The following is a 144179-nucleotide window of genomic DNA, read 5'->3' on the forward strand; positions in this document are numbered from 1 at the left end:
GTGTTATAGAGCCTGGAGAGGGTTTGAATGAATTCCCTTGTTTGTGGGGTTCTTTCTACCGAACGGCGGGTCATTCGGTAGTTTCCATACGAATTTCTGGAAGTATGGAGGTCTCAGCGGTGTTTGCCTAGTCAAGTGTCCGATTTTAGTTCCAGACACTCGACGGCAAAACACCGCTGTTCGGTAGTTTAAGATGGCCGCCGCCACGTGTTTGTTTCCCGAATGGCGGCCACCCAGAGGACAAAGAATACATTGCACTGATTGCCAGTTACCCGTTTGCAACATTGTTGCAAACTGTAATTGGAGGCACACTTATTCCTGGGTGGTCTGGTTCGGTAGTTTCACTCAATATAATGAATGGAGTGATTCTACCGAACAATCAGGTGAATGCTGCATACATATCACCCAGGTTAAACTTAACACATGAATACATATACAATATTACAGGCAGTACACTAGAATATGCTTCACAGTCTTAAAGGGACAGTAGTCCCAAAAGTCCCAATCTGTTCATAGATGATTTTAAAGGGCCAGTAGCAGCCATATACATTATTACATGCCCAAATATAGTTTTTATAGAGCAATATGTCCAGGGGCCGTAGTCCAAAGGCAGCAGGCGGGCAACCAGGCTCCTCCAATACAATGTGGCGAGATTGGTTTCGTCACATGCCTGTCTTTTCAACAGCCACTATGACTCAGTCAGTTTCGGTTCTGTGACGTTCGACGGTCCTCTAAGATCTATCATAGGGAAGCGTTGGGTTTACTGCTTTGCTATGAGAAGCATTGCATTGGAAGAGCTCGGTGATGGCTGCACATGTGATTCTTGCCCCCAATGTTTTTCTATGAGAAGAACATAAGACAATGGATTAGACAAGAAGATGAAGAGCAGACAGCTTACAGAAAGACAACACAGGAGGCGGAGCAGGCGGTTGTATGGATTGAATATCAGCGCTAGAAAAAGAGTTGGTAAAACATTTTTTAACTTGAATTTGGGGGGAGGATTCTAGATAGGGGGTAGTATACTATAGCGTTAGGAATGCATGATTAACTCAGTGATTGAAGGGTAAGATTGATACTTCCAGTCGGGCAACTTCGCGAAACTTGGACAACTGCCCGTTTAGTCATCATTAAAGACGGGATTGTTATTTCTTAATTCCAGCTATGAGAGTATTAAGTAAAGGAATCTAACTCTCAAATCAGAAAATAATGAAATTCTAGTTAAATTTGTATTAGCTTACAGACTTCGCTAATGGCTACATTGACAATTTTAACGTACGTTCTTGTCACTAAACCTGACATAATTTGGCTATAAGATGTAGGCAAACACAATATTGATTCTGAAGAGAGAAGATTTTGAAAGCTAACGAGATTGATAAATTTAGACTAGCCAGACATTTTTTATGAATTGTACTGGCATAAATCGGTAATTGCACAATAAATTCAGCAGTAGAATTTGTCTCATTTCAGTTATGATATATTTGGATATTCAGTTGTTTGGGGATATTGAGAGCAACAGTCAATTTAAATTTTGCATTTTTACAGGTGAAGAATACAATTGTCTTGACATCTATCTGACCTTTACTAAAATAACCCAAAAGGCTTTGAGCTGAATTTGCATATTTTTCTTAATCCCCTGACCAACATTAGCCTGCAATTTGTTGAGTATTACCCAAGTGTCCAATATGAATAAATATTTATATAGTTTGCTTTTTTAGAAAAATGCCAAAATAGAATGCCCTTGCTTCATGTATTTATTGCTTATAATGTACAGTTAAATACTCTCATTTATCATGTCTTTAACTGTACCATCTCAAAGGCTTCCTCAGACAGAACTTGTTGTTTGCATAATGAGGTTTAAATTAGAAACACAAAAATGAATACCCATAAAAATAGTAAATACATCTCATTTACCGTTCAAAAAAAGGTTAAAAAAGATAAAATATGCAAAAACTGGTACATTGTTGCAATTTGGCGATTTTTTAGATGTCCTGTTAAATGGACTTCTATTCTATTACTATTTATAAACAGTGATGTTTATTTTATTTATAAAATATTTTATTTATAAAATATTTTACTAAGAAAGATCATTGAGATTTCTCTCGTTTTCAAGTATGTCCTGTGTACACTCGTTATATAACTCCCCATATATTCATAATTCATGTAGGTGACGTTAATAAAAACAAATAAGAAGAGGGCTGTGGATCTCCCTTAAGATCCAAAGGCAGCATCCACTAGAACCAGTTGACCTATCATTTATCTTAAGGTATATTTTGATAATGGCAAGGCTAGTCTGTCTGTGTAGAACCTGCTTAATGCTGTAACACAAGCCCAGTCCATTAGTATAACACTGAGGTTCATGTGCAGTTGATCAAAACTTTCTTTGAATTAATTAGTATACTCAAACATTGAAAAAAGGAGAAGTTGTGCTGCTGTAAAGACAAAAAATATACAAAATACAAATTAAGGGAACAGCGAACACATAGGGACACCACATCAAGTGCCCCTTTGGAGGTGACCACAGGAAAGCATGACATGTCTTTACAGTCAGCAAGTATTGCATGACATGTCTTTACAGTATTACAGTCAGCAAGTTTATCTCCCATGTTATAGTTAGTGTAGAACACAGTGGTATTGCAGTGCTTTGACAAAGTGGTGGGTGTAACGGATTCTCAATCATCCAAGGGAACATTATGTGCCACAGCGTCATCTTTTGGTAGATGGAATATATTTTGCATGTATTTGCTTATGGTGGTAATGCAGACAGAATATTATATAATGTTTATGGTCTATGTTCCCATAACTTCCCCTCTTTTGTATAGTTCTATTTTATTGTGGTATGTGGTTGCATTTATAATTCTTCATATGATTATCTCCCATGTTTTATAATAAGTGTGTCACCATACGTGTAAAGTAATGTTGAAAGGGTCTAGTACTGGGTGGAAATAAATAACAGTGTGATAATCCAATTAGGACTGTGTCCCGTCTTGCTCTTTCAATAACTCCGGTAGCAAAGATTTAGAAACTGCTTTCTGGCTGGGCTGCATCCTGGTGCATCAACAATTGCCTTTGTAATGGTAATGTTTGGAGGCAGTACAGACAGAAGGGTCAATACCTGATTGGAAAAAGGAGAGGGCAGGAAGATGGTCAGGGTCCCTGCTGCTGGAAGTTGGATAGTTGTGGATCTTAAGTACCTTTTTCAGTCTCAGTCTACCTTACTCCTGATACTGTGGGCTGGTATTCCCAAATCCCAATATTTGCTTGCTACGATAAGTGATTTTAAGTAGTCTTGCAAGATATAAAACTCGATTTTTTTAAATAGTCTGGGCTCATGATGCGGAAAACCAAAGATGGTAGGAAATGTTATTTCAACAAATCTACAAATGATCATTTTACTTTCCACTAAGACAACATTCTGTAGATACAACCAGGAGACACATACCATGATAATAATAATAATTGTAATAACAATATCGTTTCTAAGAAGTTGGGATCTCTTGTAGAGAAGGTGGGGAAAAGCTTTGATGAAATCATGGACACCTGTAAAGAACAAGAAACCTAATAGAGATATATGTTAGTCTATTAAGAGAGATCATGCAAAACACAAACATTCCCAGACACAACACCCACACCAGATATGGAACAAACAAGAACCACTGTACAATAAATGACGTAATCAATCCCATGCCTATAGAACAGAAAAAAATTCTGCCCATCTGAATGTTTATATGTGACTGTTAACAGCCTAATGTATAGCAATTATTTTTAATGTTTCCTTGTCATGTTATTAGTTTAGATGTTTTGTTAAGCTATAGTGTTTTTTTAGTGTATGTTTAAGAAAAGATATAGAAATATTTAAAGGAAACAATCTTCAGACGTAGACCACAGCTCAAGGCTCGAGAAGTGGTGGTCAACAGGACAAGGGGAACTGGTATTAAACTATAATCTTGCATAATATAGAAACATATTTAATTACCCTGTCATATCTCGACATGGATCGGGGTACTCTATAGAAGTTGCAACTTTAATTCCACTCTCATAAATGTAAAGTTGAAGGACCACTCCATACCTTAAAGCACTTTAGGCTGTTTAAAAAGCCACTTTATTAAAAAAAAAAAATGTTTATGGAAAATGTTCACTTTTATTATTAAATAATGAAACCCCCTCCTCGCTGTCAATTAAACAGCCGCGCTTCATTGAGCTAACTGAAGTGGCAGGGGCACTCTACTTTTGAGCCTGCCTGTAAGTCTCTTCCGGTGAAAAAAGGGAGGGCTTCCGGAGGCTATGGTGCATAAGAACTGCAGCGTTTTGTAAGCTAATTTAAGATATAGCCCCAATAAATTAATTAATTGTGAGTATATCTATTAAGCCATAATTTATTTAATTTATTTTTTTCATAATTTTATTTATGGAGTGGTCATTTAATGCCTTAATATCTGTACTAAAGGAATGCATTTCAAAATATTTGTAAATGTTTATATAAAACACCCGAGATTTGTTTGTGAAATGATTTGATTTCAATGTTTTCTTTCCATTTTAGCAGAAATTACAGGGGCTTTTTCTTACCATTCGCATGACAGGATTATATTATGGTTGTTGAAGCAGGATTCAATTTGCTTGGCAACCTAGAAATAGCATTAGTTTAATGGAAAGTATAACCTTTAGTCAAACAGGAGCTGTTCTTAGACATTATAGCTGGTATGACCATTCAGAGGAAAGGGAAGCAATTCCGTTATTTAATGCAGTAACATGTTCTCTGTTGTGCAATATATACCTTGAGATATTGGACCCCTACAGCAATTCCTTTCTTAGGCTTTCTGTCCACCTGTATTTCAACAAAAGGGCAATGGTAACGGATTCAATGATCACATTAAGTTTTGCAAAGCATGCTCAAATACATCCTTCGAGTTTCAAATGTAGCTATATTCTTCAGTGTTTGCTTGTGATGTTTAATTGAGGCACAAAGTGTTAATTGTAAATTAGTTTTTTTTTATATATCAGAGAGGGAGATTCTTCTAGATCGGAGACAGAGATCATTATGCAACAGTGAAGCTCCTTCTAGGACAGAGAGGGATATTCCTCCAGATCAGAGACAGAGATTATTGTACATCAGAGAAGCTCCTTCTAGAACAGCGAGAGAGAGAGAGTTCCCAGGTGCCTCAAGATATTTGTCAAGATAATTTTTTGTCATGAGCCATCTAGGACCTCTATTGGAGATTGCAAACAATCAGCACCCATAATGCCCTCCTAATCAACAGATTAGGTATCAACTTTTAGGCGACAATATGAATCCAGCCAGGAATGCTAGTGTATTTCCCCTGGAGACATGCTTTATGGTTAAAGATTGTCCCTGCTCCTCTGCAATCCTCCGTGTGTTTGTCATGTTGAGAGAACTTGACTTTACGATCCCTAAAAGGCTATGTCTGTGCTTTTTTGCCTTACAGTTAATGCAGCTATAAAAATTTCTGTCCCGCAGGTGCATTGCCTTGGTGTCTTTGATTCTGACTGTACCTTCATCTCTTTAAATCAATCACCAAATACTGTTGCTGTCACCTTACAAATGTTTCTCACATTTGCCCCTTTCTCATTCTAGTCACAACCTTAATCTCTTTTTCACCCGCCTTGATTATTGAAACCTGAAGATTGCCCCTATACTGTACTCTGCAACTCTCACACCTCACTCCTCTATCAGTCTCAACATTGACTTCCTGTTTCACTTATGAGTTGGTTGAAAGTTCTTGTGCTTACTTACAAAGTTCTCTATAACTGTACCCCTGCTTATATTTCTTACCTCATCAGCAGATATGTTAGAAACTGCTTCTTTGTACTGCCAATGACCGGTTCTCATACTTGTATCCCAGACTCTTGCCTTCAGGACTTCTCCAGGGTTGCCCCCTTCATAAGGAATTCCTATCCACACTATCATAGGGTCCTATCCACACTATATTCAGCTCTCCCTGTCACTGCAGTCCTTCAATAATCCCTATAACACACTTATTTAGAGAAGCCTATCCGCTCATTCCTTAAATACTCACCTTTTACAACATTTCTATGCTGTCTCCCATCTACTGTGCTTCCTCCTCCCAAACCCATCCCATCCTTTCTGGTACATACAGATAATTTGCTTTCCTCTGTGTATTTGTCCCTCATCCTGTTAAATTGTAAGCTCATTTGGGTAGGGCCCTCTTCATCTAGAGCCTAGTTTCTCAACACAGGGAGTACATTTACCAAATGTCTTGACACTCCAGGTTCTCAAAGGTGAAGACAAGCATACAGTCACCAATCCGCAGGGGGCAACGACTCTACTAACTACTTTGGTACTACTTGGGACTTCTTCTTTAACACACTCAGTGCTCAGTGTGCTGCACCATCCCCCAGAGATGTAACCTGGTGACAGTGGCCGAGGCAACCATCACAGGCCTCATACGCGGCTAGCACTACTTGAGCCCTGTGGGGGACGTAATTCTCTGTATCAAGAGGGATTTTTCATAGTATGTTTTTTCTAAGTTTGTGTTCAACTGTTATCCTTCTTGTTTTGTTTTTACTACACACATTATTTGCAAAACACCCTCTCAGCATGATTGGTCTGCAGACCAAATATGTTCCCCCCTCCGGCTCATAGATGTTAGATGTTTAGAGCGACTACTGTTAATGGCCTGTACTAGCGAAGCGTTAAATTGTAATGGCTCCACAATATATTAGTTTTGTCCTTGTGGTTATTAAAGCGTTTTACCCTAATTGACACAAGGTAACCACAATGTGATGAAAAGATAGAGTAGTTCAAGCTGTGTATGTGTTGCTAATGTGTGCTATTCTCACACCAACAACAAAAAATTAAATTCACTGAATGAAGCACTTATCTTATGTAATTGTTATGTTGTTACCCATGCGTCTGATATGTACTGTAATCTTATACTGGTAAATTGACCAAAAATAAATCATTTTTTTGACTTATCGACTTTAGTCAATAATTCAAGGATTTTACTATTACCATGACGTAAAGTCATGATTTTATTAATGACACGGAGGCGAGTATTATGCTGCACTCTTTCTTTATTTCCCTCAGCAGCAAAGAAAAAACTTTATAAATATAACAGTAGTAACATTAACAGTCTTAGGTGTATTCTTCCTAGTAACAGGAACAGCCAATCAGGAACAGCCAATCAGGTTCCACTTCTCCAGCATAATAGGCTCTGTCAGCCAATCCTGTTCCTCTTTATTTGCAGTCCCGAAGTAGTAAAGTGTCCAACCGAACATGAAACTGTACAGGAAGGAGTTTTCCCTTTCGATGTAGGGTAGATTAGGCTGTAAAAGAGGAGAAATATGGTAATACCTTAGCATCAAACTGGGTGTATGCGTAATCATAGGTATTTGAGCTAGTGTTTGGTCAATGTTTGTCCAAGGGGACATTATTTAATCTGTACATACTGGTGAACGTATAGACAAAAGACTATCATAGTGAAGACTCACCTGGTTGCAAGTATAACTGTAATTTAATAGTATGTTAAAATGACTTACCGTAGGTCAACTTACCCAACTCCCGTCTACCTTTCCACCGTCGCCGGGTGGGAGGGAGGGATAATACTCGCCTCCGTGTCATTAATAAAATCATGACTTTACGTCATGGTAATAGTAAAATCCTTGAATTTTATTAAGACACGGAGGCTCCTATTATGCTGGTTTAAAGCTGAGAAACTACCGTTCCTGCGAAGTGTTGTATTGGTTTGAAGTAGAAATCACGGAAGGTGGTTTCTGAGGACCACTCGGCCGCTTTCAAAATGTCTTCCAGGCGACAACCCATGGAAGAGGCCTTGGAAGCCATTGCTCCTCTTATGGAGTGAGGAGAAAATATGGAGGTGTCAATTCCTGCCGTAGTCATGATCCATTTGACCCAGCGGGCCAGGGTTGTGGTAGACACCGGTAGGTGTGGTCTTTGGAAAGAGATGAAGAGTTCATGTTTATTTGGGTCCCGCAACGTCATGGTGCGCATTTCGTAGAGTTGTAGGCATTTAACCGGGCATAAGAGAGGCTTGTCAGGAAAGGCTGGGTATGTCACTCTCTTTGTCGAGCTTTTAGTTCTCCGTGATATATCAAAAGTGACCCCTTCTGGCGTGTAGGACCGTGCGGTGATGTCTAATGCTCTAACGTCTGAGACCCTTTTGCAGGATATGAGGCATAGAAGCATGACCAGTTTTGCCGACAGTTGTTTCAACGATAGTGATGCATTATCCGGCCAAGATTCGAGGAAAAGGAGGATAGTGGAGACGTCCCATAGCACTGAATAGCGTGGTAGCGTGGGTCGTGCAAATCTGATGCCGCGTATGAGACGGCATACCAATGGGTGGCGTCCTATCGGTGCGCCATTGATGCCTTGGTGTGCGGCCGAAATGGCCAATCTGTAGAGGTTCACCGTACGGTATGCTTTGCCGTTTTCAAATAATGAAGTTAAGAACTGCAGGATCGAATTCAGAGGAGCCGATATGGGATCCAGGTTCCGTTCCATGCTCCAATTGTGCCATTTGCTCCAAGCAGATTTATAAGCTTGTCTCGTGCCAGGTGCCCATGCGCTCTCGAGAAGTTGGAGAGTTGATTCCGAAACCCCTTCGATTGAGTAGGGTTCCCGGAAACCAGCCATGCCGTGAGATGCAGTAATTCCTGTTGAATCAGGGGGTGAGGGGACCCGTCCGGGTCTTGGAGAAGATAGTCGAAGTGTGGGAGAGTGCGGGGTATGTCTACCGCCATTTCCAACAGAGAAGGAAACTGTTATGGGCAAATGCAAATATTACAAGTTTTAGAATGAAATGTTGTATTTCTTAAACTGTGTACTTTGTCTTTAAGAGATATTGCAAACTGACAAGGTGTTAGAAATGGAACATATTGTTTTTCATAGATGTTTCTTTAAGCAATAACCTCAGTGCATAATATGTTTGCGCCATTTTGTCCCAGACGAATTACAATAACAATAACGCATAAACAAGTTTCAAGGCTATACTACGACTCTTTCAGTACACAATATACTGTGGTAACCCCAAGTTAATGGAACTTCCCCAAATCCGGGAATCTCCCACGACTGTGCACTTACGTCTTAGTATAAACAACAGATAAGCTATTCAGACTTTAAGATGCCATCTTGAACTAAGTCAGGAAAATTTCCATGACGTATACACCCTTTAGTTATGGCCTTGTATCTTTGCCAAATTAAGGGAGGTCCTAAATTGATTTAAAGTAGACAAGTTACTTTTTAATATATGAACTATGGTGACTCTAAAATGACGACACTTAAGGTATAAATAAATGTACTTTTAAATGTTAAGAAACAGAGGAGAGACTTGGAGACAGACGCTGCTCCATCTTAAAATGACTGAGAGGCTGACATGATGACATGTTCAGAAGGGTATGTTAACCTATTAATGATATTTGCAAGCATTTAATTTCATCTTATAAACTCTGCTATAATGGATGTTATATGTCTATATTTATATTTTTATATAATAAATATCTAAAAGACAAAACTATTGCTTCCAAGACAATCCTTATTTTATATTGTATTCTCAATTATTTACATATGTTAAAGATATGGCTAAGATATCTGTATGGTTAGCCCTGCTAAGTTCTATGCTTTAAGACATTATAGAGGTAAATAAGGGAACCGCCCACGGTTACAATTGGCGAGCACGAAGGGACTTGTACTTGGAAGCGTTAAATAAAAAATAATAAATACATAGGTAACCTCTTATACGTAAGAGAAGACACAATACTTTGTCATGGCACAAGTCTTGAAATATCAAGAATCTATTGAGCTATTTGCAGCCCAGACTCAGAGAGAGATCTTCATCATTAGAGATGATTTTAATGTGAACTTGTACAAGGCACTTTAAGTTCTGGTGACAGGTACATTGTAATTAGCATACAATGCTGAAATTGTGGATCTTAATATCATAAGAGAGCAAATATACATATTTGGTAATCTCCCTGATATGCCTAATACACCAGCACAGCATGGCCCATTAGTTCCAGGACAGTGGATTGCAGGCAGGGGGATATGTTCTCTTTGTAGCTGCGTAGTATGCATGCGCAGGAAAAAGATTCATGCAAAATGTTGTCAAAAGAAAAGTGATAAGACAGAGAGCGATTAAATTTGAAGTCTAATTCCAAGAATGCAAAGAAAATTGCATTATGGCTTAATGAAAACATTCATGCAACAGACAGACAGGACTTTTAATTATTGAATTACTGCGTTCTGGATTCTAATGTCCACTATATATGAAAAGTTTCATAAAACAGTGATAATTTCCATATTGTCAGTTACGCTAGCTGTTGATTGAAAATCAGGAATTATAACAGCATAACTGTTTTTGGAGTCTGGAGTTTCCAGCCAAGGTTGCGGAGATAGGAGACATGTAAACATTCCAAGGAATTGAGAAGTCGTTGGTTTATATTCCAAATTATGAACAACATTATTACTTACAGCCATAAAAAAAGACATGGGGGGATGGTTGCACTCACCTAAACATGCTTAAATGGGGTGCTGCTGGGGGCCATATTATACAATAAATACACAAGATCCAGCGCACTCCTATTTAGTAGATAGGAGAGTGCGCTGGATCTTGTGTATTTATTGTATAAAAAAAGACATGGCTTTTAAATACATTCAATGCAGTACACTGCAGCATATATTTTGATATAATATATGATAACTAGCTCATATTTTTTCCTTAACAGAGTTGAAATTATACTACCCTCCTAGAAAAAAAGGGCAACAGGTGGTTATACACCCTTTGCTTCTCTAAATGCTCTGCAAAAATAAATATTTATAAAATGATTAAAAATAATATATATGTAAAATAAATCAGGGCAAAATAAAATTGTAACTATACAGGATCTCTGATAACTTTCAAACTGAAATTATTAAAGGCTTATTTAAATAAAATGTTAAATACATTTACAGCTTTAAATGTAACCAAAATATACTAAATGATGTGTTAAGCAGCCAGCCCAATTCACTAGAATAGCATAAGTATTCTACTATTTAAAGTGCACAATTCCTGCACATAGTGACTTTGCTTGCTCGGGTACAGTCTTTAGTCTATTGCAATGGCAGGATTAAAATCCACCAGCAGCAATAAGGAAATTAGAACAATGATATTGTACTACTGACTCTAATCAGATCAGACACATGTAATCTCAGTGAATTTTATAAACTAGGTTTTCATAACACTTAAAATAAAATAAAATAAAATAAAAAATATAATAATAGAAGAGGTATTGTGGGAACATCCAGAACATGCATTTTTGTATAAAATCTTAATTTGCAGATATTTTATGCCTTAAAGACATAATTAAATATGTATACATCATTTAATTAAATATGCAGGTATCTTTAAAAATTAAGCAATGTTAAAAAATAAATAAATAAAGTAAATAATAATAATAAAAATATATATATATATTTACCACAATATAAACAGCTTTGTTAAACAGATTTAAGTACAAGTACTTATGTCAAGAAATATACAGAATACGTTTAAACAGGCAGGTTTAGCATAAATGAAAAGTGGGGGATTTATTATTGCCCGAGAAATCTTTGAACATATTCAGAATTTTTGACAGCAGCAAGTAAGACAGCAGATTGCAATGGACACCATTACAATATTGCTTTACCGATTGAGGTCAGAGCTTTAAAGAATAAATAAATAAATATTCTATGGCCCGCTAGACCACTGGCTTTTAATGAACAGTTTGCACAACACTCATAAAATAGTTTGTTATACTGCACATTATAGCTGTGACAAAATAATATACAGAGTAAAAATGCAATTTCACTGTTTAATAGACTTACCCAGTATTTAGGGACGACATGTTTCTTCCAAAGTCATCGGGACTTTAAGGGAGGTTCTAACTACGTTTAATTAATTAATTAATTTACTAAAGAAAAAAAAAAGTTGTTTTTTTCCCTGCAAGTGAATTTCAGCGCAAGGTCATTTTGTGTTCACAGACTATTCGGATTTTTAAAAAAGCTGTTCTTTATCTCACACTACGAACGGCCTTGTAATTCCTATCCACACTAAAAGTTGGCTTTTAAATGTTATTGTTTTAACTTTAATATTTCATAGTTAATACAGAGGATAAAGTAATTTAGAGAAAGTATATTGAAAGTATATTAATTGATAGGATTTAATTTATCTATTTTGGTCCACTGATCTCGAGTCTCAGTCTGGTGTTCAAATAGTTTTTCTTACGCTACGTTGTGTGTTTATATCCACAACTGCATGTTGCTTTGTGGAAACAAATTGAAAGCCTGGCATTGTAATACGTGTATGGACATGCTTATAACAAAGCATGGGCCCTCTCCTCATATAGTTGGCCGTTAACAGGCACTTTGATGCAATGTGTCTGTGGTCACTGGATCACAAAAGCATACCCTATCTCTCAGTCATGATGCAGAGTTTATGCTTGCAAGGATATCCAGACCTTATCCACCTGGTATCCGCATAAATACTCCTATCGTTTAGAGGGGTTAATTACATAATAACCATTGAAGGTAATATGTTGATTGTTCTTCCTATAGAGGAAAGATAGACTTGCCCAAAAGCTTTTTCATGGCTAGGACAAGCTCTTATAGAGAGAGGTAATGTACTTCTGACTCCTGAAAAGGAATATTGGTGGTCCAATATGGGAAATACTGTAATTCATGTGTTTAGTAATCATAAGCATTTGCTTATTGCCACATTACTGATGTACTGTTTATTGAAATATTAATATCTAACGTACTTTTTGAATTACTATACATTGGAAGTTATCAACATCTCATGGTTATGAATATGCTTTTGTATGTGTTGATGCATGTACCAGGTTTACTTGGATATATCCTGTGCGAAGTGCAACCTCTGATGCCACGTTTTCTAGTCTCACTTCCTTAGTATGCATTTGATAATCCCAGGACCATCCATTTGGATGGTGGTCCTGCAGTTACTGCAAAGGAAACCTAAAACTGGGCAACCACATTTGGGTTACTTTGGGATTTCAGTGCCCCAACCACCCCCAAAGTAGTGGGGTTGTGGTCTGGGAAAATGCTGAGGTTAAATGATTATTAACCAAGTTACCAGTTGCTTGCCCCACACAGTGGTATCTATTTATTCCTATGGTACAGATAAGCATTCACAACATACCTGATGATACAAATGGTGAGACACCATATGAAATGTTACATGTTTTTCACTGACAAACATATTTCTGCACCAGGGAGAGCTTAGAACCATTGGTTCTATTAGAGAAATTTAGGGAATTTTTTTTTTCAGCCCATCTCACCATGCACCACCAACTTTTTCTTACTGTTGGCCAGTTTGTCCTGGAGAGGGTGATTCCGAGAACTTTTACTACAGAGAACAATCAGAGCCAACAGAGAACAGTAACAGGACGTTCACAGAACCACTGACTGCTGACACAGTGAATGCTGTTAAAGATGACAAGATAAAACAAATAGAGGACGACAGAAAAGTCACCAGAATCATAGCCACATAACAGACTGAATCGTGATCTGACATTTGAACCTGCAAATGTGAAGGAGAAGGATGAACAGACAGATTCCAGTGAACATGGAATGTATGAAAAATGAATCATCAACATCATTATAAGAAAGACTGGAGAAAACAGAGACTGAACCTGAATTATCTTATACAGTAAGAAAGAAATGCAAAGATGGAAGCAAAAGGATGCTAGAAAATTGGTTATGGTGTCTCCTTCTTACAATCTGCAGCATTATCATAACATCAACCCTAGCTGTCGTTTTAAAACTGCATTGGGATTATGTTACCAAGCAGGAAGCACCTGAACTGAATTGGACTGCACACTATACAAGTTCTTTGATCGTGAGGACTACCTCCAAGAACCTTCTCAAAAGGAGAGACACAGCTCACAGTGAAATGAATACACTGGTATTTCACAAGGAACCTACTGAGATCATTCCAAAAACCGATTATACATGAGAGAGATGTGATTGGACTATTTCAAATCCTAATAATGGACTCAACGATGATGGCAAAGCATGCTGAAAACAGAAAAAGATGCTTGTGAAAGACTTTGGATGCACCTATGAAGGTGATGTAAGAAAAGACTATGCAATATAGTTTATCATTGAATGACTACCGCAAACAGCCTTCTTATGCTGAAAAGAAGTGCTATGTTAATTCTGGACATTGCTATTATCCAGACAGAAGATGACCGGAAAAAGAAATAAAGGCTGATACTGAGAAAACCTGATTGACTATCAAAGCGCCTCACAGTACAAGACACAGATTGTTGCCTACAACTCAGAAAACGTGGTTAATAGGAAGGAGCAGAAGAAGAGGAATATAGATTTCGTACTGGAGTGAAAACCATGCTGGAACAATATTCTGTAACAATGAACTTTACAATGACATTTGGTGGCATATGAATTTGAATTCGGAAGAAACATATCAATTAACGAAAGAAACCTTGATGCAATTAATAAATAATAACAACACAGGCCTACTAAGAGCAGATGCCCTGCCAACAGAATGGAATATAAAAGGCCAGCAAAATCTTTCAGAAACCTGACATCATGGGACACTTGTACTAAAGCACGATTTGCAGCTTTTCTTAAACTCTACATATTATTTACATACTTGCAAAGCAAAGAACTCCTGTAAACATAAACACAGAGACATTGATACAACAAGGAATCTGTAATGGTTCTGTTGCAGATGTGATCTACCGATGTATTCCTTGCTCTTTTGGTATAACTATACCAATCAAAATGTTAAATGGCTCCATAGAATCAAACGACAAAGGATTTTTGCTATATTCTGGACTTCCAGGAATGTGGTGCATGGACAGAAAAATTATAATTACTAAAGCAATCATGCTATTTGTTTCCCTGTATCAGAAATGTGTCAGTGACAACGTGTAATATAATACAGATACTATAATTAATGGTATAAAATAAACACATAATGTGTTAATTACAAAGGTGGATAGACTTTGTGAATATCTGAAACGCAATTGAAAATTATTGCTAAAATGCCAAATGCAGCTGCAGTATGGCCTACAAACAAATATATTAGATAAAGTATAAGAGCATAACAGCTAATTACCCAGATGAATAATGGAATCATGATAGTTAAAGATCATATGATTACAATAACAACAATAATTAATCATGTTTTAACCTTAAAAGAAAGTGTAAACTGTTTTTATTAAATCAGAAACTACTCGATATTCATTTAAGTTTGCAGAGTGGTATAATTAATATAATCTAATTAATATAAGTGAAGTACTTCAACAGTTAAAATTTAACTGAAAGACAGGCAGAAACTTTACTTCACTTATCACAAACCTATATTTACAATGATAAACATATTCAGTCTGCCATAGCTAAGGCCAGTCAATGGATAGTCCAAGAGTATTATGGATTAACCCGTCCAGGTGATATACATGATGATTTTGGAAATTGATCATTTAGGTCACCTATTGCAAACAGGTGAAAAGATGTCAAAGATATAAATTCAACATCCATACCACTCTATGTATATATATTAATATACACGTAATCAAATATTTTATCGGTTTTTCAAATACCAGGGAAATGTTATTTGGTTTTGATGGTTAAATGTACATAAAGCCACCTATACAAAGGTAGAGATAAAATATAAATATCTTCAATATTGTATCTGAGTGCTTTCTTAACTCACTTTTAGAAATAATAAAAAATCCAAATCATCTTAAGCCACACCCAACAGCCACTGAAAAATATACTTAAACAATTAAGATTCTCATTGTTAAGCATCCAATCTCACGAATGTAACTTTCCACAATGGCTGTCAGATCTTGGTAAAAAAAAGTTTTTTAATTCAATTTTTGGGTGTTTCTGGTATTTTAAGCCACTAATAACTGTAGTTATTATATTATCTAACCGTAACTTAGGGAATACGTTGTCTTCTCCCTAACAGGACAAAGAAAGATGAATAATGTCATATTTCCAATTAGCAACTATTCTAAATATATTGAGAGATTTTGAATAAAGGAGTATTTTTAACATTTAAAGAGAATGTAATTTTACATATCATTGTGAACAAAGGTGGTAAATACTTTGCTGCTTCAAATTATCCTTATATCTCTAAATCATTTACAATGGTTTTTATCTTTAAAACAAAACACTAGAAAGATTAACTATGTTACTATTTCATCTATCATTATTATACAAAGTATAACAAATGTAAAGATTTTTCCACAGATTTTACCTGTTAACATTTTTAACACAACATCACCTGATGTCATTGAGATGTCTATCACTGAGATGTTACAAAGATTCCAATCCAGCAAAAAGAGGCATTCTTGAGAATCCACTTCGATTGCTGTATCAACATAACATTTACTATAATGGGATCCATGTCACTTAAGACAATGTCTTGGAAATGCGGTCAATTAATTTATTCCGTAAAAGAATATCGGAGAGTATCCAATCTATACACATCATAAACAGTGTAAAAATGTTTCATGAAAAAAGAAAAAAAAATCAAACAAGTAAAGACAAAAGACAAAGACAAATACCAACACCATTACCACGGTGATAACAGATAATGCTGATTCAATATCTGCAACCAATTCTAGCCAAATATTTGGAAAGCTGGACTCTACAACCTATACTCTACAACAAATACCCGGGTATTCTACAAACACAACCTCCAGCAATGTATCTAAGGAATGTAAACTTCTACAGGCCTTTACAGACTTTGGATTACAAATACAATTTTTACTTTTAACTTTGGATTGCAATTCGTATCTGGATCCATCCAAGAATATCTTACTCTGGAACTTGGTGTTCTTTTCAATTCTTTCCTAGACAAAAGCTTTGCTCATTTTAATCAACCACCTTTACAGGAAAAGATCACACTACGGATATTTTACTGTTACAACAATGATCAAAGATGCTGGGAGCACAAAAAACCTAAAGACTGTTGGAGAACTTTGGTTCACTAATTTAAGGAAGAAATGCTCTAGGGTGTTATGGGCAAATGCAAATATTACAAGTTTTAGAATGAAATGTTGTATTTCTTAAACTGTGTACTTTGTCTTTAAGAGATATTGCAAACTGACAAGGTGTTAGAAATGGAACATATTGTTTTTCATAGATGTTTCTTTAAGCAATAACCTCAGTGCATAATATGTTTGCGCCATTTTGTCCCAGACAAATTACAATAACAATAACGCATAAACAAGTTTCAAGGCTATACTACGACTCTTTCAGTACACAATATACTGTGGTAACCCCAAGTTAATGGAACTTCCCCAAATCCGGGAATCTCCCACGACTGTGCACTTATGTCTTAGTATAAACAACAGATAAGCTATTCAGACTTTAAGATGCCATCTTGAACTAAGTCAGGAAAATTTCCATGACGTATACACCCTTTAGTTATGGCCTTGTATCTTTGCCAAATTAAGGGAGGTCCTAAATTGATTTAAAGTAGACAAGTTACTTTTTCATATATGAACTATGGTGACTCTAAAATGACGACACTTAAGGTATAAATAAATGTACTTTTAAATGTTAAGAAACAGAGGAGAGACTTGGAGACAGACGCTGCTCCATCTTAAAATGACTGAGAGGCTGACATGATGACATGTTCAGAAGGGTATGTTAACCTATTAATGATATTTGCAAGCATTTAATTTCATCTTATAAACTCTGCTATAATGGATGTTATATGTCTATATTTATATTTTTATATAATAAATATCTAAAAGACAAAACTATTGCTTCCAAGACAATCCTTATTTTATATTGTATTCTCAATTATTTACATATGTTAAATAGAGGATCTCTTACTAACTATATAACATTATGGCTAAGATATCTGTATGGTTAGCCCTGCTAAGTTCTATGCTTTAAGACACTATAGAGGTAAATAAGGGAACCGCCCACGGTTACAAAACCATGGTTGAGACGGCCATAATGGTGCCACGAGCACTGTCGTTCCCATCTGTTGCCGTAGGTGTATTAGGCATCGGTGAATCAACGCAAAGGGAGGAAACGCGTAGTTCCTTGTGTAGGACCAGTCTTGGGTAAATGCATCTGTTGCCAGTGCTTCTGGGTCTGGTTTCCAACTGAAAAATCTGGGGAGTTGTTTGTTCAAACGGGAGGCGAACAAGTCCTTGTCCAGAGGGCCCCATAGGGATTGGATGTCTTGAAAGACCCTTGGATCCAAGTGCCAGTCGCTGGAATCCCTGAGGTGCCTTGAGTACCAATCCGCCGTTGTATTGCAGAGGCCCGGGATGTACTCCGCTGTGACCGAGATGCCCTGTGCCAGGCAGAACTGCCAAAAGTCTCGTGCCAGATTCGCCAGGACCTTGGATTTCGTCCCGCCCAAGTGATTTATATAACGGACTGCCGATATGTTGTCCATTTTCAATAGGATGGCACATCGGGCTTGAGTCGTTGAGAAACTGCGGATTGCAAAAGAACCGGACAGGAGTTCTAGGCAATTGATGTGAAGCGTAGATTCCATTTCGGACCATCTGCCACCTGTAGAGATATTGCCACAGCGTGCACCCCAACCGTGCAAGCTCGCATCGGATTCTATTACTATGTCTGGTGTGGTGCCGAAAATGGCCCGGCCATTCCATGCTTCCATATGGGAGAGCCACCATCTGAGTTCTGTTTTTGCCTCTGTGTCCAGAGAGATCATGTCCGTGTATGAGGACCCGTCTCTCAGATGAGAGGCTTGTAGGCGCTGTAGCGCTCGATAATGTAGAGGGCCCGGGAAGATGGCCTGGATGGAGGCCGCCAAGAGGCCAATCACTCTCGCCAATTGTTTTAGGGAGATCAGGGGAATCCTCAGAGTGCGTCTGATTTCCTTCTTTATGGTGGCCAATTTCGCAGTCGGCAAGTGTAGTGTCTGTAGAGTAGAGTCCACTACGAGGCCCAAGAACTCTATGCGCTGTGTAGGGGTCAGGATGGACTTTTTCCCATTGATAAGGAAACCCAGGTTCTGCAAGAGATTCTGAGTCCACGTCAGATGGGTCTTGATAATGTGGTTGGATTGACCCATGATGAGGATGTCGTCTAAGTAGATTATTAGACGAACCCCTCGACTTCGAAGTAGAGCCACCATGGGTTTCAGGAGCTTTGTGAAACACCATGGGGCTGAGGATAGTCCGAATGGGAGGCAGGCGAATCTCCATTTTCTTCCTTGCCATATTAATTGGAGGAAGTTTTGGTGTTGACGTGCGATTGGTATAGTGAGGTAGGCGTCCTGTAGGTCTAACTTGACCATCCAGTCTGACGGTTGGAGGAGATCTCGGAGGCAGTGTATGCCTTCCATTTTGAAATGGTTGTAGGCAATAAAAGTGTTGAGCTGTTTCAAGTTTATCACTGGGCGGACGCCGCCGCCTTTCTTGGCAACTAAGAATAGGTTGCTCACATAGCCTGGGGTAGTCATAGGGATCTCTAAGATGGCTTGTTTGTGTGCCAATTCTGAGACCTCCTTGGAAACAAGGGAGGCGTCTTGTTGGGAGAATAACATTCCCCGTGGCGGGGAGATTTGTACTGGGAGGGACAGGAACTCTAAGGAATACCCTCTTACCGTGTTCAATACCCAGGCATCTGATGAAATGTGTGACCATACATGGAAAAAATGTCGGAGTCTGCCCCCCACTGCCCCTAGGGAAGAAGGAAGTAGGAGATGACTTACCATAAGGTCGTCTGCTTGGTCTGGTGCCACGTGATCCACGAGCAACCCATGGCCGCCCATGTTGTGGGAAGAAGGCCGGGGTGTTGCGGTGCTCCGTGAAGGAGGTTTGTCCAGTGTAGGAGCCTCGGTTCTGTCGGAATGAACCCCTGTTAACACGGCCGGACAGACGGCTCCTGGCTCTTCCGGCCCCACCAAAAACCTTAGGGTGGAAAACTCTGCGCATGTTTGATTGCGCCTTGTCTAGGGCAGTAAAAGTATGTACAAAGGAGCCAAGCTCCTTGACAAAATTGTCTCCGAACAGGAGACCACGCGGGCCTGGGTGCCCGGCTCGGTAATAGCCATATTTACCAATTTTGGCTCTATCTTTAATAAGATCGCCTTGCGACGCTCTGTGGCTATCGCACAGTTGGCATTGCCGATCAGGCAAATTACTCTTTGAATCAAACCACTTATGGCGGTACGATCTAAGTCTTGGTCGTTTTCGACCATATCAAAAATTTTGGTTGCTGGGCCCAATATATCCAGTAATTTATCCTGGCAATTGCGCAGGGAGAAATCAAGACCCTTATTAGGCTTCCAGCCAGTCTTGCCCAGGAATTGGATGATTTTTGGGTCTACTGCAGGTGTTCTGCAGGCCTCGTGCGGGACAGTAGGGCGTGGGCATTCTGCCCGTAGCTTATTGCGTGTTGCCTTATTTAAAGGCTTGCGAGTCCTTAATGCAACGTATTTGGCCACATGGGCCGAAGGGGACCAGTCTGCTGACCTTGGATGACGTAGGTCATCGGGGTCGAACAGGGGTTCCCCATAGGGGTCAACTAATTTGTTGGCATCGTCTGGGACCTTAAGCTCCATGTCAAACGATTCAGATGGAGGCGTATTATGCTCTCTGAGGCCATGGTCCTCGACCATATCATCGGATTCGGGATCTGATGGATCCTCAGTATCCATGCAGTTTTCCTCTTCAATCTCGCTGAGATCTGACTCAGAATCTAGTTGGGCTTTTGCCCGTTTCCATAACCTAGCCGATTTTGCCCGGCTAGTGGCTCTTTTGCGCGGTGGTATATTAGGCGCGCCATCTGTGACAGGTTTGTAGCTGTCCATCTATGAGATTGAAGAGTGTTTGGTTTTTGCAGTGGCCTTACGGCCAGTGTGAGGTTGTGAAGGGACCACTACTGGCAAGGCCTGGGTAACGATCGGCTGAGCCGATTTCTGTGCCTCAAGCAGAGCCTGTGTAAGAGTCTGCGAGAAAGATTCAGACATCAATCCCATGGCCGATGTGAGGGCCTTAGTCATAACATGAGACATAGTGTCGTCAATCAGAGACTGCATATCAGCAGTGGGAGCAAAATCAGCGGGGTTAGCCGCTCCAATTTCAGATACCCCTGTGGGTGTTTTAACACTCCCTGGTTTGGTGACAAGGGACCCAGAAGGGGTGGGTAAATCTTTCTCACCAGGCATGCTTAGTATGACACTGGTAGTAATAATAATATCTGAGCTGAAACTAAAATGGGTTGATTAACCCAAAGGAAAACAATATACCTTTAAGAACAAAAAATGAATTACTCACATAAACTTTAAACTAACAGCAGTAATTGTCTGACCAAAATTGAAGATTCACAGGTAATAAGTAGGAAAATAGCAAGGAGGGAGCAAAGAGCCGTCCGACCGCCACTACAGCTTTAACCCAACTCCGAGGTCCGGACGTTGGGGGTGGAGCTGTGTGTGAGCGCGGGAAGGCAAAGAAAATGGCCGTCGCGGGCGGCAGAAATGGAAAGAATAGGGAGATTTAGCCGGTAAGTTGTGCTCGCGGCGAATGTGTGATCACTATAAAGCAGGGAACCGGCATTTGAGCTCTGTGAGCTCCGCGGATGGCGGCCGCTCACGGCGCCAGTAATGAAAGGTGGGGGGCGCAAAGCGCCGAATGCGGTTCCAGCCGGCGTCCCCGAGCCGCTTGTTAAATTAGGCTCTGGGGACAGGCTGGACCGCGGAAAGGATTAAAGGCAAGAAAAATATAGCGAAATGAAAATGAATCAATAAATGAATTAAAATAACAGTAAAATACAATAACGGTATAATACTAATAGTAGTAATAATAATGAATAGTAATAATAATAATAATTAATAATAGTAAAATGATAATAATAATGATATAATAATCCCACAGTTAAGGAGCTGAGGGATCAGGTATACTTAACTGAGGGAGCAGCAAAGAAAGAGGGACAGGATTGGCTGACCGAGCCTATTATGCTGGAGAAGTGGAACCTGATTGGCTGTTCCTGATTGGCTGTTCCTGTTACTAGGAAGAATACACCTAAGACTGTTAATGTTACTACTGTTATATTTATAAAGTTTTTTCTTTGCTGCTGAGGGAAATAAAGAAAGCATAAATAGCAGAAATAAAGAAAGCATAAATAGCAGCATAATAGGAGCCTCCGTGTCTTAATAAAATTAGACTTATCCTGTTAGTATATTAGACTTATCCTGTTAGTATATTTATTTATTTATTGGAGTGCAGTAGATTAGTATGCCAACATATTTAAATTTCAGTTCTAATTGTATTAAGTTAAACATTAGTTGCTTGGTTTTATAGCAGCAATCAAAGTATCTATCAAAATACAGATTTCTTGTGTAATTCCCCTTTCCCAGGAGATATTTTCCAACTCCAAAACGTATATATCGATATATAATGCTTATGCAATGACTTGACCAGGATTTAATCTTACTCTTCCAAGATCACAAAAGAGTTTTATGTTCTAGGAGGCCACCAGAAGACAATTTTTTAAAGGTAGACATAATCTCATCATGATAATCTTGCAAGTGAAATAAGCATTCTTCATCCATATAAGTACTTCTAGAAATCTATCCTTGTATGAACACCTACTTGCAGAGATACCCCAAAGCAGCATATTATACAGTCATGGGAATTTCTTGGTGGAGTTAAGGTCTTTTTATTCTATGACCACTCTCTTTTTGTTGTTTAGTGAATTCGAGGGAGGTCTTCTGCTGTACTTGAGTGGCATTGGCAAGATTCTAAAATTACATCTTATCTGAACTTCTCAGTCATTCATGAGTCCAACTCAGGGAGTTTGCGTCAGACCTGTTGGTCCAAGCAGTGCAATCAGCGCATTTCTTTTCTTACTACTCATCGAAAATACTTATACAGTTTGTATGAATGAATGGTAGCATTCCATATAAAAAAAATCAATGTTTTCCTTTTACCTGCAAATTCTTGGTAAATATTTAAACTTTGTTCAATGCTTTAAACTGATTAGAGGTTGGTATAAGGTTTGTAAATTAGTTTTGTGTAATGGGAAAAAATCTGAATAAAGTGCATGTCAATAAATACATATTTATTTTTTAAATGAGCTGGAAATTGAGCCTTGGGAATTTTGTTGCCTGAACTGAATAGTGTCTATAAAGCAATTTCTCTTCTGGATGTATCTTGAAGCATTCTATTAAAGCAGTCTTGACTTATATTAGTAATTAAATTACAGGTCATGGGTAGCTTTGCATAAGTGATTTTTTTTTATTATTATTATTAATGAGGATTTCCCACTTCTAAGTAAGCTTGCAAAATCCATTACTACATGGTGAAAAAGGTTGTATCTGCTAAATCCAGTCTTTAAAATACTGGCTTGAAAAAAAAAATAACTTCACAAATCCCAGAGGCATCTTACTCAAATTCTATATTTAACTCTAAAAGACTCTATACTCAGCCGCAGGAAGACATTGGAATATATTTCAGCATTATGGTCCTCAAAGGACAAATATCTGATGCATACACACCTACCACTCAAACAGATCAGGGCTGACTGACTGCCTTTTGTGGTCCCATAGCGGCTTGAAAACTTGCTTGCTAGATATCGAGTAAAAAAAATCTTTTCTCTTTCTAAAAAAAGATACTATAATCTTCTTTTAATACGTTTTATTTATAAAGGTGAATCATGTGTCATTTTTATGTTTATAGCAAAGCAATGCAATATGCAACACATATGACATAATTTGCAAACTGATGGATACTTACATATAGAAAATATATAAAATATTGGCAAAATAAGGTCCTTTGCTCTCCACTGTTGTTGTTGGCGCACTTGGTAAATAGGAGCAAAGAATGCTGTGAATAAATGCCTTTGTTGTTTTAATCTTTTTTTCCTTTGTTAAAAAAATGCACAGCAATACACTGTTCCTGTGGATATTAAACAATTGCAAACACAACACAGATTTATCCAAAAAATAAATCTTTGTTAAATATATGTGTGACACAATTATTGGCACCCCTATGAATTCATATGAGAGAAACATATTTGAAGTATAATCCCATCGATATTTTACATGTTTTAGTACACATGGGTGACTAGGAACAGAAAATAGTTTCATAGGGGTATAACTATGAGTTAGCATATAGGCCAAATTACCTTAATCATACATCACAATGGGTAAGACCAGAGAATATAGCTGTGATGTGCGGCAAAAGGTCGTGGAGCTTCATGTATGTCTACATTGTCACAATACATTGTCAAGCGGATCTGCATGGATAAAAGCTGGGGAACTGCAGAAGTTAGTTGCACCTTGGGGTCAGTAAGTCTCCAAAACTACAATCCAATGTCACTTACATCAACACAAGTGGTTTTGGAAGAGTTTCAAGAAAAAAGTCTCAACTCTAGTCCAAAAACAAACTCAAGCATCTTCAGTTGGCCATACACCACTGGAACTTCAAATGGGATTGGGTTCTATGGTCAGATTAAACCAAAATAGAGCTTTTTGGCAAAAAAACTTAAGAGGTAGGTTTGGTGCACACAGATACACATGTGTAAAAGTACCTCATGCCAACAGTTAAATATAGTGGTGACTCTTAAATGTTTTGATAGGATACATGGTATCATGGACCCAAATATTAACAGATATTAACCCCTGTTCTATCCTTGTATGAACACCTACTTGCAGAGATACCCCAAAGCAGCATATTATACAGTCATGGGAATTTCTTGGTGGAGTTGAGGTCTTTTTATTCTATGACCACTCTCTTTTTGTTGTTTAGTGAATTTGAGGGAGGTCTTCTGCTGTACTTGAGTGGAATTGGCAAGTGTGGCAAACCTAGCCACTTCTGGACTGTAATGTAGAAAGGTTGTCTGTACTATGTGCTGTGTGTATTTTGCTATGTGTACTGTGTGGTATATGTAACTTTACTGTGTATCTAGGACTATGGTAATTCACCTGCTGGCAGCCGTAAGCTACCAGCATGCAAGTACTTTGTTCGACGAACAGCGGCTATCCGGGCTGTTCGTGGAACGAATGCGGGCTCCCCTGATAGACCACACACTTATGAAAATAGTTTCATAGGGGTATAACTATGAGTTAGCATATAGGCCAAATTACCTTAATCATACATCACAATGGGTAAGACCAGAGAATATAGCTGTGATGTGCGGCAAAAGGTCGTGGAGCTTCATGTATGTCTACATTGTCACAATACATTGTCAAGCGGATCTGCATGGATAAAAGCTGGGGAACTGCAGAAGTTAGTTGCACCTTGGGGTCAGTAAGTCTCCAAACTACAATCCAATGTCACTTACATCAACACAAGTGGTTTTGGAAGAGTTTCAAGAAAAAAGTCTCAACTCTAGTCCAAAAACAAACTCAAGCATCTTCAGTTGGCCATACACCACTGGAACTTCAAATGGGATTGGGTTCTATGGTCAGATTAAACCAAAATAGAGCTTTTTGGCAAAAAAACTAAAGAGGTAGGTTTGGTGCACACAGATACACAGGGCTGCCATCAGAAATTTTGGGGCCCCTGACAAAGTTCAAGGTCTGGGCCCCTAGAGCCCACTCACGAGTCCGCCCACAGGGCCGTCCTTGAATCTGCCCACAAGGATGCTGTATGTGTGTAGAGTGAATGCAGAGTCTCTGTGTGTGTGTAGTCAATGCACAGTGTGTGTTTAGTGGATGCAGTGTGTGTAAAGTGGCCAAGTGTAGTTCTGTATCTGTTGTAAGTCCCAGAATGCTTTGCTAGCTGGGGATCTACAATTTGCAGGGCTGTATTTAGCACTCAGCAGTGTATGTGTGTTTGAATATAAACATGGTATTGAATGGAGCATGTGTGTATTTGAATGTTGGTGTTTGAATGCAAGCGTGCATTTGTCTGTAGTGTATACACACACACACACACACAGATAGATACACACCTTGACATACATGCAAATACACAGACACACAGTTACACATACATATATACTCAGGTTCACACTGACATAGATACATAGACATACAAACATATACACAGACACATTCAGGTGCAAACTGACACACAGACACATACACACACTGATATACATACATGCACACACATAGGAGATACAGGCACATGCATTGACATACATGGAAATATACAGACACGGTTACACACACACACACACATACATTCACGTGCACACTGACACCCAGATACAGACACATAGATACACGCACACAGAGATACACACTCAGGTGCAATCTGGCACCCATATATACACACACACACTGACATACATGTAAATATACAGACACACACACACACTCAGGTGCACATTGACACAGATACATACAGACACACATAAACAGATACACATAAAAACTAAATATAAATAAAATATATGTGTAAAAATTTAGAAAAACAACAATAAAGTAATCAATTCTATGGGCAGATTAACATCAAATAAACACAGGTTTAGTTGAGAATCTCAGAAAACAAAGAAAGCGTGAGCGCTCCAGCAAAATATTATATATATATATATATATATATAAATTATGTATTGCACTAATTAACACACTTTAAAAAATAAATGCAAACGACCGAAAATGGGCCATGCACATAAAATATAAGACAGGCTATGCAAGATAAAAACGTACACAACATGGACAGGCAGCCCCAAATAGAAATGATATACATTACAACAAAGTTACCAAAACAAACTAACAATCTGTTTAAACATTTAAATAGAGCCACAACTAAAACTAAAATAAATGGGGAATATCAACTAAGTAGTGAAAATGATTGTGGACAAAAAGTGTACATAAAAATCAAAAGCACAGACACTAGAAAACCATGAACATAAAAGCTGCAGCACTGCTATAAAAAAAAATCAAAGAATAAAACAATAACAAAAACATACACTCAGGTGCACACTACCAACCAGATACAAACAAACACATAGATACACACACTGATAGATACAGACAGACACACACACTCTCAGGTACACATAGATACAGACAGACACACACACTCTCAGGTACACATAGATACAGACAGACACACACACTCTCAGGTACACATAGATACAGACAGACACACACACTCTCAGGTACACATAGATACACACACTGATAGATACATAGATACAGACAGACACACACACACATTTAGGTACACATAGATACAGACAGACACACAAACACTCAGGTACACATAGATACAGACAGACACACACAAACACTCAGGTACACATAGATACAGACACACTGACACTTTTTTTTTAACCAACCTCCTGTTTCTTACCTTTAGGCTACAGGAGGGTGGACTCTGCTGGCTGGGGCTGATGTGAGTGTGGGTCTGACTCTGTCCTCCTCTTCACACTCCCCAATGCTTCCTCCCACCCTCCTGTTTCTTACCTTTAGGCTGCAGGGAGGGTGGACTCTGCTGGCTGGGGGCCTGGGGCTGATGTGGGTGTGGGTGTGGGTGTGGGTGTGGGTCTGACTGTCCTCCTCTCCTCTTCACACTCTCCGGTGCTTCCTCCCGCGCGGGTGTTAGCTGGGAGGAAGTGAGCTCACTTCCTCCCAGCACTGCCAGTGCCAGGATCCTTAAAGGGGCCCGGACTAGCTATTAAAAATCCATGGCACTGATCGGGCCCCTTCAGAGATATGCCCATCGGGTGGCCCTAAGTGCATGGGCCACCTGATGGGCCCCCTCAGGTAGTTCTGCCACTGCCAAAACACATGTATATAGCGATAACTGCTATATATATGTATGCACATTGGGAATGGGGGGCCTGGGTGCCTGGGCCCCCCAGGACCGCCGGGCCCATGACAACAGTCATGGTTGTCACCCCCTGATGGCGGCCCTGCAGATACACATGTGTAAAAGTACCTCATGCCAACAGTTAAATATAGTGGTGACTCTTAAATGTTTTGATAGGATACATGGTATCATGGACCCAAATATTAACAGATATTAACCCCTTAGTGACCAAACCGCTTTTCAATTTGTGTTTGTGTTTAACTGTAATTTTCCTCTTATATTTTTGAAAAGTAGACACCCTAGGGTATTTCAAATGGTGGTAGTTTAACACTTTAGATGCACTAATTCTACCACCAGTCTTTGTTTAACTTTTGGATAGTCATTTTTTTGTGTTATTTTTCTTTCACATTGTACTTTAGGCGCGGATTCTCAGTTCCTGTTATGTGTAACTGACATAGAACACCCCAATTTGTGTTCAGCAACATCTCCTGAGTACAACAGTGCCCCCAATGTACAGTTTTTTTGGTTTTTACAAACTTACAGGGGTCAGATGTAGGGTTTTCCCCTTTTAAATGTTTGCACAATGAAATTAGCCAGATGGGTTACAAACCCAGGGTATTTCCAGTCTTTTGTAGTCACCACTAAGTCCCAAATGCTGGCAAAGTTAGCATTTTTATTTGTTTTTTGCATTATTTTATTTTTTTTTAAACTGCACTTTTACTGTTTGCACATTGAAATTAGCCAGATTGGTTTGTTGGGTCTGTGTTGCCTTTTGAGACCATATGGTACCCCAGGAATGTGAATTAACCCCATCATAGCATACCATTTTCAAATGTAGACAACCCAGAGTATTCAAAATGGGGTATTTTCAGTCTTTTGTAGTAGCCACTTAATCACAAACTTTTTTTTTATAAATGTTGTTTTGTATTATTAATATTATATATATATATATATATATATATATATAATATGTGTGTATGTGTGTATATATATATATACACACAAATACATATAATACGTGTGTATATAATACGTGTGTGTGTGTATATATATTCTGTAATTCTGTAATATATATATATATACACACACACACACACACACACACTTTTATTTCCTATATACGTATAATATATTATAATTACAGAATTTTATAATATATTATACATATATATATATATGTGTATATATCTCAAAGTATATACATAATATATGCATAGGAGCATTTCTGGGAAGCTCCTACCCTACCTGAGTAGAATGCTCCCCCCAGCTGTTCCGACCTCCTATAACCTTCGATCCAGTACTAGCACGATATTTAGCATACCGCAATACAAAAATAAAGTGGCTCGATCCTCATTTTCCTTCAGAGCACCGCAAATATAGAATAACCTCAAGGACACAGTTAAATCTTCATTCAATCTAAAATCTTTTAAGAGATCTATGGCAATATACCTCAGCACAGAATGCACCTGTCATGGTTAAATATATTTATCACCTGTTATATGTTACATTTATATATGTGTGTATGTATATATACATATATATACCCCACAATCACATGGCCCGGGAGGGCCGGATCGGGCATAGGGGGTCTGACCGAGCTCCCCCAGACACCAGGATCACGATCGCCGGTGGGAGATCACCATCAATAAGGTAAGTAGGGATTTTCTATCAAACTTACCAGGTATGTCTGAGGTCGGGAAGGGGTTAAATGAACATGACTGCCTCAGCCAGAAATCTTATAATGGACCATGTCTGGATCTTTCAGCAGGACAATGATCCAAAACATGCATCAAAAGCAACACAAAAATGGTTGAATGACCACAAAGTCAAGATCCTGCCATGGCTGTCCCAGTCCCTGACTTGAACCCTGTAGAGAACCTGTGCCTTGAAATGCAGAAGAGAGTCCAGCAGTGTCGACCTCATAATTTGCATGATATGGAGAGATTATGTATGGAGGACTGGACTCATATCTCTTGGTATGTATTATCCAACCTTATCAGGCATTTTAGGAGAAGACTCAGAGGTTTTATCTTGGCAAAGATAAAGATAAAAGAGGTAGCACTTTAGTATTGACTAAAAGGGTGTCAATAATTGTGCCACACATATATTTAACAAAGATTTTTGTTTTTGGAAAATCCTGTGTTGTGTTTGCAATTGTTTGGTAGCCATGAGAGCAGAGTAATTTTGTGTATTTTTTAGACAACAGATCAACAAAGACAATTTTTGCTCATATTTACCAAGGGTACCAATAATGGTAGAGGGCACTGTATATATACAGTGTAATGAAATGTCTATTTGTTAGTATTAGAGAACATCTGTTTTTATTGCTTATTGTTAAGTATTTGAACATAAATTCGCATGAATTTACCCCTGAGGAGCCACAAAATTAATACCACCTGCCTAATATCGTGTAGGTCCCTTTTGCGCTTGCAAAACAGCTTTGACGTGTCAAGGCATGGATTCCACAAGACCTCTGAAGTGCCTTGCGGTGTCTGGAACCAATGCATTAGCAGCAGATCTTTTAAATTCAGCAAATAGCGAGGTGGGACCTCTATGGATCGGATTTGTTGTTCCAGTACATCTCACAGATGCTCATTCAGATTGAGATCTGTGGAATTTGTCATGATCCTCAAACCATTCCTTAACAATTGGTGCATTATCGTATTAAAAGAGGCCACTGCCATCAAGAAGCATCATTGCTATTAAGGTATTTTCATGGTCTACTGTGCTGGGGACAAGTTGGGTAGAATGTTAGAGGAGATTTTAAGACTTCCTGTTCTAGAAGGCTCATTTCTATGTGAGTTAGACCATTGCACACTATTTGTATATTCAAGCACCCTACGATTTTACACTATTATCTTTTGTTTTCATTCTCCTTTTTCCAAGAGTTATTTCCCGGTCCCTGACAAACGGTAGGTGTTTTATAATATGTCTCACACGCTCCACCATTTTGGTTGGTGTTTAGTACACCTTCCTGGTTTTTGGTTGTTGGTTTTTACATTGGGGTGAACTAGGGAGATATCCACCTAGGTGTAGTAGCGTGTACTTTCACTACTGTATTACTGTATCTAAGTGCCTCAATATTTCACAGGACCTTTGTGTGTTTTCTTTTAGAGGAGATTTTAGGTAGGGTGGGAGACACAAGAATCTACAAAACTGAGATAGGACAGAAAGGAGATGGGCTTTAGCTCAGCACAAGGGGGTGGAGATGGGGGATGGGCAAGATCAGAACAGAGGAGATATGTAATAGTCATAAAAGTTCATATAAAGTACAAGTGACTCAGGATAATGAATGTATGCTTACTAATGCTAGGAGATTAAATAACAAAATGGGGGAACTAGAGGCGATAGCATACACAAAACAATGTGACATAACAGGCATAATAGAAACATGGTGGTATGAGACACGTGACTGTGCAGTTAACTTAAATAATTACACATTATTTAGGAAGGATAGAAAAAAGGGTGATGAGGTTTGTATGTAAATGAGTTAAAACCAACTATCAAGCACAGGGGATGCAACAAGGAAAATATACCCTTTATGGGGCAAAAGAATGGAAATCAATTATTGGTTGAGATATGTTATAAACCACCTAATGTTGATATTGATAAAGAAAAACAGCAGTCAGAGTAAATTGGGAAGCTGTACATCTGGGTAACGTGTTAATTATTGGAGATTTTAATTACCAGGACATAAATTAGGACAGAGGGACTAGTAGCTCAGCAAGGAGAAACAGTTTTTTTAACCTGTTATATTACAATTTCCTGTCACAACTGGTACAAGCACCAACTAGAAAGGATGCTTGTCTGGATCTGGTCATAACAAACTATGTTGATCTTTCAATGTTGATTCAAGTAGGGGAGCACTTAGGAAATTAACATTATTTATAAGAAGGATAGAAAAAAACAGGACAGGTGGTGATCACAATATGGTATCTTTTGAAATAAACTCAAAAAAGCAAATGCACATGTGGTATACTAAAGCATATCATTTTTAAAAGGTTAATTTCAATTAGATAAGAGCAGCTTTGCAACTTATTGACGGCATAAACTCTTTTGTGAAAAGATTACTCAGGATAAATGAAATATCTTCAAACAAATATCAGAAATGTGCGCTTCTCACTATGAACCATTGGGTAATAAATATTAAAGAAACAAAATGAAACCAAATCTATGTTTCTATAAAATGAAACCAATGTGGCTTACTGTAAAGATAAACAAAGACGTTATGAATAAGAAAATAGCATTTAAATCAGACAAATCTGAGGCTTTCAAGATATAAGGAAGCCAATAATGCATGCAAAAATGTGATGAGATGGATAGTGATAGCCAAAGAGAGCAACACCAACCCCACAAAAATTTTTAAGTACATAAATTCTAAAAAAACACACAATTTAAAGTGTAGGTACACTGAAATTAGTGATGGGTGTGTTAGTCAACGAAGAGAAGGAAAAAAATAACTATTTGTACTCAGTATATATTAAAGGAACACTACAGTGTCCAGAACACAAATGTGTATTCCTGACACTATAGATCTAACTAGTTGTCCAGGCCCCTGCCCCCTCTTCCCGTACCTCAGGTTAAATCAGAAAAACTACATTAAGCTAGAGTTGTTCTGGTGACCATAGTGTCTCTTTGGGGAGGAACCTATGGTAATATATATATGCAAATGAGTGTTGAAAGAAAATTGCAGAAAAAATGTGATAGGATAACCCAAGACAATGTGCTACAGCAACTAAAGAAAGTTAATGTAAACAAAGCCCCAGGGCCTGATGGTATTCACCCACGAGTACAACATGTGGATGTAAATCTTTCAAGATTCTTTTTTTTCAGGAATTGTACTGGACAATTTAAGGAAGGCAGACATGGTTCCTATATTCAAAAAGGGTTAAAAATCTTTTGCCTGGAAATTACAGACCTGTGAGCTTAATTTCTGTGGCTGGAAAAGTATTTTAAAGGTCAATAAGATAAAATTTTCAGAAAGTCATTGGGAAGAACATTGTTATTAGCAACAATTAGCATGGTTTATGAAACATAAATCATGTCAAACTAACCTAATTACATTCGACGAAGAAGTAAGAAAATGTTTAGATAAGGGTGTTGCAGTGAATGTGATCTACTTGGATTTTGCCAATGATTATGATACGGTTACACACAATAAAGTTAGTGCTCCAACTAAAAGAAACTGGTCTAAATAAAATTCTTGCTTACGGTTAGAACACTGGTTGAAGATAGAATACCAAGAGTTGTCATTAATCCTAAGTGTTCAACCTGGACAAAAGTTGTAAGTGGTGTCTCTCATGGTTCTGTTCTGGGACTAGTTTTATTCAATATAATTCTAGATAATCTTAAAATAGGCATTGAAAGTCATGTTTCAGTGTTTGAAACTCTATAAAGTAATACAATGTGAGCAGGATATTACAAAGCTGTAGAGGGATATAGATATATTAGTGCATTGGGTAATCAAATGGCAGATAGGATTTGATGTACATAATAATGTAGATATGCATGTGGGGGTAAAGAATGCACAAGCAACATACAGCCTAAACGGTTGTGAATTAAGGTAAAATTAATAAAAAAAAAAAAAGGATTTTAACATTTTAGTTATGAAGACACATTAACAAATTTAAATCTGCTTAATTTAAAAAAGCAGAGAAACTCAGTGGATATATGATGGTATTATACAAATATGTTCAGGGTCAATACAAACCATTGCCTGGAGATCTATTCACAAACAGGACTATACATAGGTTACGAGGCAACACATTTAGACTGGAAGGAAGGAGATTTAGTCTAAGTCAAATGAAAGGGTTTTTACAGTAACAGCTTCTTGAACCAAGGACAGATCTGACTGCCATTCTTGGGACAAGAAGGATTTTTTTCTTAGTTTGATGCAAAATTGGAATATGCTTCAAAATGTATTTTTGCCTTCTTTTAGATCAATAGCAAAAAAAAAATGTGAGAATGTCTGTGCTTGATGAACACGTTTTCTTTTCAACATGCAACTATGGTCTACAACAATCTCTTTGTAGGTGGTACATGTTCAAGAAACATTCACCTGAATTGCCAAGACTTAAGGTTTACCAGCAGAACATTGCCCAGGCATAACTACCTCCACCCTGTCTTCTTTCCATAGCTGCTACCATCTCTTCCCCAGGTAAATGATGTAAATGCATCCACTTGATCTAAAAGAAAAAGTGATTCATCACACCAGGCAACATTCTTCCACTGTTCCGTGGTCCAGTTCTGCTGCTCACGTTCTATTGAAGGCGCTTTTAAAGGTGGACTGGTGTCATCATGGGCACTATGACCTGTCTGTGTCTACACAGCTCCATAGGCAGCAAACTGTGATGAACTCTGTTCTGACACCTTTCTATCAGGGTCAGTATTAAGTTTTTAAAGCATTTTGAGCTACATTAGTAGCTGTCTTCTGTATATTCACGCCAGACGGGCTAGCTTCTCTCTCCAAGTGCATCAGTGAGCCTTGGGCACCCATGATCCTGATGCTGGTTCATTGATTGTCCTTCCTTGCACCACTTTTGGTAGGTACTTACCACTGCATACTGGGAACACCCCACAAGACTTGCCATTTTTATTATTATTTATGTTTAGCCATAACTATTTGGCCCTTTTTTAAAGTCACTCAAATGTTTTCACTTGCCCATTTGTCCTGCTTCCAATGCATGAAGTTCAAGAACTTATTCTTCACTTGCTATCTAATATATCCCACCCCCTGAGAGGTGCCATTGTAACGATATAATCAATGTTATTCACTTCACCTGTCAGTGGTTTTAATGTTGTGGCTGATCAGTGTATGTTCAGAGCCTGATTAACAATAAGGAATGCCATCACCAGGTGGCAATGCCATCACCAGGTGCCAATGCCATCACCAGGTGGCATTAGAGGGAATTGGCAAATATAAAATAATATACATAGCACTTAATGGTCATCTTGTGCTGAGGAATGTGATATGCATTAATGATAGAAAAAACATTTAGTAAAGTGACAATAATTACAATAATGGGATTTGTTGATAATGAATGTTGGATAGAGCTCATGCCATCTTGTATACACGTTCTCAGAAAATGTATTAATTGTCAAGCAGCTCAGAGCTATTCTGAGCCGAGTTCACTTTTAGCATAAATGGAAAATTGGCGTGAATTAGAAAATGCACTCAAATGAAACTCACTGTATCCTTAGTAGCAGTTCCATTCCAGGGAGCTTTGCAGCTTGTACACTGTCAAGGCATTTATTATTTTTTTAGCGGATACCATTACCTCTTATGAATGTATGGAAGACTATGTAAATGACAAGTTTCTAAAAATCATGGAACATCTTGGTGAAAAGTATCCTGTTCACTTAACACTGAGTGGCTGAATGAATATTGTAAGAAATTTGGTAGACAGATGTCTACTCAACTGGGACCAAACATGAAACTCATGTTTGGAAGCTGTGTTAAAGGGACACTCTACTGCCCAAATAAAAAAAATCAACCACCAGGAAGTAAGACCAATTGTCGGATTAACATCAATGGGGGAGAGCGGGGGCTTACCACAAAGTTAGAAACACTGGGACATTCAGAATGCAAATGAATACTGGGAACTAAATATTTGTAATGAGCAGTCCAGGTAATTATTCCTCCTCTTAATTTACTGTTAGCACTATGCAACCAGGCACATTTTGTGGCATTTAACAAATCCAGTCCAATCATTACATCAACCATGTTCACAATGCTCCAAAATTTTATAGTGGCAACTTTCACATTATAGCCAACAACTGTCATGGCGAGCATGTGCTTGTTTGTGATTGTTTAACCAAAGAAAATCAAAAAATGTTTAAGTTGCTTGGTCTACCACTTCATGTTGAGCGTTGAAAAGCGGTTAAGAATACGGGCAAAAGTTTGTTCCACATTTCTACTTTGAATTAACACCAAGGCAATTCTAGGAAAGCAGCCATTTTAAAACCTTTCCAAGAAAAGCAACATAAGACTGTGCCCATAATCACTAAATTCTGCATTTTTCATTCCACTCTCCTATATTTGTTTATGGAGGAGGCCGTGTGCTTGATTTACATACCTATTAGCACTAGATGTGCTTCCTATCAAATGTCCTCAAATATCACAATCAGCATGAAGACGCCAAACGCTCCCCTTCGAGATGCAGATATGATGCATCTCTATGGGGTAACAGTGAATGTGTCAGCTGTGAATGCTTTTCTTCGGAGAAGCATTTTATTAGCTAAGATTATCAGTAATGGTACATTTTAACATTAATTTTAAAGAAAATTTCAGTTTATAAGGAGAAAAAAATAAAATAAAAAGGAGCTAGCATAATGTATTCTAGCATACAGTTACCCAACTGCGTGCGCACACACCTATAGCACTAAAGTGAAAATTCAAAGTGAATTTGAAATTTAAGGTTAGAGTAGTCAAGTTGAAAGAATGAATAACTTTTTTCCAGATCCTCTATTTTGACCTTAAAATTGAAATTCACCTTGAATTCACTTTCCATCTTCACTTTAGTAAATAACTTAATAAGCGGTGCAAGGATTTTTGTCTTCACAGGCGAATTCACAGACAAAATATTTGTCTACACCTGTGTGTCTATTCACCCCGTCCTTTTGCCCTTTTTGTCCATCTTGCCGCCATGTTGTTTCTCTTTTCCATTTTTTGCATATTGTATCCTCTGTCATTCTTTTCATGCTTTTGAGTCTTTATCCCACCTTTTGTGTCATCTTAACCCTTTGTATTTTTTATCCCTTTTCAGAATGCATTCCCTCCTTTAATGTATCTTATCTTCTTTGCCTCCTGTGGTGTTTTACCAAACTATATAAATTATGTACGCATACAGATATAAACTTTGGTCTACTTTAGCAAATATTTATTCAGAGACAAAACAACAACAACAACATACAAATAATGACACACAATCTAACTAAGACAATAACAAAGCACAATCTAACTAACAATAACTAAACCCAGTGGCGTACACACAATTCATGGGGCCCCGGTGCAAAACTGATCCATGGGGATCAGTTATCTCTTTCCTGACTTTTAAAGGTATTGAATTACCAAATTACCATATGAAAGGATAAAGTTGACCACCCTGTAAGAAAGGCATACATGAGCTTTGTCACATGACCCCTGGTCACCATATTAGTTTTATGACAATATGTCAGCACACCATCTTCCACCTTTATGTCTCTCTACCCCTTCTCTACATTAATGTTTTCCTCATCTATATACACACATGCACTCACTGGCTCATACATAGGCATGTACAGACACACATACAAAAAGATAAGTCCTGCGTTCACTCCCATCACTGCTGGGCGGCAGCAACGACCACAGTACAGATCTGCCCAAATATATAGTTAAAAACCAAAGAAAAAAAATTACCTGCAGTCTATCCTTAACCCCTATGTATATTTAGACAAATTGCTTTGGTTTTTAACTATGTATTGGGCTGATGTGTACTGTGGTCGTTGCTACCGTCTGTAAACTACACATGCTAGATTTCCCTGACATCAGATTTCTCTTAAAATAACTTTCTAAACACCATAACCACTACAACCTGCCACGATGCCCTCACATAGTAAAGAGATTGGCCAAACAAAACAAAAAATGTCCCTACGCAGAATTTAACCAAAAAAAAATTATAAAATCAGTGGAGCACCTTACAAATCTAAATATATACTCAAACCATAAAAAACTTCTTCTCTTTAATTCCCCATTTGCCATTAAAGTGCAAGAGTACCACAGCAAAAACAGCTAATCATATAAAATCAAAAATTACTTGTAAAAATGTGCCATGTTTTATATCCACAAAGAATTTAAATAAATAATCATGACTCAATTACATAAAATGTATGCATCTTACAAAGTGGTCTAGTTCATATTAATCGATCACATTTGGAATTCATACATATCAAAGTGCTCTAATCCATAAATATAATTAATCTTATATATGTGCAAACTGTGTAGTGTAAAATACCTGCACAAATATGTACAAAACAGCAATATGTAATAATACCTTGAGAAACAGTATTGTTAAAGATTGTCTGTAATGAACCTCTGCAAATGAGAAAACAATAAATATATATAATACCGCAGATTGCACAAAACTGTCATATGGGGGTATGTGGCCTGGATGCCATAGAAGATAGCCACGAATTGCGGAGCTCCTCTTTCCTGCCTACTACTTCATCATGAGGAAATCCGTAAGCCAAGCAGGGTTCGATGACCCCCTTCACTGCAGTCCTACCTTACCGTGGCTCCAGAACTGCTCCTGCTACCTTCCAGATACAAGGCCTGCCCAGGATTAGACTCCTTGGCTCTCCTGTGTCAAGTGGGAACCTGGAATCTCCACTGGATGAGAATAAGGTCCTTCCCCACCAAAGTTGATCTGCGGGATACTAACTTGGCACTGCAGTCCCCTACTCTCACCAACCACATTTACACATAAGATTTTCTGTCATACCCCACAGGGCAAATCAAAGGGTACTGTAATCCTGCTACACAAACACCTTCGCTTCACTCACACTTTTACATTAGTGGATCGGGGAGGCAGGTACGTTTGTCAAGGGGACCATTATCAATGAGCTATACACCCTTGCTAACATTTACCTCCCCAACAGACAACAGGGCTAATTCGACTCTGTGTGCACTTATGGTCTTCATGGAAGGCTGTCTAAAACTTGGGGACAACTTCAATGTTGCACCAGACCCTAAGTTGTACTTCTTAGCTGGCACATCCTCTACTGTTTCCTCGGTCCATCAGATGATTAAGAAAGCTCTACACACATACAGACTAGTTGACCGTCGGAGGGCACGCCACCTAAATGACCAAGACTATACGTTCTTCTCTGTCCTTGGGGAAAAATGGTAGAGCAGGCAGAATGCAGAGAAGAACGTATAGTCTTGGTCATTTGGGTGGAGTGCACTCCAACAGTCAACTAGTCTGTATGTGTGTAGGGCTTTCTTAATTATGTCTGCTATACCATTTTTCCCCAAGGACAGAGGGCCAGTGGAAAGTTTAGAGGGGTGGGGGAGATCATTAGAGGCAAAATCACTCAGGCCCACTGATCCAAAAAAAGACAGAAAAGAGATGTAGTAGAAACAACTGATATTTTTAATTTAATGGTTTTGCATAAGCAACAAATTTATGTATTAGAAAATGTCTTAAGATTTGCACCGATGACAAACAGTAAGAAATTTGCTATGTACATAGATTTAAATGAGTAGCCACACAGACAGACCAAAGGCTTCAAACACTTTTTGCATGAAGCCCCAACTGACCCTGTTGAAGGCTTTCTCAGCATCCAACGACAGGATCAGAAGGGGCCTCTTTCCTTGTTCTGCCAAGTCGACAGTATCGAACAACCTTCTGATATTATTGCTGGCCAATCTTTTGTGTACAAATCCAATCTGGTCTGGATGGATTAATTCTGGAAACACCATTTTAATTCTGTCAGATTTAATTGAGGCAATAAAACTTCACATCAACATTAATAAGAGAGATGGGTCTGAAGCTTTTTACATCTGGTGGTTCTTTGCCTGGCTTTAAAATGGGAAGTATATTGGCCTTTAACATTTCCTGCGGAAACCTTCCCCTCTTAACCGCATAATTAAAAGTTTTAGCCAAATGTTCTGATATGATACCCTTCATTGCTTTATAAAAACCATCTGGGCCGGAGCTTTATGACGTACTAGTTTATCAATAGCCTTAATTACTTCTTCTTTATTCAATATAGTCATCTGCTCTTCAGAAGTCTTTGGTAGATTCAATTTGAAATATACTCATCAGCTTCCTTTCTATGGACATTCTCTGATAAATTATATAGCTCCTTATAAAACTTGTTAATCACCTATATCCTCCGGGGAGACGTACAACTCATCTCCATTAACTATTTTCTCAACTCGATTATTTGACTTTTTTCATTTGTTTGTTTGTTGATTGGTTATAATTTAATCTGCTCTGTTATATCTATAGCCGCACTGTTTTCATCTTGAGCATATTATGATCGATTGTCTTTATAGTTTTTATTTTTTATCTCTTTTCATTTGTATTGGTTTTCCTGACTAGACTTTAACTAAAGAGCATTTGATATTTTAAATAACTGTATATACAAATCTTGTAAACTAAGTCTTTTTTTTTTTTTAAAGATTCATTAATTTAAAGCAATGACCTCTTATTACCGCTTTATATGAGCACCAAATTATATCATCATCTACCTCAACAGTCTGGCTCTCAATAAAGAAGCATAAAGACATACTCCCTAAATATTCTCTATTCTCATTATTTAATAATATTGATTCATCTAATTTCCATGTTATATCTCTTTTTAGCTCCTTTTATATCCATTAACACAGTATCGTGATCTGACCAGATCATTGGTTTAATTTGTATCATATTTACTCTCTCCAATAGATTCTGTCCTACCAGAACCAAATCTATCTTAGATAGAGAATCATGGGGCCAAGAATAAAAGGAGTATTCTCTTAAATACGGGTTTTGAACACGGCATATGTCATACAAAGCATTCTTATTTATCAACTTATTGAATGATTTTGATAATTTGAGACTTCTTTTATCTATATTTCTATTTTTATTTTTTGATTTGTCTTTCTCCACATCAGGCACACAATTAAAGTCTCCTGCAATTATTTGAGTGCCCATGGCCACTCTTTCTGCTCGATTAAGAATAAATTTCAGAAGGCTCAGGGGATTAGTATTAAAGGGACACTCCAGGCACCCAGACCACTTCTGCTCATTGGAGTGGTCTGGGTGCCAACTCCCACTACCCTTAACCCTGCAAGTGTAATTATTGCAGTTTTTTTTAAACTGCAATAATTACCTTGCAGGGTTAAGCCCTCCCCTAGTGGCTGTCTATTAGACAGCCACTAGAGGACACTTCCTGCTCTATAGCACAGGTTTTCTGTGCTAGAGTGTCGCTGGACGTCCTCACGCTGTGTGAGGCCCTCCAGCGTCGCTCTATTCCCCATAGGGAAGCATTGAAATTCATTTTCAATGCTTTCCTATGGGGTGCGCTAATGCGCATGCGCGGCATTGCTGCGCATGCGCATTAGGTCTCCTCGGCCGGCGGGCGAGATCAGTCTCGCCCACCGGCCGACGTAAGCAGAAGGAGGAGCGGCGGGGGAGGAGGAAGCAGCAACGTGGGACCTGTCGCTGCCTCTGGTAAGTCACTGAAGGGGTTTTCACCCCTTCAGCAACTGGGGATTGGGGGGTGGGAGGGAGAGGGACCCTACAGTGCCAGGAAAACGGATCGTTTTCCTGGCACTGGAGTTTCCCTTTAAGTAAATAAACATTTATCAAAGTAAATAATTCCCCATTGATAGTACATACCAGAATTAAAAATCTGCTCTCAGGATCTGAGTCGTGGTGTCTTATATCAATTTGCAAAGAGTTTGGGGGAAAAAAATGGCTACTCCGCCTTTCTTCTCATAAGCCCTTGAGGCCCTGATTACTATAGGGAACTGTTTCCCATACCATCCTTTCTCATCCAATTGCCGCCAATGCATCTCTTGAACAAATGCGATTTGGATTTTCTCTTTCTGTAAATAATCATTAAAAGCCCAACTTTTTTGTGGCATATTGAGCCCTTGAATATTTATAGAAGCTAACCTAATCATGCCTAGTCTTTTTAACATTTGAACATATATACATATAACCATATTTATATTTAGTCTTATTAGTTAAGGCTTTTGTCTTCATTTCCTTTTATTTTTCTCCCCCTTTTCCTTCTTTCCCTGGCTTCCCTATTTATTTTAAAAAAAAAAGACAACAGGTGGAAATTATAGGCAATTAGCAAGACACCCCCAATAAAGGAGTGGTTCTGCAGGTGGTGACCACAGACCACTTCTCAGTTCCTATGCTTCCTGGCTGATGTTTTGGTCACTTTTGAAGCTGGCGGTGCTTTCACTCTAGTGGTAGCATGAGACAGAGTCTACAACCCACACAAGGGGCTCAGGTAGTGCAGCTCATCCAGGATTGCACATCAATACGAGCTGTGGCAAGAAGGTTTGCTGTGTCTGTCAGCGTAGTGTCGAGAGCATGGAGGCGCTAACAGGAGACAAGCGAGTACATCAGGAGACGTGGAGGAGGTCGTATGAGGGCAACAACCCAGCAGCAGGACCGCTACCTCTGCCTTTGTGCAAGGAGGAACAGGAGGAGCACTGCCAGAGCCCTGCAAAATGACCTCCAGCAGGCCACAAATGTGCATGTGTCTGCTCAAACGGTCAGAAACAGACTCCATGAGGGTGGTATGATGGCACGACGTCCACAGATGGGGGTTATGCTTACAGCCCAACACCGTGCAGGACGTTTGGCATTTGCCAGAGAACACCAAGATTGGCAAATTCGCCACTGGCGCCCTGTGCTCTTCACAGATGAAAGCAGGTTCACACTGAGCACATGTGACAGATGTGACAGAGTCTGGAGACGCCGTGGAGAACGTTCTGCTGCCTGCAACATCCTCCAGCATGACTGGTTTGGAAGTGGGTCAGTAATGTTGTGGGATGGCATTTCTTTGGGGGGGCCGCACAGTCCTCCATGTGCTCGCCAGAGGTAGCCTGACTGCCATTAAGTACCGAGATGAGATCCTCAGACCCCTTGTGAGACCATATGCTGGTGCGGTTGGCCCTGGGTTCCTCCTAATGCAAGACAATGCTAGACCTCATGTGGCTGGAGTGCGTCAGCAGTTCCTGCAAGATGAAGGCATTGATGCTATGGACTGGCCCGCCCGTTCACCAGACCTGAATCCAATTGAGCACATCTGGGACATTATGTCTCGCTCCATCCACCAACGTCATGTTGCACCACAGACTGTCCAGAAGTTGGCAGATGCTTTAGTCCAGGTCTGGGAGGAGATCCCTTAAGAGACCATCCACCACCTCATCAGGAGCATGCACAGGCATTGTAGGGAGGTCATACAGGCACGTGGAGGCCACACACACTACTGAACCTCATTTTGACTTGTTTTAAGGACATTACATCAAAGTTGGATCAGCCTGTAGTGTGTTTTTCCACTTTAATTTTGAGTGTGACTCCAAATCCAGACCTCCATGGGTTGAAAATTTTGATTTCCATTTTTAAATTTTTGTATGATTTTGTTATAAGCACATCCAACTATGTAAAGAACAAAGTATTTCAGAAGAATATTTAATTTATTCAGATCTAGGATGTTATTTTTGTGTTCTCTTTATTTTTTTGAGCAGTGTATATTGAGGACTATTTCAATACACCTTTCATCATATATATATCTTGTACAATAGACTGTGTTTTTTTTTTTGTCGGTTTTAACCTTATTTTTCATTAAAACAATATCTTGAATTTTGTCTTATAATTAGAGGATATTTAACTTATCTACTAGCCTCCTTGAATCTTTGTCATACTTCAGTTGTAATATCATACCAATTTTACACTTATCACCACTTTGAATCTCCTTACCCCCTCCCTTATTTCACTCAATTAGTATATGACATTTTTATTTTATCTTATCCGTGTAAAAGTATTTTACTACCTTATATTAGATTATTCACATGTGTGAGTGTATTGCATTCCTCAACCACCTCTATTTTATACTTCCCTCCTCCTATACTATAAAACTTGTTCCTGAGTGATAACCATCATTATCTGTGACCTTTGCAGTTTCCTCTTACTTATTGTAAATCCGGTAAATGCTTATCTTATATAACTATTTAACCTTTATTATGCTTAGAAAAAAAACAGTGCCCTATTTTTTTTATAAACAAATCTATATAATCAAATTGTAGATTACCATTACTTGATTATTATCCATATGTATTTAGTGACATCCCCCTACCTATTTTTTTTATTAAATATAGCCTTTTTAGAATACTACCAAATTTTTGAACTTTGCTCCTCTTTTTCAAAACGTATTACCGCCAAAAATAAAAAATTGCCCTCCCCCAATCATTAACTTAAGGAACTTTTTAAGTTAGTCTTTTCTCTCACATCCATAAGCCCCAAGAATATTTGATTTTTTTTTTTTTGATTTTTTTTTAAAGATTAGTTACAGACAAATAGCCTTTTCTTTAATCTCTTGTAAAAAAGGAAAAGTCTTGTAGGATTATATTTTTTAATTCATCATCCTACAGTGTTTGACCGACTTAGGAACAAAATATTTTCCTTAAACTGGAAGTTTAAAATTATGTCTCTTGGCAAATTGTCTGGAATTTATTTTGGTTTAAAGACTCTGATCTCTCTATATTGACATTAAACTTTGTTGAATTGATCTCCCAAGCCAACCCTAATTTGTTAAAAAATTCCAGCATTTTATCTTGAGTAATAGACTCATAGGTGCATTTTGCATGCGCAGGTTGTTGCTCCGTGCTCGATCGTTTATGTGTCCCATCTTGATTTCTAGATTTTTTAATTGTTTGATTAATAATGTATTCTGTTCTATTAACCAATTTTCTTGAAATTCTAAGTGGTCTAGTTTTTCAACCACTATCTTGACTATCAGTCAATACCCCAATTTGTTGCTTTATATCAGCATTACACTTTTTTTGGTTAGTTATGGCTTCCAGTTCTTTTAAAAAAAAAAAAATTTTTTTTTAAAAAATCAACCATAATATGTATGTCATTTGAGCTGTGTGCACTGCTTGACGAATCCTCTAGACGGGACAATGATAGGGCCGATTCCTAAATCTTTTTTTCCTTTGGGGATTATTTTAACTGGTGGACAAAGGTTTGGAGCTCCTTTTTCTCCTTTAGTGTCTTTTTTCCGGTCTTGTTTTGCAGTTCTCTTTTCCTGAGTCTTTGTTGCCATGTCTTTTTCTCCTCCACTCCCTCTTCTAGTAGCTCTCCACTTCTTTGTCTTCAAGTTTCCCCTTCTTCTCTCCTATTTTTTGTTTTGATACTAGTTTAATCAGAGCTTCTGATTACAATTTTACAAGGTTTTCTGGCGAGGGAGTATATTGATGAAATGTTTAAAAGAAACAGACAGCCTCTATTCTTGCTATATTTCAAGCTCTCCCTTCTTCTCCCAGTGGTCTCCCTCGTACTCAAGACCCTTTTCACCACTTCCCTTATTTAGGGGGTATATTTCAATTTGGGTAGGGGGGTTTACAAGGCACCTGCTACTTCGGCAATCCCCTTCCTCCGGTTTTGTGCTCCTTGATTATCAAATTCCTTTCAGCTCTCCTCTTTCTCCGATCTACGTTCCAGTGACTATGCTATTTAGCATTTGTCTACATTGTCAGCAAATCCAACCTCTGTGTTCGTGGCTTTCTCTACGCTGGACCTCCACAGTCCGCCCCTGGATGCGTGCGTGAACGTCAGCTACGTCACATAAGTCATTATGCGTTACCTACCTCAAATGTTGTATTTTTAATCTGAATTTAAGTGTTTGCTCCACCAAATAAAGTTTAAATAAAATGTATTAATATACCTGGAGTTTTTTCTGCACCGGTCTCCACCTTCTCTGGTGTAGAAAATTCATGCAAGGAGCTGCACAGCTGGCTAAGCTCAGCGGAAGAGCACCTGGCAGCATTATGTTGGCTCCTGGTAAATTATCAAAATGTTCTTAACATGATTTTACTACTTGCTCTGAAAGGACATTATGGCAATCCAGGTATTATAACCATTACAGTGGCTACTAGTGGTCACGGTGCTTGAAGTGTTTCTTTAATAAAAAAATAAAAAAATTGAAATTTTTTTAAAATTAAAATGCTATATTAAGATGCCAGGAACCGATACAATCTGTACATCAAATAAGTTTATGAAATTAAGCAAAAAAAAAAATAAGGGTTTATTATGAAAAGAGACAAAAATCAACCCAGGTTATTATAAATAGACTTTATTGAAGCCAATACCTCAATATTGAGGCTGATGGTTGGATTTTTATATGCACAAGTTGTAACATTTCAAAATTTCGAAAAGGAATGTCAACAGTTACAACAACCATGCAGAACATTGTCTGATCACATATTAGAAGCATTTTACATTTCTTAAGAAATGCGTATAACAGTTATATATAGAACTACTTCCAATAAACTGCAACACATTGATCGACATTTCCAGTACAATCTACTGTGTCAACACAAAGGGGAGAGACAAAGATTTCATTTACCAAATAATGTAATATTTACTGTTATGAACGAAAAATTAAAAAGCTTTTCAAATAAAGGCCATCTTCACATAGAAACCAATGCAACCATTACTCTCATACCCTCCCTCTGCTGGAATGACCAGCCTAAAATTGCAAATCTCTCAGTACTGAGAATATTCTTTTGTCTGAAATTTGGCAATAATGCGCTCAAGCTGCCTCTTTGCTTCACACTGGGGAAAGTTGCTCATATCATAGTACTGGGCTGCAATTTTCACCAACCTGAAAGAAAAAGCAAAGCAGAGAAAAACGTTAAAAAAAAAAAATACAATTTTAATTCAGGTGCAAATGCCAAAGTATATACCACTATAGTACAGAGAGTTAAAATGAGAAAATATGCACCAAAACAGATTTAGCTTAATGAAGCAGTTTGTGTGTATAGACCAAGCCTTAAGTGCCACTGCTTAATTGCTTGTTTTGGTCTATGCAGCCCTAGCCACACCTCCCCTGGTTGTGACTCATACAGCTTGCATAAAAAGTTTCATGTCCAATCAGATGTTAATTTACTTAAGAATTTATTCCCTGCTGTGTAAATTGAACTTTAATCACAACCAGGAGGTTCCTGCAAGGTCTAGCAAGCTATTATCAGAGCACGATTTAGGTAAATCTAAATTAAAACAGAATATGCAATAAAGTATAAATATTAGATCTCACTTTACAGGAAGTATTTAGGCTGTTCAAGTCACATGCAGGTGTGACAAGGGCTGCATAAACAAAGTGATTTAACTCCTAAATGGCAGAGAAATGAGCAGTGAGACTACAGAGGCTTTAACGGTTTGGTTAATATTTAACCAAAAGAAATAAAGACACAGGAAGCATCATGTATCAACGAGCAATAGCAATCAATGGTTTCAGCAGATAACATCTTACTATATTTAGCACGTTTGTTTTTTTTTGGTGTTTTTTTTAATTGCATAATGGACTAGTTGTAAATGAGAACCTACAACAGATTGAGCTGCATTAAATGTATAATAAAAACCATCAACATTGGTATAGAAATCTTAGATCTCTAGGTTATCGAACGTGACCTTATGTGACTTTTGTCGCCAAGTCAAATGTGTAATTTAAAGCATGTAATTGAACAGCTATCCTATGATAACATGGCTCTATTTTGTAAAGAGAGTTGTTTAGATAAAAGAGTTTGGCATCATTACCATCCCCTTGAAAGAAAGCAGAGAGACTGGCCAGAGTCCGTCTGGGAAAATGTATTGCCTTATTGCAAAGAATAGTACAAGTGAGGTTCGTGGTTTTATTATGCAGGTGAGCAGTCGGCAAGAATGATCCACATACTTTACATAATGCTCTTGTTTCATATTTTGTCCAATATTCTAAGTAATAAGATTTATCAGAGGCTGTAGAATAAAGAGCTAATGCAACTTACAGGAAGACCTTCATTATAAAGCAAAGAGACTGCAGGGTGAAAGAAACTAAAGGAAAATCTGCAGGACAAGTTTCTTTGCAAAAATGGTTCTCAAACCAAACCTCAAGATGAAACAAATGTTCAGGTTTCAATGTTATCAAAAATCTAACCTACTAAGAACACTGATAAAGATCTCCTTGAAGACAAGTTTAAAAAGTGCTGCTTTATTGAACTACTGACAAGTTAAAACTTTTAAGCAGCAATTGATTTTGTTTCTTTAAAAATGGATAATTACATTTCAAACTGGTCCTCATTTTGTATTGTGTCATTTCAGACCACGTGAGCTTTAATGTTGTTATATTAATGACATTTCCTTAGAAAATTACTCTTTACATGAATTACAGAGAGACACTAAAACTAACAAAACCAAAAAAAAAAATCTCATTTATTTAAGCTAATCCGTTACCTAAATAAAGCAAAAATCCTCAACAGAAAAGGCAGCTGAGCACAATAAACAGACACTTTAATGGATAAATCATTCTCAAAAACACACTAACAGGATTAATTACAAAGTAGTAACGTTTGGGAATTTCAGCAGTGATAGTTTAGGCTCAAATAACCAACCTGCAGGTCAACTCCAGACAATTCACAGTGTACTGAATAACACTGTAAATATTGTCTATGCAGCACTATATGTAAGCAAATAGTTTCATAGCAGAGATTATAATGTATTAAACACTATACTGCTGCCAATGTCATGGAGGATGCGGAGCCAAAAAGTTGGAGACAACTGAAGCAAAGAAAGAGTCAAAAGAGCCTAAATATCTGTATCTTTCATACATAATGATGGTATGGACATCTGAAAAGGGAGGATAAAACCCTATAAGATCTTAATCACTACTCATGAGTGCTATAATAACAAGACAGCAATACATACCATTCAGGCTTTATATCTGTGCACGTGCGGATGTAGTTCTTGGTTGTGAGTACAAATTCGTTGTACAGTACCCACTCAGGTTTGTGATCAAGAACGGTGGAGGGATGTAACTGAACAACTTGGTTGTCCTTCACTGTTAGGTAATGGCCAGTTCTCTCCAAATGTGCCACCTAAAAAAGATGAAAATATAAACATGTAATTAAGGCAAAGTAATAACCAATAATTTTGCCCATACACAATTTGCAAGCAGAAAAGGCATCCATGCATCAATGCGCAGAAGGAGGAAGAAAAAGAGTGGCGTGAAAATAAATGAATACAAATTTAAACACAGAATTAACCCCCCACCCTCCAAAAATAAAAAATTAAATTAGCACGGCTCTGTTTTGCAGGGTAATAGTTATATCAGACAATTTTCAAATGACTTAATTTAACATTTTGTTTGCATGTATTCTTTAAATGTACATTGTGCATCTGGAACGAACAAATGCTGAAACACGAAGTGGATCTTTAAACACACGACTGAAATATAGGATCAATATCTCAGTACGGAGTAATTCTGACAGCGCTTCTAGATGTAGGTGATAGGTTAGCAATAAAAAGGGGCGGCACCAATTCGGTTGAGGAAACATACGTATTTTTTTAAAGAAGTTTTTCTGAATGCGCTGTCAATTGTCTGACCATTCTCAGCTAATCAGTAGCACCACTTCCGGCAATTAACCGTTTGAAAGTTTTTCCGCAAACGGAAGTACAGTGGGACAGAAAGGTCTGACAATTGAACTTTAAATCTTTCATACATGGTTTAACCCCTAAAGGTGAGTCAGTGTCCAGGATCTCCAGGCACCATATCTTCATTTCAATGAACTTGTAATGTTGCAGAGAGTGCTCCTTTAAATAGAGAATTCCAGTGCAAAAACAAGTTATTGCTAAGTTTCCCTCTTAAAGGGACACTATAGTCACCTGAACAACTTCAGCTTAATGAGGTTGTTCAGGTGAGTGCTACAGCTACCCGGAGCCTTTTTCTTGTAAGCACTGTATTTTCTGAGAAAATGCAGTGTTTACATTGGAAGCTTGGAACACCTCTTGTTGCAGTCAATCAGACGGCCACCAGAGGGACTTCCGAGTTCAGAGGCCCTAAAAAGGCCTCTCGTCCGATGCATTCTGGGTGAATGCATCAGACGGGCTATCAGCACACAAAGCACTGTGAACGCGATTTGTGTGCTGATAGCCTGTCAGCACTGCTGTGGGCGTGGCTTCAGCTGACAGCTTCAGCTGAAGCCCGAACCCACAGGGACGCTTACTGTCCACAATAGTGGTTGAAGGGGGGGGGGGGGGAGAGACCTACTCTCCTTCCCCCCCCCCGGCCCCCACCGCTGTGCGGCGGGTGGGGGCCCTAAAATTATCAATAAGGGGGGGGGGGCCTATTGTCCCCCCCCGGCCCCCACCCCTGTGCGGTGGGTGGGGGCCCTAAAATTATCAATAAGGGGGGACCTACTGTCCCCCCCGGCCCCCACCTCTGAGCGGTGGGTGGGGGCCCTAAATACAAAGGGGGGGGACCCTAGTTAACCCTCCCCCCCCCAAAAAAAAATATCTCCCTACCTACCCCCCTCACCCTAAAAATAATGAGGGGGGAACATTAACTAAAAACCTGTAAAAAAAAAAAAAAAAAAAAAAAAAAAAAGAGATAAAGAAAACTTACCATTCGATGTTTTCTTTCTTCTAAAATCTTCTTTCTTCAGCCCAAAAAAGGCCAAATAAAAATCCATAATAACCGACGCAATAAAAAAAAAAAGCGCAAAAAAAATAATCCATCTTCACCCATGGAGGGCTCCGCGCAGACTGAGCTCCGCAGGGTGGGGAAGGCTTATAAAGCCTTGCCCCGCCCTGCAATTAGGCTAAGAACACTCTGATTGGTGGGTTTAAACCAATCAGAGTGCTCTTTGTCATTTTACAAGCGTGGGAAAGTTCTTTGGAATTTTCCCACGCTTGTAAAATGACACAGAGCACTGTGATTGGATGGCTTGAAACCCATCCAATCACAGTGCTCTGTGTCATTTTACAAGCGTGGGAAAATTCCAAAGAACTTTCCCACGCTTGTAAAATGACAAAGAGCACTGTGATTGGATGGCTTGAAATCCATCCAATCACAGTGCTCTGTGTCATTTTACAAGCGTGGGAAAATTCCAAAGAACTTTCCCACGCTTGTAAAATGACACAGAGCACTGTGATTGGATGGCTTGAAATCCATCCAATCACAGTGCTCTGTGTCATTTTACAAGCGTGGGAAAATTCCAAAGAACTTTCCCACGCTTGTAAAATGACACAGAGCACTGTGATTGGATGGCTTGAAATCCATCCAATCACAGTGCTCTGTGTCATTTTACAAGCGTGGGAAAATTCCAAAGAACTTTCCCACGCTTGTAAAATGACAAAGAGCACTCTGATTGGTTTAAACCCACCAATCAGAGTGTTCTTAGCCTAATTGCAGGGCGGGGCAAGGCTTTATAAGCCTTCCCCACCCTGCGGAGCTCAGTCTGCGCGGAGCCCTCCAAGGGTGAAGATGGGTTATTTTTTTTTGCGCTTTTTTTTTTTTTTTTTAATTGCGTCGGTTATTATGGATTTTTATTTGGCTTTTTTGGGGCTGAAGAAAGAAGATTTTAGAAGAAAGAAAACATCGAATGGTAAGTTGATTTTATCTCATTTTTTCTTTTTTACAGGTTTTTAGTTAATGGTCCCCCCTCATTATTTTTAGGGTGAGGGGGGTAGGTAGGGAGATATATTTTTTTGGGGGGGGGGGGGGGGGGAGGGTTAACTAGGGTCCCCCCCCCCCTTTGTATTTAGGGCCCCCACCCACCGCTCAGGGGTGGGGGCCGGGGGGGACAATAGGTCCCCCCCCTTATTGATAATTTTAGGGCCCCCACCCGCCGCACAGGGGTGGGGGCCGGGGGGGGACAATAGGTCCCCCCCTTATTGATAATTTTAGGGCCCCCACCCGCCGCACAGGGGTGGGGGCCGGGGGGGGGACAGTAGGTCCCCCCCTTATTGATAATTGTAGGGCCCCCACCCGCCGCTCAGGGGTGGGGGCCGGGGGGGACAGTAGGTCCCCCCCTCATTGATAATTTTAGGGCCCCCACCCGCCGCACAGGGCCACCAGCCGTCCCATTGGGCCCCGCGATTTCGTCATTTTGACGAAAAAGGGGGCGCGGCCTAGCGGGGAGCTCGGCGCTGGAACGGAGGTAAGTTTTTAATATAAGAAAAAAACCGAATTTTTTTTTTTAATTAATGAAAGTTCATATAAAAGCAAGAAGGAAGGCTGGGGGACCTGTCTTTCTTGCTTTTATATGGTGACTATAGAGTCCCTTTAATATTGTAAAGCACTGAGGAATAAGCTAACGTAATATATATAATAACAGTCGTTTTACGATTCCAGGTTCACTTCTTACACTGGCAAATAGTGTTTTAACAAAACTTTGTCATATTCTTTATTTTTAATTATAGCCCTTTTCGGATTTCACCCTTTGATGTATCCACTGTTTAAAGAAAATAAACCTTGCTCATGTGGTTAAAAAATAATGACACTGCATCAAAAACGCTTTCTAGTTATGGATGTCAATGGCAGTTTAAGGTCAAAACACATAAATGCGACAAGAAACACAGCCCAATACATAATTGTCAATCAGATTGATGTGCATTCTGTAAAAGAACTCCATATTTCTCAAAAACCAGAAGTGTCATATTTGACATTGCGCCATATGCAAGAGTCAACATGCACCTCAGTGGTTAATTTCCTCATAACACAGATCAGTGGGGAGGCCAAATTCCATTTATGTTGAGTTAATTGCTTGTACTTTCTCAGGTCCCTCCAGTTTTCACACATGAATTCCTAAAAGACCTTGTTATATGATTTGAGTGAATCTCATAACAGCTTATGCAATTCATTTCCCTTTTGAGCTCACCAGCCTCAAAACCCTGAGATTCAGAGTCTCTTACTTCCATAAGAAAAAACACATACCTGCATGAAATAACCAGTAACCAAAGCTTTTCTAATATTAATGTAATAATCACGGCTTGTGAAGTCTGTGCTTCTACGCGGCAAGTTAAATCTGTCCATGATTCGTGACAGCTGCTGCCGTACATTGTCTGCAGACATCAGGGACCGGTAGTTAATGAAGTTGTCATAACACCACTGAGACGATTCATGATCTGGAGGAAGAAGAAATTAAACATGATCATGTAGGTATCACACATGAAAATGTAACAAGCAAAACGGTTTTTGAGATACACTATGTTGGACTTTTCTATGCATCAGAATTATACATTTCCACATACTCTTGATAATTTGTAGCACTGCATATAATGACGACCAGGTGTTTGTCCTAGCAAATAACTGCACACAGCTCTTGTTTATTTATCATAGACAAATGGCACTTTTTCTGACAGACTACACCACCCAGAGAGGTGGGCACTCCAAACGTAAACAATATAAATTATCCAGAAACCCAGCACAATTATACACCACACATGAGCAATGGAGGACAAAATAAATGTATTCTATACAAGAAATAACACAAGGTTGCGCGACTTATGCTTTTAATGTGTTTTTGTTTAACCTCTGTGCATGAAAGGACATATTCCGGTTATACTATTTAGTTCACTTAAAATAACATTTGTGCATTTGCTCACTGAGGCATATTATTACTGGTATTTATATAGCGCCAGCAGATTCCGTAGCGCTTTACATCATCATCAAAGAGGGAGATTTAACAATAAATTAGACAATTACAAAAACGTAGCTTACAGTCTATAGGAGGTGGGGCGTAAAACACAACAGGACAGGAGCTAGCAATCAAACAAGGTGGAGTGCATAGCACAGCTCTGATCCAGATACAGTTGCAAGAAAAAGTATGTGAACCCTTTGGAATGATATGGATTTCTGCACAAATTGGTCATAAAATGTGATCTGATCATCATCCAACTCACAACAATAGACAATCACAGTCTGCTTAAACTAATAACACAAAGAATGAAATGTTGCCATGTTTGTATTGAACACACCATGTAAACATTCACAGTGCAGGAGGAAGTAGTATGTGAACCCCTAGACTAATGACATCTCCAAGAGCTAATTGGAGTGAGATGTCAGCCAACTGGAGTCCAATCAATGAGATGCGATTGGAGGTGTTGGTTACAGCTGCCCTGCCCTATTTAAAAAAAAAAAAAAAAAAACACACACACACACCAGTTTTCGGTTTGCTTTTCACAAGACACATTGCCTGATGTGAATGATGCCTCGCACAAAAGAGCTCTCAGAAGACCTAAGGTTATAAAAGTATCTCCAAAAGCCTTGCTGTTCATCAGTGCACGGTTAGACAAATGGTCTATAAATGGAGAAAGTTCAGCACTGCTGCTACTCTCCCTAGGAGTGGCCGTCCTGTAAAGATGACTGCAAGAGCACAACGCAGACTGCTCAACGAGGTGAAGAAGAATCCTAGAGAGTCAGCTAAAGACTTACAAAAGTCACTGGCAAATGCTAACATCCCTGTTAGCGAATCTACAATACGTAAAACACGAAACAAGAATGCATTTCTTGGGAGGATACCACAGAGGAAGCCACTGCTGTCCAAACAAAACATTGCTGCACGTTTACAGTTTGCACAAGAGCACCTGGATGTTCCACAGCAGTACTGGCAAAATATTCTGTGGACCGATGAAATCAAAGTAGAGTTGTTTGGAAGAAACACACAACACTATGTGTGGCGAAAAACAGGCACAGCACACCAACATCAAAACCTCATCCCAACTTTGAAGTATGGTGGTGGGGGCATCATGGTTTGGGGCTGCTTTGCTGCGTCAGGGCCTGGACAGATTGCCATCATTGAAGGAAAAATGAATTCCCAAGTTTATCAAGACATTTTGCAGGAGAACTTAAGGCCATCTGTCTACCAGCTGAAGCTCAACAGAAGATGGGTGTTGCAACAGGACAATGACCCAAAGCATAGAAGTAAATCAACAACAGAATGGCTTAAACAGAAGAAAATACGCCTTCTGAAGTGGCCCAGTCAAAGTCCTGACCTCAACCCGATTGAGATGCTGTAGCAATTCACACCAGACATCCCACGAATATTGCTGAACTGAAAAAGTTCTGTAAAGAGGAATGGTCAAGAATTACTCCTGACCGTTGTGCACATCTGATCTGCAACTACAGGAAACGTTTGGTTGAAGTTATTGCTGCCAAAGGAGGTTAAATCCAAGGGTTCACATACTTTTTCCACCTGCACTGTGAATATTTACATGGTGTGTTCAATAAAAACATGGCAACATTTCATTCTTTGTGTGTTTAGTTTAAGCAGACTGTGATTGTCTATTGTTGTGATTTAGATGATCAGCAGATCACATTTTATGACCAATTTGTGCAGAAATCCATATCATTCCAAAGGGTTCACATACTTTTTCTTGCAACTGTACATGTACTTTATATGAATTAAAGTTTTCTTTGCATCGTACACAAGATAAGTAGGCTACACTTTTCCTGTTTTTACAGGATTTATGAAAACTAAAGAAACCGTTCACACTAACCCAGCATTATGCATCCTATGGAAATATGAATAAAAATATGAATAAACATTATTCAAACATAAACATTTTTCAAAGCACAGCTGAATGCAGCTCAACTCTGGAAAGACCAGGTACAGTAATGATTTACAGAAAACAAGCTCATAAAATGAGAACAAACCTTTTTCAGTAAATCAAACTCTGACAATTCATTGGCACAAAGCAAGGGGCAAGTATAGGAAATAAATACACTTTGTACTAAAATGCAAATCCGTAAACAAAATAAGTGCCAAATGTTTAAGTGTTATGGACCGTACCACCTCCCCGATCTCTCCCCTGCAGTCCTACAACATGTCACTGCTTGCCTTTCTTCAATCTCTGCTTGGATGTCCTCCTGCTTTCTGAAACTCAATCTCTCTAAAACTGAGCTCATTTTCCTCCTCTTAATGCTGATGCTCCACTTTCCCTGCAAGTTGATGGTACTTGCATCAATTCGTCCTTGCAAGCTCGTTGTCTTGGTGTTCTTTTATCCTGGCCTCACCTTTGCACCTCAATCAAGTATGTTGCTAAAACCGGTCGATTCCACCTTAAAAACATTGCCGCACCCGCCCCATTCTTAGCAAGAAACTGCCAAGGAGCTTGTACATGCTCTGGTAATCTCTCGCATGAATTACTGTAATTCTCTCATAGTTGGTCTCCCCAGAAGCCGAACTGCCCCCCAGGGTAAATTCTATGCCACATATCGGTCTCTTGCTCTCTCCTAAAGAGCCACAACTCCACTCTCACCCCCAGTTCTGCTACTTTAACACCTTGTTTGGTAGATGTCCCACCTTGCTGCCCCTACTGTGTTTTTGTACCCCCACCTATTCTAGACTACAAGCTTGTTTACTGTGTTTTTGTACCCCACTTCCTCTAGACTATAAGCTCGTTTAAGCAGGGTCCTCATATACCTATTGTTTCCGTATCATTGTGTAATTGTCTCATTTATTGTACAATTTCCCCCCCTTTGATATTATTGTAACGCACTGCTGAATTAGTTAGCGCTATATAAACACCAATCATAATAAATAATGTTAAAACAGCATAATTAAAATGGTACAAGGTCAAGTTAAGCTATAATAAAATTAGTAACAGTGGAGCAGAGATCTTTCATTCTTACTATTTTTTATATATTTTTTTTTAAAGGCATAGCCTTGTATACACAGCTAGCACAAAAATCAGAAAACAGCAATTGTGTACATAGAAGATATCTCCTATTTATTCATCTTTGAAGTAACACTGGGGATTAAGTAATAAAGGAGACCACATAATTTCTATTATCCAGTAATTGCTTCAAAATGCATTTAGAAAAGTAACCATATGGCAATTCAGTTCTGTAACACACTTTAGGTGTAACATGGATTCAAGTAGCCTGCTCACTGTTATTGCACGAGTAGCTGCTAGTATTGGGAATGCAAAATCCTTAGTCCATTTTAACTACTCTACTCCTGTCCTTATATACCCAATACTCATATGTTATTCTATGCAACATAAACTAAGAGCAATAAAAGGAACATTAAATACAAGCTTTGGGGTGGAGGTGGAGGTAAAAAGATTTTTATTTTTGCAATATAAAACAGATCCAACTTAACAGTGTAGATCAGAGATTCATTGTTAAATGTAATAGAATAAAACACTTACTTTGTTTAAAAGCGTGATACACGTTCAGCAGCGTCAGATGATCACCATCTATGTGGGCAAACCTCATCTTGGATTCATCTGCAGCTTTCTTGACTTCCGTGGGTCGAATAAAACACTGTGGGACTAAACAAGGTTGGTATGGGCCCAACACAAATGCCCATATCGATGAGTCACGCATTCACTGATAGAGGAACAAGGCCTAGCTAGGTCAGTTCACAGAGCATAGGGCAGGGCAGGATGGGCCTCCAACTGCATCTTGGACTGTTTACTACCTTTGTTTGGTACATCAACACCTAACCACATCTGTAAGACAAGAGGGTTTCAAAACTACAGAGCACCAGATTATATTTGCTTGAACTAAATTAAGGCACCGACATGACAGCCATCAAGGGAACAACTACCCTACATCAGGTTCACCAAGATTTCAAGAATCTACAACGGCTGCCTCATCAAAATCATATGGCAACCAAGTACATTTCATGCAATAAATTCATTTAAAATAAAAAATAAAATAAAAAAAACTAAAGAAATTCCTAAAAAAATAAAAAAAATAACCACAAGCAAAACTTGTTGCCACTAATGGCCATTTTTAATTTGCTTAATGCAAATACTTTAACAGCTACAACTGTGGGGTGAAAGTAGTAGTGGACATTTAGAGGTGCAAACAAGACAGATACTTGCAGCAATTCAATTCCTTATAGTAATTTGATCCAGTAATTTCTAAATCTTTGAATGTTTACATGGGGCAATGTTTTCCACTGAATAAGTAAACTATAGCTTTTGGAATATGTATGGACATATAAGTAACTGGGGATAAGCTGTACAACTTTGCAACTTCCAGGGGTTTCCATACATTAAGTCCAATATGATGGAAGTTGACAAGTCTAAAAGATTAGGATTTAATTATGACAAGCCATGTATAAATATGTTAGTTGCCAGTTTATAAAGGACTGTTCATCAGAATAAACCGCAAGTGTTATTTACCTAGATTTAATATTTAAATAAAATTTTACCAAGAATCATTAACGCCATCTCATTGATCCTTAGTGAATACAACTGCTGGTATACAGTACATTGTCCAATGTTCTGGGATTTAATGCATCCATGAAGTTTTGGTCTTCATTTGTATGCTTGAGTGAACTGTATGCACCATTTGCTGCCTGTCAAGTTTTCAACCATAGCTAGCATTTGGGATGCTGGCTGTTGTGGACTGGCTTTCCCATTATGCTGTGCCAGAAAACAAGCTAATCAATATGGGAAAGGTTGACCACCACATGACCTGGCATGCCAAAGGCTATCAAATCACTGAATTGAAATAAAGAGAGGTAATATGAACACTAGACTACTACCACCACCACAGAAAAGCTGCATCAGTGATTATACACACTGCCCTGCCCATCTGCTCTGAGTCTGAAGTATTGGAAAGATATAGCTTGAAAACACATTTTACCACTCATTTTGAAGTCAAATCTATATGTAGTCAAACAGGTTAACAATTGGAAATAGCATGAAACATTTACTGTCAAATTTTCAAGACATTACCACACTAAAGATACAATTACTTCTGATTCTGGCACTCAAACCTATCAGAAGGAGACGCAATAATAGGAAGTTGTCACCAAGAGATTTAGGAGAATTATACTTTAAAAAGATACGCAAAAGTTGGTGTGTGGTGTATAAAGCAAACAAAATTATGTATCTGTCCAGGGCCTAACCTTTATATTATAGTAAGTGATATACATATGGTCTTTAATTAGTAACCAAGACAACTGTGGGCCCATTTTTTAATGGAGTAGAGTAGGAAATCTTAAACTGCTAAAATTTGGGGTGATAACCTCTGTAGGATACAGACTATTGTAGATAAAATATTGTTGCTGCTTCTAAAGATACATTTTAGATCATGTCTTTCAGTCTGTCTCACACAAAGACAAATTAATGAATGTGAAACAAGAGAAAGATAAACAAAGAATGTATTTTCAATAAGAAGCAGGCTCACCCTCAAAAGGTTTACATGAAATTATTAAACAGCAATTAAAAATTAAAATGTGTTTCTTATAATTGCCATTCTAACAATGTATTCCGTAAGAGCATAAATTACTTTTAACACTGCCTTAACAACTATAGTCTACCTTAGGGGTGCTCTATTGATCTCTGCATTTGATTTGAATTTTCTTAGCATGTTGTGCAAATTGCAAATGATAAGAAAAAAAAATGCTCCATTTGAATGACAAAGTTTAACAAGAACCATCAAATGGCAATTTTTTTGCAACATATGTTATCAAGCTTTGTTCAGCTTAACAGTCCAAATGAAAATGGACACTACAGGCGTGCTACATCCTAAAAATTGTTTAACTGGAGTGTTGCAACATACCCATTACTCGATTATGGTTGCAATCGTCCAATGGGCAACAAAGCATTCAATTTTTTTAAACCAGTACTTGTTTTCAATCACCGTTATTCAAGTGTGAACTGTTGGAAATTTTAAGTAAATTTACGTTTTCGGCCAAAACAGAATCTGACAACTTAAAAGCCAAGTTCTCTCTGACTGTTCCGGCCCAAAAGTTGAAATTCACTTTTAATACAAATTTGCACAATACATGCTTTAGTGGGTACTCAGACGTGCCTTAGCATACACACATTATATAATTCCATATATATGTTGATAAATATATACACACTGTGAAAAGAGTTTCCGTTTGATGGAAAGACTTTTAATAGTATGTTCCCTGCTATTACCTGACAGCATGGCTGTTATAGATAGGATCTCATTAGAACAATTGTATTCACAACTTGCGATAACCATCTTGGCTAACTGTGGGTCCAGAGGAAATTCTGCCATCATTGACCCCAATTCAGTAAGGTCTCCATCATCATTTAAGGCAGATAGATAATTCAAGAGCTCCAGGGCTCGCATTAATGTTTCAGGGGCTAAAAAAAAAATTTAAAATAAAATGAAATATTCCAGTCACTGCTTCAGTGGACAAAAAAAAAAAAAAAAAAAGAGGAAGAAAAAAAAACAACAAACAACCCAAAAAGAATGGCATGAGAGGTTTTGAGGTAGAATGGAGAAAATTTATGTTTTCATAACTCTTGCAACGAATCCGACTGCACATATTTACTTTGTTTTAGACATCACATGCACTATTTATTTTATATGCCAAGTTAAGGGAATAAGGATATATAGTTTGCAATAAAATTAAAAAGTTTGTTAAAAGAAATGAGTTTAATATTTCCATATTAGATTTGGTTGGATTTAAATGGCATTTTGAAAATAAATCATGTTATTAAACTTTCAATAAATTTGCGTTATTTACATTTTCAGAGCAACTTCCTACCTGGAGGATCCATAAAGTCAAAGTGAACCAAGTCATCAATACCAAGTTTCTTTAACTGCAGCACCACAGAACCCAAATTAGACCTCAGGATTTCAGGGTAGGTATTGTCCTGTAAAAACAGCAAGTACCAACACATAAGACACATTTTACTTTATAAGAAAGCATTCTAAAATGAAGACTTAAAGAGGCCATATGTTAGTATCATCACTACTCATTGACCCCTTCCACCTTTTGTGTCTAATTACGCCAGCTATATGACAACACACTCACTCCTAGCCGCTAAAGCCAGGTTCCTCCACTGGTGCTTGACTAATGTGGAAATAAAGGTAATAACAGAGAGAGTGTGGTGCTATCTAGTTCCAATGTCCAGACGTTATTACAACAATTCAAAGTTGGATGGACTAATGCAGAAGTTCACTTTCACAATTGCAGAGCCAAAGCACAGGTGCCTGGTAGTAGGAGTTTGGAGAGAGATTTTTTTATTAGAGAGCCCAAATATAATACTATGTTCAAACCTGGATATACATGCTCCAAACATAGAATTTACGGGTTTGGAAAGCTGCTGCTTACAACTGAACATGCCAAGGTAAAGTTAAACCTTTGGAAACAAAATAGCAGCTTCCAGTAAACAGATTCTTGTTATGTGGATTTGCATATTTTAAAAGTACCCAATAAGCATGCGTGCACAGCTCTTATCTTTCATGAGCATAATCCCACCCACCCATGTGTGGATTAGAATACCAGCCCTTAGTGGATCAAGAGGGAAGCACACAACATTGAAACAAGCACGAGAGAATCTAATTTTACCAGCAAAACTTTAAAAGGAATTAGAATCATAATACTGATCCAAATTCGAAATTACTGTATTAAAAAAAAAAAAAAAAAAAAAAAATGAATTGAAATGGGAGATACACAAAGCAGCAATGTGATAAAGAAGGTGCTGCAAAACTATTTCACACAGCACAGAGATGTGATGCAGAATCTATTAGCTAGAAAGGGGATATTAGTGATGTCAAGATCAGAAAGTGTTTGAGACATATGAACTCTCCAGTGCTGAAAAACACCTGTAAATAGATTAGTACCTGCATTTCTGTTTTATAAGCTTTCTCTGTGTAAAGCCTAAAGCATTTGCCTGGCCTAGTACGACCAGCTCGACCTGCTCTCTGCTGTGCTGAAGCTTTACTGATAGCGGTCACAAGAAGGGATTCCACTCGAATACGAGGATTATACACCTGTCAGTAAAAAGTGGGGAGGAAACAAAATTAATATTTAAAATGTATAGACTGGCAAATTTATGGATTTGATCAATCTGAAAATGATATGCACACAGTAGAATATACAGTCCTCCTGCTCATTTTACTTCAAAGTATTTCACTAACATGTTCCATGTGAGAGGAACTTCAAACACTCGAAAAAAATTACATTTATATTATATTTTTATTTTATTTTTTAAAAAAGCACATTACCTTTTGCTTGGCAAAACCCGGATCAATCACAAATACAACACCATCGATTGTTAAAGAAGTCTCAGCTATATTAGTGGATACCACAACCTAGGAGTGGGAATAGAAAAAATAAATATACATTCTCACAGAAGTGGTTTCCAGTTTAAAATGTAAGATTTGCACACATTTTGCCAATAACTACTTTGCAATTATATGTTGAAACACATACCAGGAAGCTTTAGGAACTCGCAAAAAAATAAAAAAAATGCATGACAGCTACGTGGAGACGCTGAATGTAGGTGCTGAGATAGGAGACACTTTAGTAGCAGTTTGAGCGAATGCCACTAGAGATGTTACTAGGCAGCAATGTAAACTCTGCCTTGTCTCTGAAAAGGCATAATTTACACTGAAATGCCTGCAGAGACAATCTATATAAACCAGAGCCACTATGTTGAGTTGTAGTAGTTCTAGTGACTAGTGTCCCTGTAAGAATTGTATTTTCGTCGTTGAAAAGCTGGCTCCTACATTGAAAGCAAATTTGCCAAGCCCTGTCTTATACCAGCAAACATTGTTTTTGCAGCTATGCTGAAATTAATCACAGTACACTGGTGTAATTTCTACCTTAAATAAATAATTTGTGTCATATAAAGATTCCCTCCTCCAAAATGCTGTATGTTTTTAACTGTAAGATGTGGAAAATGCAAAACTACAAGTTCAGTTGTGCAACAGTTTCATTCCATTGCATCTATCTGAAAATTGCTTCAGCGCCAGGAGCAGTCATTACTGTTGTACTCCTGCACATGGAAAAGAGTACAGCATTGAGGTCCACAGATGATCCCGCAACACTGCAGGATCCTCCATAAACATAACCAATACCCTGCAGCCACCACTGGTGATGGTGTAGCTCTGCCCACTGTAAGAATGTCAGGTGTAGGAAAAATACATAAGACAAAGTAGTCCTTACATGGTCTTATGTTTTTAGTTCGAAACCGATAAAAAATAAAATAAATAAGACTGTAGAAAAGAGGAAGAGACTGGGAAGAGGCAAGCATGGACAGTGCCGCTTTAAAAGGTTCTTGAAAATCATTAAAACCATGGCAACTATCTACACAGTTACATACCTTTCTGCCTATTGCACCACTTGTTTTCTTGGGTGGAGGGGGCTCAAATATTCTCTGCTGTTGCTGTGGTGGTAGAGTCGAATACAAAGGAATGATCTTGATATCACCAACTTCAGGACCCAAGTCATCAATTTCTCTTTTAATCCGTTTACACGCCTCATCGATTTCCTACAAAATAAATTTGTATTAACAGGTGATAGATTTTTTTCTTCTTGATGATCCATCAGCCAAGTGTATTTTAGAGAATATTTGATGTATTTCTCTCTTGCCAGTAGGGCAATGTTTCGGCTAACCTGTGTGCATACAGACATTAGCCAACCAACTCATATTTGAGTTCAGGGTTTCTATTAGACTTAGTCATTATACAGTACTTTAAACAGTAGGTGGAAGTAGACAGACCGTCTTATTGACATTACTCCAGGCCCCTACTCCCTATAGGAGATACAGTTTTAAGATTACAACGTAAAGTGCTAAAATGGCACAACTGTAAAAAATGTTTCTATTTCTGGTTGTTGCAGTTGTGTGAAAATACTAAATGCATTTTGCAGCTTCACTAATTGATATGGTTATAAATTATGGGTCACATGGATTTAGTAAAATAGGAAAACAATCTGCCATTAAACTGGAACAATTTAATTTCTCATTAAAAAAATATATATAAATAAATAAAAATCAATAGTAAAAACAGTACCAACAAGAAACTTTTAAAAAAAAAAAAAAACAAAAAAAAAAAAAAAACAAAAAAAAAAAAAAAACTCTTACTGCACAAATAAGCAAGAATTTCACATATCTAAAGAAACTTACTATAAACAGATATTTATATATACACACCTCTTGGCCAGTGAGGAAGAGCAGAAGATCTCCCTCCTCTTCTTCACACATGTGTATCTGTATCACAGTACGAATGGCTGCCTCTAGGTAATCCCGTTCTGGCTCTGGCGTATAGAAGATTTCTACAGGATGTGTACGGCCAGGAATTGTCAGAAGTGGACAGCTATCAAAATAAACCTGGAATTTTCCAGCATCTAGAGTAGCACTCATGACTATAACCTAGAGAACAGGGGACAGAAATGTATAAGTAACTTATACAATACATTGAAATAGGAGTTGTTAAACACAGCCTTACTGCATTTTGATTTGATAATATTTTTCAAGGATATATAAGGGTCAATTGAAAATTATGTATGCTACATTATCTCTTACCTACCTGAAGTTATTATGCATTATGACGAAGATTGAATTATTGCAATGATGGGTAGATAAGCACACATGTACAAATAATGGCAAATGAAGATCGTGATCCATGGCCAAAATTATGTAGTATCCCTTAAGAGGACACACAGAGTTCAAGATATTTAACAAAAGACTAAATGTAACTCCTCCTTTTGCATTCTGGAAATCAAGTCGATAAGGTCCCAAGAATTATGTAGTTATTAATTTAAAAAAAAAATCTGCCCAACATAAAAACTAAATTTTCTTTAAATGACACTCCAAGATACCCACACATATTGTGCAATTCTGTCAAAGATAAGTGTGTGCTTTTATAAGCAAACAGCTAAGGTTTTCTAGTGAGAACATTATTTTGTCTCTTAAAAAGGACACTAGTCAACAGAACAAGTATAGCTTAATGTAGTTGTCCTGGTGTCTATAGCCTGTCCCTGGAGATACAGAGAAAGGGCAATGTTTACACCTCTAGTGACAATCACTCAGATGGCCACTAGAGTTGCTTCCTGTTTCGCTCTGCATGGAGGCGATGAACATTCTCCATAGAAATGCATTGATTCAGTGTTTTGTAGCACATGGTCAATAGTTTTCTAATGTTTTCCTATTAGATTGGCTGAGATAATCAAGTTTGATGATCTCAGCCATGGAGACGGAGACAGACCAGTAGTGGCGAGACTGGCAAGGCCGGGGGAAAAGGTGAGTAAAATCACCTCTTCAGCATTTGGAGAGGGACAGGCACCTAAACAGCCACACCAGGACTTTAGTGTCAGGAATAAATGTTTGACACTATAGTGTTCCTTTAACCCCCTTAAGAACCAAACTTCTGGAATAAAAGGGAATCATGACATGTCACACGTCATGTGTCCTTAAGGGGTTAATTATGTTTCAATCTCCATCCACCAAAAGCGAGGGTGTTTTATCAAAGATAGGAACGAATTGCCCAGATCTCCCATAATTTATTGCGTCCACTAGAAAAAAAAAACTAATTTATAATAAGGTCACAATGTCTGTTCAGAAGAGGAAAACCTATTTTTAATTACCTATGCTGCATAATTAAATATTCGTTTTCTGGGGTTAACAATTGGAACAGGTGCTGATCAATACCCTAATGATATATATCAGAAGAGAGCATATAGCTAGCCACTCAGACTATGCAAAGAATACACAATTGTTGCAGTGGGTCTAAGCAGATTCCAAAATGAATTACCTTCAAATCGTTTCTTTGTCTCACCACCTCCTTTAAAACACCCATTAATATGTCTGTTGCCAAAGTCCTTTCATGAGCTTCGTCAAGAATTACCACACCATACCGTTCCAAAAGCGGGTCATTCATTGCCTCTCGAAGTAACATACCGTCAGTCATATACCTGAAAGAGAATTTTTTTTATCAAATTATGATCATATCATGAAGTCCATCTCTGTGTCTATTTACATTTACACGAAAAAAACAATTGACCCCGGAACACTAAAAAATAAATAAATTATATTTTAAGTGCTTCTTTAACCCCTTAAGGACACATGACATGTGTGACAGGTCATGATTCCCTTTTACTCCAGAAGTTTGGTCCTTAAGGGGTTAAAGAATGTGCCATAACAGATGAAAGGTCAAATTTGTTTGTATGATTATTATAAGAACACACCTCTAAACAAAAGCTAAGTTTTCAATGATTTCGAAAAGATGAAAATATCGTATCAATGCATAATTAAACCAGTAGAGACGAATAAAGTTTGTATTAAATTAAACACACCATGTAACAAGCTGTGTGTGCATCGAGTACCACTCAAATGAAGACCTACATCCAGATCTACAAACCCATAAAAACTAAAGATTAAGAATACATTTTCAATATATTGTTTAAAAATCCTCAGATCAGCGTGTATCAGATGTAGAGGATTCTAAACATGATCCAGCCTGTTCCAAACAGAGTTATTAGTATTGAAACGATTATAGAAATGTATCTGACACGGATATATATTGCAACTAAGCGCATGCAGAATTAAGATACCTATTAAAAGTCAAAACAATATATTTGAGGCTTGGATTACAAGGCAGCTTACTTACTTCAGGATTGTTTTTGCACTGCTGCAGTCTTCAAATCGAATGGAATAACCAACTTCCTGACCCAACATTACATCCATTTCATCAGCCACTCTCTGGGCCACACTCATTGCAGCTACTCTTCTTGGCTGGGTACACGCAACGCCTCTTTTAGGACCCGGCAACGACCGCATGTAATCAACACACCATTGAGGAATCTGAGGAAATTAATAATTGATTTACAGTTACACTTCTGCAATCAGTTTCTTCATTTAAGTTGTATAGTTTTGGGTAAAAGTAATCACTTGTGCATTAAACCTGCAGAGAGGAAGTCCATCTGTTGGATCAGCTTAAGCATTACATGTGAAGTGAGAACTACAAAACTATCTTAAGTGTTCTGTGTGCAAATACACACAGTGGATCTAAAATACATGACCAATGAGCATCTCCTCATAGAGTCAATGCATCTTTATGGAAAGCGTACAGCATCCCCATGCAGACGGTGGAGAAACTGTGCATCACTGACCAAGGAAGCACCTTGAGTGACTGCCACTAGAGGTGTTACTAAAGTTTTAATAAGAAATTGCACTAGCCAATAAAGATAGCCGATCAACACTTTGCTGCCACACAGACCAGGGAGGCTACAACTTCATCATGAATTGCAGACCAAAGAAACAAAAATACCCAGGCACATAAAGGCTCTATCCAAAACTTCAGATTTTATTTAAGCCAAGGCCTTTTTAAGCAATGGATTGAGAAAGACTTCTATGTGACCGAAACATTGACTGTTCAACTTCAATAAAGTCTGCAGTTTGGGATAAATGTGTGCCCTCTGATATTTAAAATAAAAAAAATATCAGAGGTGTTGCTAGGCAGTAATGTTAACACTGCCTTTTATCTGGAAAAACAAGTGTTTACATAAAAAAGTCTGTGGGGACATGCTATAGACACAAGTACCACAATTGAGCTGTAGTTGTTCTGGCGACTATACTGTCCTTTTAAATAGATCATGATTTTGCAGTCTCAATACAAGTTAAAATCACTTTGTTTATGGATTCCTAGTCACACTTTCCCTTCCTGTGACGTGCACAGCCTCACCAATAAATACACTTCCTGCAAAAAGATAATTGTTTAACTTCCTTGGGTATTCCTGGTACCATAACCACTACAGAGCACTCACCCACACACTTGCTCCCTAAAACACAGACTTTATATGCTATATGTATATTTTACTAGTGCACCAATAATACCTTTTATTCAAGCGTTTTTACTTGAACAATTCAAAATACTAATATTCTTAAATACTTTAAGCACCATTTTAAAATGGTATGACCCCTTGGCTGGGGGTCTGCCAATCATCCGCTTCCACATCTCCTGACCATGGAAACTCCTCAAAGAAGCTTCCGTATGCTCCACTGAGCTAACTGAACGTTCTGTATTGAAATAGGAAGGGGCGGACAGCACAGTGTGAGGTGTCTGCAGTATTACAGAGTGAACAATTGTGACAAATGGGTGCAGCTTAAGGTAAGCTCCACTTCCTTTGTCACTCTAACAAAAGGGTGAAGCTTGCAATCAAGAAACAAACAAGTATTCCTGAGCCTCTAGTGTTAAAGGTGGTTTGCCCAATTTGCCTCCTTAGAAAGGGTTAAAACTTACCTTATTTCACGATCCCCATGGGTCGGCAGGCGCTAGCCCCGCCCCTTATCGGCCTCTTTGACTGACAACAGAATTGATTATTTCAGCCAATCCAGTCCTTTTCCACAGGGAAAGCATTGGATTGTCGAGTACACCAAGGCAGGGAGGGGCCAAACACTGCCCTGGCCAATCAGCATCTACTCAAAGAGGAATCAGGAAAGTTCAGAGTTTTAAAGGACCACTCTAGGCACCCAGACGACTTCAGCTTAATGAAGTGGTCTGGGTGCCAGGTACCTCTAGGATTAACCCTTTTTTTTATAAACATAGCAGTTTCAGAGAAACTGCTATGTTTATAATGAGGGTTAATCCAGCCTCCAAATCCTCTAGTGGCTGTCTCATTGACAGCCGCTAGAGGCGCTTGCGTGCTTCTCACTGTGAAAATCACAGTGAGAGCACGCAAGCGTCCATAGGAAAGCATTGTAAATGCTTTCCTATGCGACCGGCTGAATGCGAGCGCGGCTCCTGCCGCGCATGCGCATTCAGCCGATGACGTCGCGATCAAGATGGAGAGGAGGAGGAAAGCTCCCCGCCCGGCGCTGGAAAAAGAGGTAAGTTTAACCCCTTCCTCTCTCCAGAGCCCGGCGGGAGGGGGTCCCTGAGGGTGGGGGCACCCTCAGGGTACTCTAGTGCCAGGAAAACGAGTATGTTTTCCTGGCACTAGAGTGGTCCTTTAATGCAGAGCGTGGAGACGCTGAACATCAGTGCTGCACACTGTGCAGCATTGCCTCAGGAAGTACCTCCAGTGGCCACTGGAGGTGTCCCTAGGCTTTAATGTAAACACTGCCTTTTCTATGAAAAAAATACATCAGAAATGTAGAACAGATTCTGAAAGAGGAACAAGAGAATGGTAAGTGTGAGGTGACAAAGCCACTATAGACACCTAAACCACTTTATCTCATTAAAGTGGTCTGGTTGCACTGTCCCTGTCCTACTAACCATGCAATGTAAAACATTACAGTTTTAGAGAAACTGCAATGTTTATATCGCAGTGTTAAGATTTCCTCTAGTGGCTGTCTACCAGACAGCCACTCGAGATGCTTCCTGCAGTTTTGAGTTGTCCAGCGTCTTCAAATTCCCCATAGGAAAGCACTGATTCAATGCTTTCCTGTGGGGAAGGCCTTAGGTTCCTCTAACGATGACCTCCGAGGTGGTGGAGACAGAGACATCCCTGAGTGCTCAGAGCTGGAATAAGGCAAATGGGGAAAAAGAAGAAAAGAAAAAAAAAAAGGGTTTTTTTTCCCCTTAACCCCTTCATTGTCAGTGGGTGTGTGTGTGGGGGGAGGGGAGGGGAGGAGTGGGGGTGCAGAGGGAAGCTATAGTCTTCGGAATACAGCTTTGTATTCCTAACACTATAGTGTTTCTTTAAGATGTTGCAGACAGTAACTATATCACATTAAATACTGTAATCACTAGTACTTGTTGTGAATGGTGATCTGAAGTAAAATTTAAATTTCATAATCTTCTTAAAACTTTAACTTTGGGAGAAGAGATGGAGAGCATACTTTAAGCTCAATTTTAAAGGGTAGACTTTCTTGGAGAGAGTAACTCATACATACCCCAGTATTTGCTCATGAAGCTTTAAAGGGACTCTATAGTCACCATATAAAAGCAAGAAAGACAGGTCCCCCAGCCTTCCTTCTTGCTTTTATATGAACTTTCATTAATTAAAAAAAAAAAAAAAATCGATGTTTTTATATTAAAAACTTACCTCCGTTCCAGCGCCGAGCTCCCCGCTAGGCCGCGCCCCCTTTTTCGTCAAAATGACGAAATCGCGGGGCCCAATGGGACGGCTTCGCGCTGGACCAATCGCGTTCTTCATAGAGCGGCATTGAATGCCGCCCTATGAAGAACCTGAGCGCTTTACCGCGCATGTGCGCGGAATGCGCGTTCGCGAGCTGAGCTGTCTGACTGACAGCTCAGCTCGCTTTCTAAAATTATCAATAAGGGGGGGGGACCTACTGTCCCCCCCCCGGCCCCCACCCCTGTGTGGCGGGTGGGGGCCCTAAAATTATCAATGAGGGGGGGGGACCTACTGCCCCCCCCGGCCCCCACCCCTGAGCGGCGGGTGGGGGCCCTAAAATTATCAATAAGGGGGGGACCTACTGTCCCCCCCCGGCCCCCACCCCTGTGCGGCGGGTGGGGGCCCTAAAATTATCAATGAGGGGGGGACCTACTGTCCCCCCCCCGGCCCCCACCCCTGTGCGGCGGGTGAGGGCCCTAAAATTATCAATAAGGGGGGGACCTACTGTCCCCCCCCGGCCCCCACCCCTGTGCGGCGGGTGGGGGCCCTAAAATTATCAATGAGGGGGGGACCTACTGTCCCCCCCCCGGCCCCCACCCCTGAGCGGCGGGTGGGGGCCCTAAATTATCAATAAGGGGGGGGACCTATTGTCCCCCACCCCTGAGCGGTGGGTGGGGGCCCTAAATACAAAGGGGGGGGGGACCCTAGTTAACCCTCCCCCCCCCCCCCCCCCAAAAAAAAAAAAAAATATCTCCCTACCTACCCCCCTCACCCTAAAAATAATGAGGGAGGACCATTAACTAAAAACCTGTAAAAAAGAAAAAATGAGCTAAAATCAACTTACCATTCGATGTTTTCTTTCTTCTAAAATCTTTTCTTCAGCCCAAAAAAGGGCAAATAAAAATCCATAATAACCGACGCAATTAAAAAAAAAAAAAAAAAACGAGCGCAAAAAAAAATAATCCATCTTCACCCATGGAGGGCTCCGCGCAGACTGAGCTCCGCAGGGTGGGGAAGGCTTATAAAGCCTTGCCCCGCCCTGCAATTAGGCTAAGAACACTCTGATTGGTGGGTTTGAGCCAATCAGAGTGCTCTTTGTCATTTTACAAGCGTGGGAAAGTTCTTTGGAATTTCCCCACGCTTGTAAAATGACACAGAGCACTGTGATTGGATGGTTTCAAGCCATCCAATCACAGTGCTCTGTGTCATTTTACAAGCGTGGGAAAGTTCTTTGGAATTTTCCCACGCTTGTAAAATGACACAGAGCACTGTGATTGGATGGCTTGAAATCCCCTAATTATCCCCTTATCGATAATTTTAGGGCCCCCACCCGCCGCACAGGGGTGGGGGCCGGGGGGGGACAATAGGTCCCCCCCTTATTGATAATTTTAGGGCCCCCACCCGCCGCACAGGGGTGGGGGCCGGGGGGGGACAGTAGGTCCCCCCCTTATTGATAATTTTAGGGCCCCCACCCGCCGCACAGGGGTGGGGGCCGGGGGGGGGACAATAGGTCCCCCCCTTATTGATAATTTTAGGGCCCCCACCCGCCGCACAGGGGTGGGGGCCGGGGGGGGGGGGGGGGCAGTAGGTCCCCCCCCTTATTGATAATTTTAGGGCCCCCACCCGCCGCACAGGGGTGGGGGCCGGGGGGGAGGAGAGTAGGTCTCCCCCCCCCCCCTTCAACCACTATTGTGGACCGTAAGCGTTCAGCTGAAGCCACGCCCACAGCAGTGCTGACAGGCTATCAGCACACAAAGCGCGTTCACAGTGCTTTGTGTGCTGATAGCCCGTCTGATGCATTCACCCAGAATGCATCGGACGAGAGGCCTTTTTAGGGCCTCTGAACTCGGAAGTCCCTCTGGTGGCCGTCTGATTGACTGCAACAAGAGGTGTTCCAAGCTTCCAATGTAAACACTGCATTTTCTCAGAAAATACAGTGCTTACAAGAAAAAGGCTCCGGGTAGCTGTAGCACTCACCTGAACAACCTCATTAAGCTGAAGTTGTTCAGGTGACTATAGTGTCCCTTTAATAGAAATGACATGTGCAGTGGAGGTATGTAAAAACAAATGTACATTCCCAGACATTCTAAGTAATCAGTGTCACTATGTAAAAAATACTCTGTGCATCCCATGATTCCCTGAACATTGTACACATTGGCAAACAGAGGACATTTTGCATTTTTATTGTAGGCTAGGACAGACAAGTAATATGTAACTTTAAAGTGACACTACTGCTTGCTGGAGTTCTTTGGGGGTTAACTACACATCCTTTCTGCCTTACTTTATGCAAGTGTCAATTTCAAGAGAAATCCCTTTAGTAACACCTCAGCTGTCAAGCAAAGTTGCGAATCATTGGTTTTAATACTTCTCTAGAAAAAGCAATTTTGGCATATTACAGCATATACCCAATGTGCCCTGTTTTGTCCAAGAAGCTGAATGGAGACAATAGTTACATCTACATAAAACTATATGGAGTAAAAATAAATAAAGGGGGGGGTGGGGGTGGAACCACTACAGATTGTTATTTTGTCATCTCCATGCAATAACCTAAAACAATTATCAGAAAGCACAAATATTACATACCTGTGTAGTTTTTCCAGAGCCAGTCTCTCCAACCAAAACAAAGGACTGGTTCCGTGCTAGGATATCGGTGAACCGTTCCTTGTATTCCCAAACTGGTAGCTGAAGTCGCTTTTTTAATATATCATAGTATCGTGGGGTGTGTGGTAGGTTTGTAAATGGGTTAACGCCTTGAGGAAGTGCTGCTGGTTTTACGGGTGGTATCCCAGCTGCTGTGATATAAGGTGTATTTGATACACCCCTGGAGTCTTTATCTTTGTCCCTATCACGTTCACGGTCTCTCTCTTTGTCACGATCCCTATCACGATCCTTTGATCGGTCATCTCTTTCACGTTCTCGCTCTTTCCTGAAATGCAAGACAAGAGTAAACACTTGAGTTCTAAGCTACTGCCAAGCTTAAACATTACCATCACAAACATTAGCACATAATTTTATTTTTAAATTTACTGTATACAATTCAGGGCTGCCCAGCAGGTAGATCCCCAGCTGTTGTAGAACTACAACTCTCCCGATGCTGTCATTCTAAAGGCATGCAAAGCATCATGGAAGTTGTAGTTCCACAACATCTGGGGATCTACCTGTTGGGCAGCCCTGGTGTAGAACACCGTTACTGTGAATGCAGGGATGTACTTGGATGAAGTGTCAGCATGTGGGAGTACAGTGTAAATTTATGCAGCTGCACGCATGTATTGGATAGGTTCACCTTCAAGACTGGTTTCAGAGTTATACATTAGATGTTACTTCCCAGTTCATATTCTTACATTAGATGAAATGCCAGGGTTCCCTACTGAATCCACACAAGTTTAGCTTAAGATTCCCAGAGCCAATTTAAGCTGTAGTTTTGGTGCTTAGAGTAACTCTAATATACAATTATTTGAACAGGAGGGAATTCTTTGAAAGGATTCACAATAGTATCAAGGTATGCTACTATTGTTTTCCCAAGTAATTGGTTGCTGAGCATCACTAGTAGCGTGTAATGTTACATACAGATTTTTTTTCCCCCCCATCAGCTATAAATATCTCACTAAAGGTTTAATTATACAGAGAGCTTCAAAGGTTTAGCATTAAAATATCAACATATGTACACGAAAAGGACCAAAGAGAGGAGGGAGTTATAACACATAATTATAGTCTTTCTATAACTGTCTCCCACAGGATCAAAGGCATCAGCAGACTGGCAGATGAATGCATAACAAAGTCGCATCCAAATAAAAACGAGTGCATTAAGTATGACCATCACTGGCAGATGTGGCACAAAATATTCTAGCATCATATATCAGCAACTAAATAGCTCCAACACAGATCTCTTACGTTTGTCACCTGCATTAGACATATCTTATACAAAAAAAACTAACTTAGTAGATGGACACTGCTTTGTAACCTACAAGACAAACTATAAATAATACTGAACCTCAATTGGAAGAACATTACTTTATCCTCATGAATGAGTTTTGGTGTATAGATCATGACTCTAAAGTCTCACTGCTCAATCCTCTGCCATTTAGGAGTTAAATCAATTTTGTTTTTGTTTATGCAGCCCTAGTTACATCTCCCCTGTCTGTGACTAACACAGCCTGCATTGAAACAAAAATGGTTTAATTTTCAATCAGATGTAACTTACTTTAAAAGTGTGTATCTTCTGCTCGGCAAATTGAACTTTAATTACATACAGGGGGCTCCTGCAGGGTCTAGAAAGTTTTTAACAGAACAGGAGATATGACTTTTCTCATATCAGGAGTTGCAATAAAAGGAAGTGTAAGCATTAGTTGACTGTTTTACATGAAGTGTTTAGGAAGACTATATAGGGAGGTGTGGCTAGGGCTGCATAAACAAAGTGATTTAACACATAAATGGCAGATAATTTGGCAGTGAGACTATAGGGGCAGGATCTATACACCAAAACTGCTTAAAGGGACACTATAGTCACCTAAATTACTTTAGCTAAATAAAGCAGTTTTAGTGTATAGATCATTCCCCTGCAATTTCACTGCTCAATTCACTGTCATTTAGGAGTTAAATCACGTTGTTTCTGATTATGCAGCCCTAGCCACACCTCCCCTGGCTATGACTGACAGAGCCTGCATGAAAAAAGAAAAAAAAAAACTGGTTTCACTTTTAAACAGATGTAATTTACCTTAAATAATTGTATCTCAATCTCTAAATTGAACTTTAATCACATACAGGGGGCTCTTGCAGGGTCTAGCAAGCTATTAACATAGCAGGGGATAAGAAAATCTTAATAAACAGAACTTGCAATAAAGAAAGCCTAAATAGGGCTCTCTTTACAGGAAGTGTTTATGCAAGGCTGTGCAAGTCACATGCAGGGAGGTGTGACTAGGGTTCATAAACAAAGGCATTTAACTCCTAAATGGCAGAGGATTGAGCAGTGAGGCTGCAGGGGCATTTCTATATACCAAAACTGCTTCATTAAGGTAAAGTTGTTCAGGTGACTATAGTGTCCCTTTAAAGACGGGAAATATCTTGTCTGGGCAAAATATATACATTTTTTTTTTTAAAAAAAATCTGCAATTCAATGAGGATTAATAGTGATCTTTGATTGAAAGTAATCATACTGTAGGGCCTACTTAAAGGCAAAACTAGCAATTTGGGACACTGCTAAATATTTACCAAGAAAGCCAATAGTGCATTTCAGAAGATATATTCAGGAGCTATAATTTTCAAGGGGCATGTCCAACGTGTCCCCCCCAAAAAAACATACATACTTGTTTACTATGCATGTAATAGCAAAGAATAAGGAAATGCATAAGGTCCCAGGCTAATAGGTCATAAACATTTTGTGTTTTGTTTTGCATGTATCATAGTTTTTAACATATCTGTAGAAAAATATTCAGTTGAAGCTATAAACGCTGGCTAGAAATGTTAAAATCTGACTTTTAAAAAACGCAAAAAAAGCATTTAGGGGGCGGAGCCGAACTGCCGAGGAAAGCGGTCGCTGGAAACTAGAGCACCAGACAGCACACGACGAAAATCTAACAAATCCTGTGGAAAATAACCACCGACCCTCCAAAAACTACTGCAAAGACCCCCTAAAACAACATGGGAAAGAAAAATAAAAAAACGGGGCCATATGTGGAGGCAAGCGCTAGGCCCGACGGAGCCCAATATGGCGGCCCTCCACGGCGACAGCCCCAACCATACCACAGAAGACCAGGCCCCCGAAGAAGGGAACCGACGCTGAATTGGTAACTACAGGGGTTCTGAAGGCTCTACTGGCGGAACTCCAAAACAATATTTTGACAGACGTTAAGGCCCTCAGGGGAGAAATGCAGGGCCTGACAGGCCGCATTAGCACACTGGAGGCATCCTCACAGAGCCACCAGCTGAACCTATCGTCCTTACAGAAGGCGGTACAGGACTTACAAATGCAGAATCAGCTATATGAACACTGCTTCGCGGCCCAAGCGGACGACCGGAGACGGCAAAACTTAAAGGTTAGAGGGCTCCCAGAAGAGATACTGGAGTCCGAATTGCCGCACGTTATACAACGCATATTGGGGGCTGTATTACCTCGGGGACAGTCCGACGCCATCACCCCAGCAGACCAATTTTGGATCCCTAAACCACCCAGGGCGCCGCCTTCAGCCACGAGAGACACTATAATCACATTCCGAAATGGAAGAGATAAAACAACGTTCCTCACGGCCCTCAGGGGCAAAACCCCGCTACAGTTCGAAAATAGGGGACTGACCTTTTTTGCCGATCTATCAAATGGCACCCTAGCCTGGCGCAGGTCGCTACGACCACTCACCTCTCTGCTCCAACAAAAGGGTATCAGCTACAGGTGGCGGAACCCCAGATCTCTCGCAGTACAACAAGGCACGGACTCCCATCTGATCCACGATATCCAGGACGGATCGGACCTCCTGCGGACTCTGGGCATCACACACGACCCACTCACCCAGGAAGGACCCCCTCACCAGACCACGCCGGCACATAGCTGGGACCCGGCAACAATCAACCCGTTTATCCCGAGAGGCGCAACCCCGGTGACCTATGCTGCGGTCACCACCTAATTCTCGCACCATACCTGGGACTACACAATCCTCAGAAGTTGGATGAAAGACACCCCACTGCCTACGAGAAACCCCAACTTACTCTTGGACTTGTAATCTATAAATTGGACTTGCCAAATGGTACCCCCCCCCTCCCCCTACGACAAAGCAGGGCCTTGGCCCCTCCCGTCCCCACGAGATCCATAGATAAAATTAGTCCCGAGTGAACGGATATTTAGCGACTTTACCACCCCCTAAAAACCTACCAGCAAAGACAAGACATACCCCACTCACACACACTCCTCACGCAACCGACCAGACAGGGGCACTCAACTATCGAGGAGCTGCCAGGGGATGCAACCCCAGACGCTGCCACACACTTGACCACGCACACATACTGGATCACCCAACATATCCACCTCCACACACATCTAGACGCATGCCTACCTTGCAACAACGGGGTACTGGCCATTAAGGGGACCTGACACACACGACAATCTAGAGGGAATCAAGTAAAGAACGTCCCTACCCCACATACCTGGGCACACATCGACTTGTCCGACACGACGACTACCCCTGGGGTACCCATAACAGACTCCACACAACAGCAAGAGGGTCTACACGCTGATCCTACCTAACCTCCCACACAATATAGCACAAGCCAACCACGCTATATGTTCGGTGAATGAGATAGGCGACTGACCAGCCTACACTGGCAACTGCAGGGAAGCATCACGACACTGTCTACCACTGTAAGATTTCTTCACGATAGCTGCTAGACACCTGCTACCCTACTAAACCCCACTCCCGTGGCCTCTGCTTCCTCTGATTCCACGCAGACCACTGACCAGTAAAGTCCCCAATAAACCGGAGACCTCCCTGTGCATACCTATAACGTCTGTTTTTACATGATATTGTTATTATCGTTATTCTTTATGCTTACAGTTCTCTCAAGTTTAATTTTCTTGCCTGTAACAAGTTGAGTGGGAGATATATATATATATATATTTTTTTTTTTTTTTTTAAGTACCCGGTCAATTAGCTACCTACGTACGATCTGGGCATGTCCTAACACACCATCCTAGGACTCAGCTAGCCACAAGCGACCTCGAACATTATGCCCGCTCTGGGTTAAGCCTACCCTGCCTGGGCTGCATATTTTGTAAGACAGATGGGACAACTCGATATGTTTAATTATAGTTCTCATTATTGTCTTTTGCCTTTTTCTATGTTTTCTATTTTTGTGTCCCATTCACATACCTCACTGACCCACTCCCAGCTCGGATAACTGACATAAGCATCAATACCATATTCAGGTGGGACACGCAGGATGCAATATATGAGAGCTATGTTCCAATATGCTGTTACAATACTTTAAAAAAAAAAAAAAATAACAGTGCAGTATGCTTTGCATTTCCATACTAACTAACATTGTTTTATGTCAATTACCGATATACCTATGTTTACCCATATCATTGCTAAACGATGTCTTAATTACTGCACTGTCAAAAATAAAGAATTAAAAAATAAATAAATGAAAAAAACGCAAAATTAGCATTTATAACTATAATGTGCCTTAACCTTTCAAAAGTAGTGTGCTGGTCAGACATTAGCCTAACTGCAAAGAAGACTAAAACAGCGGCAAAGTTTCACATGTTCATTATTGACAAAACAAGTAGAAGGCTGTTCACTCTGCAGGATACATACAATGTGAAAAGTAGTTGGTTACATCTGCACCATCACTACATCTGTTAAATGACTCATAGCTAGGTAGCGCTTTCCCATATTCTTGCTCAATACGGATTTTCCAGCCATCTCAAGGGAAACACTGGTCAACATAGCATGTCAAGATGTGTACTACAAAGACTTAGGCCAAACGTGTGGGTTGATTGCTACTAGTGCATGGGGCAGGGGGAATCTGTGTTTTCTGGAACAAGGTAACTTCTCAAGCAATGTATAAAGAGGGGTGCACAAAAACTGGAATTAAAATTCTACAGTGATTTGTTCACTATGGTTTAGTAGCATTCTGCAATATGATATTCTTTAAATTTGTGTTCAGTGTTTTGGGTATGTATGCCTCTCCAAAATGTAGGCAACGTATTCCAGTGCTTTAAATATACACTTATCGGTTACCTGGCGCCCTAAGTACTGATATGCCCGTTCCAAATGTGGTAACCCACTTTTTTGGTTTCTAACCTAGGGTATAAACAAACCCTATCACAGGAGTATTGGAATAGGATGATGGACATTTGGGACTACATGTGACGCAGTCATTTGAGCTTCAGTCAGTAGTGTCAGATCATAGTAATGCAACAATCCCAGTGTAAGGATTTAGCTATATTTAGGAGGGCTGCAAATTTGACATGTCTAGAGTTGTGTGCCAATGTAAACAGCATCACAGATGCCATGGGTGTCCAAGCAGTCACACTCGCATACAATGTAAGATGCATGGTCCAAAGGCAATTGCACACAATGCTGACTTTATTACAAGATGCTGTGGCCTAATCTTGTCAGTCCTGAGCAGAGATGGAGCATGCAGTGCACTCTGTATATAAAAACATGAGCAGGGTTCTCCAAATGTTGTCCCTCCAGATGTTGCTGAACTACAACTCCCATTATTGTTTGAATGAAATAGCCATAGAATCAGGAGAATTGTCGTTTAGCAACATCTAGATGGCCAGAGTTTGGAGAAACCTGAGGTTGAGCATACAGTGCAGCCTGCAGTGTGCTCTTTATATAGACACACAATTCTTATATAGAGATGCCTGCAGTGTGCTCTTTATTATATAAACATGCTTCCTACACAGTGCAGCCTGCTCTTTATATAAACATGCTTCCTATAACTTTGTAGTGGTTTCTATACAGAGCAGCCTGCTCTCTATATAGACAAATGATTCTTATATAGAGCAGCCTGCAGTGTGCCCTCTATATAAGCACCTGATTCTTATATAGAGCAGCCCGCAGTGTGCTCTCTATATAAGCACCTGATTCTTACATAGAGCAGCCCGCAGTGTGCTCTCTATATAAGCACCTGATTCTTACATAGAGCAGCCCGCAGTGTGCCCTCTATATAAGCACCTGATTCTTATATAGAGCAGCCCGCAGTGTGCTCTCTATACAAGCACCTGATTCTTATATAGAGCAGCCCGCAGTGTGCTCTCTATACAAGCACATGATTCTTATATAGGGCAGCCTGCAGTGTGCTCTCTATATAGACACATGATTCTTATATAGGGCAGCCTGCAGTGTGCTCTCTATATAGACACATGATTCTTATATAGGGAAGCCTGCAGTGTGCTCTCTATATAGACACATGATTCTTATATAGGGCAGCCTGCAGTGTGCTCTCTATATAGACACATGATTCTTATATAGGGCAGCCTGCAGTGTGCTCTCTATATAGACACATGATTCTTATATAGGGCAGCCTGCAGTGTGCTCTCTATATAGACACATGATTCTTATATAGGGCAGCCTGCAGTGTGCTCTCTATATAGACACATGATTCTTATATAGGGCAGCCTGCAGTGTGCTCTCTATATAGACACATGATTCTTATATAGGGCAGCCTGCAGTGTGCTCTCTATATAGACACATGATTCTTATATAGGGCAGCCTGCAGTGTGCTCTCTATATAGACACATGATTCTTATATAGGGCAGCCTGCAGTGTGCTCTCTATATAGACACATGATTCTTATATAGGGCAGCCTGCTCTCTATTTGGACACATGATTCTAATATAGGGCAGCCTGCTCTCTATTTGGACACATGATTCTAATATAGGGCAGCCTGCTCTCTATTTGGACACATGATTCTTATATAGGGCAGCGTGCTCTCTATATAGACACATGGCTCCCATACAGTGCAGTGTGTTAGCTCTCCCATACAGTGCAGTGTGCTCTCTATATAAACACATGTCTCCCATTCAGTGCAGTGTGTTAGTTCTTTCAGCATGCTGCCGATGAGGCCTAGCCCGGCCTGTCTCTCCCGCCATGTTCTCCCCGCCCCCCCAGCTCCGGCTATGGACTGTGAGACGGACAAAGACACCCTGGGCCTGTGGCCCCCTCCCTCTCTCAGTGAGACCCTCCCCGGCCCGCTCACCCCTCGCTCCGTTTCTTGCTGGGAGCGTAGTCATCGCCGAGGTCTAGCCGGTGCCGCTTCGACATGGCCGCCAAACGCTCTCCTTCACCGGGACTCGTGCTACAGCTCGACACCAGCCACGCGCCGCCGCCGCCGGATCACGTGCTGAAAAGAAGGGGAGGGGGGGGGGGCGCTCGAGGGAGGCAAAGAGCAGCGCAACGACACCGCGATTTACGGCGTCTGCGCAGTAACAGCAGCAAAGGGGGAAAGGGGGCGGAGAATCGCGCGCACTAAGAAGCGGAAGAAGAAAGGAGGGCTGTGATTGGCAGTTAAGGCCGCTCTGTTAGAGAGCGCTCGCCTCTTTCCGATCGAAGCCGAGTCGAAGAGTTCCAAACGCTAGAGCATAAACGTGGTAGTTTTCCCAGTCGTCTAGTTACGCTATGGGCTTTAGTGCAAAGAGCGGCAATGGCAGTGTTTACAACCTAGTGGTGTCGATATTGTATTGAATACCATCTGTAGGAAGCGCAACGGTTCGTTTGTAAAGATTTGGAAGCTTCTAGAGACGGCCGAGCGCTAAACAACAGAGACTGAACATGGGGGACAGAAGCCATTTTGTTGGTGGGAATGTGATTGTTCCTGTAACATTTCGTAATTGTCTATTTTTTTTTTGTTAAATTACCTTCTTTAATAATATTGTAAAGCGCAAATAAATTGGAGCTATATAAATGCCAATAATAATAATAATAATATATAAAATTAACATGACAAACTAGGGACTACTTTGTCTTTTGGTAAAGCCTGAGATTGACAAAAGACAGCGCTCCACCATAAGTTTTTGTCCAATCCCAGCAAGTGTCACAAGTGACAACAGTGGGATTCAGCCACGCTCGTCATGAGACGCAATCTATGAAGGATCTTGCGCATGCTCGATAAATCACTAAGGCATCTTCTGGCAAATTAAATGCCAACAGCCAAAAAAGACCTCCATGAAGAAAATGGCAGCCACCGTGAAGGACAGCTTAAAGGGACTCTCCAGTGCCAGGAAAAAATATCTGCTTTTCTGGCACTGCAGGACTCTACAGTACCCCCTCCCCCACTCGGTGCTGGGTCAGGCTCCACCCAAGCTCCTCCCCACCAACGTCAGCCGGCGGGGGAGACCTAATGCGCGTGCGCGGCTATTATACAATGCTTTCCTATTGGAATTTTGGCGACGCTGGAGGTCCTCACGTAGCGTGAGGACGTCCAGCATCGCTTTAAAACACTTTTCGTGTTCTATGAACACAGAAGTCCCTCTAGTAGCTGTCTGGTAGACAGCCACTAGAGGAGGACTTAACCCTGCAATGTAAATATTGCAGTTTATAAAAACTGCAATAATTACACTTGCAGGGTTAAGGGTGGTGGGAATTGGCACTCAGATCACTTCAATGGGCAGAAGTGGTCTGGGTGCCTGGAGTGTCCCTTTAAAGGGAAACTCCAGTGCCAGGAAAACAATCCGTTTTCCTGGCACTGGAGGGTCCCTCTCCCTCCCACCCCCCAATTGCCAGTTACTGAAGGGGTGAAAACCCCTTCAGTCACTTACCTGTGGCAGCGGCGATGTCCCTCGCCGCTGTCTCCTCCTCCGCGACGCTCATCCCTGTGCTTCCGGTGGGCGAGACTGATCCCGCCCACCGGCCGAGGAGACCTAATGCGCATGCGCGGCAATTCCGCGCATGCGCATTAGGTCTCCCCATAGGAAAGCATTGAAAACTATTTTCAATGCTTTCCTATGGGGATTTGAGCGACGCTGGAGGTCCTCACACAGCATGAGGACGTCCAGCGACGCTCTAGCACAGGTTTCCTGTGCTATGGACAAGGAAGAGACCTCTAGGGGCTGTCTAGTAGACAGCCACTAGAGGTGGAGTTAACCCTGCAAGGTAATTATTGCAGTTGTTAAAAAACTGCAATAATTACACTTACAAGGTTAGGAGTAGTGGGAGTTGGCACCCAGACCACTCCAATGAGCAGAAGTGGTCTGGGTGCCTGGAGTGTCCCTTTAAGGTAAGTAAACCTACCTTTCACGGCACTCTGCGGTCACCGGATCCTAGCCAAAGATGTCACCTTCATTCAAGATCCCAAAAGTGACAGATCCACTTTAAAGATAAAATATTCCAATATATTAAAAGGAAATCATAAATAAAAATATAGCTGCTATAAGATGTGCAACAATCCCTAATGCGACTGTGCTATTTTCATACTGAAGGACAGTATATACCTTAGCTGCATGAATTACTGTAGTTAATCACATGGAATCCCAAAATAAGGGGGTTATAAAAAATTACAAAATTGGGACGTGTTGTCAGTTAGCTCCGACACAATCCAGCTAAAATAATCGTCAAACTACTGAGAACTGCTGATGCCCACATTGGACACAGTGGCTTGAACACAGTCAATCGACTACCCACGTGAACAGAGCGGCACCCGAAATCGGTAATGTCAGCAAGGAAGCAGAGCCGTCTGGACATATGGCCTGGCGGGTGCAGTGACCTGCTGTCTGGGAAAAGCGGCCGATCTCCCGGCACGGGATCCGGTACACGCTGCAGACCTCCTGCCAACCCGCAACCCCCCCCCCCCTATGGACCGGCGGGGGATATCCCGGTCCCCACTGGGGAAGCCTCACCTCCGTGAAGGACATCTCTCAGTGGACCAGCAACCGTATGGCGCATCCAAGATGGCCGCCGAGTCGGATTACGAGAACATCTCAGACAGCCCAGAGACCCAAGCTTGGAGAATACAATTTGAGCACAGATTTAACATGGTGTGCCAAGCATTTTGGGACCGAATCCAGAAAAGAGCTCAAGACACCGCTCTCTCTACAGAACCAGAGACCCACACCCCTACTGGAGAATGCCTACGCCACGCTGGGCCCGGTGCCCAACGGAAGGGGAAGCCTGCCAACCGCACTAGCAGACCAAAGCATGCTCCCAACCCGAAGCCATCTAGGGCGGGAAACCCGGGGCAAAGAGAACGGAAGCCTCTGATACAAGCAAAGAGGACGCGGCCCGAAGCACAGACGCCGGGAAAAGCCAAGCACGGGTGCCGCGACCCATCTCAACCCTCCAAGCGGACACTGCAAATACAAGCTACCATACCACCCCGCAGAGTTATCGGATGAAAATGGATCGACTGACCCGCGAGACCAGCTCGCAGACACTCCCGGCTGTGAGCTGCACCCAGCAGGAAACACCATTGGGACTGCCCGTGCTGCACTCCACATACCCGAATGCATCTTTAACTGGTTGCCGCCAGACGGTGCCATGATGAACTGGCGGTCTTTAAAGCATGTCCCGTAAGCCACTGTAGCCTGGTCTGTTATAATATGTTTATAATGTATTGACCTGGTATGTTTCACCCAACTTAGCACAGAGAAGGGAGACTTTCTTGTTTCTGTGAGCCACAGATGCCGGTTAGCAAAGAAACCAGATGACACAGTTCCCTATGTCAGCTTTCTGTACCTATGCCTAATAGCTTAGGATACACATAGAGTGTGGCCTGGCCGCAGACTAGAACAAGCTCGACCACCAGCCAGCCACATCCCCTGAGACCCCTGTAACACACACGCAGACCTCAAGGCAGCAACATAACTGTGCACTAAATACTAGTTGACCTTTGCACTAACATAAGCATGAAAGAAAACCTGTAGTCTCGTCTCCACTGCTTAGTCTCCATACCAGGCTACAGATATACCCAAGTTTTGTTTTATGTTATTACTATGCAGTTACGTATATGCCATTAACCTATCTACTAAATACATAAAAAAAAAGTACTAAGAACCCTACAACTAGACTAAGCTTGTTTCCTTTAAATCACATATTTCTTCACGTGTACCAAGAATAGAGCAACACCGCATGCTAGGATTTTTATTTTTTGTATTTTTACATGCTCCACTCAAATTTATGCTTCACTATAAATATGCAAAGTCTCAGCTACACCAAAGCTTGTTTCCTATTTAACTAACAATCAGCAAAGTATTGAAGATATATGTACATAGCTTGTTTTACCATTGTATAAATATAAAAATACGCTGAGAATGCAATGCTTTCTATGTGACTTAACCTATAATATAAAAATTGTGCAAGTACTAACCTAAACCCTAATGCTATAACTGTTTCTCGAAAAGCATGAGGATTGCCGGGTACCACATGCCCGCTTGGTATATCTCACTGCACTGAAAAATAAAGAATAAAAAAAAAAAAATTACAAAATCAGTTTCTCTGCAACTTTCGATTTCTTTTTTGGATTTGTTTTAGTTCCTGATGATGTTGATATAGATTTCTTTTATGCAAACCAATAAGTTTGAATGACTATCTGTTCCTGTCCAAATTAGAAATAATAAAGTTGCGTGCACGCTGAAGTAAATTCACACTGACACGAGGTTCAGGTTAAATGAAAGAACTTCAGGAAATTTAATGGCATCTGTTAAAAAGTGGGTGCGCAGACCCTTATAAAGGCATAATTACATCACTAAAGGAATTCAAGATAACAACAAGTAAACATTATTAATTGGTTTAGGTGTTAAGTGGTTAGTTAAATGCCCTCCCGACTGGGTGTATGTCTCTAGTGTCACAACTGTCGTCATGAACTTCTCCTCCAGATTTCAGCGCCATCTTGCTAGCATGAGGAGTTCACTCGATGGGAGGGGGGCTTTGACAGCCATTTTGAGTAGTTGGCACGTTAGTCTTCAAGGTTAGTTCTCAAGGCTTTTAGTAACTTCACATTTTATTAAGACTAGCTGCTACAATGTTTCATTCAGCAGGAACCTAACATTTTCTGCTGACACACAATTTCTATGAACAAAGCATTCTTATAAGACTATGAGAGCATGAGAAAGAAATATAAGGGTATAGATTTAAAGGGGCCTAATAATTCTACAACAATGTTACCATTGCAAAATAAGACAAACGAGTGAGAACAAAATAGATGCAATTGCAATTTGACTTCTTTCAGAGAATACGCTCTGACTGTGGCAAAAAATTGTGTGCCTCTTTTTTTCTATACATCGGTAGCGCCACTATGTAAACGACAAAAACAAGCTGCAGGTCTAAACCTAACTCTAAAAGGTAACAATTTTCATGTATTGCCCGTGAGTATGAACCTATATGTGTCAAGGAAAAGATGGTAGATGTGGAAAACACGGTTCAGTTAATTTACCTGCCATGCAGTACAAAGACCACTAATCTCAGAGTAGCTCCTGGACAACATCTGCCATGGATTGGTGAAAGTTAAAAGGACATTGTAAACACCAAATCTAGCTCATCTTAAAGGACCACTCTTGACATCATAATCACTGCAAGTTGTTATGGTGCGAGAAGGTTCCTGGCACTCGAGTTAAGCTGAATAGTTTAACCTCAAACTCGCAAAGACAGTAGCTGATCACTCAGCCTCTCTACCACCTTTCTTCATCTGAGGCATCAATCATGAAGTCTCAGACCAGGCATTGCTAATAGGCTGAGAGCGTTCTCAACCTATTACTAGCTCCCCGAACAGGCCTGCACTCAATTACTCCTGGGGGCCCAAGGCAACTGCCCCATGGACCCTGCTGCCCTCAACAATTTAATTTTGCACTTAGGGTCAACTGATGGGCATTCAATAGCAGGGGCCCCGGTATGGTAGTTTGGCCCTTTAACAGCTTTTCTGCAGCATGGGAGGAAGTAACAGCCACAAGTCACTTCCTCCTACAAAGAAGACAGAACTGCGGGGGGAGGGAGGAAGGGGTTGGGGAGCCATACCCTAACTCCCAACAGCCCCAGGCACCACAGTGGACCTCAGGGAAGCATGTGTGTCAGTATGTCTGTCACTAGATGTACCTGTGTGTGTCAGTATGTCTGTCTGTCAGTATGTCTATCTGTGTATGTCTCTGTATGTAGTCAGTGTGTGTATCCGTGTCTGAGTATCTGCATGTGTGTCAGTGTGTGTATCTGTGTGTCTGAGAAGTTTCATATTTGTCAGTGTTTGTAACTGTCTGTGTATATGCATGTATGTCAGGTTGTGTATCTGTTTGTATGTGTATTGGTGTGTCTGTATCTGCATGTGTGTGTAGGTGTACGTGTATCACAGTGTGTGTGGCTGTATATATGTATGTATATGTGCATACATCTCAGCAATAAAACTTCAACACTACATACAAACACACTCCTGCATTTAAACATCAACACTACATACAAACAAACAAAAACATTATATATATAAACATATAAACACGCCCCTGCATTCAAACACCAACACTACACATAAATGCATGTTTGCATTCAAATGCCAATCCGACATACAAACACATCCCTACATTCATACATACTCTATACAAAAGCATGCTTACATTAAAACACACACACATTGCTCAGTGCTACATACAACCCTGCAAGCATGGGGAAATGGTAGAGCCCCAGCTGTCAAAGCATTGTTGGAGTTGCATGACAAATAGGGAACTACCTTTTGGCCACCCTTTCCAAAACAATTCTTGCACCAGGGCCCTTTCTACTTCAGTTCCGCCACTGTGTTGGGGTGGAGGGCGTCAATGGACAGGGATCGGGATCCAGGGGGCCCAAGCAAATGCTTGCGCAGGGTCCAATCAATCGGCCCTGGGTATATAATATTTTATTTTTCTATTATAATATGAACAGAGTGATTTTTCAGTCATGTGCTTCTACCCACCAGTCATGCACACTAATCTACCCTATTACAACTGCACACTCTACCACACTCCTTGTCACGTATTTCCATGCACATATCTAGCCTTCACCACATATTCACACCTATCCACCAATTCACACTCACCATTTAATCACATAACTGTGCGGAAACATACCTCAATTGATGCTCCCACTTCAAGTCAGCTACAATTCATTCCAATCAAATTCAGTATGCCCTTAATCCAGTTCAGGAGTATCTACACAAACACTTAGCAGTAGTACTAGATTGCATGTAAATGCGGCCTTGTCAACTTCTAAGACTCAGACGCGTTAATTTGAATCACCACCATTCACTTACATCATCCCAAAACTAACCAAACTTAAATGAAGCGACCTTGGCGCTTTTATTTCTTCATTAATTGGCTGGCATCCTATTGGACGCTGTGCGCATTCATCAGAGCTCTTAAACATTTTACTTTGTCCTTGTTCCTTATTTTCTATTGTTTAACCTAGCTTAGTTTCTGACATTGATTTTTCCAGTATTCCTTGTGTACTAGACCCGGGGTACATCTGACTACTATTACCCTGTTCCTGTTTTGTGCTCCAGACCCCAGCTATGTTTTGACCACAATTACCTTGTTCCTGTCAGTGTACCTGACCCCGGCTGTGTTTGACCTTGATATTTTCCTGTTCTTTTATGCCTATTAGACCCAGCTTGTTTGAGACCTAAAGTTTCAGTTATTCTGTAGTAGTGTTTAATACTGATTTCATTGTCCTCCTCCTTTTCTGAATAAACTTATATTATTAGTAGTCCGGTTACGGTCACAGGATGAATCAGATGGCTCAGACATTACAAACCTTATTACTGTGCCTCACTCTGACTCTAGTTTTCCTGTGGCTACCCAAACATTTGCACCTCCTTCTCATGAGCTCTCACCTTGCACCTCTCTAAATCTTCTTCATATGGAGGTGTGACCCACTTGGATGTTAGGGTTTTCTTAGCCAGGTGGTGACCGATTTTGAATTTAAGGTTTAAGGGGCCAAACCGAACGCCACCTGACTGCTGAAATCCATTTTTGGACCTTCCCACATGTCATCGTATTCTTGGGTTTTTATCTATTGTTTTACAATGCTGCTTAAAACTACTTTGTATTCTAAACTCTTTATTGTCGTTTCCAGGGGATTTCATATCCAGTATTTGCATGATATTTCCTTGTTTGCTCAGCCTCTAGGGCTCGTCAAGTCCCTGTATGGACTTCATCTCCATGCATTACTTGACTTACGTGTCCTCCTGAGTTCTTGTCCTAAAACTGTGTTCTTATACCTTTTATTGTCTCATTGTTGCTCAATTACCTTGTCCGTCTAATTTTGCTATTGTTTTGAAATGCTTTAGTGTCTGCTCTTTTTTTCAGATTTTTTCATATCCTTTTATGGATATTTTCTATATTCCAATGTCTGGTTTTATGTACACTATATGGCCAAAAGTATGTGAACGCCTGATAATCCTATATGAGCATGTTGTGTAAACCCCCTATAACAGCTGCCATTCTTTTAGGATGGCTTTCCACAAGATTTTGCAATGTGTCTGTTGGAATTTGTTCCATTCAACAAAAAGAGCATTTGTAAAGTCAGGCACAGATGGTGGATTTTTGTGCCTTACTAATTCCTTGTTCCGTATTGTATGGCATCCAATACAGTCAGTTCTACACTATCTGGTTCATGATTTGTGCTGCAAGTTCCTTTTACATGTGTTTGTGTGCGTTGCATGGCCGTGGTGTATAATCACAATGTGACTTACAAGTGTTGCAACAATAATGCTTGCTTTGCTTTTTTCCCCCAAGCCATTCTCTGGTTTTTTCTTTGATTTTGTATTTTGCAGAGGAGCCTCCAGAGGGAGCTGGTGTTGGTAGCTTTTCCCAATCCATTTCACTAGTTTCACTGGCTCTTTTTTTCCTGTGCACATGGGAAGGCCCGAGTGCTGTTTTTTTTTTGTTAGTATTTTTGTATAACACTCGCTGTCTCTCAACCAAACCTGTTTATTTTGCAGCTGTACTTAGTACCTAGTCCCTTTTGTGTTATATTCACCTGCACCAGAAATAAATCTGTCTAAGCGTAGCATTTTATGTAATTCATTCTGCATCCCTGTCCTACAATATCTATATTTGTTAGATCTAGATTTATACAGAATACTAAATAAAGAGATAGCTATTAACTAAAACAAACAGGGGTGTGGCTTGGAAAAAAAAACCCTGAAACCGATCTACTTCATTTAAGGGGCGCTCTAAGCACCATCATTTCTACAAGTTGCTGTAGTTGTTATGGTGCCAGCATGCCCCTGGTGCATTACCCTGCTCAAAAACTGTTTGATATAGAACTGAGTGGCTGAGCCAGGGGCACAGGGGGCACAGCCTACTAAGGCCGATTAGTGGCTGCACAGAGAGATTTTATTTATGTTCCCCCAATTAGTATGTATGTATGCTTTTTCAAATATCTGAAAATGTCATCCCAATAGCAGCAAGGCAGTGCTGCAGCATACCTATCTCCTTCAAGTTTACTTGGGCTCATCAATGCCAACACCTCTGGGGCTTTGCTAAACACGATTTGCACAGATTAAAATAACATTAATTAATTAGTCTAGCAGATTTCACAAAAGACAATGGTCTTTTTTTTTGTTGCAACTATTTGTTTAATGACTGGGCAAACAGTGTCCCTAAATTCGAAGCACTGGCTGGTATAAGCCCCATACATGTAAAATAGGATTATATGCCTGTACTATATTTACTCATTAGCTTGCATGCAGATCTTTCTCCATTTACACTCATGAAAGAAAAGGAAATTTACCCTATAAAACAACACATATGAAAAGCAGTAATCCTACATCTGCTAGACTAATTATCCACCATTCACAGCCATATGCACCATACAATCAACAAACAGCTACTTCCTCATTTTAAAACATGCTCCAGGAATGATCTAATATCAACCCTAAGCAAGTCACTTTTCAGGTGACATAGTTGTGGCATCGTAATAAAATGTTCTCGGATACTTTTCTCCAACAATATATGAAGTAACACTATAGTGTTAGGAATGCAAACCTGTATTCCTAATGCTATAGTGCCCTATTGTAGAGTAGTTTTAGATCTTCCCCCTCATTTTCAGTATAATAACCTGAAAAAAAGGTTTTTACTTACCTCTTCTCCAATGCAGAGACTCCCCTGGCGCTGCTGGTTGCTTTGCCTCCACAACATCATTTGGCTCTCGAGCCATTGGCCAATTTCTGCTCCCCATAGAGGATGCACTGGAAACCAAAGCACCTGCATGGCAAGTGCCACGCACGCTTACATACTGTTCTCAAAAGTTTGCATACCGTGACAGAAATAGTGAAATTTTGGCACAGGTTAAAATGGCGATTAAAGGTTAATTTCCCATACCTGTGGCTTTTTAAATTGTAATTAGTGTCTGTGTATAAATAGTCAATGAGTTTGTTAGCTCTCACGTGGATGCACGCAGGGCCAGATTAAGAGCCCAGTGGCCCGGTGCTGACAATTATGATGGGGCCTAATTACAGAATCTTATCGACCAAAAACAATCATACCTCCCAGGCATCATGTATCTGATGGAGATGGTGTTGGAGGAAAACTCAAAGGATGCAGCTATAAGAAAACACATACTCTATGCTAATCTCTCTCTAATTTATGCTTTCATCTTTCAAGTAAATCCATAGCCCCTAACAGCAGTGTCCAGTGAAGCAGGAAGTCAATGGGCGGGGTAAAAGGGTGTGCCACAGATACGAATCACGTGACCAGAACTGCTTAAAGTGGCAAACATGCCCAAAAAGGGAGCATGTCTGTCCAAAGAATTTGAAGGACAGCCTGGCATGAATGCATCCTGAGTTTGACATAAATGCATCAAATGATGCCCCTACTCCACGCTTTCTAAGGACTGCCCCCTAGCACTCGCTGGTCCACTTGTCTCCTTACCTTCTTACTAGTAGGCAGAAGCTTCTGGTATATAGTCTGGGACAGAGTAAAGGTGTAGGTAGCGAGTGTAGAAGAATGGGGACATGCCACAGTGTTAGAGAGACCAAATTCTGCATTACCTTAACTAATTTTATTGTCAGCCAGTCCACACAAGTTTTGTTCCCATACATCCCTCTTAAGCTTCCATAATTAAAGGGAGACTCCAGGCACCCAGACCACTTCTGCCCATTGGAGTGGTCTGGGTGCCAACTCCCACTACCCTTAACCCTGCAAGTGTAATTATTGCAGTTTTATAAACTGCAATATTTACATTGCAGGGTTAAGTCCTCCTCTAGTGGCTGTCTAGTAGACAGCCACTAGAGGGACTTCTGTGTTCATAGAACACGAAAAGTGTTTTAAAACGACACTGGACGTCCTCACGCTATGTGAGGACCTCCAGCGTCACCGAAATCCCCATAGGAAAGCATTATATAATGGTTTCCTATGGGGAGGTCTAATGCGTATGCGCGGCCATTGCCGCGCATGCGCATTAGGTATCCCCCGCCGGCTGACGTCGGCGGGGGAGGAGAGTAGGAGGAGCCTGACCCAGCGCCGAGGGACATTGGCACTGGACTCCGGTAAGTCAATGAAGAGGTTTTAACCCCTTCAGCAACTTGGGATGGGGGGTGGGAGGGAGAGGGGCACTAGAGGGTACTGCAGTGCCAGGAAAACTAAGAGACATGGGGACACTTAGAGACCTGGGGACACTGAGACGCTTGGGGACACTGGGAGACATGGGGGCACTTGTGGATACAGACATGGAGACACTGGGAGACATGGGGACACTGAGACATTTGGGTACACAGACACAAGGGACACAGAGACATGGGGACACAGACAATGGGAAACTAGGGGACACTGGTTGACATGGGGACAACGAGACACTAGGGACACTGGCTGGGAGACATGGGGACACCGACACTTGGGGACACTGGGAGACATGGGGGCACTAAGACACTAGGGACACTGGGAGACATGGGGACACTGAGACACTAGGGACACTGGCTGGGAGACAGGGGGACACTGGGAGACATTTGTGGACACTGGGAGACATGGAAACACTGAGAAACTAGGGACACTGAGAGACATGGGGACACAGACACTGGGAGACTAGGGGACACTGGGAGCCATGGGGACACTGAGACACTAGAGGCACTGGCTGGGAGACAGTGTCTCCATGTCCCAATGTCTCAGTGTCTCCCAATGTCCCTGTGTCTCACAGTGTCCCCATGTGTCTTAGCATCCCCATATCTCCCAGTGTCTCAGTGTCCCCAGGTCTCCCAGTGTCCCTTAGTGTTTCAGTGTCCCCATGTGTCCTTTAGTGTCTCAGTGTCCCCATATCTCCCAGTGCCCCCATGTCTCCTTGCTCCCTTTCCCCCCATCCCTCACTTACCTGAGCTGTAGGCTGTCTCAGCTGTCTTGACTCTCTGTGCTGTGTAGCTGCTCCCCCGCGGATTAGTGAGTAGAGAGAGGCAGGGAGGGAGATGCTGTAACATCCTATCCCTGCCTCTCTGCACACACAGTGACCCCTACTGACCGGTGCTGGTATTGCAGAGTAATCTCTATTTATACTGAGAAAAATATCTGCATTTGTATTGCCGGTATAACTGCAATACCAGCACGGCCAGGCATAACATATAACATGATAATTGCAGCAAAAATAAAATACTGGCAGACAATTTGCATTCTTCTGCACAAAGGTCACGTATGGGACTCTCTTGGACATTCCAGCATGACAATGACCCTAAGCACAAGGCCGAATTGACCAAGTTGGTTACAACAGAAGAAGGGGAAGGTTCTGGAGTGGCCATCACAGTCTCCTGACCTTAATATCATGGAGCCACTCTGGGGAGATCTCAAACGTGCTGTTCATGCCAGAGGATCGAAGACATTGCATGACATGGAAGCATTTTTCCAAGGCAAATTAGCATCTATACTTCCTGCAAGAATTAGGGGCCTCATAGACAAATATTACAAAAGACTGCATGCTGTCATTGATGCTAATGAGGGCAATACACAGCATTAAGAACTAAGGGTATGCAGACTTTTAGACAGGGGTCATTTCATTTTTTTTCTTTGTTGCCATGTTTTGTTTTATGATTGTGCTATTCTGTTATTGCCTACAATTGAATATGAATCCCATAAGAAATACAAAAAATGTGTTTTGCTTGCTCACTCATGGTTTCTTTAAAAATAGTACATATATTACCAATTTTCCAAGAGTATGCAAACTTTTTAGCACAAATGTCTGCTTTTCAATGGAAAACATTGAACTGAAAGCTTTTCTATGAGATGCAACATCACACAACAGAGTTTTAATCGGGCGTTGTAAAGAAAGTTACTCTAGTGCAGGGCTCGACAAATCCCAGGAGCCAGGTCGCCATGGCGACTAAAAATTTTGCCCTGGTGCCTGGAATTTGCCAGCTCTCTAGTTAGTGTGGTGGGCGAGGGAGCTTTGACAGCAGCCATCACATATTGGAGCCACCCTGGGCAGCATGGAGGCGGCCTGGTGAGGCATCAAGGAGGCGGCCTCCCTAAGAAGAATGGAGCCGGCTGCAGGAGCATTGTGGGCAGCGCACGAGTGAGCAGTACTCTGCCTGCAGCTCTTCTCTGCTCCCTCGCACTGTCTAAAGAATATGAGAGAGAGCGTGAGGGAGCAGAGAGGAGCTGCAGGTAGATTACTGCTCCCTCGTATGCAGGAAGAGAGCAGCCCCACTGGACCCCAGGGGAAGACCCACTCAGCTCTCCCAATGGTAGGGAGGCTGAGTGGTTTTCAATTAAAACAAAAATGTGTGTGTGTGTGTGTGTGAGCCTGTCAGAGTGTGTGTGTGAGCATGTTAGCGTGTGTGTGAGCCTGTCAGAGTGAGTGTGTGCGTGCCTGTCAAGAATGTGTATGTGTGTGTGTGTGAGTGTGTGTGTGTGAGCCTGCCAAGAGTGTGTGTTCTTGCGAGCCTGTTGTCAGCGTAAGAATGTGTATGTGCCTGTCCGTGTGAGTGAGTGTGTGTGAGCCTGTCAGAGAATATGCTTGTTTGTGTGTGTGTGCGTGAGAGCCTGTCAGAGAATGTGTATGTGTGACCTGTCAAGAGTGTGTGTGTGTGTATGTGTGAGAGCCTGTCAAGAGTGTGTGTGTGTGCCTGTCAGAGTTTGTGTGTGCAAACTTGTCAGAGTGTGTACGAGCCTGTCAGTGTGTGTGTGCGCGTTTAGGTACCTATCCCTCCAATCGCATGAGGAAGGTGGTTTTACTCACCTTTTTTTCCATTTCCCCATGCTGTGCCAGTTTCGCCATGGCTGCTACTAACCTCATGGCTGAGATTATCAATCTTTATGAAAGCATTGGGAGGATTTTGTGCATGCACAGAAAATGTACCAATCCGCATCTTCTCATGCAATTATGAGGAACATTCAGCGCCTCCATTCAGAGCTTAGAGACACTGAACGTGGGTGCTGCATGTGGTGCAGCAGTGACCCAGGGCTCTCTAGTGGCCGTCTGAGTGACTGTCACTAGAGGTGTTACTAAGCAGCAATGTAAACACCACCTTTTTGCAGAAAAGGCAGTGTTTCCACTAAAAAGCCTGCAGGAACAGGCTATAGACACCAAACCATCTACATCAAGCTGTAGTGGTTCAGGTGCCTATAGTGCCTTTTAAAAAATTGAATTTTCTCGTTGAAAAATTACTGGCTCTTAACTTTTTAGCTAAACAAATGTGTAAATCCCTGCTCTAGTGACTGTCAGTATGAGAGCCACTAGACATATATAAACAAATATACAGCAATTTTACATTAAAGAACCTCTGAACCCAGACCACTACATTGAGTTGAAGTTGGTTTGGGTAACTTTAGTCGCTCTGTAAGCTTAGGTGACTTAGGGATAGATTGTATGTTCTGTGTGCATACAAAACATTGGAGCATATCCTTTGTATTTGTTACCTTATTTACTCCTTCTAGAATAGGACTATGGAGTTTTGTACATATTGCCTACATACTGAAATCAGTTGAACATTTAAGTGCATATCTCCTGTGTTCATTTCCTGTGTCCAAGTTTTCGTTGGTGGGGTTGAGCATGTGCTAAACACATTAGGCAGCATTTTTTTCTGGATCAAAGTTTTCTGCTTACTGTGTTGTTTAGAATTGGTCAATACAATTATAATTTTTTTAGATATCCATACGATTTAAGTACCCAATAACCACTGGTCTGTTTTTTTGTTTGTTGAATGGTAATTTATTTTGTTCGTTTAATGTTTTTATTAGAGAATTGCACGGTATATACAATGAGCACATAAAGCAAAATAAATCAATAATAATACAATTTTATAATCGACAAGAAAGCGGAAAAAAGGGGGAGAAGGATAAAGAAGGAGAGGGCTAGGGCATGTGCAAGCAGGATGAATCAAGTACATGCTACAGACTCTGCCCAACAATCAATAAGGAATTCAACTTTTGTTAACAGCTGATATACCATTTTGTAACATACCTATTGTGGCGGAACCAACCTCGCCACTGAGAACTGGAGAAGCCTGGTTGCTAGCCTCCTGCCCAGTGATTATGGTCCCTGGGAGGTATTGCCCTTTAAGGGACTGAATTGGGGCTTATGGACTGCTACCATAATGTACTGACCCTTTAAGAACTACTTTTGGGCATGTGGATTGTATAATACTGTCCCTAGCCCTTTAAATACTTTGGGGACAGATTGGTACTTTTGTATATGGCACTTCGGACACAGTCGAAGCTGTCGAAGCTGTCGAAGTTAACGAAGTTGTCGAAGTCGTCGAAGTGGCCGGTATCGGACAAAGGACCACGTGGCGGCGGCCATTTTAACTTCGAACACCGCCGACCCTTAACATCAACTCCACTTCGACTAAAGTCGAAGTACAGGCACACTTCGAATGGGACTTAGCCGTTTTTATGCCAGAAATTGACCGACCGCACAGCCCAAATCCATGGAACTGTTTTGGGCAAGAAAATGTGCTGGCGGTCGGTCATAAAAGGACTTCCGTGTAACTTTTGATCCACTGGAGGGATTTGCCTGATTTTTGGAAGTGTTTATGTTTAAAGTATGCTGAGTCTGAATATGTGATTTTTATGTGAATGTGATGTATGGTTTTGAAGTTATAGATATTGTGTAAAAGTTATGTTTTAAACTGTTTAATAAGTGGATTATCTCTCAGGCTAAGGGGAGGGGATGTGTGGGTTGTACCATATCTCGGATTGGTTATTTTATGCCTCCCCCTGGGTGTGGCCTGTATGTGTGAGATGGAAATAAAAGCCAGGCTGGATGAGCCAGTCCAGAGTTCCTGTTTTACCCTCAAAGTGAAGTGTCGTCTCATTATTGGGGGAAGGATTTATTGCATGCTGTTCCAGTTGACTGCTAGGAGTGTAAGCATATTCGTATGGTTCCTATTCAACGGTCTACAGCATTCCTATGCTTGAGAAGATTCATATGCTTCTCCGATACGGTGATTGTGGTGTCTGCCAGAGTGCTTGGAGACCTCAGGAAACGCTAGGAGCATCCTTTAACGGAGGTACTCAGTCGGGGTGCCAGGCGATCCGTTACATTGGTGGCAGCGGTGGGATGGCGTCCTAGTGTGAGGTAAGGCAGCTCGGAGACACAGTTCGCTTGGATTACAAAGTGAGGGCAACGCTAGTACCCGTACAGAGCCCCTATCTACAAAAGAAGCAACGTCGGCAGGGCAAGCATGGCGCCCAGTTACAGTCAACAGGAGTTTGATGCTATGATGAAAATGCTGCTGGCTTTCTTTGGACCAGAACCCCCGGAGGAGAAATACATACAGAGCACAAGGAAAACAGCGGCAGTGTATCTGCAGGGTCTAGCAGACAAAAAGGCAGCTGAAGGTGTCGTCCTTCCTCCCCAGCGGCAGTCTACGGTTCAGGGAGAGGAGCCAGTTATCCCCTCTCCCCAGCGGCTGAAAGTGTGTAAGGGAGAGGAGTGTGTTACCCCCTCTCCCCAGCGGCAGCTTAGCACACCAAGGGGAGATAGTAAGCCCCTCACCAGCGCAGATGGGACCGTGGTCTCTGCGGCCAAGCTACAGGGAGCTGAAGGGGCCGTCCTTGCTCCCCAGCGGCAGTCTACGGTTCAGGGAGAGGAGCCTGTTACCCCCTCTCCCCAGCGGCAGCTTAGCACACCAAGGGGAGACAGTAAGCCCCACACCAGCGCAGATGGGACCGTGGTCTCAGCGCCCAAGTTACAGGGAGCTGAAGGAGCCGTCCTCCCTCCCCAGCGGCAGTGTGATTTGTTGGGAATTGGGAGCCCGGTCTCCATTCCCCAGCGGCAGAGTATCCAGAGCCCAGCCTCCTTTCCCCAACAGCAGGACTCTGTGTTGGGAGGAGAGACAGTCGTCTCCCTCTGCAGAAACTGGAAGTATGTATGGGAGAGGAGATTGTTACCACCTCTCCCCAGCGGCAGATTATTAATGTACAGGGAATAGAGAGCCCAGTCTCCATTCCCCAGCGGCAGAGTGTTCTAATGGGAGAGGAGCTGGTTACCACCTCTCCCCAGCGGCAGCTTAATGTACCAGGGGGAGACTGTAAGACCCACACCTGTGCAGATGGGACCGTGGTCTCTGCACTTCCAGCACAGGGGGTAGGGACGGTCAGTCCTGCCCCCCCCACGACAGGGCTGTTTAGCCAAAGGGGAGACAGTCGGTCTCCAGCAGCAGAGCGGTGTATCTAAAGGGGAGACAGTCGGTCTCCAGCAACCAGGCTTCAACCCGACTACTCCCGTGGTAGTGCTGGCATCCGGGCAGAGTACCGCTGGTCTCTGCCCACTTAGCAACCCACCAAGGCAGCCTACCAGTCCCCCACACAGCCATGGTGAGGCACCTGGACATGGACCAATTTCTCCTCTACCCAGGTGTAGTAACCAGTTATTGTGGGTGGGCTGTACTGCTGTTTCTGTTTTGTGGGTGGGTTGCTGGACTAACCAGGGCACTGACCGGCAGGAGGTCAGATACCCTGTTAGTCTATTTGGTAAAGGGGAGAAATGTGGCGGAACCAACCTCACCACTGAGAACTGGAGAAGCCTGGTTGCTAGCCTCCTGCCCAGTGATTATGGTCCCTGGGAGGTATTGCCCTTTAAGGGACTGAATTGGGGCTTATGGACTGCTACCATAATGTACTGACCCTTTAAGAACTACTTTTGGGCATGTGGATTGTATAATACTGTCCCTAGCCCTTTAAATACTTTGGGGACAGATTGGTACTTTTGTATATGGCACTTCGGACACAGTCGAAGCTGTCGAAGCTGTCGAAGTTACCGAAGTTGTCGAAGTCGTCGAAGTGGCCGGTATCGGACAAAGGACCACGTGGCGGCGGCCATATTAACTTCGAACACCGCCGACCCTTAACATCAACTCCACTTCGACACTTCGACTAAAGTCGAAGTACAGGCACACTTCGAATGGGACTTAGCCGTTTTTATGCCAGAAATTTACCGACCGCACAGCCCAAATCCATGGAACTGTTTTGGGCAAGAAAATGTGCTGGCGGTCGGTCATAAAAGGACTTCCGTGTAACTTTTGATCCACTGGAGGGATTTGCCTGATTTTTGGAAGTGTTTATGTTTAAAGTATGCTGAGTCTGGATATGTGATTTGTATGTGAATGTGATGTATGGTTTTGAAGTTATAGATATTTTGTAAAAGTTATGTTTTAAACTGTATAATAAGTGGATTATCTCTCAGGCTAAGGGGAGGGGATGTGTGGGTTGTACCATATCTCGGATTGGTTATTTTATGCCTCCCCCTGGGTGTGGCCTGTATGTGTGAGATGGAAATAAAAGCAGGGCTGGATGAACCAGTCCAGAGTTCCTGTTTTACCCTCAAAGTGAAGTGTCGTCTCATTGGGGGAAGGATTTATTGCATGCTGTTCCAGTTGACTGCTAGGAGTGTAAGCCTATTCGTATGGTTCCTATTCAACGGTCTACAGCATTCCTATGCTTGAGAAGATTCATATGCTTCTCCGATACGGTTATTGTGGTGTCTGCCAGAGTGCTTGGAGTCCTCAGGAAACGCTAGGAGCATCCTTTAACGGAGGTACCCAGTCGGGGTGCCAGGCGATCCGTTACACCTATTATTTACATATATCCTGCCTCAGCATAACTAGATAGTAATGAATTTTTTGTAATGCCTTTTTTTTTTTTTGAGCACGTAATAGTCTTTTTTTTCACTTTCCTTTTCAGTCTTTAATTTCCTTGAGGTAGGGATGTCCAGATCTCATACTTCAATCATATCATGAAGCAGCTTACTTCTGTGGAACAAATTATTCCAGCAGTAACATTGTTTGCATAGGTTTGGCCTCTTTCTTTATGCATGTAACTGTATTAGCCAGGAAAACTAAAGATTTGAATAACACTTTCAAGCATCAGTGACTTTCACTGATAGCAAAAATGTCTGCAGTGCAGGTAGCCTGGATCCAAAAACTCATATATAACCCAGTGTCACCAAAAATGCAAGAATCTATTTACCACTTCATGATGAATCGTTTTTTGAATTCTTTAAAGTAAACTGTGAGCCCCAGGGCCAATATTTGCTTCTCCTCTGCGCCAAAAGACGAAATGAATAAATGTTTGCAATGCCCAAAGGAAGCTTTTATTAGAGGGGAACTAATCAACAAAATTCTGGAACACAGGAAGGATTATTAATGGTATGTGATCATTCTAAAATAAAGCATCCCTCTTCTACACTGGCACAAACACTTCACTAAAAATCATGATGGAAATTCAAGCAGTTGCTAAACCTTTCCTTTTTATATGAAGAATTTCCCTACAGTATAAATAGAACGACATGTTTTTATCTATCATATCACTGGCTTTAAATGATTTTATTTTTTTTTACAGACAAAGAACTCCATCTGCAAGTTCTAGCTCTGGGAGAATGATCTGGCGGTCCGAACACCCTCCTGTTATTTTGAAAATATCAGGAACACATTTCCTTCAAATGATAAAAGTTTCACGATGCCTTAATAAAACTGTGCTCCAAAACGAGCTGTATGTCAATTCATTTCTCAAGAACATCTATTTACTTCAATCTCAATTCCAAATTCCCAATTCCAAACTCAAAGAACGACAAACACTAAATAGATGACTTTCCTCTGACAGTTTTCAGATGGGTCCATAAAAAGACAAAATGTATTTCTCCTCTGTAAACTGAAACATATTACATCAAAGGCGTTTAAGCTGCTATTTAACGAAAGCAGATTGAAACAAGCTAATTGTTATATTGACTGTATTGTAGCTCCCAGTAACAAGAAGCTACTTAATCATTATTATCTACAAACAATATGATTTGTCTGTGACACTATATATCACTTCAGGCCCCAATGTAAATTACACATTTTGTAGATTTTGACCTAAATGATGATGGTATGCAAGTTTTTGTAATAGTTTTTAGAAAAATAAATAGATGATTTACAGTATTTTCATCTCTTTGCACCTTACAGGATAAATAGACCCTCAAAGAAAGAGATGAATGGGACAGTTATTTGAGATTTTCTGACACGTTTTGTCATCAGATAGACACAGTAGTAGACAAAGGAGGCAATAAAGTGGTACAGACAGGACATGCGAAGGACAAACAGTATTAGTGACAGCTCCCAAGTCCTATAAGATATTTTTGGTGCCAATCAATTATTGGGTTATGTGAGGTACACAAGCTCAAAATGGATGGATGTAGACAAGATAATCTACAACTTTTAGAATCTATGATGCATTATTCCAACAGTTATGTTAGTACTCATGGTTTCTTCACTTATAGTAACAAATTAGAGAGATCAATGCACTCAATGACAGCATTCTTTCTGCCTGCGGATTAGAAACACAATCAGAAGATTAGGCCAGAGTGATAAAGTGGTAAAAGGTAAAGTTGTCTGGATCACTTTTTTTTTGTGGGGGTGGGGGGGAGACAGAGGTATCACACTCAGGATTGGTCCTCTTGATGACACAATGTCAGACAGATTACAGGATGTATGTAACATATTCTGTATACATTACCTCCATCAGAACCCCATCTTCATGTGACTTTCCCTTTAGGCCTCACATAAGGGTCAATGGTTCTGTAAGATTCTCTGAGTCTCACTTCTATGAGAGTCACATGGTCATGAGGTCCTCTAACTTGCCTTTAGCAGCCAACTCATAATTCAGTTTCTCAGATAAACCCGTACATATAAGTAAAGGAGGTGTGACACAAGTAAAGTTCAAATATGGCTTTTATTTCACCAGAATGAAGCTCAATTACAACTTATGAAGAGTCTTGGTCACACCACATTTACTGTAACACCCATCACTCTCATCATCACACGGAATATGATTTATATGAGGTTGGTGATGTGCCATCCTTTTAAATGGCATGCAGTATAAAGCATTTATGTGCATTTGTTATGTCTGAATAGATATGTAATATTCCTGTAGCAAGTATATTGTGTTCTCTGAGGATTTGTTAGAAAATGCGGTGAGCTCTATGATGCAGGCTTAAGAAGGGAATAACCCTTAGTATTAGTTAATTTGCTAGATTCAGAACTGCCCTAAAATAATACAGCAGAGTGAGGCTAAACCTAGGCATATAATGTGTTACCAAGTAGACAGGTTAATTAGCCTATGCCTGACAGTTAATGTGTGCTGCCCTGACTGCAGTATAGCCCCAAGTCCCGCACATACATCTGTACCCCACCAGCCCTAGGCCACCATACGGCTACAAGTCTCTTCCTAAACTGTGTCCAGGGCTTGGTCTCGCAGCCCTCCAAGATGTTGGTTCTGCTTACAGTGAGTGAGGATCCCCAGTGGGTGTGGGAATTGTGCAGAGTGGTGGTCCAGGAGGGTGGCAGTTCACAGCAGACCTGAGCCACCCTAGTCAAAGGTTTAGGATCGTGGGCCCCTAGGTTAATCGGATTCCGGGTGCGTGGGTGGCGGTGGAGCAGATGGGCATCCGGCCCAGGAGAAGGGCGAGCGGTCTGGATCACAGCATAGCTCATTTGTGCTGCAAGAGGTCCTGGTAATTTGGGGCTGTGTGCCAAACTGGTCTCGGATTCGGAGGTGAGACAGGCTGTGTGGACATCTGCTCCGAGCACCTGTATATCATGCAGTGTATGCGGTTGCAGCAGCCTTGTATGGGATTCCACCCGGTGCCAGAAAGCTGTGCAGATCTTGTCGAAAGCACCTAGGAACGTAGCCTCCCATTGTGTCACAAATGACTCCGTCTGAGCGTTGGCCATTTTGTCCATGCCACGAGGGGCTGCTGCAGCCGGGCAGGTTGTCACAGTAGTGCTAGGAGTGCTTGATGGCTTTTCACCCAGTGGGGACTGGGATATTCCCTACCGGTCCAGTGAGGGAGGGGGGGCGGGAGAGAGGCTTCACACCTGTAGTCCCAGGCTAGGAGTTTCTTCCCTCCGTTTCTTCCCTCCGTGGTCCATGCCAGGTGAGTAGGCCTCAGTAGGTTTGTAAGGCCACAGGCTAGAAAGTGTGACTCCAGAATTGCACCAAAGGGCTCCGTAACAGTCAGAGTCAGGTTAGTAGTCGCTTTGGTAGTTCTGTGGGATGCCACTTCACTTTAAAATTATGATTATGTGAGGAACTCACATGAAACACAGCTGATGGTTAGGCCCCGCCCCCAGCTAAAATACTTTTTAACAAGAATAATTGCTTTGTGCAGTTACCTGAAACATAGGACCAACAGTATCAAGTTGTAGGTTCCTAGCAATGTACTTGTGCTGGTGAATATAGTCAGTTCCTGTAGGTATTTTCATTTATACACTAACTCTTCAGAGCAAAGGCAGTATTTGCATTGCTGCCCATGGACACCTCCAGTGGCAGTCACTCAAGGTCCTTCCTGGGTCATTGCTGCACATCGGGAAGCACTGATGTTCAGCGAAATACTAATTCGTGCAGCACGGCATTTTGCGGCGCATGTCCAATTGCCTCCCAATGCTTTTCCATGGGAAAGCATTGGATTGGCTGAGATTATCAATTCTGATTATTTCAGCCACGGAGGCTGAGTGGGAGCGGAGCCAGTGCTACACGGGTCTGCCGGGGCTGGAATAAAGGTAAGTTTCAACCCTGTTTAAGGTTGATGGGTGGGGGAGCTTGGGACCTAATGTGTTTTTAACACTATAGGGTCAGGAATGCACATTTGTATTCCTGACCCTATAGTGTTCCTTTAAGAAGTACGAGTTCTTTAGTGAATACCAAATTGTAAAGAAAGATGGGTAACTGATAAAACCCAAAACAAATCTATAGACACTGGTTGTAAAAGCTCAGAGGGTTTCAAGGAAGATCTAGCACTCTAAATGCTGTGGAGTGTGTTCCACAACTCCCATTATGCTTGACCAGTCAGCTCAAAAGGAAAATATGTCTAAATATCGTTTTCTTTTTTTTTTTTTTTAAATCAAATGTGAGAGTATTAAAAACAGCAAAGGACCACACAGGGCCTGGAGTTAGAGTTGCTCTCAATAACCCACTACCCCATCATCCTCAACCTAAACCCCTTCAACTAAGAAAAAATCTGAATTATATTGTCCTCCAGCAGCTATCAGTTAAACTTCTATCACAACTTCTATCCATCCCTTCTTTCTTCTGTCCCTCACTGCCTATCTCCTCATATAACATTACCCTCACCTCTGCCCTGGACGCTGCAGCCCCGCTCCAAACATGCACCTTGAGGAGAACATGTCCCCAACCGTGGCACACTAAATCAACACGCTACCTGCAGAGATGCTCTCTGCTGAACGCTGCTGAAGTAAGTCACGCACCAAGTCTGACTTCCTCCACTACAAATTCATGTTGCGTTTACAGCCCTTGCCAAACAGTCATACTTTTTCTCCCTCATTAGCTCATGCTCCCAAAATCCCAGGCGTCTTTTTAATACCTTTAACTCCCTTCTTTGCCCTGCTGTGGCCACCCCACAAACTAACCTTACAGCTGATAGCTTTGCATGCTACTTTACTGACAAGATTGAACAGCTCAGGAAATAATTCTCACCACCTTGCTCCTCTCTTTCTCAACCACACCTAGGTCATGCCTTTCCTACCCTTCAGACTTTCTCCCAGGCTACTGAACAAGAGGTGGCTGTGCTTCTCCTTTCCTCTCGACCCACGTCTTGCCCTCTTGATCCTGTCTCATCTCACCTTATCAGATCTCTCTCCCCTTGTCTTGTGCCTTCCTTAACACACATCTTTAACTGCTCTCTCTCTTCCGGTGTTGTCCCTGCTGCCCTTAAACATGCTACTGTAGTACCCATCTTAAAAAAAAAACATCTCTCAAAGCTTCTGGAAAGACTTGTTTATGCCCGTCTGACTTGCTTCCTCAATTCCAAATCTTTCCTTGACCCTTTTCAGTCTGGCTTCCGCCCCCTCCACTCTACTAAGACTGCTCTTATTAAAGTCACTAATTGCAGCTAAATCCAAAGGGCACTACTCCATACTAATTCTTCTTGACCTCTCTGCTGCCTTTGACACCGTTGATCATGTTCTCCTTCTCCAAACTCTTCAATCACTCCGTCTCTGTGACTCTGTCCTCTCTTGGCTTTCCTCCTATCTCTCCCAATTCAGTGTCTTCATTCAGTGTCTTCTTTTCTAATGATACCTCCTCCGCTTAGAGGTCCTGTCTCTGTTGGAGTCCCCCAATGCTCTGTGCTTGGTCTCCTTCTATTTTCTCTTCATACTGCCTCTCATGGTAAACTTATTGCCTCATTTGGATTCCAATACCACCTGTACGCTGATGACACTCAGATATAAATCTCCTCCCCGGACCTCTCCCCTGCCGTCCTGCAACGTGTTACTGCTTGCCTTTCTTCCATCTCTGACTGGATGTCCTCTCACTTTTTTATAAATCTTTATTTTTGTTGTGCATGGAATAACAGTAGGCTTGCTCAGCCACAATAGCCGTCGCAAGCAGAATGATAACAGGCATTATAAGTATGACATGGCATATGAATAGACACCACAATTTTTTAGTTTATAATAATAGGAGGGATCGACAGTGGAGAGACAAAAAACATATTATAGGATACAAGCTTTTCTTAGTGTCTGCAGGCCCGGACTGGCCATCAGGCACACCGGGCAAATGAACGGTGGGCCGCGGTGGCCAGGGGCCGAGGCTGGCAGGGAGATCACAAGATCTCCCCTGACGGTCTTTGCAGGGCTGGCACTATCCGAGCGCCGGCCCTGCTGTAGTCCATGGCGGGCCGGTGGGGAGATCAAAGATCTCCCTCACCGGCCCACATACAGTATATTCCGGCCGCCGGCTGGGGAGAGAGTGAGGGAGCCAGGAGAGGACCCGGCGGAGCTCCTACTTACAGCTCCGCCGGCTTCCTCTCGCGAGATTTGGACCGTTGCCATGGCAACGCTCCGGGTCTCGCGAGAGTGAACTCTAGCCTCACAGGCTAGAGTTCACTCACCACTAAGACCACCAGGGATGGAAGCCAGCAGCAGGCTCCCCCTCCCAGGCATAAGGTAAGCAGGGAGGGGGGATATAGCCTTGCGCGCTCATAGGGAAGCCTGTGGTTGGACCATTTTGTCGGCTCAGAGAGCATGTGCACTCTGAGCCGGTGAAGTGAGGAAGGAAATATATAATTATATTTATAAAATAAAAAATAAATAAAAAGGTAATGGAGGGAAGAGGGAGGTGTGAGAAAGCTTCCTCTTGCAGGTGTGATGCATGCAACAGAGAAGATTGTTGTAACTGTTGCCAGCATACAATGTACAGAATTGGCATTTTGCAGTCTGCAACAGAGTTCTTGGCTCTCAAAGTATCATTTGCCATGGGTGTAGCTAGTCCCTGCAAACAAGTACAAATATCTTTCAGCTTTACAGACACTCCTAACACTCACAGCACACACACTCACACACACACTGCACCCCTAACACTCACAGCACTCACACACACTGCACCCCTAACACTCACAGCACTCACACACACTGCACCCCTAACACTCACAGCACTCACACTCACACACACTGCACCCCTAACACTCACAGCACACACACTGCACCCCTGACACTCACAGCACACACACACACACACACACACTGCACCCCTAACACTCACAGCACACACACACACACTGCACCCCTGACACTCACAGCACACACACACACTGCACCCCTAACACTCACAGCACACACACACACTGCACCCCTAACACTCACAGCACACACACACAAACACACACTGCACCCCTAACACTCACAGCACACAAACACACACACACACACACACTGCACCCCTAACACTCACAGCACCCTCACTCACACACACTGCACCCCTGACACTCACAGCACCCTCACTCACACACACACACACACACACACACTGCACCCCTGACACTCACAGCACCCTCACTCACACACACACACACACACACTGCACCCCCGACACTCACAGCACACACACACTGCGCCCCTAACAATTACAGCACCCTCACACACAGCATCCCTGACACTCACAGCACACACACACTGCACCCCTAACACTTACAGCACCCTCACACACACACTGCACCCCTGACATGCACAGCACACACACTGCACCCCTGACACTCACAACACACACACACTGCACCCCTGACACTCACAGCACCCTCACTAGCACACACATACACATACACACACACACACTGCACCCCTGACACTCACAGCACCCTCACTCACACACACTGCACCCCTGACACTCACAGCACCCTCACACACACACACACTGCACCCCTGACACACACAGCACCCTCACTCACACACACTGCACCCCTGACACTCACAGCACCCTCACACACACACACACACACTGAACCCCTGACACACACAGCTTCCTCACACGCACATAGCACCCTCACGCAAACAGCACCCACTCACACACAGCACACACACACACACAGCACCCTTACCCACATAGCACCCTCACGCAAACACAGCACCCATCACTCACACACACACACACACTACACCCCCCCCCCACACACACACTGCACCCTCTTGCACACAAACTATACCGCTTACACACACACTACACCCCTTACACACACACACACTGCACCCCTCTTGCACAAACACTACACCCCTTACACACACACACAGCACCCTCACACACACTGCACAATATGCTTTTGCTTGCATTTTTGTCTCCTGGTATCCCAACTATTGAGACACCAGAGACAAATTTCAAGCAAACACAGTGCAAGCATGTTATTGAATTTGCTTGCACTGTGCAGAACAAATACAGGGTCTTTTTCTCATGCCAGAGCTCTTCAGCAGAGCTCTGCGCATGGTCTACCCTGGAAGAGCATTGAACCAACATGTTTACTTTGTGATGGGGCGTGCTTGTCATTGGTGATGACAAAACACACCCTATCTGGTCCGCCCCCTTTTTAGTGGGCCGCTGTAATTAAAAAATGCCCGGGCCGAATTTTCTTCCCAGTCCGGTCCTGAGTGTCTATGATGATAATGTAGGTTACATAGTTACATAGTTACATAGTTAGATAGCTGAAAAGAGACTTGCGTCCATCAAGTTCAGCCTTCCTCACACCTGTTTTTTGCTGTTGATCCAAAAGAGAAAAAAAAAAAAAAAACCCCAGTTTGAAGCACAATTTTGCAACAAGCTAGGACAAAAAATTCCATAATAAAACAACAAAGGATGTTACAGGATAATGGACATTCAACAGCAGATGGTAATTGCTGGACTTCTTTACACCCTTACATCTTTACATCGAGAGAGAGCCAGAGAGAAGAGCCAAGAGCGAAGAGAGAAGAGACCTCGTGTATCTTTGTTCAGTTACTATAAATGTGCCCATTCTGACGTCAGAGCATACTCTTGCCATATAAGGACAAGACCCTCAAATCCACATTCCAGAGCTCTCGGACAAAGAAAGCCTTGTGACTTATTGATACCATCTGTTACTTATGTCAATCCACACATCCATATTTATAATCAATAGAAACATAGAATATGCAATATTCTACAACCCCAGAATGGCAGTCAGATTTATCCTTGAATCAAGCAGTTATTACCCTACATTGAAAGATTATATCCTTGAATATTCTGTCTTTGCAAGTATGCATCTAGTAGCTGTTTGAACATCTGTATGGACTCTGATAAAACCACTTCTTCAGGCAGAGAATTCCACATCCTGATTGTTCTTACAGTAAAAAAACCTTTCCTTTGCCTTAGACGAAATCTTCTTTCTTCCAGTCTAAACGCATGGCCTTGTGTCCTATGTAAAGTCCGGTTTGTGAATAGATTTCCACACAATGGTTTGTATTGGCCCCGAATATATTTGTATAATGTTATCATATCCCCTCTCAGGCGACGTTTTTCTAAACTAAATAGGTTTAACTTTGTTAACCTTTCTTCATAGCTGATATGTTCCATTCCTTTTATTAATTTTGTAGCCCGCCTCTGCACTTTTTCTAGTGCCATGATATCCTTCTTTAGAACAGGTGCCCAAAATTGCACAGCATATTCAATATGTGGTCTTACCAGTGATTTATAGAGAGGCAAAATGATATTCTCGTCCCGAGAATGAATGCCCTTTTTCATGCATGACAATACCTTACTGGCCTTGGCCACTGCTGATTGACATTGCACATTGTTGCATAGTTTGTTGTCTATAACAATTCCCAAGTCCTTTTCGTGTGTTGTTATCCCTAATTCGCTTCCATTAAGGGTATACGTTGCTTGTGTATTCTTTACGCCGAAGTGCATAACTTTGCATTTTTCAACATTAAATTTCATCTGCCATTTGAGTGCCCAGTCCTCCAGTCTATCTAAATCCTTCTGCAGCAAACGTTTATAGTACATGCTAGGCAAATTAAAAATTTTACATTTATATGTGAACAGGCTTAGACATAATTTAATGCCTAATATGATACTGCACTATTATTTAAAGTGAATTCATGAAACTTGCTTATGCAGGATATGTCAATGTGTTACATGTTCTGGCATTTAAAGGGACACTATAGTCACCTGAACAACTACAGCTTACTGTATTTGTTCAGGTGAGATCTATAGCTCCCTGCAGGCAATCTAATGTAAACACTGTATTTTCAGAGAAAATACAGTGTTTACATTGATTGATAGGAATACCTCCAGTGGCTGTCAGACGTCCTATCATGTAGGGCCCTAAAAAGGCCTTGTACACATCAGACGTATTAAAATACGTCTGACGGGGGCGGGGCCTGACCGCCATGCAGACAAGTCGCACATAGAGATAGCTCCTGACAGGACTCACCAAAACCACGAAAAATAACGACTTTTCACTTGATAAAACAAGCAACGATCCTGCCGGAGCAACTCTATACCCACGAGAGACACTTTTTAAGGTGTCTCCCTAATCAACCGGAGGTCACATCCTGACACTTCTTTGGGCCTACTCGTGGACACAGCCGAGAAGATACGGCCGGTCTCTCGGCTGTCTACATTGCTGGGACACACAAGTGGAAGGGGCTCCTGCTTCCCCCCCCCGCCGTTGAGGGACATCACGGCACCTGCACACTCTTGAGTATCCCGTTGAGAGGTACCGAGCCACTGGGACGCAGCTAAGATGGCCGCCCAGCGAAGGCCCAAAAAGCAGAGCACACACACCCAACCTACCACGCACCTCCTGGAGGATCTCGACCGGCTCTGCGCGAGCCTCTGGAACATGCTGTGCGACAGCGGGATGGATTACCACCTGGCAGTTAAGCTAGTGGCTACATGGATTCGTCCAGCAACTCGCCGTCGCCATTACAGACCTCCACCACGAGCATCCAGAAAGGCCGCCAGGCCACGCAAATACCGCCGGTTCAATGGGCGGGAAACAACGCCATGCTACTCGGGCGAACGCACTTGCCCCCACACTCATGAGAACAAAATTACCAAACCAGGCTTCCACACAAGCTACTTACCCAACCCGGGAACGAACGCTCAGCACAGCCTATCTCCATCCCTCCAAGTCACAGCTGCAAACCGGGGAGCCGCAAAGCTACACACTCTAATGAATGCCTCTGCAGAGACGAACGCAGACGGCAAGAGACAAGTCCATGCACTGGGCATCGGCTGAATGGACCACTTCTGTGCCTATCAAGTGGACATACCTCACTTCCATCTGGAGGGCACGTTCACAGACGATGCTACACGGACTTCCTACATTCTACCCTTCTTTAGTTATGGCCGCAATGACAGTATGTTTCTAGTGGCACCACATCCTGACAGCTAATGCCAGTGTAAACTATACACACGCGTATATAATCTGATGTTTTACTTTGAGACACTGCATTTGGTTATAGGGGTCAATTTGCTTTTACTATGCCCTTAACTTTAATTCATATTACGGTCTCTGACACCCGGCGGGGTAACAGCCATGCCGCTAACAGGGATAGGCTGAACTTACTCTAGAGAGACAATCCATATGTTTTAAGTACCAAGCTCTGAGTTTTCTATACTTTTCTATACATATCTTATGATTTTCCTTTCTCTGCTTTTATTTCTCCTTACGCTAATTGATTTATTGTTGATGCTGTAAAGTAACACTATAATATAAGCGACTTCGCCTTAGCCTACACATTAATTATGCTCTTTGCTGAATATACTACTACATAAACCTGCAGATATAACGAATTGCATACTAAGAATATATTCAGTCAACCAAAAGCTACCAGAGGTTCGACATAGTCCATGTTAGTTCCTGTAGCGATATAATTACTTGGTCCTGGGGCACAAATTATGTTTTAAAACATGAATGCTTTAATCGAGTTTGTTGGACTCTCTATCTCCATGATAGTTTAGCTTATATATGTGTCATCTCACTTAGCTACTGCTATACTGCAAACCGTGACTATGCATTATGACAGCAACAGCATAGCAAAACCAATACTGATAACTAAACGTTAGTTTATATGTTGGATAATCAAGAGAATAGAAGCAAGCTATAATCAACGATATGACTCTAGCCACCTAACATAGCAGACCCAGCAGTGTTAAGCAATACCTGTACACACCTGTTTCATGTACTTTCATGTTCACTCTGATGTTTAAGCCCTCATAAATTAGAGATTTAAAGCAAGGTTAACAGATGTTGCTGCCTCTGAGAATAATCAACCTTAAGCATGACAATGTTGGCAATATCAGAACCCCTAGTTAAAACGTACCTTATACTCTGACATGACCTTTTCAGACCTAGCCTGTTATTATTATTTAAAAATGTGCTGTTAATCGCATGCCATGTCAAACCCAATGTTCCTAATCAACTTGCCAATGCTGTTGTGGCATCGCAAGAAAAATGTTATCCGTATTTACATGCACAAGAAAAATAAAGAATTATAAAAAAAAAATAAAATACGTCTGACGTGTACAGGAGAGAGAAGGCACTGTGCGCGTGCCTTCTCTCTCCAGCCTGTCAGCAGAGGAGGGGGGAGGGCAAAGACCGCGAGCTGAGCTGTCAGTCAGCTCAGCTCGCGGCCGCGCACACCATGCGCATGCGCGGCAGTGCGGTCAGGATTCATAGGGCGGCATCGATGCCGCCCTATGAAGTATGTGCGCATGTGCGGCGAAGCCGCGCATGTGCACAAGGGAGCAATGACGCTTCCAAATGGAAGCGTCTGATTGCTCCCTGCTCGAGCCCGCCTGTTTCGTCATTTTGACGAAATAGGGGGCGCGGCTTCACGAGGCTACCGGTGCTGGAACCAGGTAAGTAAAATTGTCTGCCTGGAGAGTCCCTTTAAGGTTTAAGGGGCAGAGCTCTGAAAAGGTGAAGGCAATGCTTTAGGATGAGTTGAGCTTAATGGCAGACATGTTTAATTATTACTGGTATTTATAAAGTTACATGTTAACTAAAGCAATGTAAAAGACAAAGTAATAATGGTAGTTTAGTCCAAATGTACATATCTAGTGCTCTGTAAAGTAAAAAAGAGCAATTAACCATTGGATTGCCTATGAATGAGAGAAGGACACCATATGATGTGGTTACCGCAAGCGTTGTGTGCGAGTTAAGCGTCCCTGTGGGCTGCTTAGCCGATGCCACGCGATGGGAGGCTGTAGAGAGGTAATTGCCAGAGTCCAGCTAACTTTGTGTGAGGGACCCTCCAGTTCTGGGTTCTCAATGTCAGGTCCGCTCGCCCATTACGACGGAGGTCAGCGAGTGGAGTACGGGAAAGTGCTGCAACAGTTGAGGTCCACTGGGGTGTCGTGGTGTTGTCTGCATCCAGCGCAATGAAGGGCAACGTGCTTTCCGCGGCTGCCTGGCTCAACCTGATTGGTTGCTGAGTGTGTGGAGGGTTCGCAGCACTCTGCGTCTTTGCTCTGGTGCGTGGTATCCTCTCGTGTGTTTGCTTGTAGGCGGAAGATATTTCCTTCTGCAGCGCCATCTTGGAGCACTCTTAAGTTGAGAAGCAATTCGCTTGCGGCAGGGTTGAGTGGATTTCCTATCACGTGAGTTTGCGCTTGCTGTGTTCTGCTGTGCCCAGTTCTCTAGCTTCGCCCAAAAGGCATCAAAGATGGCATTTAGCCTGGTCAAGTAGTCCAGCACCTCTGTGTCACACACTGATGTGCACGTGACATCCGCCATTATGCGGTTCTTTGTGTCTAGGTGCCGTTCCTGCAGGCGTGCAGTTTGTGTCCGCCGTGGCCCGGCTGCTTCGGGGGGTGGACCAGGATTACCCTCATCCAGTATGTTACCAAATCTTGTAGATTCCATCTTAAAAACATAGTCCGCATCCGCCCCTTTCTTACGCAAGATGCTACTAAGGAGCTTGTCCATGCTCTAGTAATCTCTCGCATTGATTATTGTAACTCTCTCCTAATAGGTCTTCACACAAGTCGTATTGCCCCGGTACAGTCTGTAATGAATGCTGCAGCTAGACTGATTTTCCTCTCCTGTCACTCCTCTCACACCTCTACCCTCTGTCAGTCCTTACATTGGCTTTCTGTATCCTATAGGAGTCAATGAAAGGCACTAATCCATACCTATAAAGCACTGACCAATTCTAGCCCCTCCTACATTTCTTCATGGATCCGCAGGTACGCCCCTTCTCTTTCTCTCTGCTCTGCCCGTGACCTTCTCCTGTCTGCTGCTTGCACCCGTACAGCCAACTCATGCTTGCAGGACTTCTTGCGCGTGGCTTCTTTCCTTTAAAATAGCCTTCCTACCGCCATCAGACTCTCCCCTAGTCTTCAATCATTTAAAAAGTGCCTTAAAACCCATCTCTTTAGGAAAGCTTATGGCCTCCCAGAGTAACCTCTACCTTACATACCTGTCTCCAGGGGTGTATCCTGGTTTTGTGCTGCCCTAGGCAGGACAAAACTCAGGCGCCCCCCTCAACCCCCCCTCCCCCAGCCACCCCCACCCAACCCTTCCCCCGCCTTCTAAATACACACACACTGACAGATACGCATCCATTAGCTAACTGTTAGCTAATGGATGCGTATCTGTCAGTGTGTGTGTGTGAGTGTATGAGTGTGTCTGTGTGTGAGTGTGTCTGTTAGTGAGTGTGAGTGTGTCTGTTAGTGAGTGTGAGTGTGTCTGTTAGTGAGTGTGTCTGTTAGTGAGTGTGTCTGTTAGTGTGTGTGTCTGTTAGTGTGTGTATGTCAGTGTGTGTGAGTGTCTGTTAGTGAGTGTGTGAGTGTGTCTGTTAGCTGCTAACAGACACACTCACACACTCACTAACAGACACACTCACACACACTGACATACACACACTAACAGACACACACAGTCAGACACACACACACACTCTAACAGACACACTCTCACACACACACACACACACACACACTCTAACAGACAAACAGACACACTCACACTCACTAACAGACACACACTAACAGACACACTCACACACACTAACAGACACACACACTCTCACACTCACTAACAGACACACACACACACACTAACAGACACACTCACACACACTAACAGACACACTCACACACACTAACAGACACACACAGTCAGACACACTCACACACACTAACAGACACACACACACACACTAACAGACACACTCACTAACAGACACACACTAACAGACACACTCACTCACATTAACTCATTTTTTTTTTTAATTTACCCCCCCAGCCTCCTTACCTTTGGGAATGCTGGGGGGGTTCTCCCTCTCCCTGGGGTCTAGTGGGGCTGCCGGTCGGGCTGCTGGGCTGGTTGCTTCCTCTGAGCTGTCTGCTCAGCTCCCTCGCGCGCCGCAGAGTGAGGCTGGGAGGCGGAGCCGGAATATGACGTCATATTCCGGCTCCCAGCCTCACTCTGCGGCGCGCGAGGGAGCTGAGCAGACAGCTCAGAGGAAGTGCTCCCTCGCCAGCCGCCCGCCCGCCCAGCAACCAGCCCAGCAGCCACCAGCCCAGGATGTCTGTTAGCCGCAAGGCTAACAAGGCATTTGCCCTGGGCGTTTGGGGGCGGCTTTTTTTGCCGCCCCCTGGAAAATGCCGCCCAAGGCAAATGCCTTGTTTGCCTCGCAGCAAATACGCCCCTGCCTGTCTCTTGCTCTCTCCTAAAGGGCAGCACTTTACTCTCTCCTCCAGCTCTGCTTCGCTCCACCTTATTTGATTGCTACCTCCTGTCCTGTTGTGTTTTACACCCCATTTCCTATAGACTGTAAGCTCGTTTGAGCAGGGACCTCTTCAACCTATTGTAACTGTAAGTTTTTGTAATTGTCTAATTTATTGTTAATATTGTAAAGCGCTACGGAATATGCTGGCTCTATATAAATACCAGTAATCATAATAATAACAAGATGATCATGTTTTACTTCTTTAGCATATACAGTAGTTGCATTAATTAAGCATATTAAGAGAAGAAAACATAGCATATCCTTGTTCTTGTGTGAGTCGCTACTTTGAAATCAGTAACAACTGGTCCGAAGACCTGCTTGGGTATTCAATTTGCTGCCAGCCTTAGGCAACATGGTGGTCATCTCATGGTATCGGTTTATATGTAGCGTGGGCATCCCACCATGGAAGGAAGGGTATCCCCTATTGTGGGGATACACTAAAGGGTAAGAGCTATGCTGGGAGTTAAATGAGAGCAGGGGCTGTACCGTGATATATGGAGTCAGGGTGTAATAAACTAAGCCTAGAAGGAATATGATCACACTCATTCAGACACAGGGTACACAACATGTTATTCTTGGCTCTCCATTTCACTAAGATGTACATGACTTTAAATGATGTTGCAATGTTTTCATGACATTTATTTAGTTTCCAATTATTTTTTTGGGATGTCTGGAATATGGCTAAAAATCCAGATTTAGCTAGCTTCCAGTAAAGCCTAGGAAAGTGGAAATTCCTCCAAAACTCCCTACTTGTGGTGCTGTGTGCATATTTCACTGCATGTATTCGTTCCAGCAGTGAAACAACGACTGCATGTGCGTAAATGGTAGGAATTAAATGATTGCGTGTAGACTAATTGTGCTGATGCTGAGCTGACGCATTCTTTCTAAGCAATTAAACTAAAGCTGTGATTTCTAGTTTAATCCCCTATTAACACCATGACGTGCCAGGAGTTTATTTATTCCACTAAACAAACCGATGATATTTTGAGAACCCTGCACGAAAAAGGCTGAATTATGCTCACCCAGAATTTAAATATTGATATGTGTGCATTTGTTGGTGTGTAATATTTGTGAATGAATATGTATGTAATACACGCATACTTGATTAGCCGAATGCTCTTATCTATCCTGTCTATTTGTCAGGATCGGGACAGGGATCCAACACGCAGAGTACAAACAGGTGGTAGGTACGTATACCGGACCTTAGAATGGCCGGACTAACGTAAGGAGTAAGCAAAGAATGGTCAGAGACAAGCCGAGGTCGGGGGAACGAGAGAGCAGGTAAGCGAGAGACAAGCCGAGTCAAAGGGTAAAAGAGATAAGCAGGGTAGAACAAACAAGCCGGGTCAGAACCAAAGAGACAAATAGAAAACAAGAGCACTGAGTGACTAGACAAGCTAGAACCACGACAGGGCAATGAACAAATGCAGAAAGCCCTAATTTATACCCTGGTTCTAGATAGGAATCACGCCCCCGACGAGTCCTGATTCGTGCTCGGGACTTGATTGACAGGTCGGAACGGACTGTCGTCATGACGTCGGCTACTGAGCGCCGCGTCATAAAAGGAAGCGGATTCCTCGCGGCCGGCGTGTAAACGGCCGAGAGAACTGCGAGGAACGAGTGAGTCAGCCCCTCTGAGAGGATGAACGTCTAAGTGTCTCACCTCCTCCGAGGTAGAGACAACAGGTACCCTGACAGTACCCCCCCTCTCAGAAACGCCCACCGGGCGGAAGGAACCAGGGCGAGATGGAAAACGAGAGTGAAAAGCCCTGCGGAAGCGAGGAGCATGCACATCCTCCTGAGGTACCCAAGTCCTCTCCTCAGGACCATATCCTTTCCAGTCAACCAGATATTGTAACTTCCCCCGAGAGATTCGAGAATTGATGATGGAGTTGATCTCATACTCGTCCTGCCCCTGAACCTGAACAGGGCGAGGAGAGGATACAGCGGAGGAGAACTTGTTACAGACTAGGGGTTTCAACAAGGAAACATGAAAGGAGTTAGGAATGCGTAAGGCAGGTGGAAGAGCCAGGCGATACGCAACTGGGTTAATTCGAGTCAGAACCCTGTAAGGACCAATGTAACGAGGGGCGAATTTCATAGAAGGAACCTTCAAGCGAATGTTTCTGGTACTCAACCATACCCTATCACCTGGTACAAACACTGGAGCCGCCCTTCTGCGCTTATCAGCGTGTTTCTTGAACAACATGGAATTATGCAGGAGAATTTGTCGAGTTTGATCCCACAACTTCCTCAGATTGGCAACATTAACATCAACCGACGGTACCCCTTGGGAAGGAGAAACCGATGGAAGAACGGAAGGATGGAAGCCATAATTCATGAAAAAGGGGCTAGAACGAGTAGAATCACAAACGAGATTGTTGTGTGCAAACTCCGCCCAAGGAATCAAACCGACCCAATCGTCCTGGTGTTCGGAAACAAAACAACGCAAATATTGTTAAATCTTTTGGTTGGTGCGTTCAGCAGCTCCGTTAGACTGGGGATGATAGGCAGAAGAGAAATTCAATTTGATGCCCAGTTGAGAACAGAAGGATTTCCAAAAACGGGAAACAAATTGGGAACCTCTATCAGAAACAATTTCGGAAGGTATCCCATGTAAACGAAAAATCTCTCTCGCGAATATCTCAGCCAATTCGGGAGAAGATGGAAGTTTAGGTAAGGGCACGAAATGAGCCATCTTAGTAAACCTGTCAACCACCGTGAGAATAACAGTCTGTTTTTTAGAAACAGGCAAATCGACAATGAAGTCCATAGCCAAACAGGTCCACGGTTTCTCGGGAATTTCCAAAGGATGCAAAAACCCACATGGAAGCGCATGAGGTTGTTTAGTTTTCATACAGACCTCACATGCTTCGACGAAATCCCTAATATCTTTACGTAATGAAGGCCACCAGAAATCTTTAGAAATTAAGGAACACGTCTTGCGAATGCCAGGATGCCCAGCCACCTTACTGTTGTGAAAGCACTGTAACAGTTCCAGTTGGAGTTCAGGAGGAACAAAATACCGTGCCCCAGGGCCCTGTTTAGGAGCCAGGTGCTGTAACTTCATGATCTCGGCAAGCAACGGAGAATGAATCCTGAGACTCGTGTTGGCGATAATATTGCACTTGGGAACTATAGAAGACAAAACCGCCTCAGATATAGTAGAAGGTTCATGTTGGCGAGACAAAGCATCGGCTTTAGAGTTCTTAGAACCAGGTCTATAAGTGAGCACATAATTGAAATGAGTGAGGAACAAGGACCAACGAGCTTGCCTGGCGGACAAGCGCTTGGCCTCCCCAATATAGGTGTTATGCTCACTTATTAACAATATGGAACACAACTGCAGATAACTGATAATGTGAATTAAATGGTAACAATTGAAATAAAGGTTATTCAGTACTTGTACCGTATCTTTAATTCCTTGGCAGAAGATAAACAGCAGCAGGATTCGCAGTAGTTTAGTTTAAAGCAATATTTAGTCCATAGCAGAGAGGAGCTTCCAAATTAGAATTAGTGAATAGGCAGCAGAATAATTAGTGAGGTAGAGGCAATAGAGTGTAAGCAGAAATGCAAGCAGTTATAATCCTGGTTAGGACGATGAGTACTACTTAGCTTTGTAGGGGTGGTAGTCCAGGTTCTGTGAAAGTTGTTCCCAGATTGGATAAGGTAGCTGCAGACAAAAGAGTATTCCAAAGGGCAAGTCCGTGGTCGAGGAGAGGAGAAGGGAGGTCAACGTTAAACAGTCCGGGTCCGGTACACAGTAGAGGTAAGTACAATTTCTCATTAGAGTTTGGAGTTCGCGGGAGGCTTTCAAATTAATCCAGCCCTTTGGCGTTGGCGCGGTCTCCCTATGTATCCTGGGAACGACCGCGTCAGAGGAGGGGGAGTGGCCGCGCTCCGTCTACCCGGAAGTCTTAGGGTAGCGGATGCCGGCGGTTAGGCTCTGACAGTACCCCCCCGTAAGAAGCAGCCACAGGGTGCTATCAACGAGGTTTAGACGGGTAGCGTTTATGAAACGCGTTGATTAGTCTGCGAGCATGGACCACGGAGGAGTAAACCCAAGAATCCTCATCTACTCCGTAACCCTTCCACCGAATAAGATACTGTAGGGAACCACGATGGATCCGTGAATCCAGGATCCTTTGGACCTCGTACTCTTCTTCACCTTGCACAAAAATAGGATCAGGAGTAGTAACAACATCCCTCAGGAAAGGGTCGGAGAGGTGAGGTTTAAGCAAGGAAACATGGAAGACCGGGTGAAGTTTCATGTTAGATGGAAGTTTCAATTTAACCACGTTTTCGTTGATGATTGACAATATACGAAAAGGACCAAGGAAGAGGGAACTCAGTTTCTTTGAGGGACGGTTGGTGACAATGTTCTTTGAGGAGAGCCATACAAGATCACCTATTTTATAAGTAGGAGGAGGTTGCCTTTTGGCATCGAAAAACTTCTTTTGAGTTAACGACGCGTTCTTAAGATTTTCACGTAATTTGAGGAAGAGGGAAGACATGGAGGCGTTCTGATTGGAGACATAGGGGTTAGAAGAAGGAAGTCTGTGATCAGGAAACGAAGAGGGATGGAACCCAAAATTTGAGAAGAAGGGAGTCATTTTACTACTGGCGTGAATAGAGTTGTTGTACGAAAATTCTGCCATCGGCAACCATGTGATCCAATCATCTTGTAAGTATGAGCAATAACATCGTAAGTATTGTTCAACACATTGGTTAACTCTTTCCGTTTGCCCATTGGTTTGGGGATGATAGGCTGAAGACAATTTGCGTTGAATATGGAGGGAGGAACACATCTCGTACCAGAATTTGGAGGTGAACTGTGTTCCTCTGTCCGATATGATTTCATCAGGAAGTCCATGAAGTTTCACAATATTGTCGATGAATACTTTGGCAAGTTCAGATGAAGAGGGCAACTTCTTCAAGGGAATAAAATGGGACATTTTTGTGAAGCGGTCTACCACTACTAGAATGGTGGTATGATGTTGAGAAGGAGGGAGTTCTACCAAGAAGTCCATTGAAATGGATTGCCAAGGTCTTTCAGGGATAGGTAGGCTCAATAATTGACCAAACGGTTGATGATGTTCAGACTTGGATCTCTGACAGGTTGGACAGGTTTTGACATAGGATTCTATGGTTTTGTCCTGGCAAGGCCACCAATAACATCTTTTAGACAACTCCAGTGTCTTTTTTATACCAGGATGACCCGCCAAAGGGGAATCGTGAATTAAGTCGAGTACTTTATTCCTAAATAAGGGAGGAATATATATTCTGTTCTTGAAATAGTAGATACCGTCCTTTTTTGTTAGTTTGTTTGTTTTGGGAAGTTCAAGAGCTTCTTCTTTAAGATGTTTAATATCATCTATTAATGAGGATATAATCCCTATAACTTTAGATGGAGGAGTACCACTAAAAGGAGGACCTTGGTGGATTCTGGACAGGGCATCTGCCTTTTTGTTTCTGGATCCGGGTCTATAAATAATTTGAAAATTAAACCGAGCAAAGAAAAGATTCCATCTGACCTGTCTGGCCGAAAGTGTTTTGTTAGAATGAAGATATTCAAGGTTTCTATGGTCAGTATATACTATTACAGGTGTTGGTGTCCCTTCAAGAATATGTCGCCAGGTTTCGAAGGCTGCCTTAATACTCAATAATTCTTTTTCTCCTATAGGATAATTTTTTTCAGCAGGAGACATAGATCGTGAGAAAAAGGCTACTGGATGGAGAGGATCTTGAGGTGTTTGGTGTTGAGAGAGGACAGCTCCGATAGCTGTGTCAGAAGCATCCGTTTCCAGGACGTAGAGGAATGCAGGATTCGGGAGTTGAAGAATAGGAGCAGTTGTAAACCTCCTCTTTAATTCATCAAAGGCTGCTTGAGCCTTTTCGTTCCAAGAAAAGGAATGTTTACTGCTGTTGAGCAGATTAAGTGGATGAGCAACATCGGAGTAGTTTTTAATGAACTTCCTATAGAAGTTGGCAAATCCAAGGAAGCGTTGCAAGTCCTTTACATTAGTAGGAGTAGACCAATTAAGAATACAGTCTATTTTGGTAGTATCCATTCTTATTGTATGAGGTTAGATAACGTATCCCAAGAAGGTAATTTCATTAACCTCGAAAATACATTTTTCTGGTTTAGCGTATAATTTGTGAGTTCTTAGTCTGGATAATACCCATCTTACGTGTTTCCTGTGTTCCTCGAGACTGTTAGAGTATATAAGTATATCATCTAAGTAAATGATAACACATATATCTAGAAGATCCCTGAAGATGTCGTTTATGAAATGCTGAAAGGTTGCAGGGGCGTTACAGAGCCCGAAGGGCATAACAAGATATTCGTAAAGGCCATATCGGGTCCTGAATGCCGTTTTCCATTCATCATTGGCTTTGATTCTAACAAGGTTATACGCCCCACGAAGGTCAAGTTTAGTGTAGATGGTAGCTGTTCTTAATCTTTCGATCAACTCATTTATCAGGGGAAGAGGATAACGATTTTTGACGGTTATTTTGTTTAAAGATCTGTAATCTATGATGGGACGTATAGTCTGGTCCTTGTTTCTTACAAAAAACATGCTGGAAGCAGCTGGTGAGCAGGAAGGTCTAATGAACCCTTTACGGAGGTTTTCATCCAGGTATTCCTTGAGGGTTTTCAACTCTGATTCGGAGAGAGGATAAATGTGCCCAAAAGGAATAGGAGCCCCAGGAATGAGGTCAATTGGACAATCATATGGTCGATGAGGTGGAAGTGTCTCAGCTTCCTTTTTACTAAACACATCATTGAAGTCAGAATAGACAGGAGGTATAATTGGTTCTTCAGTAACTTGTAAAATGGGGATGTGTTGTAAACATGTTCCCTTACAATATGCAGAGCCAAAGGTGAGAGAAAAGGGAGCCCATGTAATTTGCGGGTTGTGAGTCCTTAACCAGTCGATTCCTAGTATAATTGGATAAAGAGGAGAAGTGATAACATCAAATACAAGAAATTCGGAATGAATATTATTAGTAGTCGTTCTTAAAGGAATAGTTTCATAGCGAATGGGCCCCGAGGATATTAAGGAGCCATCAATAACTCTGACAGAGACGGAAATACGTTTTTGAACACAAGGAATTTTATTTTTTGTTACAAAGGATGAGTCAAGGAACACCCCATTAGCACCGGAATCAATAATGGCCTCAGTCGTAATTCTTTCTTTGTCCCACTGTAATATGAGAGAAACAGAGGAGAAATGAGAGGTTGGTTTTGAAGGAAGTACACTCATTATAGCTGTGATAGAAGCATGCTTACCGCCTCTTGGACGTTTCAATAGAGGACATTCTGGGACCACATGTTCTTGTGAAGCACAGTACATACAATGGTTCAGTCAGGGGCGGACTGACAGGTCGGGCAGATCGGTCATGGACCGAGGGCCCGAGTCAGTCAGGGGGCCCAGCAGCACAGCTATGCTTCTGCGGAGATCAGAGATCTCCACAGTCAGAAGAAAGGTTGCAGGGGCCCATGGTGATACAGGGGGCCCCAGCGACCTGTCACCCTGCAATTCCATCCCCCCATTCAGAATGAGACCTGGCAGCTTACCTGCTCTCACTGCCAGGTCTCCTATCTCTCCCTGCAGCTAGTGCTCAGTGCGCTGTGTGAGGATGGGAGGCGGGGCAGGAAGTGACATCACACCCCCTGCTTCCCTCTCACATGGAGCACACACAGCATGGATGGAGGGTGAGAACAGGAGCAGCCACTGCAGATCCTCCCAAGCTGGAAGGAGGAAAAAAACTCAGGCTGGTACAGGTAAGCAGGCTTGGGGTGATGGGGTTAGACAGGGCTGAGGCACACAGGGGTTTTGTAGAGATGAGGGATAGATGATTTGTTTTTTGTTTATTTATTTTTTTAACATAGTTTGGTTGGTTCTCTTTTTATTTGTTTTTATTTCTTGATATTTTTGTCCAATATTTATTGATGTGTGTTTTTATCTTCAATTGAGAACTCATGAGTTTTCCACTAATAGGGATTTTTTTTTTTAATTGTTATTAGTTTAAAAGTCCACTATAGGCACCCAGACCACCTAGCTTAATGAAGTGGTCTGGGTGCCAGGTCCCCCAGGTTTTAACCCTGAAGCTGTAAACATTGCAGTTTCAGAGACACTGCTATGTTTACATGAGGGTTAATCCAGCCTCTAGTGGCTGTCTCATTGACAGCCACTAGAGGTGCTTCTGCGCTTCTCACTGTGAAAATCACAGTGAGAAGACGCTGGACGTCCATAGGAAAGCAGTGAGAAATTCTTTCCTATGGACTGATTGAATGCGCGCGCAGCTCTTGCCGCGCATTCAGCACTGACGTCGGAAGAGGGAGGGGATTTCCCCAGCGCCGAGGGAGGTTTCCCCTGGCGCTGGAGAAAGGTAAGTGTTTAACCCCTTCAGCCCAGCAGGAGTGGGACCCTGAGGGTGAGGGGGACCTAAAGACCCTATAGTGCCAGGAAAACAAGTTTTTTTTTTTTCTGGCACTATAGTGGTCCTTTAACTAAGGTGCCATTACCATATTGCTTGCCTGCTTACATAATTTATTTTGTACAACTCCCTATATATTACTTATTTTGCTGTTTAAGCGAGTTAACTATGCTTAGGAATATTTAAATGTGTCATGAATGTTTTATATTGTCCAAAATTTAAGAAAGATGAAATTAAAAAAAATAATAATTAATTGAATTGTTTTAAAAAATTATAGGGAAACTAAAGTGCCAGGGAAGCAAAGTTGTTTTCCTGGCACTACAGCTCCTTATATTGCCCTCCCCGCATTCCTCCCTCTTGTAGTGCAGAAGGGGTTAAGAACCCCTTTTGTCACTTCCCTTATTCCAGCGCCGATGTCCTTCTGTGATGGTTGAGGCTCCACCTTCGCTCCTTCAAGACCTAATGCGCATGCACGGCAATGGCCGCGCTTACATTAGTACTTCCCCCCCACAGGAAAGCATGTATAATGCATGACACTGGACGTTCTCATGCATAGCGTGAGGACGTCCAGCATCAGTTAGATCAGTGGGTCACAACATTTTTTCACTTGAGTACCACTTGGCAGCCCATTTCCGTAAATTGTACCCCTCAAATTAGTGAAATGTTTGTTATTAATATAGTTGCTGTTATTTCAAATTCATGTTTTTCTGCCCAAGACTCCACTGCTTTCTACCCAGGACTCCCTCTGTTTCTCCTCTGTCCCAGACTCCCTCAGTTTCTCCTCTGACCCAGGGTCTCCCTGCCTGCACCACTGCTATTACCGATTTTTTTTTTCTTTAAAAAAAAAAAAATCAGCAATGGCAGCGGTGCAGGCAGGGATGGGCTGCCAAGGGGTACTCAAGTGAAAAAAGGTTGGGAACCACTGACCTAACTGATGCTGGACGTCCTCACGCTATGCATGAGGACATCCAGCATCATGTAAAACCCCATACATGACATCCAGCGTCATGTAAAACCTCATACATGACATCCAGCGTCATGTAAAACCTCATAAATGACATTCAGCGTCATGTAAAACCCCATAGGAAAGCATCTACCTTTTGGGCACCCATCTGTAGCGAATGTGAAAAAAAAATATCCAGAATTCTGTCTGGCCTTGTGGCTAAACAGGATAGTAATTCCTTTGGGGGAAGTGCTAATGTGAGCATATGCGTACCACGGGTTGAGAACCCGAGTTAGGGGATCAAAATTCGCCAAACAACCCGGAAGTCACTCTAGTGGATGTCTGGTAGACAGCCACAAGAGGTGGGGTTAACCCTCAAAGGTAATTATTGCAGTTTATTAAAAACTGCAATAATTACCTTTGCAAGGTTAAGGGACCTGGGGCAGTGCTCCCAGATCACTTCAATGAGCTATAGTGGTCTGGGTGACTATAGTGTCCCTTTAAGTGAGATGGAAGACAAATGTGGGTTATTTGGAAAGGAGAAGTAAGAGGTGCAGAAGAGGCACAACCGAGTGAGGTGTGAGGGGGACAGAAATGGGTGACAAGTGGTGTTAGAGAGTCACAAGAAGACGTGAATGGGAAGACACACATACAGATTGGTGAAGATTGAGAGAGACAGAAACTCATAAGAAGGTGGATAGTCAAAAAACAACAACAAATATGCTTGCAGCATATAAATATGCCTCATTTCCCCTCGCTGACACTGACTTAAAATGATTCACATACACACAAATACACCTCTCATTCACACACTCTGACCCAGGTTTTAGATGCACTCCTCATTCACACACACACCCTCATTCACACTCTTACACTCTGCACACATACATATACACTACAGCATTCATATATGCATTCACGCACTGACAATCCATACAAATCTATACTGTTATTCATACGCAGACGTTCCACACTAATACACCCTGGCATTCATACACCAACATTCCCCTGTGTTCACACACAAGTCCTCCACAAAATACACACCTGCATTCTCATTCAACATTCCATACAAACACACTCCTGCTTTTACAAACATCTGCTCTACTCACTCATAGAACAATGCATTTACTACATGCAAGTAAACTTCTGCATTTCATACTCTCTGGCACTACACAAATTATGCTGTAGGATACACACACACTGTGTAGGGACGTTGAACATCACTGCCTCCCACTAGAGGTGTTCCTAGGTAGTAATGTAAACAATGCCCTTTCTCTGAAATGACGGCAAGAATTGGCTGTGGACACCAGAACAACTACATTAAGCTGTAGTTGTTCTGGTGACTATAGTGTCCCTTTTAATACTTAATATTTGTTCTTCGTAGGGCCCTGATACGATTTTGCCCGGGGGCCCAGAAGGCTGTCAGTCCGTCCCTGGGTTCAGTTGTCTTCTTCTGGTTCTCTCTTCTGGAGTAAGAGGACTTCTTACCACCCCTATGTCCATAGGTTCTGTAGGAGTTATCGGTTTCTCAGGTGCCCTTGACGGAGTGAAGGGTTTTTTCCATAGGGAACTAGAGAGAGATTTCTCTGCTTTTCTTTCCCTAAGTCGTCTGTCAATGCTGATTGAAAGTTGGATCAGAGTATTTAGTGTAGTAGGTAGTTCAGTTCTGGAGAGTTCATCTTTGACAGCTTCAGACAACCCGATACGGAATTGGTTGCGTAGGGTTATGTCATTCCATTGGGTTTCTGGTGCCCATCTTTTAAATTCAGCAATATAATCTTCTACGGGTCTGTTTCTTTGATGCAGAGTTCTGATGGTTTGATCTGCAGTCGCTTGTTTATTGGGATCTTCATAAAGAAGGGACATGGCTTCAAAGAATTCATCCAAGGAGTCTAAGATGGGGTCATCGTTCTCCAGAAAAGAGTGAGCCCAGGCCATGGGTTCACCTCTTAGAAAAGAAATAACTGAACAAACCTTAGATCTTTCAGTGGGATAAGATCTAGGTTTTAAAGCAATCAATAATTTGCAGGAATTGAGAAACTCCCTGTATTGGGACCGATCTCCAGAAAACTTTTCGGGGTTGGAGACAGCAGGGTCACTAGCCGAGTGTGTAACAGTATGAGGAGTATGTGTTTGCAAGTCCCTTACATAAGTAAGGATCCGTTCATTGGTGATCTGTAGATCTTGCATGCCTTGGGTAAGCGTATCCACTCTTTGGTTCAATCTAGTGATTTCAGAAGTGAGATCTGCTGGATCCATTACAAAAGGCTGGATTAATCTGTTATGCTCACTTATTAACAATATGGAACACAACTGCAGATAACTGATAATGTGAATTAAATGGTAACAATTGAAATAAAGGTTATTCAGTACTTGTACCGTATCTTTAATTCCTTGGCAGAAGATAAACAGCAGCAGGATTCGCAGTAGTTTAGTTTAAAGCAATATTTAGTCCATAGCAGAGAGGAGCTTCCAAATTAGAATTAGTGAATAGGCAGCAGAATAATTAGTGAGGTAGAGGCAATAGAGTGTAAGCAGAAATGCAAGCAGTTATAATCCTGGTTAGGACGATGAGTACTACTTAGCTTTGTAGGGGTGGTAGTCCAGGTTCTGTGAAAGTTGTTCCCAGAATGGATAAGGTAGCTGCAGACAAAAGAGTATTCCAAAGGGCAAGTCCGTGGTCGAGGAGAGGAGAAGGGAGGTCAACGTTAAACAGTCCGGGTCCGGTACACAGTAGAGGTAAGTACAATTTCCTCCAAATTTTCAGGAAGCTCTCTTGTAGCAACTTCGTCTAGAATTTCATCTGATAATCCGTTTAAAAATACGTCTATATAAGCCTGTTCATTCCACTTAACTTCTGCCGCCAAGGACCTGAACTCTAGTGCATAATCCACAAGTGTTCGGTTATCTTGTCTAAGGCGCAACAGTAATCTAGCTGCATTGACCTTTCTAGCTGGAGGGTCAAAAGTTCTTCTAAAAGCAGCGACAAAGGCATTATAATTATAGACTAACGGGTTATCATTCTCCCACAATGGATTGGCCCATCTCAGAGCTTTCTCAATGAGTAGTGTGATAATGAATCCAACCTTTGCCCTAACTGTAGGATAGGAGCGGGGTTGTAATTCGAAATGGATACCTATTTGGTTTAAAAAACCACGACACTTATCCGGAGAACCACCATAACGTACAGGAGGAGTAATACGGGAAGAAGCACCTACTGTGGCTACCTCTAGACCTGAGCTTACAGGGGAGATGGACGTAGTAAGCATCTCTTCTGGTTGATTACTAGAACGAGATAATAAAGCCTGCAGCGCTAGAGCCATTTGATCCATTCTATGATCCATGGCGTCAAATCTAGAGTCGGAAAAACCAACCTGAGTGTTTGTACCTGCAGGATCCATTGGCCCTGTCGTAATGTCAGGATCGGGACAGGGATCCAACACGCAGAGTACAAACAGGTGGTAGGTACGTATACCGGACCTTAGAATGGCCGGACTAACGTAAGGAGTAAGCAAAGAATGGTCAGAGACAAGCCGAGGTCGGGGGAACGAGAGAGCAGGTAAGCGAGAGACAAGCCGAGTCAAAGGGTAAAAGAGATAAGCAGGGTAGAACAAACAAGCCGGGTCAGAACCAAAGAGACAAATAGAAAACAAGAGCACTGAGTGACTAGACAAGCTAGAACCACGACAGGGCAATGAACAAATGCAGAAAGCCCTAATTTATACCCTGGTTCTAGATAGGAATCACGCCCCCGACGAGTCCTGATTCGTGCTCGGGACTTGATTGACAGGTCGGAACGGACTGTCGTCATGACGTCGGCTACTGAGCGCCGCGTCATAAAAGGAAGCGGATTCCTCGCGCCCGGCGTGTAAACGGCCGAGAGAACTGCGAGGAACGAGTGAGTCAGCCCCTCTGAGAGGATGAACGTCTAAGTGTCTCACCTCCTCCGAGGTAGAGACAACAGGTACCCTGACACTATTACACTCACACATAGCTAAATGGCCGCTTTCACAGGTCGGGGCCTGACAGCTAGGATGGCAGGATGTGTTTTTCCACAGCTCCTGCAAAAACAAGCTATATTTAAGCTTTTATTGCCCTTACCTGGACAGCAAGAAGCTTTGCATGAGCAGCAAACGGAGGTGACACCAAGTGAGGCCTCGAGCATGCATGTTCCCCAACGTTTATCAAGGAACCAACTATGTGCACCTGTGCAGCCTGCTATGCTTGGGGACCCGGTGACCGGGAGAGGCGGCCGATCTCCTGACACGGGGCTTGTTGTGATTAGAGATACTCTTGCAGCCCCACAACCCCCTCCCCCTTGGACTGGTGGAGGGTATCTCGGTTCCTGCTGGGGAAACTCATCACCCAAACGTGTCAGTGGAGTCTTCCATACATGCCCCGCTTTTACTCTCTGATGTTATTACCTTTGTAAGTCTTACTATCATCACAATAATAAAAAGATTGACAAAAATCAAATGGCCACTTTCACATGTACATACCTAACAAGCCATGCTCATATCACCAAATTAGCCACACTATCACACACACATGTACAAAATATAACCAGCCACACACATAAATTGCCACTAACGCTACTCTTTATCCATATACATGCAAAAGACACACACACATATATATTAATAATTAGAGCCGACACAAAAATATAGCCATGTGCCACACACACACACACGTCCATACTTATAAATATTGACCCTATAACTATTTTCACTTTATATCTTCACTATATACCTACATATACACACAAAACTAGATAGTGACCCAATGATAGGCGTGCACACATCCTTTTGACAATTAACTAACCTCCCTATTCTGTTTATGTAGCTCAGCTGTGTCAATGATGAGGAAGGGAAGGAGTCGTGAACACTTTCCTTGTTGTCCTCAGTTTGACAAGACATTCATCTTGGCACTGTAGCACTGGAAGCCAACATAGCCAGTGGTAACGCACAGCACTGATGCCACTGGGTACTTTACCCAGCCTTACCCACCTACTGCTTGGCACCTCTTTACACCTCTTGTCGCCTAGATCCAGGTATAGAAAATAAGCAGAACAATGTAAACAGGCTTTATATTTATTTAGTGCACCCTTCATCTTTCCACAAAGGGGCAACCTTTTGCTTAAACAGTTACTCCTAGCACCATGACCACTTTAATGAGTTGAAGTGGTCATGCTGGTTGGAGTCTGCATGTGCAGTATTTCAAGTCCTCCAAATAAGTAGGCCAAGTTCTCAGTCAGGACATTCCTTCCTCTGAAGTTGGGGAGAGTGACAGTGAAAAGGGAGAATTGGGCTGAATCACAGGTAAGTTTTTTTTAAGGGGTTGGTGTGCCAGTCAAGTTACTCCAACTAAACAAAAGTGTCCTGTTAATCAACCGACTAGATCATCACAATGGAAGCCCCCCTAGAGGCTGTCAGATACACAGGCAGATTTAACCCTGCAATGTAGGCATTTCCTTATCTACCAACAGTGGCGTACACATGACCTATGGGGCCCCGGTGCGAAAATTGATCCGTGGGCCCCCCCGCTCGCTAACTCTGCGCAGGCCGGGGCCGCAACACATGGCGGCGGGCACCTGGTCGCAGGGGTTGCAGGGTTGCGACCGCGGTATGTACACCAGTGCATGCAGATGCACACACACTTAAAGGACCACTACAAACACCCAGATCACATCAGTTCAATGAAGTGGTCTGGGTGTCAGGTCCCTCTAGTTTTAACCCTGCAGCTAAAAGCATAGCAGTTTCAGAGAAACTGCTATGTTTCACTGAGGGTTAATCCAGCCTCTAGCGGCTGTCTCACTGACAGCCGCTAGAGGAGCTTCCGCGATTCTAAGACACTGAACGTCCATAGGAAAGCATTGAGTAATGCTTTCCTATGGGCGGTTTGAATGCGCGCACGGCTCTTGCCGTGCATGCGCATTCGGAGCTGAGCGGCGGAGGGATCCCCAGCGCCAAGGGAGTCCGGCGCTGGAGAAAGGTAAGTGCTGAAGACACACACACACTCTCATGAACAGACGCATACACACTAGCTAACAGACACACACATTTACTGACAGAGACACACTCAGCGACAGACATACATACACACTCACTTAAAAAACATACACTCTCACTGACAAACACACACTCACTAACAGACATCAAACAGACTCACAAACACACTCAGTAACAGACACACACAGTAACACACTCACTGACACTCACTAGCAGACACACACTCACTGACACTCACACTAACACACACACACTAACACTCACAGTAACACTCACAGTAACACTAACACACACAGTAACACACACACTAACACTCACAGTAACAGTAACACACACAGTAACACTAACACACACACTAACACTCACAGTAACACTAACACACACACTAACACTCACAGTAACACTAACACTCAGAGTAACACTAACACACACAGTAACACACACACTAACACTCACAGTAACAGTAACACACACAGTGACACTAACACACACACTAACACTCACAGTAACACTAACACACACTAACACACTGTCAGGATCGGGGCAGGGATCCAACACGCAAAGTACAAACAGGTACAGGATACGTATACCGGACCTTAGAATGGCCGGACTAACGTACAGAGAGTATAGAGAATGGTCAGAGACAAGCCGAGGTCGAGGGAACGAGAGGACAGGTAAGCGAGTAACAAGCCGGGTCAAGGATAACAGAGGTAAACAGAGTAAGTCAAACAAGCCGGGTCGGAACCAAAAGGATAACTGAAAAACACCAGAGCACTGTGTGACTAGACAGGCTAGAACCACGACAGGGCAATGAGCAACAGGGCGAAGTATGTTTAAATACCCTGGCTAGAGAGGATAGACACGCCTCCGACGAGTCCTGATTGGTCTCCAACGGATTGAGTGACAGGTCGTTTCGGATTGGCGTCATGACGTCGGTCTCCGGGCACCATGCTACATAAGGAAGTAACTCCTACGCGGCCAGCGTTTATGTGACCGGGTCGACCGCGAGGAACAGAGGAAACATGGCGTCCGGACGGATAAACGTCTAAGTCTCTACCTCTCTCGGAGGTAGAGACCTCAGGTACCCTGACAGTACCCCCCCCTCTCAGATACGCCCACCGGGCGGAAGGATCCGGGACGAGATGGGAAGCGGGAGTGATATGCCCTGCGGAGACGAGGAGCATGAACATCCTCTTGAGGTACCCAACTCCTCTCTTCAGGACCATAACCCTTCCAATCGACCAGATATTGAACCTTTCCCCGTGAGATTCGAGAATCAATAATAGAGTTAACCTCATACTCCTCCTGACCCTCCACCTGAACAGAACGAGGAGGGGCTATTGTGGAGGAAAATCTGTTGCATATAAGTGGTTTCAGCAATGAAACATGAAACGAGTTAGGGATGCGTAAGGTAGTAGGAAGAGCTAGACGGTATGCAACTGGATTTATTCGAGTCAGCACCCTGTAAGGACCAATATAACGGGGAGCGAACTTCATGGAGGGCACTTTTAAACGGATGTTCCTTGTGCTCAACCATACCCTATCACCTGGAACAAAGGTCGGAGCCGCCCTTCTACGTTTATCAGCGTGTTTCTTAACCAGCATAGAGTTGTGTATAAGGATTTGTCGAGTTTGGTCCCACAACTTCCTCAAATTGGCCACATGAACATCAACCGACGGCACCCCCTGGGAAGGAGAAGCCGAAGGAAGAATAGACGGATGAAAGCCATAATTCATGAAGAAGGGGCTTGAATGAGTAGAATCGCAAACGAGATTGTTGTGTGCAAACTCCGCCCAAGGAATCAAACCGACCCAATCGTCCTGGTGTTCGGAAACAAAACATCGTAAATATTGTTCAATTTTCTGGTTGGTACGTTCAGCAGCTCCGTTAGACTGAGGATGATAGGCAGAAGAAAAGTTCAACTTGATACCTAGTTGTGAACAGAAGGCCCTCCAAAATCGGGAAATAAATTGAGATCCTCTGTCAGATACAATTTGGGAGGGTATCCCATGTAGGCGAAAAATCTCCCTAGCGAATATCTCTGCCAATTCGGGAGAAGACGGTAGTTTAGGCAAAGGAACGAAGTGAGCCATCTTAGTGAATCTGTCAACCACGGTGAGAATAACAGTCTGTTTTTTAGAGGTAGGCAGATCGACAATAAAGTCCATGGCCAAGCAGGACCAAGGTTTCTCTGGAACCTCTAAGGGATGCAGGAATCCACATGGGAGTGTATGGGGTTGTTTGGTTTTAGTACAAACCTCACAAGCAGTGATGAAATCTTTAGTATCTTTACGTAAAGCAGGCCACCAGAAGTCTTTGGAGATCAAAGCAAATGTTTTGCGAATACCAGGATGTCCCGCCATCTTGCTGTTATGGAGACACTGCAACAGTTCCAGTTGAAGAGCGGGAGGAACGAAATGTCGACCCGCAGGAGTCTGTTTAGGTGCTAGATGTTGCAGCTTAATGATCTTGGCCAGTAACGGGGAGTGAATCCTGAGATTCGTATTAGCAACAATATTGCATTTTGGAACTATAGAAGAAAGAACCGGTTCCGGTATAGTAGAGGGTTCATATTGGCGAGATAAAGCATCGGCTTTAGAGTTCTTAGAACCAGGTCTGTAAGTCAGCACATAATTGAAGTGAGTCAGGAATAAGGACCAATGTGCTTGCCTAGAAGACAGACGCTTAGCCTCCCCAATATAGGACAAGTTTTTGTGGTCCGTCAAAATAGTAATAGGGTGTAAGGTCCCCTCCAATAAATGTCTCCACTCCTTTAAGGCTTTAATGACCGCTAACAGTTCCCTGTCTCCGATGTCATATCTGCTCTCAGGCCCAGAAAGTTTATTGGAAAAAAAAACCACACGGGTGTAGTGGTTTATCCACCCCTAACCTTTGTGACAGAACCGCACCTACTCCTGTCTCAGAGGCGTCAACCTCGAGTAGAAACGGCAAAGTCGTATCAGGATGGACTAAAATTGGAGCAGAAGCAAAAAGTTCTTTGAGATTCTTGAAAGCAACGAGGGCTTCAGTAGACCACGTCTTAGTATCCGCCCCCTGTTTGGTCATATTGGTAATGGGCGCAATAATAGACGAGTAACCCTTAATGAAGCGCCTATAATAATTGGAGAACCCAATAAACCTCTGAATAGCCTTGAGTCCCTTAGGCAATGGCCAATCTAGAATAGACTGGAGTTTGTCAGGATCCATCTTAAAGCCCTCCCCAGAAATCACGTATCCCAGAAAGTCTATCTGGGTCTGGTCAAAACTGCATTTCTCCAACTTACAGTATAAACCGTGTTGCAGAAGTTTGTGTAACACCTTTCTGACTTGTCTATGGTGAGTCTCAATCTCTCTAGAGTGTATGAGTATGTCATCCAGGTAGACAATAACACAATCATGTTGGAATTCCCTAAGAACTTCGTTAATCAAATCTTGAAAAACTGCAGGTGCGTTACAAAGACCAAAGGGCATGACCGTGTATTCATAATGACCATAGCGGGTATTAAACGCTGTCTTCCACTCGTGGCCTTGCTGGATTCTCACCAAGTTATATGCCCCTCTGAGATCCAACTTGGTGAAAATTTTAGAATCCTTTAGCCGGTCAAAGAGCTCGGTAATCAGAGGAATAGGATAGGCATTTCTGATGGTTATTTTATTCAAACCTCGGTAATCGATGCAAGGTCTGAGTGAACCATCCTTCTTTTTAACAAAAAAAAATCCAGTCCCGGCAGGAGAGGAAGATCTCCTAATGAATCCCTTGTCTAAATTCTCCTGAATATACTCCTCTAAAACAGCATTCTCTTTAGTGGATAGAGGGTATACATGACCCCTGGGTGGCATGGTACCAGGCAATAGATTAATTTTACAATCAAATGTCCTGTGTGGGGGTAGCGTATCAGCGTTCTTCTTGTCGAACACTGCTTTTAAATCCAGGTATAGAGAAGGTATCTGTATCCCCTTAGACTGAGTAGAACTGTCTGGTGTGTTGATTACAGCCAATGGGGATACCCTGCGTAAACACCTGTCCTGACAACCCTGACCCCATGAGAGTATTTCCCCTAACTCCCAATCGATAATAGGATTATGTCTCCTCAACCATGGGTACCCCAGAACTATGGGAACAGAAGGAGACGAAATGAGCATAAGTGATAAGTTCTCCTTGTGTAAGATACCAACAGTTAGGTTAATAGGTATAGTCTCACGCGAGATAACAGGCTCGAGTAGCGGTCTACCATCTATGGCCTCAACGGCCAAAGGTATCTCTCTTAACTGGGATGGGATAGTGTGCTTAGTAGCAAAGGCTTGATCGATAAAATTCTCAGCAGCACCGGAATCTATCAAGGCCATGGTCTTTAGCACTCCCTTCTCCCACGTTAAAGAAACTGGTAACAGCAACCTGTGATTTTTATAATTATGAGTAGAGGACAAAATAGAAACACCCAAGGCCTGTCCTCTAGAGAAACTTAGGTGCGGGCGTTTCCCGAGCGAATAGGACAATTCAGGCGCAAGTGACCTCTGACTCCACAATACATACATAATCCCTGTCTTCTCCTGTACTGTCTCTCCTCCTCTGAAAGGTGAGTATTGCCTATCTGCATAGGTTCAGGAAACAGTGAGGTATTGGAATCAGGACTTTGAAATGCGGGTGCTAACTTAAAGGTAGGTCTAAGATTCCTCTCTCGAGTGTTCTGTCTCTCTCTGTCAGGATCGGGTCAGGGATCCAACACGCAGAGTACAAAGAGTAGCTGATACGTATACCGGTCCTTAGAATGGCCGGACTAACGTATAACTACAATAGAATGGTCAGGGACAAGCCGAGGTCGAGGATAACAGAGGACAGGTAAGCGAGAGACAAGCCGGGTCAAGGATAACAGAAAGGCAGGAGAGTAAACAACAAAGCCGGGTCAGAACCAAAAGACAAGTGAATAATAAAGCACTGTGTGACTAGGCGGACTAGAACCACGACAGGGCAATGAGTGAATGAGAGAACCACCGTTAAGTATCCTGGCTAGGGAGAGGAGACACGCCTCCGGCGAGTCCTGATTCGTCTCCCGAGATTTGAGTGGCAGGATGTTTCGGGTTAGCGTCATGACGTCTACCTCCGGTCCTTCTGTTATAAAAGGAAGTGACTCCCTCGCGGCCGGCGTTAGCAAGACCGAGTGAACCGCGGGAGACCGAGGAGACATGGCGTCCGGACGGATAACCTTCTAAGTCTCTACCTCTCTCAACGGTAGAGACTCCAGGTACCCTGACAGTACCCCCCCCCTCAGATACGCCCACCGGGCGGAAGGAGCCGGGGCGAGATGGAAAGCGGGAGTGAAATGCCCTGCGAAGACGAGGAGCATGAACATCCTCTTGTGGTACCCAACTCCTCTCCTCAGGACCATATCCCTTCCAGTCAACTAAATATTGTACTCGTCCCCGGGAGACACGAGAATCAATAATGGAGTTAACCTCATACTCCTCCTGACCCTCCACCTGAACAGGGCGCGGAGGGGCGATTGTGGAGGAGAATCTGTTACAGATTAGAGGTTTCAACAATGACACGTGAAAGGAGTTCGGGATGCGTAAAGTAGCTGGAAGAGCTAGACGATATGCCACTGGGTTAATTCGAGTCAAGATCCTGTAGGGACCAATATAACGAGGAGCGAATTTCATGGAAGGAACTTTAAGACGAATATTCCTAGTGCTCAACCACACTCTATCGCCTGGAACAAAATTCGGAGCCGCCCTTCTACGTTTGTCAGCATGTTTCTTTACCAGTACAGAATTGTGTAGAAGAATCTGTCGAGTCTGATCCCACAACTTCCTCAAGTTGGCCACATGGACATCAACCGACGGCACTCCTTGGGAAGGAGAAACCGGGGGAAGAATGGATGGATGAAAGCCATAGTTCATGAAGAAGGGACTTGAATGCGTGGAGTCACAAACAAGATTGTTGTGCGCAAACTCTGCCCAAGGAATCAAACCGACCCAATCGTCCTGGTGTTCGGAAACAAAACAACGTAAGTATTGCTCAATCTTCTGGTTAGTTCGTTCAGCAGCTCCGTTAGACTGAGGATGATAGGCGGACGAAAAATTCAATTTGATGCCTAATTGAGAACAGAACGACCTCCAAAAACGTGAAACAAATTGGGAGCCTCTATCAGAAGTGATCTCAGAAGGAATCCCATGTAAACGAAAAATCTCTTTAGCAAAGACCTCTGCCAATTCAGGAGAAGTCGGGAGTTTAGGCAAAGGTACGAAATGTGCCATCTTGGTAAACCTATCGACTACGGTGAGGATAACAGTGTGTTTTTTAGAAACCGGCAGATCCACAATAAAGTCCATTGCCACACAGGACCAAGGTTTGTCAGGAATCTCCAGCGGTTGTAGAAGGCCACAAGGAAGCGTATGCGGTAGTTTGGTTTTAGTACAGACCACACAAACCCCGATAAAATCCTTAATATCCTTCCGTAACGACGGCCACCAGAAATCCTTGGAGATCAAAGAATACGTCTTGCGGACACCCGGATGACCAGCCACCTTACTCTCGTGAAGACACTGTAAGAGCTCCAATTGAAGTTCAGGAGGAACGAAAAGTCTGGAAACCGGAGTCAGTCTAGGTGCCAGATGCTGCAAGTTCCTTATCTGATCAAGTAGCGGGGAATGAACTTTGAGAGTAGTGTTAGCGATAATGTTACACTTGGGTACTATAGAGGACAAAACCGGCTCAGATACGGCAGCAGGTTCATATTGGCGAGATAAGGCGTCGGCTTTAGAATTCTTAGAACCTGGCCTATATGTGAGTACGTAGTTGAAGTGAGTGAGAAATATGGACCAACGAACCTGTCTAGATGATAGTCGTTTAGCCTCCCCAATATAGGATAAGTTCTTATGATCCGTCAAAATAGTAACAGGATGCAAAGTACCCTCCAATAAATGTCTCCACTCCTTCAAGGCCATTATAACCGCTAGTAGTTCCCTGTCACCAATGTCATATCTGCTTTCAGTACCGGACAACTTTTTGGAAAAGTATCCACAAGGATGTAATGGTTTATCTACACCCAACCTTTGGGACAGAACAGCACCTATACCTGTCTCAGAAGCGTCAACTTCGAGTAGGAAAGGTAGAGTAGTATCAGGGTGAACTAAAATTGGTGCGGAAGCAAACAGCTCTTTGAGTGTCTCAAAAGCCCGAAGAGCTTCAGTAGACCAATTCTTAGTCTCAGCCCCTTGTTTGGTCATGTTAGTGATGGGAGCAATGATAGAGGAGTATCCCTTAATGAAACGTCTGTAGTAATTAGAGAAACCAATGAATCTCTGGATAGCCTTGAGACCCTGAGGTAAAGGCCAGTCTAGTATGGATTGGAGCTTCTCCGGATCCATTTCAAACCCCTCCCCAGAAATCACATAACCAAGAAACGTAGTTTGGGATTGGTCAAAGCTGCATTTCTCTAGTTTGCAGTACAAGCCATGCTGAAGAAGTTTGTGTAAAACCCTCCTGACTTGCCTGTGGTGAGTCTCAATATCCCTGGAATGTATAAGAATATCATCAAGGTATACAATTACACAGTCATCTTGAAACTCCCTAAGAACCTCATTAATAAGGTCCTGAAATACTGCCGGAGCATTGCAGAGACCAAAAGGCATTACAGTATACTCATAGTGCCCATATCGAGTATTGAATGCAGTTTTCCACTCGTCACCGTCGTGGATTCTCACCAAATTATAAGCACCCCTAAGGTCTAACTTAGTGAAAATTTTAGAACTTTTTAATCGGTCAAAAAGCTCGGTGATCAAGGGAATCGGATAAACATTTCTGATGGTTATCTTGTTAAGACCTCGGTAGTCAATGCAAGGTCTTAAAGAACCATCCTTCTTTTTAACAAAAAAGAATCCAGCCCCAGCAGGAGAGGAGGATCTTCTAATGAACCCCTTGTCTAGGTTTTCACGAATATACTCTTCTAGAACTAAGTTTTCATTCGTGGACAAAGGATATACATGACCCCTGGGGGGCATGGTACCAGAAAGTAAATTAATTTTGCAATCAAAAGGCCTATGTGGTGGTAAGGTATCAGCCTTTCTTTTGTCAAATACTGCCTTTAAATCTTGATACAAGGACGGTATCTGTACTTTGGTAGAGTCAGTAGCGTTATTAAGTGGGTTGACACTACAAAGAGGTGTCACTTTCTTTAAACAACTCTCTTGACAATTCTGGCCCCAAGAGACTATTTCCCCTGATCTCCAATCTATAACGGGGTTATGTTTCTTAAGCCAGGAGTATCCCAGGACTATGGGAACAGAAGGGGATGAAATGAGTAGTAGGGATATTTCCTCCTTGTGTAGAATACCAATAGTTAAGTAAAGAGGTGTGGTCTCCCGGGAAATCACAGGCTCAACTAAAGGTCTACCATCAATGGCTTCAACAGCCAAGGGTGTCTTCCTTAACTGGGATGGGATAGTGTGTTTGGTGAGAAACTTTTGGTCGATAAAACTCTCAGCAGCGCCGGAGTCTATCAATGCCATAGTTTCTAAAGTTCCCTTCTCCCAAGTTAAAGAGACCGGTAATAGGAGTCTATGTTCTTTGTAGTTATGAGTAGAGGACAAAATCGAAACACCCAAGGTCTGTCCTCTAGAGAAACTTAGGTGCGAGCGTTTCCCGGACGGCTGGGACAGCTCAAACGTACATGACCTCTGAACCCACAATACATACACAGTCCCTCTCTTCTCCTGTACTGTCTCTCCTCCTCTGAGAGACGAGTAAGGCCTAACTGCATAGGTTCTGAAACCTGTGGATCTTTGGTTTCAGCAACTTGAAATGATGGTACTAGTCTAGAGAAAGATTTAGCGGTTCTATCTCGAGTATTCTGTCTCTCCCTTAGGCGTTCGTCAATACGGGAGATAAAGGAAATTAAGTCCTCCAGATTCTCGGGAAGTTCTCTTGTAGCTACCTCATCAAGTATTACATCAGATAATCCATTTAAGAATACGTCTATATAGGCCTGTTCATTCCATTTTACCTCTGCCGCCAAAGACCTGAACTCTAGTGCATAATCCACAAGTGTTTGGTTGTCTTGTCTAAGGCGCAACAGTAATCTGGCTGCATTGGCCTTCCTGCCAGGAGGGTCAAAAGTTCTTTTAAAAGCAGCTACAAAGGAATTATAGTTATAGACTAATGGATTATCATTCTCCCACAACGGATTCGCCCATCTCAGAGCTTTCTCAATGAGTAAGGTAATAATAAATCCCACCTTTGCCCTATCAGTAGGGTATGAACGGGGCTGTAGCTCGAAATGAATACTGATCTGGTTCAAAAAGCCACGACACCTCTCAGGGGAACCAGCATAACGTACAGGTGGGGTAACTCGGGAAGAAGCACCTACAGTAGCTACCTCTAACCCTGAACCCACAGAAGAAGTAGAAGTGTTACGCCTCTCCTCAGGTGGATTAATAGGGCGAGACAGCAGCGCCTGTAGTGCCAGAGCCATCTGATCCATCCTATGATCCATGGCGTCAAACCTAGGATCAGGAGAACCAAGCTGACAATTTGTACCTGCAGGATCCATGGCCCTGTCGTAATGTCAGGATCGGGTCAGGGATCCAACACGCAGAGTACAAAGAGTAGCTGATACGTATACCGGTCCTTAGAATGGCCGGACTAACGTATAACTACAATAGAATGGTCAGGGACAAGCCGAGGTCGAGGATAACAGAGGACAGGTAAGCGAGAGACAAGCCGGGTCAAGGATAACAGAAAGGCAGGAGAGTAAACAACAAAGCCGGGTCAGAACCAAAAGACAAGTGAATAATAAAGCACTGTGTGACTAGGCGGACTAGAACCACGACAGGGCAATGAGTGAATGAGAGAACCACCGTTAAGTATCCTGGCTAGGGAGAGGAGACACGCCTCCGGCGAGTCCTGATTCGTCTCCCGAGATTTGAGTGGCAGGATGTTTCGGGTTAGCGTCATGACGTCTACCTCCGGTCCTTCTGTTATAAAAGGAAGTGACTCCCTCGCGGCCGGCGTTAGCAAGACCGAGTGAACCGCGGGAGACCGAGGAGACATGGCGTCCGGACGGATAACCTTCTAAGTCTCTACCTCTCTCAACGGTAGAGACTCCAGGTACCCTGACACTCTCTTAAACGCTCATCAATGCGAGAAATGAACGAAATTAAGTCCTCTAAATTCTCAGGGAGCTCCCTAGTAGCAACTTCGTCAAGGATAACATCTGATAACCCATTCAAAAATACATCTATATAAGCCTGCTCATTCCACTTGACTTCTGCCGCCAGAGACCTGAACTCTAGTGCATAATCCACAAGTGTTCGGTTCTCCTGTCTCAGGCGCAACAGTAATCTGGCTGCATTGACCTTCCTACCAGGCGGGTCAAAAGTTCTTCTAAAGGCAGCTACAAAGGCATTATAATTATATACCAACGGGTTATCGTTCTCCCATAATGGGTTAGCCCATCTCAGAGCTTTCTCAATGAGTAAGGTGACAATAAATCCAACCTTTGCCCTATCGGTAGGATAGGAGCGAGGTTGCAATTCAAAATGAATACTGATCTGGTTTAAAAAACCACGACACTTCTCAGGTGAACCACCATAACGTACTGGTGGGGTAATACGGGAAGAGGCACCTACAGTGGCTACCTCTAGGCCTGAATTTACAGAGGAAATAGGAGTAGTACACGTCTCCTCTGGTGGGTTATGTTGCGGTCACCGGCCCGCCGAGCCTCACGGTCGTGCCCGACCGGCACGACCGCTCCGACTACACGAGCTTACCTGCTCGTCGGCGAGCCGGGAACCGCGCGTGTAGTTCTTCCGGGCATCACGCCCGAATCCAATATGGCGCCGTACGGGCCACACGTACGTTCTGGGGTCAGAGGTCGCCCTCTGACCAATCATAGCTTAGAGAGGGGTATTTAAACCCCTAATTCACCCTAGTACTTTGCCATGTCGTGGTTTCAGTTTCCTGGTTTCCTGAAAGTGCTAGTTTCGTGTTTCTGATTTCCTGGTATCCTGATCCTTGGCGTTTCCCTGGTTATTCTGATCTCTGGTTTCCCTGACTTGGCTTGTCTTATCGGTATTGAGTATTTTCTGGCTTCCTTGACCTCGGCTTTCCCTTTGACCATTCTCTGTCTCTAGCGTATTAGTCCGGCCATTCTAAGGTCCGGTTTACGCTCTGTCCTGTTATTTTTCCTTTTCTGACTTATGTATATGTTTACATAGATTCTGCGTGCTGGACCACATTACTAGTCGTGACATTACGACATGGCCATGGATCCTGCAGAACTATGCAAACATATGATCGCCTGTGAAAATAGGGTGGAGGATATGGACCACAGGTTAGACCAATTTGCTCAGGCATTTCAGACCTTGCTCCAGAGGACTGCCTATTTAGAGGTCCCTCCTGTACCACCTGTGGTTCCGCCACCTGTAGTGGTTCCCGTACCACATAAACCACCGTCCATAACTTTGTCACCGCCCCCTCGTTATGGAGGTGATTCTAAGGAATTTAGAGGTTTTTTAAACCAAATAGAATACCACTTTGAGGCCTCCCCAGGTTCATTCCCAACAGATAGATCTAAAATAGGCTATCTGATGAACCAATTAACTGGAAAAGCCTTGACTTGGGCTAACCCCTTATGGGAAAGTGGTGACGCAATAGCCCGTGATTACAGTACCTTTCTTACGGCCTTTAAGGCTACATTTGAACCTAAAGGCAGGGAGAAGAACGCTGCCAAAGCCCTTATGAGAATCAGGCAAGGCAATCGTTCTGTAGCCGATTATGCAATAGAGTTCAGGACATTAGCGTCTGAGGTTGATTGGACCAATAGCGGTCTGGTGGCTGCTTTCTCTGAAGGTTTAGCTGAGAATATACAAGATGAAACTGCAGCTAGAGACCTTCCGGTTAGTCTTAATGAGTTTATTGCCTACATGATAAACATTGATAACCGGCTCAGAGAGAGAGAGAAAAACAAACAACGTAACAGACGTTCTAATTTGTCCATAGCTCCTCGTTTCTCTAACCCAGTGGTGAGTAGCCAAACGCCTCTTCCAGAACCTGAACCCATGCAATTGGGTAGTGCTAAACTCACTGAGGCAGAGAGACAACACAGACGTAACGAGGGGTTATGTATGTATTGTGGCAAGAAGGGACATCTAAGATCGTCATGCCCGGTTCGGCCGGAAAACTTGCACACCTAAGGCACGTACGGGGACCGACCTTAGGTGTGATGTATATGTCCCCTAAATTGACTAAGAACCGTTTCCTGGTCAAAGTAACCTTATCTTTCGAGAACACTACTGTTCAGTGTGAGGCTATGATTGACTCTGGGGCAGCGGAGAATTTCCTAGACAAAGAGTTCTCTGCTAAACATCTCCTGCCCTTAAGACATAAAGAGAAACCTATAGCAGTCGAGGCCATTGATGGAAGGCCTCTTACCCAGCCTTTCATCACACACGAAACTCTGCCAATCACTGTTTCAGTGGGTATTCTCCACTCTGAAGAAATTACCTTTCAAATCATATCTTCACCTACAGTTCCGATAATACTCGGTTTCCCTTGGCTCCTGAAACACAATCCACGTTTAGATTGGATTGAAGGAGAGATTGTGAGTTGGGGTGAGAGATGCAAAGGTGTTTGCTTTAAGCAAATCCCACAACCTATTGGCACCATTAATGTTCCTGTTACACCTCCCTTGACCACACAAATTCCTCAGCAGTATATGGATTTGAAAGAGGTATTTAACAAGGTCCAGTCAGAAGGGTTACCTCCTCATAGACCTTATGACTGTACTATAAACTTGTTACCAGGGACTATGCCTCCCAAGGGAGGAGTCTATGCCTTGTCCCCCCAGGAAAATCTTTGTTTGGAGGAATATATTAAGGATGCTCTCAGAAAGGGTCATATCCGTAGGTCCTCCTCACCAGCCGGGGCTGGATTCTTCTTTGTCTCTAAAAAAGAAGGAGACCTACGCCCTTGTATTGATTATAGGGGTTTGAATAGGATTACCATAAAAAATGCCTACCCTATTCCCCTTATATCAGAGCTATTCGACAGATTAAAGGGAGCTCGAGTCTTTACCAAGCTCGATCTCCGAAGTGCCTACAATCTAGTCAGAATTAAGGACGGTCACGAATGGAAGACCGCATTTAACACCAGAATGGGACATTACGAATACCTGGTTATGCCGTTTGGATTATGTAACGCTCCAGCGGTATTCCAGGATTTTATCAACGATGTCCTAAGAGAGTACCTTCACATGTTCGTTCTAGTGTATTTGGACGACATTCTCATCTATTCCCCAGACCTAGAGACACATCACGAACATGTGAGAATTGTACTGAAAACCCTGTTACAGAACGGCCTTTACTGTAAACTGGAGAAATGCCAGTTTGACCAAACGGAGATACAATTCCTTGGATACGTTATATCTCCGTCTGGTTTCCAGATGGATCCTCGTAAACTGGAGGCAGTCTTACAGTGGCCATTACCCAAGGGCCTTAAAGCTACTCAACGCTTTATAGGTTTTGCGAATTACTACCGCAAATTCATAAGGGGATTTTCCTCCGTGATTTCCCCTATAACCAATTTAACAAAAAAAGGAGCAAATTGTATATCTTGGCCCAAAGAAGCAAGAGAGGCATTTGAACGATTAAAATCTTTATTTTCCTCAGCACCTGTCCTGACCCATCCTGATCCATCCAAACCATTTATCCTAGAGGTGGATGCATCAGAGACAGGAGTTGGAGCCATTCTGTCTCAAAGAGAGAGTCCTGATACGCCTTTACATCCCTGTGGATTTTACTCTCGCAAACTCACACCTGCAGAGAGGAATTACGACATAGGGAATAGGGAACTTTTGGCCATTGTACTTGCCCTTAAGGAATGGAGGCATCTCTTGGAAGGTTCCAAAGAGCCACTTTTGATCTTTACTGATCATAAGAATTTGGCTTATATTGGGGACGCTAAGAGACTGTCCTCTCGTCAGGCTAGGTGGTCATTGTTCCTCTCCCGATTCAATTTCGTAATTACATACAGACCTGGTACTAAAAACACCAAGGCAGATGCACTTTCTCGGCAGTTTGAGACAGATGAAGTTCCGGAACAGGTGATATATCCTATTGTACCTCCTGAATGCCTCATTGCCACTACAGTTTCCGAAGTGTCTTCTCCACTCTTCTGTGCCATAATAGCAGATCAAACTCAGGCACCTGTGGGTAAACCTCCGGACAAACTGTATGTGTCACCTCAGTTTCAAAAGAAGGTACTAGATTTGTTCCATGACAGCCTCACAGCGGGCCATCCTGGAGTCCATAAAACTCTCTCTGCCATCTCCAGGAGATTTTGGTGGCCTGCTCTTAGAAACGATGTCAAAGATTATGTTGGGGCATGTCAAATATGTGCTGTTTCTAAAGTTCCTCCCAGGTCACCTCCTGGACTATTACAACCACTGCCCATACCTAGTGCTCCATGGACCCACTTGGCCATGGATTTCATTGTGGATCTACCCAGTTCAAACGGGTTTAATACAGTCCTTATGGTCATTGATAGATTCACGAAGATGGCACATTTCGTCCCACTTAAAAAATTACCATCTGCTCAAGATCTAGTTCAAATATTCTTGAGAGAGATCTTTCGGTTGCACGGTGTACCCAAAAGCATAGTATCTGACAGAGGTACCCAGTTTGTTTCTAGGTTTTGGCGTTCCTTTTGCAAACAATTGGGCATCGAACTCTCCTTTTCGTCAGCATATCACCCTCAAACAAATGGAGCAGCAGAGAGGGCGAATCAGTCTTTAGAAGCCTATTTACGTTGTTTTATAAATGCCAATCAATCTAACTGGTACGAGCTCTTACCCATGGCTGAGTTCGCCAGAAACAACGCCACTCATGAATCTTCTAATCACAGTCCATTCTTTGTTA

General features: G+C 42.1%; 1 protein-coding gene across 1 annotated transcript; it reads right to left on the reverse strand.

Annotated features, from left to right (window-relative positions):
- Positions 1–45530: 45530 nt before the first annotated feature.
- Positions 45531–79847, reverse strand: DHX15 (DEAH-box helicase 15). Its single transcript, XM_063457844.1, has 14 exons — positions 79676–79847; positions 71564–71906; positions 65569–65762; positions 64714–64873; positions 63114–63332; positions 62283–62450; positions 61183–61269; positions 60799–60948; positions 59717–59825; positions 59118–59309; positions 56382–56504; positions 52162–52352; positions 48153–48322; positions 45531–46077 (listed from the first exon to the last, which is right to left on the reverse strand). The coding sequence occupies exons 1-14, from the start codon at positions 79738–79740 to the stop codon at positions 45960–45962; spliced, it is 2289 nt and encodes a 762-aa protein (XP_063313914.1). The 5' UTR covers positions 79741–79847; the 3' UTR covers positions 45531–45959.
- Between the last annotated feature and the right edge of the window lie 64332 nt (positions 79848–144179).

The sequence above is a fragment of the Pelobates fuscus genome, chromosome 6 (genome assembly GCF_036172605.1).
Source record: "Pelobates fuscus isolate aPelFus1 chromosome 6, aPelFus1.pri, whole genome shotgun sequence".
Lineage (NCBI taxonomy): Eukaryota > Metazoa > Chordata > Amphibia > Anura > Pelobatidae > Pelobates > Pelobates fuscus.

What these genes read in the sequence shown, in the direction of transcription:
- DHX15 (XM_063457844.1), bottom strand. Translation starts at nt 79,740, where the DNA reads ATGTCGAAGCGGCACCGGCTAGACCTCGGCGATGACTACGCTCCCAGC. An exon ending in CGGGTTTTGCCAAGCAAAAG is followed by an intron (nt 60,949 to 61,182) that starts GTAATGTGCTTT and finishes TTTTACTGACAG; the next exon opens with GTGTATAATCCTCGTATTCG. An exon ending in GTATCACGCTTTTAAACAAA is followed by an intron (nt 52,353 to 56,381) that starts GTAAGTGTTTTA and finishes TTCTTCCTCCAG; the next exon opens with ATCATGAATCGTCTCAGTGG.